The following is a 144,179-nucleotide window of genomic DNA, read 5'->3' as shown; positions in this document are numbered from 1 at the left end:
ATTAGTTATTGGTAGGTGTGTGAGGAAAACAATTATTTTCATACTATATGGCAGGAGGTAAAAGCTATAAGACCACCACCAAACAGCTTGATGTTCTTCTAAGGTTGCAAATATTATTAAGAAGTTTAAAGCCCATAGAACTGTAGCCAACTACCCTGGACACAGCCACAAGAGGAAAATCTACCCCAGATTAAGCAGAAAGTTAGTGAGAATGGTAGAAAAAGAGCCAAGGAAGACTTCCAAAGAGGTATAAGCGAAACTCCAAGGTCATGGTAAGTCAGTGTCTGATTGTACCATCTGATACTTTGTGAGCGGCAGTGGGATCCATGGAAGAAGAACCAGGAGGACTCTACTTTTGAAAGAACACATAAAAAAAGACAGACTGGAATTTCCTAAAACGCATATTAACAAGCCAAAATGCTTCTGGGAGAATGTCCTTTGGACAGATGAGTCAAAACAGGAGCAGACAAATGAATTAAGCTTTTGAAGAAAAGTACACCATACCTACTGTGAAACATGGAGGAGACTCAGATATGTTTTGGGGCTGCTTTGCTGCATCTGGCAAGGGGGGCCCTGAATCTGTGCAGGGCACAATTAAATCTCAAGACTATTTAGGCTATATGGAGTGAAACATACTGCCCAGTGTCAGGAAGCTCTGCTCCAACAGGAAAATAGGAACAAAATATTGTACTATTTGGAAGTGGCCTTCTATGAGCCCTGAATCCTATTGAACATTTATGGAAAGTATGCAGTCTGGAGAAGGCACCCATCAAACCTGAGACAGTTGGAGAAGTTTGCTGATGAAGAGTGGACCAAACTAACTGTTCACAGGTACTGATTGACAGCTACAGAAATTGCTTGATTGCAGTGATTGCAGGTAAAGGTTGTGCAACAAAATATTAAGTAAAGGGTCCCAGAAGTTTTGTTCATGCCATTTTCATTTGTTTTATTATTTAAAATATTCTGTTGAATTTGGAATAAACAATGATGGATGTCAGTTACTTTTGTTAGGTTCAAGTTATTTCATAGAAAAAAATTAGTTATTTTTTTGTGGTAGGGTGCCAACAAATTTTCCACGTCTGTACGAGATTCTGAAAGGCGATGGAAAAAAATAACTACTTGTGCCTCTAAAATATAAATATAAAAACATTATTGCTGAAAGACAAGAATATCAAGCATGAATGGAGCAGGTGGAATGAAATAGCAAGAACTCTGCCTTGATAGTCTTTTTCTCATAAAGGGGGGAATTCATTTGGCCACGTTACTTTTTCAAGTAACGCGGCCTTCTCACTGCGCATAAATACCGTTATTACGGCAGTTTTATCGCCGGCTTTTTACTCGCGGCTCCCTGAGCTGCGAGCAGAAAGCCGGGTTAAACTTACTGTAATAGCGGTAATAGCTTTAACACGGTGGTACTTCGGGAGAAATTGAATTCCCCCCAAAGTGCTTAGAAAATATAGTTAAACAAGACAGGTGAACAAACATTGAATAACAATTGAAGACATCCAGAAATAATCTACATCTGCTGCATCTTTATTCTGCTACTTCTGATTGCACAGGGTATTGCAACTAGGTAATTCTTTCTAATTCCTGTATTTGTTGTTATTTTCCTTCGAAATACCAATATTTGCCAAATTATTTTTATTGCTTTCCCTTCATGGCATTATCTTTAGAACTATATCCTTCTTCACCCTTCCTGCAACACACACCTCTGTCCACATTGCCCCTTCATTACTTCACTCACCTCTAGTTAACACACATGAACTGTTTTTCTATTTAAATTCAATAGTTATAACAGCCTTACACTGTCGCCAGAAACTAAAAGGACGCATATCTTACAATCATCTTTCTTATCTTACTTCCTCATTGCTTCTATTAGCTGGTCATATATCATCTAATCCAGGTCCCCCACACTTCTCCCACTCGCATATTTTAAACGCTACCGAAATCCATCAAATCTCAAACGCATCACCTGTCTCGCATCTCTTCCAAAGTCCTTTAAATGTGCCCTTTGGAATGCACTCTCTGCAACAAACTTACCTCCGTACACAATCTCTTCCTCTCAAACAGCCTCAACATTATGGCAATAACAGAAACATGGCTCATGCAATCAGACACTACCTCACTTGCCGCCCTTTCACATGGTGGTCTCCACTTCATCCACACTCCCACACCTGGAGGCAGACAAGGAGGTGGGGTTTAACTACTTCTCTCCCCACAGTGCACATTCACAGTTCTACCAAAATGTCCTATCACTCACGTTCATATTTTGTGAAGTACATACTGTTGGGATTTTTAACCCATTCTCTATATGTGTTGCTGTGATCTATCGCCCCCCTGGACTCCACCAACAATATCTTGAACACTTCTCTGCATGGCTCCTTCACTTCTTATCTTCTGACATCCCCATCATCTTCATGGGTGATTTCAACATCCCTATTGTTAATCCACGTTCCAATGCTGCTTCAAAACTGCTCTCTCTAACCTCCTCCCTTGACCTCTCCCAGTGGATTGAATCCGCTACTCATCCAGATGGCCACTGTCTTGATCTTGTTTTCTCTAGACTATGCTCAGTTTCTAATTTCCTTAACACTCCTTTCCCCCTCTCAGATCATCACCTTATTAGTTACTCGCTCACTCCCAGTGCTTTAACCTCCCTGCTGTCAAACTCTTCCAAACTTCCTCATACTCGCAGGAATATTAACGCTATTGATTTTCAACAGTTTTCCACCTCTCTCCAACACCTTATCTCCCCAAATTCTACATTATCCACCCCTGATATGACAGTTCCTTATTTTCACCCAACCTTACCAACTGCCCTTGATCCAGCGACTCTTCATACTCCACGTAGACTTCGTTGTCAACCGTGGCACAATAAAGTAACACGAAAACTACAAAAACTTTCTCGTAAAGCTGAACGTCACTGGCGTAAATCTTGTACCTCTAATGATTTCAGCGCTTATACTGCTATCTACCACTCCTATTGAAGTGCTCTGAACACTGATAAACAAGCATACTTCCAATCTCTCAACTATGCTCAGGCTTCTAACCCCAAACGCCTTTTTAACACATTTAAATCTCTTCTCAATTCTCCCACCCCAAACCCTCTGACTACCATCAGTGCCCAGCAGGGCCGGACTGGCCATATGGCACTTCTGGCAAATGCCAGAAGGGCCGATGGCAGTATGGGCCGGTCCGGCTCCCTGTGATACCCCGATTAAATAAAAAAAAAAATATTTTTTTTTTTGTGTGTGCAGCCGTCATGACGTGTGACGTCATGACGGCTCTGTGCGCCGGCCCGGCTCCCGCGTAGGATGAGCTGCAGTGGAGGCAGCTGTCAGTGTTGAGGTAAGTGTAAAGAATATGTGTGCAGGGAGCAGCGGGAGACAAACGGAATATGTGTGCAGGGAGGGAGGGGGGGGAGACAAACGGAATATGTGTGCAGGGAGGGGGGGAGACAAACGGAATATGTGTGCAGGGAGGGAGGGGGGGGAGACAAACGGAATATGTGTGCAGGGAGGGGGGGAGACAAACGGAATATGTGTGCAGGGAGGGAGGGGGGGGAGACAAACGGAATATGTGTGCAGGGAGGGGGGGAGACAAACGGAATATGTGTGCAGGGAGGGAGGGGGGGGAGACAAACGGAATATGTGTGCAGGGAGGGGGGAGACAAAAGGAATATGTGTGCAGGGGGGGGAGGGGGCAATAAATGTCTGCGGGGGGGAGAGGGGCAATAAATGTCTGCAGGGGGGGGAGAGGGGCAATAAATGTCTGCAGGGGGATGGGGGGGTGAGTGAAAGTGCAGGCAGAAGGGGGGGATGAGTGAAAATGTCTGCAGGGGGGTGTGAGTGAAAATGTCTGCAGGGGGAAGGGGGGGTGAGTAAAAATGTCTGCAGGGGGAAGGGGGGGTGAGTAAAAATGTCTGCAGGGGGAAGGGGGGGTGAGTGAAAATGTCTGCAGGGGAAGAGGGGGTGAGTGAAAATGTCTGCAGGGGGAAGAGGGGGTGACTGAAAATGTCTGCAGGGGAAGAGGGGGTGATTGAAAATGTCTGCAGTGGAAGAGGGGGTGATTGAAAATGTCTGCAGGGGGAAGAGGGGGTGATTGAAAATGTCTGCAGGGGAAGAGGGGGTGATTGAAAATGTCTGCAGGGGAAGAGGGGGTGATTGAAAATGTCTGCAGGGGGAAGAGGGGGTGATTGAAAATGTCTGCAAGGGGGGGCAATGGCTGTAGGAGGGGGAAAATAAAAATGGCCAATGTGTGTGGGAACAGTATATGACTATAATGTGTGTGGGGGACAGTTTATGACTATAATGTGTGCTATTAAGTGAATGTGGGGCTGTTTGGGGAAAATGAGGTCTAATTATGAAATGTGATTATGAATTATTTAATGCCTGGGATGTTTGTGGGAAATGGTCATTTTTATTAAACATAAATGCTATTTAATTTCTTGCTGAGGTTGTTTGGAGGGAGGGAAATAGATTTATTTATTAAATGGGAATACTATTATTTTAATGTTGGGACTGGCGTGAGGCCTAATTTTATAACGTGGGTGCTATATTGAGTTAACATTGGTGCTGTTTGGAGTTTTCTAACTTTCATGTACCCATTTTTTTTTTCCAAATAGGGCCCCCAACATTCCAGGATCCAGACAAGCAGCAACTGATCTAAAGACACCAGCAGCCACAAGTGGTGACAATGACAAGACAGGTAAGAGAGACCAGGACAGTCTGCCAACTGTCCTGAATTTGGTGGGTGACTGTCCCGCTTAGTCAGAATTTGGTCTGATTGCAAGGACAGTTGGGAGCTATGTCCTACTTCACATTGTACTGCTTGTGAAGGCAGAACTGTGTTCACCTAATAGTGCTCACAGTATTGCCTATGTATTTGTTGAAAATGTATCTAATAACCATATTACATCATAGGAGCCCCCTGTCTTAAGTGCCTAGGACCCCCTGAGACTAAGTCCAGCTCTGGTTAGCAGGAGGGAGCGGATAGCTACTCCCAGTCCCTGGATAGGACACAGCCTGCAGAGCAAGCCGAGGAGCTCTAAGTCTCATGAGATTTATTAATCTTGTGAGACTGAGAGTTTCCCTGCTCACTCTACAGGAAGTTCCCATCCTGATGGATGTCAGCAGAATCAGAAGCATAGATAAGTGCAGTGGACTGGGGGTGTTGTAATGTGCTTCCGTGGTGGAGGGGTGGCATGATAGGGAGGGCCTGATAAATGTAATGTTTTATTATAATGTATGTAATGTATGTATCAATGCCCCATCTTGACCACGCCCCCTACATAATGTGGCCACGCCCTTAGCGGCACCCAGTTTTTTTCATGCTCATCAACAGAGATGGGCCTGTATGCTTGAAATGCCAGGGCTGATTTTTAGTCCCAGTCCGGCCCTGGTGCCCAGGATCTTGCAACCCATTTTAAGGACAAAATTGCTAGTCTCCCACGACAAGCAATCGGCTCAATCCCTTCCCAGCATCCTCTGACACCCTTTCCTTATTTGATTCCACAAATGAAGAGGAAGTTTCTACTCTCTTCTTATCTTCCTACTCTACCTCTTGTCCTCTTGATCTCATACCCTCACAAATTGGTAGGTCCCTGTCTCATGTGCACATTCCACCTTTAACTAAAATATGCAATCTATCTCTCTCTATTGGTATTTTTCCATCACTATTTAAGCACGCAGTAATTACTCGTATTCTAAAAAAGCGAAATTCTGACCTAAACTCTCTCTCAAATTACCGCCCCATCTCTCAGCTTCCATGCCCCTTCAAACTTTCCTAGCAAATTGCCTACACTCACCTCACACGTTTCCTTTCCGCAAACAACCTCTTCAGTCAGGCTTTCGCTCTCAACACTCCACAGAGACTGTGCTGACCAAGGTTGTCAATGATCTGATCACAGCTAGAACTAAAGGTGATTACTCTCTTCTAATTCTCCTGGATCTCTCTGCTGCATTAGACACTGTTGACCACTCTCTCCTCATATAGACGCTACTATCCCTAGGTCTTCAAGACACTGTCCTATCTTGGTTTTTATACTACCTATCTAATCGCTCTTTTAGTGTTAATTTCTTTGGAACAACCTCCACTCCACTTCCTTTATCAGTTGGAGTAACACGAGGCTCAGTCCAAGGTCCTCTGCTATTCTCTATCTATACCACTTCTCTAGAAAAACTAATAGGCTCCTTTGGATTTCAGTTTCATCTTTATGCAGATGATACACAAATTTATCTATCCTCTCCTGATCTCTCACCATCTGTGTTGTCTCGCGTTACTGACTGTCTTTCTGCCATTCATCTTGGATATCCTCTCACCAACTCAAACTCAATCTTTCAAAAACAGAATTAATAATATTCCCATCCAACAATAGAAGCTTCCTGCCTGACATTTCTATTTCTGATGACAACATGACCATAAATCCCACCCCGCAAGCTCGCTGCCTAGGTGTAATCCTTGACTCGCATCTATCCTTTGTTCCCCACACCAACTCTATATTTACATCATGCAGCATACATATAAAAAACATTTCCAGAATACGTACATATCTCACACAAGACACTGCGAAAACTTTAATTCATGCACTCATTATTTCTCGCATCGCCTATTGTAATTTCCTCCTTACTGGTCTTCCCAAAATCAGACTCAAGCCCCTACAATCTATTTTGCACGCAGCGGCTAGATTGCTGTTCCTTGCAAATCGTTTTACATCTGCTGAGTCACTCTGTCAGTCTCTACATTGGTTGCCTGTTTTTCAACGAATCCAATATAAAATGTTTCTACTAACATACAAGGCCATCAACAAAATTGCACCGACATACATCACTTCACTTGTCTCAAAATATCTCCCAGCTCGACACCTCTGTTCGGCACAATATCTGCGTCTCTCTTCCACTCTCATCACTTCCTCCCATTCTCGGTTGCAGGATTTTTTTTGGGCTGCACCCACTTTATGGAATTCACTCCCTCGCACCACAAGACTTTCCTCTAGTCTTCAAACCTTCAAGCGTTGTGACAGGATCATTTAGCTTATGAGTCACCCTACCTTTGCAGTCTGGCTGGGCCAAGATGCAAAATGTATACTTAACCTCATGTGTCAATCTCCCATTGTCCCATAGATTGTAAGCTTGCGAGCAGGGCCTTCTCACCTCTTTGTCTGTTTTACCCAGTTTGTTTATTAGTTTATTACGTTTGTCCCCAATTGTAAAGCGCTACGGAATATGTTGGCGCTATATAAATAAATGATGATGATGATGATGAAGCGTTCTCTGAAAACCCACCTCTTGAGACAAGTTTATAATATTTCTCTACCACCCTTTTAATCTCCCTAGGTTACCTTATTACCACCCTCTACACAGCTAACACAACAACCCTCTGACCAACATAGTTGTGTGACTGAGCATATAGCCTACTAAATACTTTGCATTCTAGCTGGACAAATAGTCAAAATTATGTATCCCTTACCCTTGTGTATCAAACCATTGTCCCATAGATTATAAGCTTGCGAGCAGGGCCTTTGTTACCTCTACGTATGTATGTATTACCCAGTATTGCTTTATTACTGTTTGTTCCCAATTGTGACGCTCTACGTAATCTGCTGGCGCTATATAAATAAATGTTGATGATGATGATGATATTAGTTAACGAATATATTTTATGCTACCAGATTTCAGAATGGAGTGCTTTCGTTTAGCCATGAATTTCCTTTCATCATGTGATTTTAAAGTCATTGCACTCAACATTATGATTGCTGTGTTTAGTGTGATAAATCTTACTTCTCCAAAACGACCGAAAGCAACAGAATTAGTTTGAAGGAGTCATCCATTCTTTACAAAAATTGTATTTCTCACTTGTCCGCCCTCAGTAAAAATGCAATTCAATGGCTAGTTGATGGAAAACTTATTGAAGGACCGCTGTCCCTTCTTGGATTAAGAAAAGTGAAAGAAAAAAGATAGTGTATGTATTAAGGAGCACACTGACAAATGAAGGTGTGGAATAAGACAAGTAAAGTGTTTTGTTTTGGTGGGGGGGTTTTATAGGAAATTCACAATGTGTCTCTACATTGAGGAGCTAGAAAGGGGAAGAAATTAAATTGTTTATATTTACTCTATTTCTGTGGTTCGTAGTGACACACAGCAGATTGCTCCTGAAATCAGCAAATACTGTAATAATATTATACTAGTCCATAAAAACAGATTTGTGAAAAAGAGAATTACAAAATGCTGTCAGAATAAATTGAATATGCTGTAGACTACTGTTACATAAGCCGATATACTATTAAAAGAAGAGCATATTATCTTGGAGCTTACCTTAGCAAGGAACCAATCTATTATACATTGTATTATGTTTTAGCTATGAATTTAATGCATATCTAACACTTTATTGTTCCAATAAAAAAAGGGTGGACAAATTATTTAAAGTATACCCGGCACCTACACACAGTGGAGGCCAACATTTTTGGGGCTGAACCATATTCATTAGAATTAAGCCTATACATTCTATGAATTTTACAGGAACTAGGGACATGACTCAGTGATGTCACTAGTGAATTGACAGACTGGTAAATAATGTCACTAGTTTACAGTGAGTTGATAGACTAGAGCTAGACAATGGGTCAAGCTCTCAAATGGTGTTTTCCACTTTGTAGTTGAATGGTTCACTTTAAAAAGAAAATTAAGTTATCGTTCAACTTCTTTAGTTATTTTATTGCACCTGGTCTTTGTACGATGAATTTCAATGTAATATTCAATCCAGCCAAACAAAACTTGGACAATACTTTTCTAGGAACATTAGCTTTCCAAACAAGAAAATGATGGGAAGTCCAGTGGAAGAATATTCAACATAGACATAAAATAAATGAAAGCAGGCGTTAGTCACAGTTTTGGGAACTAAGGAATATCTTTCAGTGACTCAATGAAAAATTGCAAGTCCCACCCACCCTGATCCTTTGCCAGGACTCGTGTCTGAATCAGCCTGCCACTCATTAAATATCAGATCATAAGACACTTCTTTGCCCCCCCTCCCCCCAAAAAAAAATGTCCAAAGGGATCCTTTATCTCATGACTGAAATGTGATCCCCACCATTAGTAACAAGCAAGACAGCATACTAATGGATGTTCTCAATCGGTCTCATGCCAGTTTACTTATACACTAACAACACTATATCTAAACCACTTCATGATAATAGGTGGATAAGATGCATTATAATAGATGTTATCCAGGGGCATGGCCGTAGAAACAAAGTATCATCCTATATGATACTGCCTTATCGTTTGAGAAAATATTGTAGCTGTAAGGAAAGGGATAGAATTACCAATGCAGGCAATGCAGTATTCTCTTAAATTACACTTTCCTTGAAACCCTAGCATCAGGTGGTGGTCGATCCTGGCCACCACATATTAGTGTCTTATTTCTTTCTTTATTATCTGAACCTGCCATACTCATGATGCATGTCTTTGTTGTGGAATTACGTTCTCCAACTGTTCTGAATTGGACATTTAGGGGGAAATTCAATTGTCCGCGTTACTGCCGAAAGCAACGTAGCCTGCACACTATTACATATATTACGGTAATAGTGCGCACTATTATTGTTAATACAGTAATTTTTAATGCTGGAGCACGAGCAAAACACGGGGTTAAAATGACAGTATTAACGGTAATAGAATAATCGCAGCGTTGATCGTGGCCGAATTGAATTCCCCCCCTTAGAGTATCACAGCAACCTGCATTGTGATGCTCAACAAGAAATGCTCCCTTATTCCTTTACTGTTCATTACTGGTGTGTGATAATCAATGAATTTCTCTATTTTGTGAGTGGTGATATCTGTACCAGTTAAACATAGCATAATTGAAAATGTATTGATTTCCTGAATGAACTAACAGAATGCAAAACAAGTATATCACAATTAAATGCTGCCAGCAAATCATCTATTGACCCCTATGCTGTGCCACTTATGATGTCTACATGTACAGCAATGTCATACATGTCATTGAAGTGACATGCATGAAGAAAATAAGGGCTGCATAATTCTTCATGATTACTTTCATTCCACGTATATCACGACTGTCTGTTTGGGCACTTTGGGCCAGATTCATAAAGGAAACGCAAAGTTAATGCAATTTACGTTTTTTTTTAAATTGAAGGGAAACTGTACGCAGGTAAGCCGATATTCAAGAGGATCTAAAGAAATTATTCTAGTTTAATAGGGGTCTAAGTCCGCTCTGCCTATACAGCAGACAGACACAACGCACTGCAGGATACACACAATGCATATATATATATATATATATTGTGACAAAGAGGCTTATTTGCCACACCTCTCCAATAGGGAAACAGGTAAAAACCAGCTAGTCTGCAGGATCAGGCTGCAGACAGGGTTAAGTTCCCTCTGAGTACTTCTTCTAGCGCGCACACACACACACATATGGGTGTACCACATGGGTGTAGTAATTCGTTTGTTGTGTTGTGATTCGTTTGTAGTGCTAGGGTTTAGAATAAAAACACTGTTTGAACTTGTGAGCGGGGCCACCGATGACAGTTAGTGGCCGGCTAGTAGTGAGGGAACTACTGTTTAGCCAGATGTAGGTTTTTTGGAGAATTGTGCTGAAAATTGCCGTTTATGCTATCCTGTCACTTCCTAAATAAACAGCAAGATTGATTCAGCAGTGGAGTGTTTGCCGTACTTTATCACAATATATATATATATATATATATATATATATATATATATATATATATATATATATATTTATCCATGGGAGAGTTACAAGGCAAAACCACTGCTAAGTAAGAAAAACATAAAGACTCGTCTTTTAGGTTTATGTTCTGGTGAGTCAAAAATTGAACTGTTTGGAAGACATGGGTACCATCAGAATGCACACGTAAAGTAATATTACTTCTTAGTCATATTGGGTTTGATTCATTCAGGAAAGTAAAGCAAAAAAAATGTGTAACTTTGAACCTTGGCGAAACCATGTTGCATTGGAGGGGGAGATAAAATTTAAATGTGATGGCAGATTTATGATTGGGGTAGAGCATGTACTAGATCAATTTTTAATGTCAATGTAAAAATAAAGCTATCAAGTATGAAAAAACAGCCAGTATTTTTCTTAAGTGCAAAATAATAAACTCATTTGCACCACTTGCATTGCAACATGGTTTTGCCAAGGTTCAGAGTTACTCATTATTTTGCTTTCCTTCCTTTAATGAATCAGGCCCATAGTCATTAATAAAAATACATTTAAAAAAGCTTTTGTTTTGTTTTTTACATGAAATACAATTCTGAGGATGTTATGACTGTATACTGTATATAAACTGCATTTTTACAGTTGCTCTTGATTGCAAAATGTTCTAGCATGCATGTGTGACAGTCATCACATCATTCAGCACTTACACCTGTCCTGTAGTTGGTGCAAGTGATACAGCTAAATATCACATACCTGAGAGATGGCCATAGTTTGAATCAGACGGATGTGCGTGCAATCAACCTTGACATGCACTTAGTGTAAATTGACTGCGTGCATGCGCCCCTTCCCTCCCCTGTTCCACCCTTGAAATAGGCTTTTTTTCTGAATTTGCAGGCAAATGCAAAAGTGTTATATAGGTAACAGACAAAGAGGAGTGCTCCATTGCTAAGAGTCATTGCTGAAATACAAATAAGAGGGCTAGCAGGCTTATCTTCTGACTTTGCACCAAAAACTGTAGGGTGTTATATACACCCAAAGACAAGAGCTCCATTGTTAACTGTCATTGCTGAAATACAAATAGGAGGGCTAGCAGGCTTGTCTTCTGAATTTGCAGGCAAATTCAAAAGTGTTATATTGAACAAACAGACACATAGGGGGAGAAGGAGAAGAGGGAGACAGAAAATTAATCATCTTCCTCTTCCTCAGGACTGTCAATGGTGTTATAGTCTCTTAGTAGACTGTGGATCAGCCTGCGACAGTCCTGGATGGTCATCTTCTCCCTTTTCAAGATGAGGCGATTCCTGGCAAGCCAAATATCGTCCTTAAAGCAGTTCATTAGGCTCCAGGCCTCCTGGATTGCCCCAATGATGTGAGTCCCAGGAAATAATCCATAAAATACCGAAAAACACGCTGTGCTGTTTCCCTTCTGGTGATGCAGAAGGGGCAGTGGACATATCGGCACAGGCTCCGAGAGTGCATGTATTTCCTGAGAGGCAGACATCCCTGGATAGCCATCCATGCTATGTATTTGTGTCTATTAGTCAGCCTCTTAGAGGCCACATTCTCCCACACGTGTTTTGTTGTTGCAGCAGAGAGCCCTGAAACAGACTCCATAATGTCTTTAGCTCTGATGAGCTTGTGGACAGTTTTTGGCTTCCACAAGTGGTTTAAGTCCCTCCAGATGGTGCTCTCTCACAAATTGTCCAACATCCAGGTAAAACCAAGGTGTTGTCCAGTTGTAAGGGAAGGAGCTGTCCCACTTATCCCAACCAAGGGTCCTCCAAAGAGGCAGGAGGAAAAAGCGAGACATGGACTTCACAGCAGAGCAAATGTTCTGTTCAATAAGAGTTCTGCGGATGCAGTTGCAGACAAAGAAGGCGTGCAGCATGGTGGGGATATTCGGCATCCCTTCTCTCCCTTTGAGGGTCTTCTTGTACATGATCGCCAGCTTCACTCTGTCCATGTATTAGCTGTAGAATTACCCCAGTTGACCAAGGAATGGGTGGAGCGATCAAATGAACCATAAGTGATTTCATGATCCAAGGACAATTCCATCTTGCACCACTTTTCTTTACTGACACTGCTGTGTGCCAATGTGTCCTAGATGTGGTAGGAACTGCCGTGTGTTTGAGTCATTGCTCTGTCGCTTACCATCCAGCCAGGTCGCTGCAGTATTGGTCCAAAAGTGTATGAAAATAATAACGTGACCTGTGAGGTGGTCAAAACTGACTGCAAATTACTTGAAATTAGTGTTAGTGAGGTTAATAATAATGTAGGATCAAATAAACAGCAAAATTATGTGATTTTAGCATATTTTAGCAATTTTTCTAAAAAAATACAGATCCAAAGCCAAAACCAAAACACGCAATGGCAGTTTTGGAAAAACAAAAACCAAAACCAAACCCAGAAGGTAATCCAGATCCAAAACCAAAGCACCGGGGTCAGTGAGCACCTCTCAGTGAGCACCTCTAGTTTGAACCCTATACAACTTAAGCCCCTTTTTCTAAGAGCTAGTTCACACATATCTACTGTTAATATGCCTTTGAACATCTAGCGTTTGTAAAGCACATTAAAAATAGGATGCATGGTTTGCTGTGGGATTGTTCAAACATTTTTACAACACATTTAAGACTTTAGAACACAACACAACCTATTTCTCATGTTTTAACATAAGTGCTTAATGCTTTAACATAAGTTTTCATGTGATTTAACCATTTTCCCAGAGGTTATGTGTGAATAAGCCCTAATGAGACAGCAGTACAAGAAAAACAATCTCACGGAAGACACCACTGCAGCAGTGTTATAGATGGACGTGTACAAACAGTTAAATCAATTTAACAAGGCAACAATAACTATCAGCCATTTCAGGTCTTGAGAGGCTCCCTACTGTTCTATTCAATAGGTTTACCGATAGGAAGGAAAAAAGTTCCTCAATGCACACAGCTTTATTATTATTATTATTACTATTATTATTATTATTATTATTATTATTCAGCATTTGCACAGTGAAATCTATTTTATGGAGCACTGTACAAATATCTCACATTCGTACCAATGTTGTTTTTTTAGTTCTACTTGCATTTTAGGTTTACAATATTAAGTGGAACTAATCAAGAAAATGAAAATGTTTATATTCGTCTAGTCATGCTGTCAAGATTCCCAATATGAAGACCACTGAGAGAAAGTCAGTGGAAAGAAGTGGTTTATTTATAACACAGGTTACACAGGTTTAGGATGCAATAAATGGTGAGGCAACCAGAACAAGTCAGCAGGGTATGGCAGTTATAGCATGGATAACTTGAGAAGCCACATATGCATAGAATGGTCAATAGTAATACAGTTCAAAGAGTCAGTGCTGAGAAGCCGGATAACAAGGTCTAGTTTAGAGGCAGGAGAAGCGGGATAAACCATGGGTGTCAGGATACCTGGTTTACACAGGAGGTATGAGGCACCGGATGAACCATGGATGAATGGACTCCAGGTTACTTAGGAAGCTAGAGGCACCAGATGAGTCATGGGTGTTAAGACTCCAGGTGGCACCGGATGCTCAGTAGGCAGAGAAAGTGTAGTGGTCTGCAGGGCGGAGTACATGGAGGTCCAGGAAGACAGACAGCCAGGAGACTGGATCAGGCATGGAGGTGCAACAAACTGTAGACACAGGAGTTGGATAGCTGGAGATGCCACATACTGAAGGTGATGGATTGCTGGAGGAGCAATAAACGGCAGAGACAGGAGCTGGGTAGCTGGAGATGTCAAATACTGCAGATGCTGGATTTCTAGGGGAGCAATAAACTGCAGACACAGTAAAACAGGAGTGCCACACAAGCAAGAGGTCAAAACCAGATGGTCCACCATGATACCAGGAAGAAAGCAGGAGCAAAGTCACAAACAATGCTGGGTCAGGGGTCATAGGAAGGAGTGCCAAAACAGAGGGACAAGCAGAGGTCAATACCAGGAAATAAATCAGGAATGATACGTAGGAAAACCAGCAGTAGGTAACTCAACAGATGAACTGGCCAAGACTGCAGGGAGAGGCAATCTTTTAAAGACCAGAGACAGGTGCTAAGCATCCCGGAGTAGCAAGCTAACTCTAACAGGTAGGAGAACAGTCCAAGTACCACAGTGGCCCCTTTGGTGGTACTGCAGGCTGGTTACACATATGACAGACTTCAGACATATCCCTTGTAGGCAAGAGCAGAGGAAGGCACAGCAGCATCTTGAAGCAGGACTGCAGCCAGAGGCAGATCGAGACACATGCATTTTCAAGTGCCCAACTGGACATTACTAAATTCAGTCAGTGTTTTCTGGTTAGTCATTGGAATGACCATTTCTCTAAAAGTGGGCAGCACTCCTGACAACTTCAATGGTTTGATTATTATTTACAAATTTGTGGGAGCCGTAAACTTGTTCAGGAGTATGGTGTAGGCCTACATAGGCCTACAAGTCGAGACCGCAAGCAAGGTCTCAAAATCTGTTTTGGGAGTCTTCTGAATGACCTATTATACAGTACATTTCTTTGAGGTTCCAGAGCATTGGTACATTGAGAATACATGGTCTAGCTTAAAAAAGATTGAGCATTACTGGTGTAGTATATGCAGATAAAGCACCTTAATTAAGATGACCTTCGTGAGCATGTGGCAGTTGTACAGTCCATTCATCATGATGCCCATGCTTACCCCTGCCTTGCTAACATTGAAATAGAATAAAGAGAGCAAGCCGTTTGCAATATATACCCGCATATTCACAATGCTTTGGGAGCCATCAAATTTTGCCTTTAATCTACAAGCAACATGTTCCCTATGGCTAAGATGCTAAGAGAACAGTTTATAAATTCAGATCAAGTCTGTGACATGGATCAAAACTCAGTAGCATAGTTTATGGGCACCTGGTTTCTTGCATATATTTTGCTTAATGTTTAAATATCAAACAATACCAAATACATATATTTTAGTTATAAAGTACTAGTATTAAGAATTAAGTACATAAGTATTAAGTATGTCTTCCAAAATATCATGACAAGAGTTGTACAAGGGAGATCGTTTTAAACATATTCATCTGCTTTTCATTTGAAAAGCAGCAAAACTCCACTGTAATCAAAGAATGTTCATTTGTGCTAAACTACACCCAACAATTGATTGTGTCTGGGAAGGTTACAGAGTGGCTGAGTAATCAGAGGAGTGATGCAGTGGGCTGATTGTTTAATACTCGCTCCTTTGCATTTTTGGTTTCCCTGTCTGCTAAAGACCATCTAGCCGGCTAACAATATCGTGCTTAGTGCTTTTTATGTGAAGTGTCTAGTATTCCAGCTGGGGGGTAGGAACGAGATCAAGCATTGAACTTCTTCTATATCCAAGGCCAAGTTCATCCATTCAAAAGCGTCACACTATAGCATCGCTAAACCTTAAGTTATCTGTGACAAGGTCTCCCAGCAGACAATTACACGTCAGGTCTATTCTTTATTCATTTCCTGCTAAATGTCACATGTTATGCCATTTAATCAGTAAAAGTCATCAAATTGCAAAAATCCTGAAACACTTACATAAAAACAAATGTTTGTTGCTTTGACACAGAAATGTGTTAGCTGCTAATTAGGTAGTTTTTATTCATTTATATGTAAGTACATCACCATGTAGAGTGTTTTTCAAGACCATAGTAAAATAACAGAGATTAAAAGGCATTCTAATAGGTTTAAGAAATGTGTTGCTGTGTCTTTGTTCTTAACTGTTATTCTCAGCATGATATGTGAACCACTGGTGCTGATAAAACACACACTGTGAACCGTACATCCACATCTGCTAGAAAGCTACAGGTTGTCTAAGTATGTCATTTCCTTTATGCATAAATGTTTTCATACACATGAGATACAACATAATGTCTACTCAGGGTTAGCAGTAGAGTAGTGTAGGACACATGTTGGGGCCCAATCAATCACCTTGATTAAAAGGCACAAGGATAAAGACAAACCAGTACTGGAATAACATTTTTCCAGAAACCATATTTGTGTGGCCAAACTTGACAAAGGTTTGGTGCTGGTAAACACTCGATGCTTGTGTCAAAGAGTTGGATCTGCCTGGGCACCTATAGGTTAGGTTATGGAGGTCTAACTCAGCCCATCAATCATTAGTAGACTATGATTACTACATAAACATAGATGGTTATGGAATAAAAGTGCGTAAAGAGTACAAATAGTCTTAATCTATGTCCAAAATAAAACACTCAAAAAAATGACATGAAATGTTAAAAAAAATACATTATTACCTAAATGTATTATGATAATTATGAATGAAAACTATTATAATAAAAAAAAAACACTTAAAAGGAGGAAATTCAATTCAACGCAAAGTCATGTAGGAGCCTCATGTAGTGCATCTCTGTGGGATGCCACTTACTCTTGTGTATCAAACCATTGTCCCATAGATTGTAAACGAGCAGGGCCTTCTTACCTCTCAGTATGTATTACTCAGTATTGTTTTATTACTGTTTGTTCCCAATTATAAAGCGCTACGGAGTCTGCTGGCGCTATATAAATAAATGTTGATAATGATGATGGTCATGCAGTAAATCATTTTGATTTTTGCTCACTCCTCATAGAGATATAGGCAAAAATCAGAGACATTTTACTTATCGTAACACCCAAAAGTGTGTACCTTTGGGACCTTGCGCTGAATTGAATACACCCCCTCAAAATGCAGTTATGAGAATTTTTGATTTGAAAAAAAATTGTTTATATGTCTTTATATGTCAGTTTCACATTATTTGTCATAATTATTAGCTCATTATTTTTATAGAAGAATCTCTTTATGTAGTTGAGATTCTAGTTCATTAGGCACTGCCACCACTTCCATTAAACAGCCTGGGTCTGCAACAAATTATAATAATCTGGAAATTTTTTAGTGACAACGGTTGTGTACAGTTTGATGGTAAATCTAGCACAAAGGTCAACCATCCTAATTAACTTGAGTATAGACTGATAAAAATGCTGAGTTGGACACATATGAATCCAAAAAGTAAGCATGTAAAATAACTTATTTATGCTCATATGCTGAGTCAGACTCATTTCAAGATGAGTGCAGCTCTGAACCAATCGCATATGTGCCAGTGTTATGTCAGAGGTGCTTACAGCCAGAGCTGCTGAGAGGAATATTGGGCCCTGGTACAACAACCTTACTGGGCCCCCTCCATAGATTATTGCAGTAGAGTTCTTGTGCTTAGCGATGGCGCACCATCAAGGGGGACATGACCACAATATGTTGGGCATGGTTGATTAATCAACACTTACAGGCCAATATACTTACACCAAACCAGATCATAAGCACATGAAAAGTTTTTCATTTGTTTTGGCAGCGAAAAACCCATTTGATATTAGGTTTAATTTTAATGGGGAAAAACCTCCATTATATAGCATGTGTTATCTTCCTTCTTAAGTACACATGAAAATAGCAAAAATAATTCTAAAATATGTCCCCAACATCAGATAATATATGCATGATCAGTGAAGAAAGCACCTATCAGCTTAAGAGGTGAATCTGCAATCAGCCAATCTTAAGTTGCTAGCATCATCATCAGTGTGTATTTGTACCAGCCCTGAAGCACCCGCAAGTGATACGCCTACTAGCAGGTGTATATGCATATCCATTCAAGTCTGCCTCAGTTTACAGTTAAGCAAACATGCCCAGTCTGTACTTGATCTTCCCCGGCACAGCTCTACCATGCCCATTCTGTCTCTCCAAGCATAGGAAGGAGTAAGTACCAAATCTGCTTAAGAATATAGTCACACACTTTTATGTGGGAATACACAGTACAAATTTGCACATTTTACACTCAGCAGATGGGGGTATGCCAAACTCTGCATGAGTCCTGCTGTGTCTCAGGGACTGACGTAATGCAGTACTTACAATCAGAGTATTTTGATTACATTGAACACTTTACAAGAAGCCTGCTACAACAGACTTCTGGTTGGAAACAGCTTGCTGAGACTGAAGTATGGTGACAAGTAAACTTCAATCTACCACACAGTCTGTCAAATAAAGGCATGGTGAGCAAAGAAGATGGAATGTCTAAAATGAACATCAGAACAAAACACTGTAATGGAAAAAGATCTCCAAATATAATGGTTATGTTGGTTTAGGTTGAAGACAGAACCAGGATTTGATGAAAGCAGCATGAGTCAATTGGACCATCTAGCCAAGTGTCAACAAAGACATAACTCCCAGAATTCTTTAAAATAAAGGGAATAAAAGTTGGCCAAGTCCCTGATCTACTGAGCCACAACCTGCTTTTCCCTCATTTTGCTGAGACCACAGCCATTTTGCTGCCAGATGTCGAGATGCAATGGTTACTGGTAGTGGTGCAATGGTTTGATAATATCTCATGTCACAGGACAGGAATCATTCTAGAACAGTTCTTCAGAACATAATAGTGACATTAATCTTCGCAATGCCCGATCTCAATCCAAATGAACACTTGTGTGTTGACATGGAAAGAACTTTTCATATCAACTACAACCCAATTTGCAGGACTATGTAGTCCATTGGTTCCCAAACTTTCTCAGTTCGAGGTACCCTTAGCGTCTCCATCATTTTTCCAAGTCATCTCTAAGCCAAAATAATTACTGTGTATTCCTGTTTTTTAAGTAGTTGAATCAAAATAACATAAGAAGTATTTAAGCCCCTTCACCATCACGCTGTGCCCCTTCATCATACCACTGCACCCTTTATTCATATTACACTGCACTCCTTCACCATATCACACTGTGCCCCTTCACAATGTGCCCCATCACAATATCACAATGTGCCCCTTTACAATATCACAATGTGCTGCTTCTGCTTCACAATATCACAATGTGCCGCTTCACAATATCACATGTGCCCCTTCACAAAGTGTCCCTTCACAATATCCCAATGTGCCCCTTCACAATATCACTCTGTGCCCCTTGTCTTTTTCACCTTGTGTCCCTTGTCTTTTTGACTCTGTGCCTTTTGTCTTTACCTTTTACTTGCCCTTCTTTTTTCTGTCTTCTGTTTTCTTCTGTTTTCTTTGGTGGTCTTCTATATTCAGGCTCATCGCTGCTTAGAGTTATATCTTTGTTGTGATAATGTCACGCCCAACATTCAATGAGAATGGAGCAGGGAGAAGGTAGGAGGGCCTGGAAAAAAAGTTTTTTGATGGGATTGTTTGCCTGGCCGGCGGACAAATGGGGGGTGGCCGACCCTGGCTGCGGCACCCCTGTGTGATTGCCGCAGCACCCCAAGGAGCCACGCACACAGTTTCGGAACCGCTGATGTAGTCTATAATGTACACTATTTTTCTGGCACTTGAAGCAGTGCATAGACTACATGGGCTAGATTTACTAAGCTGCGGGTTTGAAAAAGTGGGGATGTTGCCTATAGCAACCAATCAGATTCTAGCTTTCATTTATTTAGTACTTTCTACAAAATGACAGCTAGAATCTGATTGGTTGCTATAGGCAACATCTCCACTTTTTCAAACCCGCAGCTTAGTAAATCTAGCCCCATGTCTCAATTAATTCAGGCTGATTTGAGAGTTACTTTTTACTGAGGAGGCATATTTCTCTATCAATGTAGTGCCCAGTTGACATGAAAACAAATTACAGATGCCTTGAGAAAACTAATGTTTCAATGTCCAAGGCATCTGTATATAGACACAATTTTTTTTCTTGCCCATTGATACTACAAATGAGCATAGTTTATTGTTATACTGGTCTGTTCAAAGGCTCATACATAAACAAGCCATCCTCTCTGATCAACCACATATCTCCCACACCCAGCTTATAGGTGTCTTATTCTGTCATCAAGTGAATGTCTAACAAACATATCTTCTATTAGCATTAAAATATTTAAACAACAACTCTACAGGATATATCTTGTTGATATGCTGATTCTCTCTGTATATTATATAGCAAACAATATATGTCTGTCAACAGTTTCAAACATATAGACTTCTCCTGTCTAAACTTAATAGTGATAGTAAACTTTGGTACAAGCAAGTTAAATATCTGTCACCATGGCCTTAGCAGTGGCAGAAGAGAGCTGCATTGCAGAAATACCATTTGTGTCACTTTCTTTGAAGGGCTTCTAGGAATTTCAGTCATGTGGCCAATGCTAAGCTAAGTAAGGTAAGTAAGGAGGGAGGTTAATGAGTTATAGTAGGGATATGTTCAGCAGTTTAAAGTAATAATATTGCCTGATAGTGGTCACCGGGGCCAAATTTAAAGCCACAGGGACCTGGACCTGAAATATTTAATGGGCCTATTGTTGGCAGCATACAAAGTGTTTGGTGCAAAGAAGTAAAAACAAATGACATTCTGTAAAGACATGAAACCAGCTACATAGTAGGGCAGAACAGAAGAATAATGAATCAAGTAGTAGGACTGAAGAACTACCATTGTCACAAAGGACAGACAGAATGAATTGCATAGGAGAGATGGGGACAGACAAGGGAACATATCTACATGAAGCAAACCAGTGCCCAGGAGCATGGAAGCAACTGATTGTGCCCTGAGGTGCTGAAGGGAGATGTAGAAACCAAGGAGGAGGTGTTAAACCTGTTAGTGAGTGCCTATGACAGTGAGGGGAGGAAGACACAAGGAAAGATGGCCCTGTTTGTGAGAGCTTACACTCTAGAGTGGTGGGGCAGAAACAAAGAGGATGACACAAAGTGGGTAAGCAGGAGTGGGAGGCGGGGGTCAGAAGCATATCATCATCATCATCATTAATTTTTATAGCACCACTAATTCCACAATGCGGTACAGAGAACGCACTCACAGCTGTCCCTGTTCCATTGGAGCTTACAGTCTAAATTCCCTAACACACACACACAGACAGGCACACAGACTAGGGTCAATTTGATAGCAGCCAATTAACCTACCAGTATGTTTTTGGAGTGTGGGAGGAAACTGGAGCGCCCGGAGGAAACCCACGCAAACACGGGGAGAACATACAAACTCCACATAGATAAGGCCATGGTTGGGAATCGAACCCCAGTGCTGTAAGGCAGAAGTACTAACCACTAACCCACCATGCTGCCAAGCATATGGCTTAGGAAAGAGGCTGGTAGGCCATTATGAAAGCATAATTTTTTCAGGGCACCTTTGACGTTTTGGAGACGAGAGGAAAGTCTATTTATCTAAGGGAATGAGTCCCAGAGGTGAGGAGCAACATAGGAGAAGTCTTGGAAGCAGGAAAGAGAAGTAACCAGTGGGGAGGGGCAACAATTGGCAGAGCTGATAGGGCAGAGAGGAGTGCGGATGGATATGAGGTTAAAGATGTTGGGGGGAATTATAAAGCGCTATGGATTTTGCTGGCGCTATATAAATAAATGTTGATGATGTTGATGATGATATCACATCTTCCTCCCATATCATAACAAGATCTTCACCAATATGTATTTGGTTTTATATACAGTATATTTACAACATGCTAAGAAATATCTTAGGAGCTTATTAAGCTTTAAATATGAATGTAGTTATTAAAGTATATTGATATATTATACAGAGTTTAGAATTATATGATACTAATCTGTAATAACAGTCCATAAATTATAATATTACCATAGCAACCAGTAATAATAATAATAGTTTATGATCTCATCATAGCATCACAGCAATATTTTACCCCATAGTATTATTATTCCAGTGTTCTACTCTCCAAACAAATGTGTTTTAATAGCTGCCTTCTCCAGGCTTGGCCATTACAATCCTAGACCCTCAGCTATCATTAGCTTTTCAATTGAGTCTTTCTATACTTTGATAACCTCTTCCTGATAAATTTCTTATAAACCAATATCCTATCCGAACTTCCCAGAGGTTAAATACAACATGAGTCAAACCATTTTCCCATCTCTATATTTAGCCCATGAAGTTGAGACTCGCAATGTATTATTTTTAGCTCTCTTTCACGTAACCCAGTCTTTATCACTTCTTGTTCCGTTCTCATCCTGTTTACAGATTAAAGTTTCCTACGAAGAAAAAAGTCTAACAGGGAAATATACAATTTCAGAAGACTATTTCTTCTCACTGGTTTTGATCCATCTAAGGAGGGTTAGAAAACAGCACCTACATTACAGCATTGCCCATGGCGGTGACACAGCGTGGACAGAGAATTGTGTATAACCCTTTGTACTGATGTGAAACATACTGTAGCAGAAAATGAAATTACTTTTTTTCATTTTCCTCCACAATATCTAATTTAAAGGACGCTGTTTGTATTTCATGGCTATGTTTATTGTCAATTTGTGATTTAATCTGGAATAAGGCAAACAGTTCCAAGGCACAGTTTATCATCTAAATCAAAGAATGGCCAAAATGTGAAGGCCAAAAATAAATGAATTGGTTTCTTACATGTGCAGGAAAGCAGAACAAGATCATGCATGCTCTGATTCCTGGCATTGAGTTTTTTAGCATGCATAAATCTTCACAAAAAGACAGGTGTGCAGGCTCGCCAAACGTAGCTGTGCTAAATCCTAACTCAAACTGAAAGTCAATCACGTTTAATGTACACACAAAAAAAAAAGACATGTTTCCACTAATCTATTCTCTCGTTCCAGCATAAGCTTCTTTAAACAACAAAAAAGTAATTTCTATGCTTTTAAGTATGTTTTCTTTATATTATGTTTTATGTTTTGCCTGCTTTGCGTGTTTGCTTATATATGGAAAATCTAAACTTGGTCAGTGTAAGTGCACAATGTGCCTGTTTACAATTATGGTGCTACAAATAGGATCCTGAAGATCTAATTAGAAACATGAAAACTATAATTTGGGTATAAACAAAAATAGTTACATTTCTTTCGCCAACCTACAATATCGTGAGGACTTGTATATTTTGAGTCATATCCTGTTTATACCTTTGTACACGGATATACTCTTATGTATGCATTTCACCACACTGTATGATTTACATCCAGCTCTTTTACGTACTAAACTACATTTAGCTGCATGAGAAAGGAATAAACCAAGTCCCTGTCATGTAATGGTTCTGGGATTGTTCCCGTAAGCTGCGTGATATTTACATTCAGTATATACATGACTGCTAGGCTTTCATCTATAATGCATACAGTGACTAACTAGTGTGTATAAATGCCTTTCTCTGTATAATCTGCATAAAGTATTTATATTCACTGTCTTTCATTCATCTGCAGTGTTGTTTTGATTACCTGTAGAGAGTAGTAGAAGTGTTGCATACTGGATGATATTGAGCCACAGACCTAGGTACTAGAAAGATAATGAGACACTATTGTGATACAGGTGTTATTGTTATTAACACTGTTTGTTTATACACTGTCAGCATATTATACATAATGAAAACATTATGTACAATGAACAGAAATCAACATGAGGGAGAGGCTTTCTTGGATACTTGGTGCCATGCAGAACTAGATAAAGGAGTTTGTACAGTAGAAAAATGTGCCTGTTGCCAGGTTTGGGAGTTGATTGTGATGGTACCAGGGTGTTAGTACTTACACCCACTGGGTGACCCTGTTATCTAGGGCAGGCCTGGCTAACCTGTGACACTCCAGGTGTTGTGAAACTACAATCCCCAGCATGCCATGCTTAGCTATCAACTGGCTTTCTACTGGCAAAACATGCTGGGGCTTGTAGTTTCACAACACATGGAGAACCACAGGTTGGCCAGGCCTGATCTAGAGGTTCTTTGACTGGATAAGCAAGTAAGGATGGAAGTTAGAATAGTATCTTTATTACAGAAATGCACAAACACAACTGTAAAACAATAGTTAGAACAATAATATAGAACAATTAAAACAACATCCACAGGAGTCCTTACAGTATCGCAAAGTTAATTTTCCTTAAGCCGCTATTACTTTCAATGGACAAAATGTTAACCAGCCAAGCTGTAACATTGCCAAATGGTCCTAATGCGGTTAGTAGAACAGCGCAAGGAAAGTACACCACTTTGTCAAGTGTTGAACGTTGCAAGTTCATTTTAATGTTACTCATCCTGTGATTGGTTGAGAGCTGGCCAGGGGTTGGACATGATTGGGATGGATTTTCAACCCCATGTTGTAATTTCCTCTGCTGAGAAGGTGCCCAGATGTCCAGAGGGAAACAACAGTTGCTTATAAACCATCTAGCTGTTGATCCGAAAATCCCTTTACATAATGCCATAGACAAGTGACCCATTAGCTTAAGATATGACACAGGAGACTTGCTTGACAGAGAAAGGCCACCAATTTTATTGAGATAAATCAATTTAAGTGGTGGTTAAGCAAAAAGTGTACCCAATCAGCTATCAGCCAATCCTCATACTGAGGATATGATGACCAATTGTCCCCAGACACTTCTGGGCCATAAATCCACTCTCCCTCATTCAACTCAGTAGCTAAAACCCGTCTACCTCGGCGGTGCCCCTTAATAACCCCAGCGTGGAAGTGTTACCTCCGATTTGAGGGAGAGTGCTCCACTTTCACACAATTTTGTAATTTATTGCTGCTTTAGTCATGCTTTTTCTTCAAGGCTTGAAAGGAATGCTCACAGTCAGGGGTCCCTGCTACAATTTTATTATACCTTTTTTTGGTTAGATGAGTCAAAGGTTTAGCTATGTGCTATATTGTGGGACAAATTTTTCAATAATCTCTGCCAATCTCCGGGAATACTCGTACCTGCTTCTGTGTGAAGGGTCTGTGCCACTGCAAAATGGCTTCAACTTTTGCAGGTTCAGGGCAAATTTTGCCCTCATCTACCTTAAATATTGTACCTCTGTGTTCATTAGTTTCCTATAGTCCATGTTGTATCTGGTGGTTCAGTCTTTCTTGGGGGCTAACACTACCCCTGCAGCCCATGGACTCTCAGAGGGTACAATCACCACTCAAGCACAACATTTCATTGATCTCACTTTAAATTTGTTTCAGAACCTCCAGGGTCATCCTGTATGCCACTTGCCTTATGGGCCTGGCATCCACAGTATCAGCATGGATAGTAGCTAGATTAGTTCAACCTGGCTTACAGGTGAAGTGTTGTTTTTGGGTTTCCAGCATCCACCCCCTTTCCTGGACTTGGGTTACTCTAAGCTGATCCCCAATTTGCATGGATTTCACTCCATTATCTTGTTTGATCACATTTAAAAGGTCTGGAAGAGGATCTAATTTAGACTCCCCCATTGAAAGGCAAGATACCCCCATAGCCTCTATGTGTCTTTCTATAAAGGCTTTTTGTTGGTTGATATGGAATGTCCTTACATGATTTGCTCTTTTATCCAGTGCCACAACATAATTAGCTGGACCAGATCATTTTAACACTGTGTATGGCACATCACTGGTAGCTAGTAGCTTATTCTTACAAATTAGGATGAAAATCATCACTTTTTGTTCCTCCCCCAACTCTCGAGCTAAGTTAAATTTCTGAACAAAGTGTTCCTGATGCAGAAGGTTTGGTGGCTGGTCATTCGTAACGTTCTGAAAATGGCTTATCCTGACCAAGCTTTTGTTTCCATACACTTATAGTGGATCTTGTCCATAGTTAATGATGGTCCCAAGGGTTTGATGGTATCGGTGGTCAGCCACAAGTGCTCAATTGGTATGGTAGCAATATGAACTCCAACATCCCTACTCCTGAAGGTCCACCAGATGAACAGATGCCCGAGCAGCTCCTGATGGAGTGCTGGATTAGAGGAGCATAGTTTTCAATGCAGGATGTGATCTAAACACTATCACGGTCAAGTTGGTAAGATTCAAAACTCTAATACCAAGCTTGGTGAATCCTTGAACACCCACAACTTCGCTTGCAGGGTCCCTTTAAGAGGTCCAAAGTTCCCATGAGGAAAAGTTCCACCATCCATTGTCATTCTAAATTTACTGGTTCTGTGATTGGCTGAGAACTGGCCAGGAGTAAGAAATAAGTGAAATCTTCCTTGCTGAGAAGGATCTAAGAAGTCAAGCAAAGCCTAGAGGAAAACAATAGTTGTTTAAAATAGTTAACACAGGACTTAATCCTAGTTGATTAAGTGCAACTCCCTCTGTTTAACCTTTCCATGCTTATTAGGAGACCTATAAAAGTTTTATTTAAAAAAAATGATTATTATTTTATTATTATTATCGCAGTAGGGAAAACAGTACATACATAAAACAGTGACAAACAAGGTAGACAAAATAAATGCAGACATGAAAATAAAGGGTAGGAAGGACCCTGCTCATTAGAGGGCTTACATTGTAAGTGAAAAAGGACACAGCTGAAACAAGAGGAGCGGCTTAGAGTGGCAATAGGGACAATTGTGAGGGTGCATTAGTGTGAATAGTGTTATTGGGGATAAGGTTACCTATAAAGAAGAGGTGGGATTTCAAAGAGCGCCTGAAGATTTGAAGACTGTGGCAAAGTCTGATTGAGCGTGGTATGGAATTCCATAAGTGAGTAGCAGCACGGGAGAAGTTTTTTAGACAGTAGTGAGAGGTGGTTATCAGAGAAGAGACAAGGCAATGGTCAGAGGTAGCTCTAAGAGTGCGGGAGGGAGAATATTTTGATATGAGATTTGAGATATATGCAGGGGTATTGTTGTTGAGGGCTTTGTAGGTAAAGATGAGTGATTTTAATTTGATTCTGGAGGACATAGGAAGCAAGTGTAGGGATTTGCAAAGTGGTGCAAGAGGGTGTGTCATCAGCGTAGAGGTGGCATTGGAGGTATGTATAATTTTATATATATATATATATATATATATATATACACACAAACATATATATTTATATATATATATATATATATATATATATATATATATACATACAAGTTAACCCGTGCATGATACTCATGCATTCTAGTCAAATCAAGCTACTTAAGGTGTTAAAAAGGTTCTTGTCATGCATTTGGGCCTAGCCCAGGCCTCCTCAGGGGAAGAGCGTTACTTCCCGACGCAAGCGCCCTTTTTTAACGTGGTTTTGTCCACATGTCACCACCTCATCATTTTTCTCCATCACCTCATCCTTCATCTTCATCGCCACATCCTTCATCAAGCTACTTAAGGTGTTAAAAACTCCTCACCTTCACCCCCGGCAACCACCAACCACTCCCAACTGTCACTTCTCCTTCAAGAAATATATAGGTCAGTGTATAACTCTGCCCAGCAGGTGGCGCTGCAGCTTGGTTGTTTTTTTTTTCACACACGCCACTAGGCATTTATATAGTAGATATTTATATGGATAGATAGATAGATAGATAGATAGATAGATAGATAGATAGATCTATATAAATCTATATATATACTAAAAGGAATAAAGCCATTTATAAGTACCCACTCTTTATACTGAACATGTTGCACAAGTTTGCATTAAAATGTATTCATTCCAGTATATATCACCCTTTCTATAATGCCAACAGTATTGAACTATGTTTTAAACTGCTGATGTAAAAGAAAAGGTATGCTTAAAAGGTGACGATCACTAAATATCAACATATGGATCACTCTGGATATTTTTTGCATGCATTACAGATTGCAAGTGACCATCTGTTGAGATAAAAAAAGGTGCTTTGACTGCAAAACAATGTGTTAAGGGTACTAACAAGTACACTGCATAGAGAAAAGAGCTAGTTTTGTGTTGGGCACCATGGTGGATTAGTAGTTATCACTTCTGTCTCACACCACTGTGGTTATAAATTCAATTCCCGACCATGGCTTTATCTATGTGGAGTTTGTATATTCTCCCTGTGTTTACGTGGGTTTCCTCCGGGTGCTCCGGTTTACTTCCACAGTCCAAAAACATACTGGTAGGTTAATTGGCTGCTATCAAATTGACCCTAGTCTCTCTCTGTCTGTGTGTGTGTGTGTGTGTGTGTGTGTGTGTGTGTGTGTGTGTGTGTGTGTGTTAGGGAATTTAGACTGTAAGCTTCAATGGGGCAGGGACTGATGTGACCCAGTTCTCTGTACAGCGCTGCGGGATTAACTGATGATGATGATAACTTGAAGGCCTGCAGGAGAGATGTTCACATTTTGCAATCTTTGCTTTGGAGAGGGCAAGAGCTAGGAAGGAAAAGGACAGGTGATTTTGTCTCTAGAAGAGGATAATAATTACCTTACTAAGCTTCTAACAAATTTAGTGTTAGGGGCAGGTAGGAATTCCTTAAAGGGAAATAAAAAGATAGTTGGTAATATAAGACAAATGTGATACATAGTCATACAGTCTAATGGTACCTTTTCTCTGTCTCTCAGACACCATTACTACATTCCTACAGTATGTTTTCCATATAGATAGTTATTTCATATATACATAATAACTTACTTAGTGAATGATGTATTATTGCACTAAAATGCATCGCATAGATTTTCCTGCTTTCGGTTTCAGTAGGATCTGCAAGTTTCTACATATCATCATCATCATCATCAGTTATTTATATAGCGCCAACATATTCCGTAGCGCTTTACAATTGACATATACACATTCCTCTTCTCAGTTCCAGGGAACTTTTGCTTTTTACACAATTAGATTCTTAAATGTGTCCTCCCCCGCACTACTCTCTCTTCCCTCTTCTCTGTTCCTCCTGTTTCATCTTCCTTATTACCTGTTATCAGCTTATACTCCTCCGAATATATGGTCCAAATGCCACGCATAGCACAGCTACGGCACTGTGACCAAAATTGTGATTTACAGATTAGTACATTACAGGTTGCATTTGACAGAAAACTTGCCAAATTAGGGACAAATAGATGTAATAGATGTACATATAACAGCTAAGATTGTGTGTGACTATCTGAGGCTGCTTCCAGTGACATTCCATTTACTGCTAGAGAACCTGATCAAATTGGTACTCTGAGTTCTCAGACCTGTACACTATATTACCTACTGATTACTGATGTTAGGACTGGGCTTCCTGGTGGTAAAGTATATGCTGGTGCAGAAGAACTCAGCTGTCATTTTACTTTATGGAATTCTGTGAAAAGGTGCTTTGTGTTTCCATTATATACAACAAAAAACAAGTTACTATATATAGGAAAATAATATCCACACAGTGCAGCCAAACCGAGCAAAACAAAGCTAAAAGCAATTAAAACAGAGTTTACTGCACGGTCAAACAATTATATTTATATACTTACTCATTTGCCTGCAATTTGTAATGGTAAAGAAAGCAGCTGGTTTTGTAAAAGTTATAACACTACTTACACGGTCTTCTTGCATGTTCAGTGATGGCCACTACACCTATGAGCTGAAATTTTCTTGCTTCTCTTTTTAAAATGAAAATGACTCTGTGTATATATAGCATATAAATGAGAGAAAATTACTTAAATGATATACAATTCTGATTTTTATTGCAACATAAAACAAAGATGACAGTTTTGTGGAGAAACCACAATGCCCTGAATATAGAGGGGCCTGATTTTTAGTTAGGAGCAAATCAAACACAAGGAGCAAATTTGCACCTGGACAAACCATGTTACAAGGTGTACAAATTGACTTATTTTTTGGCACACAATGAAAATACTGTCTTTTCATGTAGCACACAAATAATTGATAGCTTTTTTTTTACACTGAAATCTATGACATGGTTTTGCCAAGGTGCAAATTTGCTCCTTTTCTTTGCTGTCCACCTAACTCAAAATCAGGCCCAGAGGGTGCAGTTTGTACTGCCTCTTCCTTCATAATTTGTTCCCTTTATGGGCCTGATTCATTAAGGATCTTAACTGAAGAAACTTCTTATTTCAATCTCCTGGACAAAACCATGTTACAATACAAGGGGTGCAAATTAGTATTCTGTTTTGCACATAAGTTAAATACTGACTGTTTTTTCATGTAGCACACAAATTCTTGATAACTTATTTGTACACTGAAATTTAACTGTTGATATTTGTGTGCTACATGAAAAAACAGTCAGTATTTAACTTATGTGCAAAACAGAATACTAATTTGCACCCCTTGCATTGTAACATGGTTTTGTCCAGGAGACTGAAATAAGAAGTTTCTTCAGTTAAGATCCTTAATGAATCAGGTCCTATATTCCTATGAAAATGACGCTAATGCAGTAAATCATGTCATGGAGGCCCCCATCCCACCCACTTCACTAGTAAGTGGGCAAGATATGGGAGAGTGTCCAGAGAAACCAAGAATTCGGAAGTCTACCTTACATTACGGGAGAGTGGGCAAGTATGAAATTAATTTTCAAGCTGAAAATTCTTTTAGGTAAATATATTCACAGTTTTAGGTAATGTGTACATAGTTCTAGATATGATTTAGTTTGCCCCTTGCAACAATATTTCAGCCTTTGATAGGGCCTGATAACACCTAGCTTTTGAAACAAACGTTTAAATAGAGATGCTTCAAATTATTTCAAAGTGTTTCTTGAATTGGTTTGTTGAATAAGCTCCAAAGTGTGAAAATTTGCGATTGTGATTTTTGAACATTTTTTTATTTTGAATTAAAAAAGTTAAATGAATGTTAAGAAAATACTATAAATTTAGATCAAACTGGCAACATTCCATAGGTTATTATAATGTCTTGACTGAACTGTCAATTCAGCCACGACAGTTGAACCGGACAGTTGTCATATGTTTTCACATTTTTACATTTTTTGGTGTTACTGGGCCCATAAGAGATAGCAGATTAGATAAAAAATGTAAGGAGCAGAATGTTCTTCTATGTATTTCCTTTTAACTTTAAAATATATGTCCATGAATCTGCATAAAAAACAAATGTTGCTTTATTATTATTTTACTATTTTGTTTATAAACTCTTTGTAACTTAATTTTGTGCATGTAAAGTTTACACCTGCAACATAGTTAGTTTTATTGGACAATCAATTTATTGGGGACTAAAGTTCACCAAAGAAATACTGGTTCAAAGCACGTGCACTGTCACTAAAATGCACATGGTTTAATTCAAGGAAAAATGTGTAATAAAGGTAGTGAATGGCAGCTTAACACGTACTATGCTCCTTGTATTTCTTTTTAACTTTAAGGTTAATAGTTTGACCCCTTTAGTATTGTTGAAATCCACTGGGGGTATATTACAAAATCTATTGGTGATGAGAGAAAACACTGTACACTACATTATTGAGATATGTTTGTTTTTCTTCCTTTAAACAGAAACAATGTGTCTCAATTCTGAAAGTAATTTTTAAAGGGATTTGGACTGAAAAAACAAAACATTAAAATGTATATATTTTTAACTAATAATTTTAATCCATTTCTGGGAGTTGTGTACATAATTCATATGCTAGCATCTCATCCATTTCCTGTGGCTTTTAAAGCTCTCCGAGACATCTTGAACATATTATTTCTAAGCTAGCATATAAAATAAAGAAGACATCATCATCATCATCACCATTTATTTATATAGCACCACTGAATCCGCAGCGCTGTACAGAGAACTCATTCACATCTGTCCCTGCCCCTTTGAGTCTTACAGTCTAAATTACCTAACACACACACAGACAGAGTGACAGACTAGGGTCAATTTTGATAGCAGCCAATCAACCTACTAGTATGTTTTTTTGGAGTGCAACAACCTAGAGCCTAATTATAGCCATGGCAACAGAGCTGCTTGTGCCAATGTCCCCACACAGGGCCATCTTTTCCATTGGGCACGATGGGCAGCTGCCCGGAGGACCCACGGGCAAGGGGCCCCATGGGCACGGCTCTTAATGAGAATAAATAATCCTGCAACAGAAAAAAATCTGAAAAAAAAACCTTCAGGGGTCACTGAGCAAGTACATCTATCTCTATCTCTATATATCTATATCTATATCTGTATCTGCATACATCTATATATCTATAGCTATATCTATATCTAGGGGCCCTGGTGCACTGCTTTGCCCGGGGGTCCATAATGTTGTTAAGATGGCCCTGTCCCCACACAAAATTGACCACCCACCAGGTGTAGACTGGGACTGCTACAGAATGAAGTTCTAACACTTATTTCAGGCGCAGGTCCCTGCTGTTCCCTGTTATCAATCATTGCTACGTTAGCGACTAGTTCCCCTTTGCATTAAAGACATTTTGATATAATTGTGACACCACCATATCATATGACTATTCCAGTCATTGTAGAGAGATCACAAGGGAAGAGGAAGGTTTGTTAGGCACAAGCAGATTAGAAGGGGAACATGTGGGGCACAGATGGGTGAGGATGTGAGCATGGGAGGCACAAGCAGAGAGGAAATACATTTGAAAAGTGGGCATGTAGGGCACAAAGTGGGCATGTAGGGCACAAGCATTTGTGGAGGAACTTGCGGGGCACAAGTAGATGTGGAGGAACATGTGGGACACAGACTGGTGAGGAGGGGGCATATGGGACAGTCTGATGAGGAAGGGAGCATGAGGGGCACAGGCTGGTGAGGAAGGTGGTACATGCAGTGGCCGATCCAGAGGATGGTGATCACCCTCCATGGCAGGGATGGACTACTTGTGTCTACACACTACATACGTGTGCCTGGAATCCTAGAAGCAAGAAGAGGATCCTCCTTGGCCAATTCATCCCTGACCAATCTATCCTCTGTCTGCTTCTCAGCCACCAGCTTCAGCCTATCCATCAATTAGATTAATGAGGGGGTAGGGCTCTGCAAAATGGCTAGCCTACCTATAAAAAAGTCTAGATCCTCCCATGGGTTCATGTGAGGCTGGTGAGGAGGTTATGTGGGACACAGTCTGATGAGGAAGGGGGCATGTGGGGCACAGGCTGGTGAGGTGGAGGATATGTAGGGCTATGGGTGGGCAGTATATGGGTTACAATGGTGCAGAAATAAAAAATGATGGTAAGACTGTGTATATCATTTCTATTTCAGCAGTATTCATGATTTTTTTTACAAATCTTTAAACTTGTTGCTGGTTCATGATTGTAATTTGTGATATTAACAAAAAATGCTTTGAGCATGCAGTGTGTTCTTATTGATCCTGTTATTAAATGGGGATTGGGTGGGCTTAATTTTGACAATGAAATATTAGTGGCTGGGACCCCCACAAGTTTCTTGCCCCAAGGCCCCCAAAAATCTTAATCTGCTCTGCAACCAGACATTGATATTAATTGAGGTGTATTTATGACATCTGCAGCATTTATAGTAAATGAAAGAAAGCAGAAACTATTCATCATCATCATCATCATTTATTTATATAGCGCCAAAATATTCCATAGCGCTTTACAATTGGTCACAAACATAGTAAACTAATAAACAAACTGGGTAAAACAGACATGGCCTTATCTGTGAGGAGTTTGTATGTTCTCCCCGTGTTTGCGTGGGTTTCCTCCGGGTGGTCCGGTTTCCTCCTACACTCCAAAAACATACTAGTAGGTTAATTGACTGCTATCAAATTCACCCTAGTCTCTGCCTCCATCTCTCTGTCTGTCTGTGTGTGTATGTTAGGGAATTTAGACTGTAAGCTCCAATAGGGCAGGGACTGATGTGAATGAGTTCTCTGTACAGCGCTGCAGAATCAGTGGCGCTATATAAATAAATGGTGATGATGATGATGAATAGTCCTGCTGATCTTCTCACAGTGGACTAACAGACAAAGATCAGCCCCTTCTCATTTCATTCATATTACTGGGGTTATGCCTCAACTGTCAATGTATCACACCTCAGTTATCAGCACCCTCCATTGATTTTTCCATTCTCCCAGTTCCTGTTTCTTGTTTGATGAACAAAAACGCTTACTACATACTCAGATCACCATGTAAAGTTGGATGCACGCCCATTTCTGTAGAATAAAATTAATTTCACTACTGTGCATGCACACAAAAAAGTCTTACACTAAGTCTATATGCAGAGTCAGTTGCATCTTGTACATACGACTACTTACGCTTAAAGAGGCGGATCAGGGGGAGGTAAGGGGCATTGGCAAAGTACAATAAGGACGTTTTAATGTAACCAAAACAGACCTGGGCGCAAATGCAGATAATGATGTACTGAAACGTATCTGTTGCGGGTGCTCTACCTTGATGCAAGTTACAAACAGATAATGAAGACAATCAGCTGAGATGCGTCAGAAACATACAATTTGGAATGTGGGTTTTTTTCAGATGGAATTTATACCTGCGTTTTAGATGGAAATTGCACTCTACTCTACATGTGGTCGTCACAGTACAAAAAATAACTGCCACAAGACTATTGTGCATTATACAAAATCTGCCCTTACATAAATATTTACCAAATGGCCACAATGAGTAAGACTAGGTACTATGTAGCAAAACATGATATAACACAGCAGGGGTAAACATAACACAAGTAGCATAATAGAACAAAGGTAAACATAACACAATGAGCATTACCTAATATAAGTGAAAAAGATACAACTTTGGTGACATAGTATCAGTAACATTACAATAGTTAATTTACAAAAATAACATGGGTAGCAGACAGCAGGCAGTATAGTGGGTGTGGACGTGGCAGAGAGCATAAATTAGGCAGAATACAGTAAAGTTGGAACCCCGTGAGTGCTCACATTCTAAAGAATGTTTTGAGACATTTTGGATAGATTAGGCCTGATTCATCAAGGCACACAGACCGAGCGCAATGTTCCCACATAAATTGGGTATATGTACACCTGAATTCAACAAGGAGCAGATGTGAAGATATGTGTGGTGATGATTACAGGTGTAGGTCTGCTCTGCTCTACTAGAAAATACTCTGTAGAACTCACATAAAAGTAAAATATTCAATTAAAATATTCAATTAATGTCACCTGTTAACAATATAGACATTAATGATGAAACATGAAATACATTTATAAGGATGAGTGTCTACTGTACATAAAATACATATTTATTTGCTCCTGATTGCAAACACATGTAATAGCATGCATGCATAGCCAGCATCACTAGTAAGTGTCACTTAGACTAGCTCTGTAGGTGTAGCAAGAGATACAGCTAAGAAACAAGTACTTCTGAGATGCCCAGAGCATGAATCGGATACTGCTGCGTGTGCTGGAGATTGGCATGACCTTACTGTACATTGACTATGGGCAAACACCCCTTCCCTGTCGAGTTGCCTCCCTGAAATTGTAAGTGTCCTTTGCGCTCGAGGATGAATTGAACATCCTGGAAATTTGAGAACTTTAATGTTTCCACCACCACAAAAAAAATCCCAACGGCCAAATTTACCAGACAGCTGTAGGAGCAGGTGATGTTTATTAGAAAAATAGGCATGTTAAAGTGTTAATTGAGAGGCTTTGGCCATTTCTATCTAAAAATATTTACACAACACAAATAGAGTACAACAAATATTCTCTTAATATATGCACTCAGGTAGGTGACCAAGGGCAGGGCCATCAAGAGGAATTTCAGGCCCCTCTACAGCAACTACTTGGCTGCCTGGGGCCATGGCAACAACAACTTGGTGGCTCCTTCCACTACAGGCCAGGGGACTCAGGCAGGATCAGGCCCTGGTACTTTGTACCTGTCCCTCGCTCCTGACACCCCTGACTAAGCGGTCTAGTTATCATTGGGGGCCAGCAAATGGCGGTAAATAAAATTCTGCATTGTCGCTTATCCCAGCAACACAGAATGTTGTACTACCACAAATTACCATACCTTTCTGCCAGGCATGCTCCGTTAAAAATATAAACCTTGTCGATAGTGGTATACCTTGCACTAGCAGTTTATGCTTATCTATTGCATATGAGCAGCTAAACATCGCCGCATAGTGATGTGACTGGCATAATACGGGGAGGGATCAAGAGCAGTCTCTCTGGCTGGACTGGTCACCCTGAAAAAGATAAGAATCGCCATCCTGATATGGCATTAGGGGGTCTATTTATCACAGTGCAATCAGCTGTGTCTCCAGAGAATGGTCATCACACAGATGTCTCCTGCATTAACCTACTTTTCATGGGTTACCACATTCCCAGTGTCTATGGGGACTGCAATGTTAGTAATTTACTAAGCAGCGAAAATCATTGCTTTTCACTGTAAACTAACACCATCTCAGGATAGCGTTACCTTACCTATGTCTATGATATCCTCTAAAGACAGACTGGCATCATCGCATGCTCCCCTGCTGGCCCAAATCCTATGTACATGCGCAAACTTTAGCCATGCATGCTCACTGCACCTTTAGCATTCAAAGGCAGCACTAGGCTGCAGATGAACAGTAAAAACGTAGGAGGGGGGTCTTCACTGGGGCTCCTTGAGGAGCTGGCCAGTGGCAGATCTGGTGTGGCAGGTGCCTTGCTCCGGGGCCCACTGCACGGCAGATGCAGAGGACCGGGGGCCCCAGTTCCATCCTCCCCCCTCCCTTCACCGGGGCCCACAGTTTGCTAGTTCCGCCTCTGAAGCCGGCATAATAAATTGCAGCGGTACTACATTATGTATTGCTATGATTTGCAGTGATACATAATGAGTGGTACCATTACATATTGATAAATAGACTGTTAGGGACATATTTAAATAAAGCCACAACATCGTGGCTACAAGTGGCTGCACATTTTTGTTGGTTATTACAGCACCACAACATTTTGGATTTCCCTTCACAACCCTATGGGGGGGCAAAGGGACCACGATGTTGTAGTAACGCAAAGTACCTTCAGTTCTGCTCCAGACGCACTTCGCACTTAATCAAATATGCCCCTTAGGTCTTAAGTTAATCTTTTTGCCGCTTGATGAATAAACTCCATTCACTGTCCCTTTAAAAATCTAAGGAGATGGTGGAAATTGGTTGAAAATAGGTTAAGGCCAAAGAAATCTGCGGTTTCTCCAGCGTTAACCCATTCATAAACTGAACGCAGTGCTGGGAGAACAATTCTCCGGTTGGAATTTTGGCTTATCACTGCCATAAATAGACCCCTATGTCTATCTACACAAACATTTCATTACTATTTTGCAGTCTTTGTGGCTCTCCACTGTAATAAACTGTCTATGAAAATGATTTATCCTCCTTTTTTTGCTTGATAATATCAGAGCATTTGCTTTGAATTTACTTCTCAGATTGCTCCTCAGACAACTATCTTTTCACTATCTTATTTTGTTGCAAAACGTTTTGCATGTGCAGATGCCAGTAAATCACCTTTTATTAGTGCTACAAATTACATTGTACTGGTCGAGTTTAAATGAGAATATGTGCTTTCAATTGAAGAGCAAAAAAAACCCGAAGTACCTTTCTCTGATTGCTTTTTCTTCTGCTAAGTATAACGTGTTTTTTCTGCCAAAGAAAACTACAAGAATGAACTTTGCTGAGCTTGTGACTACAGAGAGATGATCTGTCTTCAGGATGTCTGTAATAAGATGGGGATAATGGGGAAAGAAGAAATAACTGTCTTAATATTCAGTTGCGGCACTGTTAGAGCTGGAGTGTCTAGCTGGGGGGAAGGGGGGATGAGAGGCCACAACGGGGTCACAAGAAGAGTTCTAGTCTTAGCCATAGACACACACATACACGCACAGAGAATAAGACCTAGGAGAACAGCCCAAATCTGCATCTGTGGTGCAGGATCAGAGCTGGGGGTGGGTCCCTGGGTTGGAGCTGGCTTATTGGTAAGCAGCCTACTGATCTCTTGATGGATTGACTAGAGATGGATCGAATTACACCATTTGCCTTGTCTCGGTTTGTTTTTCTCCTGGCTTGCCCCGCTGCTGGAAGGGTTTTTATGAGTTTACGATTCTATGAAAGCAGCGACAGCAGACAGAGAAATCACATACCCAGCTCTCTGCTTCCCTTATGAGGTAAGCGGCTGATTAAAAAGCGAGCAATCTGTGGCTGTCCGTGCAGCCCTTTAAACCAGCGGTATACGGAGCACAGTGCCACTTTGAGAGGGGCGCTGCAACCCGGCGGTCTGGGCACGGTGCCTCTGATAGGACTGGCTGTCACTCCCTGACACGCAGTGTTTCGGGGGGCAAAGTTTCTTCTTGCAAGTGTCACCCGAGCCTTGTGGGGTTCTCTTTGCACGGAACTGATTTGAAATAGGTTTAGCCCAGAGCGGTGTGTGGTGAAGTTGTAGTGGGAGCTCAGCGCTGTGTTTACTGAGCTGTGTTAGGGGGATGGGAGTGTGTAGGGGGGAGGAGGTGCTGGTGTAAGCAGGGGGGTTAGGGCAGTCCACTGTCTCAGTGCCATTTGATCAAGCTGGAGCTTTGAAGATCAGAAAGCTTACAGCTGGGCCTCAAGACACTGCTGGGGTCTATAGGACATTGGGATGTGCAGAGCCTTTTAAAACCCACTGGATTTTCCCCGGGAGCTGCGGAACCGTGTCTGCCGCTGGATGGGAATCCTTTCCTTTGTGGACTATAGCGAGGAAGCTACCTTACAAAGTTAGATGGATACCAGGATTTGTGCCATGTGTTTAGGAATGGAAAAGTAGCTCCAGGGAACCTGGCAGCGAACCACTGACAAGTAGTTTTCTATAGGTAAGTTGTCATTGTCCTGTATATCTCTCTCTCCAGCCCTGAGGACTGCATGGTGTTTGGGGCGCACTGCTACCTGTTTACCCTATATGTAGGCAGAATTGTATAGTTAGTGTATGCCACCCATGGGAATAACTCGGTGGTTATCCAAATGCAATTGATTTGCAGATGCATGTGTTTTGTTTCCATTGTGTTATTATTTAAAGAAGCAGCTGAATGGAGATGAATCGTTCATTTGTATTTGTCTGTTTCAATAGCGTGCGCTCTTGTGCGTATCTGGTGTCTGCTGCTATTCGTGTCTGGTGTATTAAAATCGCTGGGTGTATTTCTGTGCAGTAACTTTGTAAGATTTGCCGTTGCAAGAGATGAATAATGTTGGAGAGGGGGTGATTGGATGCTGGCAAGAAATACCCGAGTCCTCCTCAATGGTCCGAGATGGAGTGGGAGCTAGATTTCATTGCGGATATAAATTATGCATGGAGACAAATAGGATAGTCAGTTCGGTGTTATCTCCTTGCAGTGCTGGAATAGAGAACCCCAGCCGGCCAGGCAGGTGACTTGGTTAAAGCTTTGTTTTGTTCAAGTATAAACAAGAACAACTTTTTTTTTTTCTTCATTTTTTTGTTTGAGCACCTTATGAAATGGATATGGTGGATTCAGAAACTGCTAGAGCAGGTTTATATATCTTATTTATAAAGCCTGAACGCAGCTGAAAGGTCACTGGCTGTGTGAGGATTATGGCTTTGCTATAGAGATACTGAATTGGAGATCTGGTTTTTAGTGCAGTGCACCACCTATGGAAACCACACCTCGGAGCTCAGAGTGTGATGCTGTACTGTAATAGCGACTTGGTCTACAGTAGCTTTGGGCAACGTGGGTCTCGCCATCTGTTGTGGAACTACAAGTCCTAGCATACCCTGCCATGGCACGATGGGGCTAACCACATGTTGCCTAGCTGCTCTCTACAGCCTTACATATATACTAGGTAACATGACATGTAAAAATGTAACTCAGCCCTTTAACTATTTTATGCAATCTTTTTTATTTAAACATTTTGTTTGCTAGAGATTGATGTTTCCAACTGGCTTGGGAATTCTATTTGCATATAAAGGGCTACCTTTGTGATTATTTATTAAACATAGCCTCCTCTATATATATATATATATATATATATATATATATATATATATATATATATATATATATATATATATATACAATGTAATGCTATGCAAGAGATGTATACAGCGAAAGATGAAGTGCTGCTTATGTAAGGTAATTCAAAGCATATTATTTTCATAGAGCTAAATTTGCCCAGGGCTAGGCATTCATGTGGTTAATGTAAATAAATACCTTTAGAACATTCCGGGAGCCAAACTGGTTGATGACATTACCTGTAAACATTTACCTTGCACAAAGACATTCATGGAAAGATAAATGTGTCCTGTCATTCATATCTAATTGCATATTTCATGCATTTAATTATACCAGCTTAAATAAATGAGAACTCATTTGAAGGCATTGTTATATTTGTGCACCTATATACATGGCATAACATTAATTAGGTTTAGTTAGGAAATGGAAAAGCAAAGTTAAGCAAATGAGTTGCTACCTGGTGTATCATGTAATAGGAAATTATTATAGTTTTAGTTTTGAACCATTGTTTTTGGTTCAGTAATAAATATATATTGTAGGTATAGGTAGGAGACAGAACTAGAACTCTCAATATCTGCAATAGTCAACAGCTAGCAGTTCTCATAAAGCAACAGGTAGCCGACCAGAGGTTTATTTAGCCATGCCTGAGCTAGGCTAATCTTTCTTACCATTGTATTACATGTCCCTGCACATATGGGCAATTTGGATGTCAATAACAGAGTTTCCTTCAGGCACCATTGAAAAACAGAACCTTAGAAATGTAATATAGTGAAAGTAAAATAACACATTTTAATTGCAAGTCCTCCTGTGAATCTAATTATCACTGTATAAATTAGGGTTTGTGAGGTTATGACTTACTACCACAGTACACTGTAGTGATGTTTAGTATTGCTTGGTCATCATCCACAATACCCGATGCTGTTAGTTCAACAATAGATTTGGTCTTTTAATCTCTCTTCAAAAAGGAAATAAAGAACAACTCTGACATACATAATGAAACTGAATTCAGCTAGAACTAAAAAAAAAAGCCTTTTCTTGTTTAAGTAACCTAGTCCTTCCTAACTAGGATCTAAGTAAAAAGAAAACCATGGGTGTTTAATCATGGCATAGAAAGGGTATTATTTCCTCATGGTTGGATAAATAGGTTCTTGAGCAATAGTAAAATTTGGGTAATTAAAGCAGCGAAAGCGTTGCTCACGTCTGTTAGGAGATATGATCTGTTTTCATACATTAGATAAGCCATCACGGTTACAGTCAGAAATCTGTGTAAGCCATTAAATTAAGTTCTTACTTGCTTGGAGAATTGCTGCCAATTTCGGCTTCAGAAGAAATTGTGCTCAGCCTTTTTTTTTTTTCTTTCTTGTAGCTGAGAATGTTGAAGGAAAATCATATTTTAACGGTCCAATGTCAATTCCAGAAGCTGCGGGGGGCATGTCATGGTCTATATTCAGTGTCACAGGCACAAGGCTTTTCACAGCTAATAATAAGTTGATTTACTTTATGCAAACAGGAAGACTAGTAAATTGTCTCACTTCCAACAAGCTAATGTGTAAGTATGAACAGTCGTCAAATGGCTAGTGTACACACATAACATGAGGTGTGTCTCTTCAGTCCAACTTTTCTGTTTCATTGCTCTTTTGTTAACTAACCCATATTAGCATTTTAACAGCAGCACACTGAACTTCTGTCTTTGTTCTTCAACTTGAGCACATTGTGTAGATCATCCATCATTCTGTCCTTGGTCACAACAGGCTACTGGCCCCATATCCATTCACAGCTATAGAGAAATTACCCGACTGTGAACAACACAGCTGGCTTTATCATTTTCTTCCCTTTTATACCCAACCAGCATTGTTGCTTCGTAGCAACATAAGTTAACATGGTGAACATAAAATGTGTTTTGTTTTAGAGAAGGAGCATTCTGCTTGGGACTCTTCAAGGTTCTGTTGAACTACAAGACCCAGGATCCTCAGTCAGTTTCTAACCACAGGGAGCTGTAGTTGTTTGACCTAGGGTTTGTGAGTCTTTAGTTCCATTAAGTCTTAAATTTGATGGCATCACTATACTCCTGGCACTTCAACAACTGAACCATCGCAGTATGTCTGCTTTCAACCAGGGATTTAAGTGACTTTGTCTGTATTTATACTTTTTAACATAGGGAGAATGTCCCTTTAGTCTGTTAAATGTCCCCAGTCCTACCACCTGGTAGTTAGTTTCCAAATTGAAGCCAACAGATTGCAAGTGTTAGCGTGAACCACTGTAATGACCAGCTGGGTCTGGTGAACATTTGTAGTCTAGCTGCCACTTGACAATTGAAGTTTACCTCCACTTGGCATATACTGAACATTCCCTGTAGCGTATCAATTAAACTATGTCTGCTTGAGATATAGGCGCTGTAAAATAGTCTCTGTGCACTGGTTACAGACACTTACAGTTGATACATTTAGACCACAGCTCCTTACTGCAGTAAATATACTTTCTTAGCAGCTTAAGGAGCCATGCAAAATTGTCTAAATGTGACAATTCCATCATTTTTAAAAGAGAAATCAATGCTAACAAGTTCTTTTTTCCCTGTAGCTGCTCAATAAAGTTAAAGTGCTCTTAGGTATGTCCTATTAGGCACACATGCAGACAGAGAGCATACTTCAGTGGTTCTTCATTTATAAGATCACAATAAAATATGTGTAAATCACATTTGTATGAACAGAGCTTAGAGAGGTTATAAATTATAATCGGTGCTTAGTGATGTCATCACTTTGTTATGCATTGGGAATACCTGTGTATTATGATATAATATACCCCAAATTGTAGATTACAAGGATATATATAACAGAATGTTACTGTCTCTTATTCTTTAATTTAATTAGGTGTCGCTATATAATAATATTTTTGTCTATTATATGTAGTGTCATACCACTATTGCCTTTCGGCATCCCATTATCCAATAGACTTCATGTACTCATATTATGAATGTGGTATTGAAAATGCAGGATATATATTTTGCTATTGGTAATTCCTAAGAGTAATGCAGCATCATTGTAGATAGACTTAAAAATCTTGTATTGTACAAATAATGGGTGAACATCTCTTTTAGCTGTATCCCTTTGTGTGTTTTGTAACTAATCCATCATGTCCGCCATTGTCTCTAGAAAAGTGAATGTACAATTTGGGCTAGTTCTTTAATGCCTCTGGCTAGGGAAATCGCTTTTCAGATATCAAACCAACTAAGACTAGGATTAAAAGCAGCTCCATCAGTCACAAAGCTATTGTCTCTGTGTCTAGACCACTCCCGTCATTTCCAGAGATCAGACATTTGTGTTCTTTTATCTTAAGGTAGAGGATATTTGAGTACTCTCTTGAAGCATACACTTCATTTTAAAATATTTACTATTTATAGGGTGGATCCATCCGTTTTGTTTTTCTGTGCTTGAATATTTTTACTAGCCTCAAAGTATTGTAAACCAAAGCATAAATAAACCACAGGACTGTTTATGTCTTGCCCTTGGGATATTTGGGCGTGGATCCGTGTGCAATGCCTTTCACACTATCCAGCTTTGTGTAACTTTCCTGAAAAGTTTGACAATGGGCATTCTAGAGATAAACATTTATGAAGCAAGTACGTATATTTGTCTGGTGCCAGTGATATGTCCAAGATTGTTATTGTCTCTTTTTAGTCTCTTGTAACAAATAAGCTTGCCATCAAACTAAATGAAAAAAAGAACTCTGTCTGTGCCCTTATTGATGAGGTTGAATTTTAAGCAGCTTTGAAACTGGCATATTTCCACGGAACTGGTCTTAATGTCAACACTAAGGAAAAACAGTGGGACAGTGGTTAGCATTGCTGCCTTACTGCACTGGGCGTTTCTATATTCTCCCTGTGTCCAAAAATGTACTGGTAGGTTAATTGGCCTCTGACCAAATTAACCGTTGTATTTGAGTTCCTATGGTAGATTTAGATGGTGAGCTCAAATGGCACAGGGACTTATGTAGGTGCTATATAAACAAAGGTTAATACATTTACGGAACAATTATATATAGTTTATATATATTCTATACACATTTACATGCCATTGTGTTAAACTGCCATACACAAGAGGAAGACATGAATGATTTTCTATAGATGCAATGCCACCTTCCTCTAAAGAGGCCTTGACAAATACTTGAAGGATTGCTCTGTAGTATAACTGATGAGGCACTAATCAGCCACAAGATGTCTTACTGTACTCAGAAACTAAAGTCCTTCAATATTTATATAGCAAGTGACCTATTTTTATGTAAATGTCTTTAAGAAATAAGTAAAATTACTTTCATGAATAAAAATAACAAAAGAAATTAAAAGGTGTTACAGCTAACTAAGGGAAAATAATTGCAAACTGTCAAAGTTCTAAAATCACCAAGGGCCTGATGCTGAGTTAGGAGCAAAGCAAAAGAAAAGGAACAAGTTTGCTCCTGGACCAATCATGGTACAGTGCAAGGGGTGCAAATGCATATATTTATTTATTTATTTATTTATTTTTTTGCACACAAGTAAAATACTAGCTGCTTTTTCATGTAACACAGAACTATTTGATAGCTTTATTTTTACACTGAAATTTAAAGCTGATCTATTACACACAGTATCTCAACTATAAATCTGTTCCCACATTTTAAATTTACTCCCCTCTCCAATGCAACATGGTTTTGCCAAAGTGTAAATTTGCTCCTTTTTTTTTTACTTTGCTCCTAACTCAGCCTCAGGCCCTATGTCTACAACAAGGGGCCATAGAAGCCTTAGTGCCTACTCACTAAATTTTATCCACCTGCACCTCTCCAGAGCCCTGGGCACCGCTTCAAGCAGCCAACTTTCTTAGGTTTTCTTCATTATTGTAATACAGAACTGGCAACACATGTAAGCTCACCACTTTACAATAGTTGTGAAAAGGGAATTGACCAATCATAAATAATTTCTATGATTGCAGCTTCTGATTGGCCCTCCCACTCAACCATTCCCATCACATCACCCTGTACCTCAGCCCCAGCCTTTGATCTGTATATGATGAACAAGTCCCAGAGCCCCTGAAAAAATGGCTACATGGAGCTGCGAGGAAAATATACTAGTTATGTGGTAATTCAGCTTTAAAGCTTGTAATGATCCTTCTATTGGTATTTATTAAAGGTATCACTTTTTTTATTACATGTTATTTTTTTTTACAAAGTACCCTGCTCTCTCATCGATGACCTGTATTGAGATATTCTCAACACTTACACAATAAATGTCTAGATTTTTCCTGTTATAATATTTTCTATTTATAAATATGCCTTGTACACAGCTAGATTGTAGATGGCTTGGGGCACTGGTGTTTTAGATCTATTGCTTCTAAGTAAAAAAAAAAAAAAAAAAAAGTGTTATCTAGCAGAAAATATGTGATAAGTAGATAATTTTGTGTACTAAAATTGCACCAATAATTTTGGTGTTTTGTTTTGTAACCACACATGTTATGCTTCTAAAATGGCTCATAGAACCTTTTATAAGTAAACAGTAGTTAGAGCTTAGTTACCTATTAATGACATAGCGACAACAAATATAGATTGGGCACAGATATCCTGTGGCCAACTAAAGCTGGTCACAGACTTTGCAATCTAATTCAAACGGATTGACAATTGCAGCCACAGACAATGCGATGGGGCTGCCAATTCTGCAGCGTTGCTAGTTTTGCAATCACAGCTTAGATGGAGCTTAGAAAAACTTTTTAAGTGAGACTTTATTTGGCAAGTATTGTTGATATGAATTTGTAAAACAAAATTGTAACTTAATGTTCTGTGTGGAGAGGGTCCTAAACTAGTTTGCACATATAACATAATGTTTAATGAAGATGTAATAAATTAGAATCACCTTTTATTCATATTATGTTCTTTTTTTGATAATTGAGTCCCTTTAGTGTAACCAGGTATATTTGTTCTTGAGGTTGGCTTTGATATGAGCTTGTTTCAAAAATGTTTATTCTTGAAAGGATGCGTTTATTGATTTTCTAGATGAAACGACATACAATGTTATTCCCAATTAAAGAATAACTGTAATGTAGCACTGCACTAATCCTGTCTGTTTTCTGTAGTCAGTAACTTCTCAGTAGACGCATAGCAGTGCAGTGTTCATGTAAGGTGGCACTTGCTGACTCACTGAATACTTTATCTTCCTGACAGGAGATTTTCAGAGAGTGCAGTTAGCATCTGCCTTATAATCTGACATCCCACATTTCTGAAGGCTAGACAAGTCACTTTGTGGGAGCAGAAAAGGATGGAGACTTATATATTCACTCCAAAATGGAATAAATTATTTGGAATTTTTTGAGAAGGTGCAATACCACATAACATTATTTATTTTTTTCCTAAACAGCTAGTTTTGCTCCTCTTTAACATGAAGCTACATAGTATTTTTTTTCCAGGAGGTTCTCCTATAACTCATTATTATGAATTTTTGGGCTGCCACTGCAAAAAATGGATCTCTCTGCAGAGCCAATCAGTCAGGAAGCTCATAGTTTTTCACGTGGGAGAAAGGAGGGATGGTGGGGTTTAATGCAATGTTGGGAGAGTGGAGTTGTTTCACGATATGAACATTTATGTACATTTGCTCACTACATCATACATCATATGTCATGTGCCTGTTGTTGTCATGGAAATCACATGACACTTAGCAAACTGTAAATCATTAGTAGCAGCTTGAATGAAAATTCTAAAAAAAAAACGAACTAGTCTATGGGCTTCATTTAGAGGCGGACGCAATGTGCGTCTAAGACTTACATGAAAGAGTAGGAGTGGGAGTGTGCCGCAGCTTGGTTGGGTATTACGAGTGGCATGCAACCCCATTTGCGTCCCACTCGTATTACCTTACCACACTGCGACCAGTTCCTGCAGCTAGCTAACTACTTGCGCCACCTAATTCCTGCCGCACTTTTTCTGTCTTTTTTGACGTGTGTTCCGCCTGCATCTTGATCCGATTAGGGTAGTTTTTGCGGGTAGTCACCCATAGTATCTGAATTATTCACGATTACGCCTATATAACTCCGAGTTCCACCCTTTCCCTGGTACTGAGACGCAAGCTGTGGCAGTGTACACTGCGTCTGAAAAGCAGACAGAACTGCAGGGAATTGTTGCTTACTGTGCATGCCCCATCAGTGGAAATGTGCAGGATGCGCCTGACTCTAAATGAGGCCCTATGTGTCTTCTTAATCAGAGTGATTTGTGTTACAAAACAATACATCTCACTTTTAGCATGGGATTGGACTTTTAAGACAAAATATATCCCACACTAGAATGAACAGTTGTATGTACTTGACCTTTTTTCTTTAATAACTGGAATACTTTGTTTAAAATATGAAGGTAACTGTGCGGTACCAGAATACAATTAATATTCTTGAAGTACGATGCTTATAATTTACTGCATGACATTACTAGATTTTGAAGTTCTTCTCATGACAGTGACATTATCCATACACAAAGATTCCACTATGCATACTGCACACCTGGCTGAATCATACAGGGAGGGCAGAGTTAGCTGCAGTCCGGAGATGCCCATATATATGCTCAGAAGTAGTCATTGGCCAGATTTATCAGCCTTTCCGGTAGACCTAATAAACAATCCTGTTCGTTAGGTCTAAAGCCTCATCATTGGCTTGCAGAGTTGCGGCTTGTAGTTCTGTTGTGTTTGAAATAATAGTGAATAAATTCAGAAGGGGGGCAGACACTAAATAGTTTTATCCTGTCTTGTTAAACATAGATATACGTACATGCAAGGCATTCTATTTTAGGACGCTGATCATCAATAAATGTCATAACAAGATATGACTTGATTAAATATAGGAGATAAGATTAAACAGCTTCATTGTTTTTCTAAGGAAATATCAATTATTAGAGGGCCAGGCCCATTGTTTTCACTGTATAGCTGAAGTTATGGCTAGTATTGGCTCTGTAAAAGAATAACAATACAATTATACATAGAAGATAAACTCTAAGGGGCGTATTCAATTGTTAGCGGTAACGCTGATAAACGAGCGCTCAAAAAATCTTAGCGTTAATACGGTAATTACTCGTGGAATTTCAGCTCGCTGCTCCCTGAGCTGCGAGCTGAAATTTTGCGAGTAAACTACTGTATTAACGCTTTTCGCGCGCAATATTACCATATAAACGGTAATATTTTTTGAGCGCTCGTTTTTTAGCGTTAACGCTAACAATTGAATACGCCCCCAATGATGAGCTTTTTTTTATACATATAATTGAATATACATTTGGTTAAAAAAATATTAGGTGGTTTGTAATGTTTAATAAATCCTTGTTTTCTTACTAATTACCCCACAACTATGTATTATATTAATCTCCCTCCACCACTTTTACATCTGTATACCTCTCAACACTATTGTAGACCTGTAGTATCTTTTATTCATCCTTCCATTCCGCCTGTATTTATGTAGATCAAGCTACAACTTTCATAGTGAATTGGCCCTCTCCCAGCACTGTACAATCTTTCCAATAACATCCATTACAACATTCCAAGGATGGAAACCCGTAAACCACCCTTTTCATGACATTCATCCAGACACTAATACTGTTGTAATTATAATATGATCTGCTCTTTTAATGGATAAAGGAAATGAGTACAGTATTTTATATATTAGTTGTGGCTAAAATTGGCAAGAGTTCAATTTCCAAATGACTGGGTTACTGCCCCATGGATTGGCACCAATACAGCCCAGTTTACCCTCGAGCCAGACATTCTGCTAATGACAGGGTGGGGTAAAGGTTTGGACAGTGGAAGTCACAGCTATAAATGTATACATTCTAAGTAGTACTTTAACATTCCGCTGTTTGTATGTAACTTCTAATGTACTGACATAAAACCATGCTGAATTTCAATACAAACTTGGGATGCAATATGATGAGTGTAAGAAATACATACTATAGTGTCATTTCTTGGCCACTTACTTCCCAAAACCACCCTCTTCATCCTTTATTTCTGTTACCTTAACACCTCTATGCTTGTCTTATCCCACCCAGCCATTTTCAGGCCATTTAGTTCTTATTAGGAAAAAGGAAAGCGACAATTTGCAGATCATATTTAATTTTATATATGTTTCACTTTTCTGCGACTCTACCATATTGATAATTGCAGTTCTTCTGGTGGGTCTTGATTTACTGTGTTTTTAAGACTCCAAAAGGACATTGAAATGTTGTTGTTGATATAGGCTGTAAAAATGTTATTTCAGAGTGATTTCTACATTCCAGTTGTTAGCTGTGTAAATATTCAGGACTATGCATCTAGCATTATGCTGGCAGTTTTGCAAAAGGGGAACAAATGGGCTCATTATTATTATAATTCAGGCAAAGTTTCATTCTAATGATATTCATGGGAGATACAAAAGTGTATTTCATATGTAAATAAGGGCACTATGATCACAGTGTTGACTCATCATCCCAGGATCTTTGTTTGTTTCTCTCTAAAGTTGGCCCATTTAAAGAAGAGTTTAGAAATGGTGATGTAGACTTAATTTGAGTTTCTCCCACTGAGGAGTAAGTAACCCAGAATCATTAGATTTTTAAGAAAGCCAATTCTTTATATAGCTTAGCTATTGTTTACTAATTAGGTGAGGTTTACCATTATCATTAATGTACTATTGTATCCACTGGTGGGAATAAAGTAGTCTAAACGGGTTCTCACTTGATGTATATTTTTTATGTACCTTTCTGTTGAAAATGAATTTATCCACAGAGAAGACTAATATGAAGATGAATAGTTCAGTGACACTAGCAGGGTTGTATCTTATTTACCTATGTGTCCCTCTAAAAGAATGTATTGATGCACATAAAGGACAACTATTCCCCAAAACTAAACTTTCTTATACAAAGAGTTGACTTTCATATAATGTAAAGTGTATTATTTTCCTCTCTTATCATAAACAACACAATATATATATTGGTCAGGTTGCAACTTCTCAAATAGAAATACCTACAAACTCAGCTATTCTCATTAAACATTGTTTTCATAAACCTGCTTGAATCCACAAATCTAAACATGTCCATTAATTCTGTGGGGCTTGTATGCAATCTTGTTAATAAATACCATCTATAGAACAACAACCTGAAAATACGCCCTACTTATTTATATGGTATGTTGTAAGACAAGCTTTCATTTGTTACATTTTTGTTATTGACTTGTTTAAAAATTTGGCCTTTGGTTGTATTGTTCATTTCCAGCACTCAGTGCCCTGGCCAAGTCTACTGGTCTGTGAAAACAAATGAATATTTGGAATTCATGAAATATATCTCTGGCTTTATGCTACAAGTCTGTATTGATTATTGAAATACCAGCTGAGACGCGGGTGTCGTGTGTTGGCACCAGTAGTAGGCAGTACATGACAAGTCGCATCAAATGCATTTTTGAATTCAGTTTTTCTGTCTACATTTGCAGCTTTGTTTGCAAGACTAATCAAGTGCGCTGCCATAGCGTCTTAGAGATCAACTCTGATTATTTATCTGTCAGAAAATACAATGTCTCTATGCACCTAGTAATACCTTGTCATCCTTTGGCTGCACAGCCTAATCACTCCTTAGTTTGTGGTTTAAAGCTTAAGAAGGAGCTATGTATGCAGGTCTTTGTTTTATAGCTGAAAGGAGTAATCAGGTATAGGCCAAGTCATTATGTGGTCTGAGGTGGAAACATAATTAGGGGCAGCTCCCACCCCTTACACTACACAAACTATATGAACATCTGTATTCTTGTAATACACATACAAAACACGCCCTTCATTATTTTATCTAAAAACAAGATAGACAATATGATTTCAGACAATTATAGCACTCCACCCGCCAAGAAAAGTAGAAAATCAAAACATTGCTTCCTAGGACTGCTGTATAGTTATTAGCACACCTCTCAATATAGGCAGACTATCTTTATCATGTGCTATCTGCTCTACGTTGAAGAAAAAAGCTGGGTACACTCTGGCAGATGCGATTTCTGCAAGGATTTAACCAGTGTCCCGATCATGCCGATTCATGTGCACACAACTACACGATTTACTGTCAGATCTGTGCTCTTCATCTCTCGTAACGATCTGCTGAAAATATTGTGACTCTATAGAGGTCTGTCTACTGCTGGTCGTGAGCGCGTACAGACTTACACAATTGCACAACATCATTCCATAGTTGATCGGGATTATTAGGAAGTTTATAAAATCAAATCAAACAATGTGCTTTGGTGCAATAAAACATGATCGTGGGAGCGCACACACTAATGCGATATCTTACCAAAGGTCGTTTATCTCGTGGTCGCTGCGCTAATTTTATGAAAAACCTGTAGTGTGTAAAAATGCTTGAGGATGGCTGGAAAAACATATGCCTGTAATTTCTGGTGGTCATATCTACAGATGCCTATTTGTCCCATCTGTATGAGCTGCTTTCTTCATATAAGATGGGACATAAACTGTATGAGGACCGTAAGGGTCGCTCATGTGATCATTCAACACACATACTTATTGTACTATTCTTGACTGTCAATGGTCTGTCAGTTTTCCAAACATCCATGTGAAGAACACCTGTGCTCATCATATGGATCAATGATCTATTTCTAGAGCTCAATCTGACATTTTTAAGCTCCACTCAATGCGGTTGAATAGGCCACAACATAGACAGAAGGGAGCAATGCAGGGTGTCTATGAGCCCCAAAGCTTAATGTCACAAAGAAATAATTTGCAATATGAGATTTCACACAGGTTTCATCAGGCATTATGGGGATCTCTGGGGTGTGTGTGTGTGTGTGTGTGTGTGTGTGTGTGTGTGTGTGTGTGTGTTTATATATATATATATATATATATATATATATATATATATGTATATAAATATATATCATTTTAATTAGAAACCTTTGAGAAATTTAGGACTTTTAAAATTAGAACTTTCTATAATCATATGATGGTCATCCGTGGTATATACATAATACTTTTTTTTTTTTTAAATGTCAATGTAGCTTCCTTATTTGAGAGAATGACAAGCTGTTCCCGCTGTGGGGTGTAAAATATTTTCCATCTTGGAAGTAGACCACTGCCTTTCAGATGGCAAAACTTGGTACTAATCCCAGTGTCAACTCGCTTTGTGATCTCAGGCCTCAAGCACAAAATAATATTATGAGCTCACTGGAGCAGGGAATCATTTATTCCTGCAAAATTTCCAAATGCACTTGCGGCATGAGGGGAAAAAAATTGCTATATATTATTAAAGCCATTTTGCTCTAATAGGAGAATTATTTAGACTGAGCACATATAATAATCTTAAGTTTATACATTATTCAAAACTAAATTTTAAAATAAAAATGCAGTTAGCTTAGTTTTTTTTTTTTTTTGCATGAAATAGCCTGTACAAAGTGCTTTTATTAATCAAAGCAGCGTTTAGTTCTCAGAGTGAATCAAATGAAGCACTAAGCACTAGCATCATTAAAAAGCATTGAATCTATTTTTAAGAATTCTGCCAGCTTGTTCCCGTTCAAGGGGGAAGGATTGGTTTTCTGTAATATTAAAAGCTGGCAAACAACTGAAATATAACTAGCAGTACCAGAAGCCAATTAAGATCAAAGCCGAGATTTTCAGTAGTGAGGCTTCATCGTTTTAATATTAAACATTTTTTTTTTTCACTTTGACATAGATCAAGAGGTTTTAATGCAGATTCTTTGAAACAAGTCAAGTAGTGTTTTTAAGTGACAGAACTGCTATTTGTTCTATCACAATCAATTAGTATCATGCCCTGGAATCCTCTACATTTCTCCAATGCTGTATCTGAAGTATCGTTTGCTGACAAACAAGAAAAGCACTGTAGGCTTTCATTGCAGAAGACGTGTTCGGAGGAGAGAGAGGGAGGAAAGGAAAGTACACAGTTATGTAGAACAAAGCACACACATTTGTATTCATCCCTCCCACATCACCACAACAAAACATACACATGTATTTGATCAGAAAGCAGGCAGATGTTACTGCTGTATAATTCGTTAATAAAATGGTCATACTAGCAATCAAGACACACTTGTGTCAGAATGGGATATTATCACATGCTCCTGTAGTCCACAACAGTGGCAGGCTGATAATGAGTGTTACTATAGAATTGACAGCCACATCTGAATATTAGGAGTAAATACTGTAGTACAATTCCTCTCATTGCCATTTATGCATACTTGCCAACATATGGCAGTATGATCCGGGAGCCTTCCGGGGAAGGTGGGCAAACGGGACGAGGCTCCAAAAATCGCGTCATTGTGGCCCCACCCCCGTGACGTAATGACGCAAAGCGCGTCATTTGACAGCGGAGATGGGGCCTAATTCTGCCCACTTCACCAGGAAGTGAGCAGATCCGAGAGATTGCCACACTCTCCCGGGAGTCCGTGAGACTCTCGCAAAATGCGGGAGTCTCCCGGACATTCCGGGAGAGTTGGCAAATATGCATTTATGGTATGACCATTCTTTTGGTAAGTGAGCATAGATACATGAATCATAGCTATGACTGGTGTACAATAAATTGCACGCTCCAACGAACAAGGCGCCCTAATCCAGGGTGCTGGCTGGTGGGGGGTGCGAGACTTGCCTCAGAAGCCTATTAAATTAATATTTTAAAGAGAAAAATGCAGGTAGCACAAGGAAGGGAGGTGCTGGCAAATTTTAGTCAGGGGAGCAAGACTTGACTCAGCAGCTTATTAGGAACATTTTAAAGGAAAGAAAAATGCAGATGGCCCAGTGACCCAGCCCCAGGTATTCTACTATGGAACTATCAAACAGTACTGTGGAAGATGTGGATGCATTACAAGTAAATGATATAAAAGCATGCAAAACTTCATCTACCTACTCTTTAACAATAACAAATGGTATTGTTGTAACACTAGTTCTTACTAAGTTGATAGACATTCTCCAAATGGCTGCCTCTACTATGTGTGGTCAACCGATCCACTTTAGATAGATCATATATGACACTTTATGAAGCAAACAGTTTAGAATATTCTTAGATTACTAGAGTGTGAGCTGATCGTCCTTCTTATAGGACCTGGAAGTATTGGCATATAAATTTGTGTCTTGCAAATTTTTTTTCCCGTCAATTTTTATACTAATAATATGCAGACTATTTACTAATCTATAGCAATATGCAGAAAATTGCAACCTGTACTAAATATATTATGGTCTGGCTTTTGTTTGCAATTTGTTTTCATTGCCGTAGGTCACAAGACAAGTTGACCTGCCTTAAAGTCAGAAATAACTTCACCAAAACCATTTTTAATGTTTCCCTTCAAGAAATATTAAGCCTACTAAATATAAATAGATGGTAAGAATTATTTATATATTGGAATTGTATTGTGCAATTGTTCTAAACCGAGACCCAGGGACATTTTCAGGGACAGCATTTTCCATTGATAAACCTTTCAAACTTGGGACTGTTCCTGAAACAGAATGGACAGCCATATTATTGACCCCGAGCTCATTTGCTGGTTTATTATGTGTAATGTCACAGACCTTGTACCATGTTGAGTAGTGAGAAGTGTTTAAGGGATGCACCCACCACTCTGAATCGTCATCATTTCAACAAACACATGTAAACATTTGTATATAAGCTGGAAGTGGTGGTATGGAAAATGTAATGGGAATGTAAGTGAAAGGAATTTGATGGTGTTACAATGAAGGCAGTAGGATAAGTGGCGGTATGGAATACCAGCATATACACCCCCACTTCTACCATTGGTGAGCGGTAATACCAGTCACCCGGTTTTCGGCCATGGCTGTAATAGGAATGGTGGAACACTTGAAAATACATGCTCCGGCAACTGGGGTTGGAAGGGGCCACACTACTACCTTTGTCTAGGTATTAGTGCATACTTGCCTACTTTTTAAATCTGTACTCCGGGAGACCGGAGCACAGATCATGTGACAGAGGGTAGGAGGGGGTGTGACAACGTCATTACGTCACTATAGCCCCGCCCCTACCATAAAAAAAGAAAATCAAGATATTGAATAGCTGTAGGCGGGGCTTAATGGTCCGATTAAGGGCCGCCTCCATTCAATGTGAGCCTCCCGGAAATTCCGGGAGAGTAGGCAAGTATGTATTAGTGCCGCTTTACAAGACATGATGAAAGAAAACACACTCTGTAATAAATGAGATGTATCATACACTATAAATGTCTCTGGAGTTGTGTTGGCCTCCAGAGCAGCATAGTGGGACTATCTAAACAACATTTGACTTTTGATGAACAACTTACAACATTCTTCAATTGTGCTCTATATGGTATATTAAAAATATATAGTTTCTTTTGTAATAATATGCTGGTACATGTAACATGTAGCTTGCATTCAAACAGGTTATAGTTATTAACATTTATGTATGTAGCACCTGCTTATACTGTAGCTCTGTACAATTGAGTACACTTACAGTAATAAAGCAGGTCTGGTTATTAACAGAGAGATGGGAGGGTCCTGCTGACAATCTATAGATAAATAGACTATAATTCTGTTAGCTGAATTTCATACATTAATAAGAAAAAAAGTGTATTGGTGATGCCACTTTTTGTTTTATTTATTTGTGGAGAGCTAACCATTCAACAATCAGATTGCTGTCAGTTTTTGTACCCACTAAATTATTTTTATATAGCGTGGTTGTCAAATCCTTTGCACGAAAACAATTATCTCAGAATGGTTGTATTGAATCGGACAATTAAAAAATACAAACTAATATAAACTAAAACAATCAGCGCTGAGTGTGATTCGGCAATTCCTCATCAATAACACATGGATTAATATGTAAAAAATAACATTTAATAAGCATGTATAAAAAACAGATAACACATTTATCCTAAAATGACCAGCTGATACAAAAATAACAGTGCTCTAATGAGTCAATAATAGATGATGGTCCAACACGGAGTGTTATAAAATTATATATTGGCCAATATATCACTCCTAGAAAGACTCTATATCAAAAGTGTCTCAAATAATCGGACTCGAGCTGATAATGTTCATCAATGGAGTTCTCCTGAAGTCTATGTAGCAAGTGTGCCTGGTAGACCGATAGTGATTCTTTATAAACGAATCAACCAAAAATGTAGACTAGCCAGTGTAATGGCTGATCTATACAGCTGGCTGAAATAACTCACCAAGATGAAAGTTGGTGATATATGATACACATAGATGTTACTGCAATTCATCCGATGTATAAACTATTAGAATCAGTAGAGTCTCCACTGCATCAAACCCAAACAAAAGGGTTCCTGGATAAGCGAATCAGTCGCTATAGATAAAATAGGTTTAACAACTTTATCCGGTATTTAGCAAATAAGCAGTACGATACCGTGTTATAGTGGATCCCCGTAATAGTTCCTATGGGATATGTAAATGCTTCACCATCGAACCGTTGGAATTCAGATGTCTCAGTCCAAAACCTCCTTAGAAGTAAAAGATTGGTCCCGGTCTATAGATTTTAATATTGGAACACATCCAGGATAGTAAAAAGTTGGAGACACCCCGGTCTCTCGTTGCTAACAGCACACCGCTCAATAGACACCTCTCGAGTGAGTTAGTTCAGCTGGTCACGTGACCTGATGCGTTTCATCACCAGGTGGTGATTTCATCAGAGGTACTCAATTAAAAAATACACTGTTAGACACTGATTATTCATCAACAATGTCTTGGTAAAATTTTCTGATTCCATAGGGCAGCCAGATTTGATAACAAAATGATTTTTAACAATGTGCTAGAAGTGTTTTTTCATTAAAGAGCCAAGCCAATGCATGAGATCACCTTTACATTAACTTCTTCTTCACGCTGAACACCATCTTTTATTGGCTTTATATATACAGTATAAAGCCAATAAAAGGCCAATGCAGTGCAATCTTTTACCTGCAGATCTCCTAAGTGGCTGCTTGTGTCCCTATATTAAAGTTATGTTAACATGCATAGAAACCCCTGTAAATAAATATCTGTGTAAAGCAATGCCATCACTTCAGTGTTCATTAAGAAAATGTATGTATTATAAGCAATTATTAGCCCCCACTGTACATTATTAGGGGTATTAAAAGTCACCTCAGATTTGTGTGACTGTTATACAAGCATGAGGTTGAGTGGTTTTAAAGAGATCACAGAACTCTGATGGCTTCTAATATCCATGTAATTTACAGCAGGGAGTGCTTATATGTTTTCCGCTAGTTTGTACCTTATCACAAAATCTACATGACAAACGCGGTAGAAATGTATAAAGTGTCTGTAAACGTGGCTCTCTCTTTAATGGTCACCAACATATCATTGTACTGTACCTGTGGAAGACTTATGAAATATATTGACAAAGTAGAAAACGTGGGTAAATTGCTACACAAAGTGATTTACTGTAAAACATGTTATATATGAATGGTGTGTTTAAGTAATGGAGTTGTCACAATGTGTCACTTTTAAACATCTGTTTATGTAAAGGAAATAGCTGATGTTGAGTGATATTTGGAGAATCAGTTAAGGTGTCAATTTACTATAATGTTTCTTTACATTACTAGATTGTCATACTTGTCACAAATATTTACACTGTTTCTACATCTAAAACATCTCATCTTCTTTAAGATGGTGTCGGGGTGTTAAATGAAGTCACATTTTTTGCATGCCTTTAGAATGAAGGGGGGTATTGTTTAACCCCTTAGACTCTGGAGAGATTTCACTCCTTACTGATAAGATCAATTTTATACAGGGTGATTTTGCCTGGCATAACATTTTTATTTGCTAGACTACCAATTTGTTTTATTATTCCCCCCCCCCCCTTGGGCAGATAGTGCTTTCTTCTGGTAATGTTTTGAAATAAATGTCGTTTTATTAGTTACATATATGAAGAAAATAAATCTAGCAAAAATACATTTTTCAAAAATAAACTTACAGACGACCAGTATAAGGCAAGATACAAAAAAAATACCCCTTATATTATTCTAGGGGTATTTTTTTTGGCCAAAATAAGTTTATATTTAAACGTGTGTGTTTGTGGGGGGTGTTTGTTTTTAAAAAAAAACAAAACTGTTTTCTTATAATGCTTTTTTCTACCCAAAAAAGACACCGTTGTTATTTATGTGTTTAAGTTGGTGTACATTACTAGAGCATAAGCTTACATGCAATATTATATGATTATTCTTCTTCGTGTAAAGTGCGGGTGTTGTTATCCTTCAGTCCAACTCAAGCTTTCTTACATACAAAGATGCAGATATCACAATTGTCCTGTTTGTTCAGTATATGAGTATCATTACGTCTGTGAGGAATCGTTCTTGACAAAACACCCAGATTGCAAAATGATAAGATTCCGAAATTGTTTTGCATGTGCTTAATGAAAAGATTGAAAATGAAAATATAAAATAATTTGTGACCAGCATTAGTAATGGGAAAGACAGACCGGACTGTATATCACTACTAAATTTTTTAACAAACAAAACTGGAATACTAATGTGATTATGGAATATATATATATATGGAATATATATGGAATATTAGAAAAATATATGCTGGTTGATTCTGGCTTCATTGAGTAACCATTTATGTCTAATGGAAGGGCTAGATGACTATTTTTACAAGCATTAAAGCTGAACTCACCTCCTTGTGAATACAATGATAACCAGGGGCATCGCTACCATTAGGTGAATCTAGGCCAGTGTTGGCTAACCTGTGACACTCCAGGTGTTGTGAAACTACAAGTCCCAGTATACCCTTCCAGCAATAAGCTGTTATATATTGGCAAAGTATGCTAGGAGTTGTAGTTTCACAACACCTGGAGTGTCACAGGTTAGCCAACACTGATCTAGGCGGTCTCCTAGTGTGCCGTTGGATTGAAGGCACCTAAAAAACTGTCACTTATTAGGTGTTCTTAGTGTCCCCGCCGCGCCCCCAAACTGAGCATTGACTATTGATTGACATGAAGGAGTAGCAGCAGCTGGCAATAAAAAATATAAAATTTTTATGAGCTCCCCATTTTACTGCCTGGATCCATTGTGTCATGTAGATGCTAATATTTAACTTTTTGATCCATTTTAAAACAAACTGTCAGTAATTATTTTCATAAATAATTGTTAGCAAATAATATTTTTAAGGATCAACAAACCTAAGCACATTGTTGTAGACATACTTTCTTTGCCATTGTAATGAAATGTAAACATATTTACCAGTTTCTTTCCCCAACATTCTTACTTGTTTTTTTTGTCAGTAGCTCATCCCCATAACCATTCCTACAGAGATGAAAACGTGGGATGAGCGCTCAGGTTTCAGATGAAAAATTGTGACTTTGAAATAATGACAGTCAGAAACTGATGGGTTTAATCACAGTATCAGATCCTGGTGTCCTTGGATAGGTTACTTAATCTTCTACCATCACAGGGCTTTTGGGGCAGCAAACAATGTGCTAGTGTCATAGAATGCTTCCAACTAGAATACACTGATCTCTCTCTGTGCTGTAGTATTAAGTGAGCCACATTGTTCCGAAACAGCAAGTTGACATTGGTTGTGCGTTCTGTACGATCATCTGCTTTAAAGTTTTCTAGCTTAAATACAATCAAGTAAAAAATTCTAAAATATCTTTTGAAATGTTGTTTGTTATGTGCTAAAGTCTAACCTGGCCACACGCAGTCATGGCCCCCTGGGATCTGTCAGTTCACCTAAAGGCTGCATCTGGCCACTTTAGCCATCACAGTGTGTGACCAAACTGAACACAGATCAGGTTGTTCGAATCTTAATGTGTCACCAGTTGACATTTACAAAATTTTCTATGATTTTGGAAGCCTGGGGAGAAAATGTGTTTTCTGCTGAAAATGTACTTATTTATTGGAGATTTACAAAGCTGACTCATAAGTTATAATGCTAGTTTTTCTAGGATAAATATTGTCATTCTGTTCACAAATTATATGGGCCCGATTCATCAATTCACGCATACTTAGCACAAGATAATGCACATAAATTGACTCTGTGGGGGGAATTCAATTGGCTGCGTTACTGGTAAAAGTAACTCGGTCTGCGCTTTATTACCGTTATTGCGGTAATGATGCGCTTAATTACCGTTATTGCGGTAATGCGCTTAATTACCGTTATTACGGTAGTTTCAACGCCGGATTTTTGCTCGCAGTTACCTGAGGTATTCCTGAATTCAAACGCTGATGAATTCGGGTGCAGGTCTGCTCAGCTCTACTACACAATACACTGCAGGATACGTCCAATACCTATGTGGAATATACATTCGCAAAAGAACGCACAGAAAAAACCTATTGAATTTATGTCACCTGTTAATAATAAAAACATTAATAACAAAACAGGTAAAAAAAAGTTTTGTTTTTCGAGGTTTTTTTTCATGAAATACACTTGTTAGGATGATCTTAATGTCTACTGAACATAAAATACATTTTTACAGTTGCTTGTGATTGCAAACACATGTTATAGCGTGCATACGTGACTGTCATCAATAGTACTTAGGACTTAGACTAGCCCTGTAGCTGGAGCAGGAGACATGGCAGAAAAACAAGTAACTTTGAGATGCCCTATACTTGATTCGGACATGGCTGCATGTGCCCTTACTGTACATTGACTACAGGCGATCGCACCTTACCCGGCCCGTTCACTCCCAGAAATCAGAGGCTGTAGTAAATGTGTTTTTTGTACAAAGATGCATCGGTAGTTGTTGCGTTTAGTTGCGTATTGGCCGGTTCTGGGCATGCGCAGCGGGATTTTGCACACGATACGCACATAATTGGCACATACGTGCCTTGAATCAGGCTCTATATTTAGATATATGTCAGTTTTTTTTTATCATACCCATGCTGGTAATGTCAGGTTCTGATTTTTAACAGAGTACCACAATATGGTCTATTTATTAAAGGATGAAAAGCCATCTCTATGGCACAAACACATGCTTTCACCAGAGATACTGCCTTGGCCTATACACCCTTCCAGGGGTCACCACCGGCGATATCAGTGTTATTGGCAGCCCCCTAACGGCGGGTCTCAGCGGTCACAGCTTCCCCACATGAAGCCTATTTCACAAGTACTGCAGTAATCTAAGGATGGCGATAAGAGAAGAATATTAATGACTTCTTTTTTTTATTCAGCAGTAGTGATAGATCAATATTTAATATATTGAATCCGTTCCACTGCACATGCGCAAAGCGGCTTACAAAACTATTGAGACTGGCCCAGCAAATCAGTAAATTAATCCTTACCGCTTAAGGCCAGTATCGCAGAGGAAGCTTAGTACATACTTGCCAACCTTTTTAAACTTCTTTCCAGGAGATCCCAGGCATGGGGGCATGGTTGGAGGGTGGGAGGGGTGGGGCGCGGTGAATTGCGTCATTTTGGCCCCGCCCCCCGCGGCAAAATGCCGTTTATGTCACGGGGGCAGGGCCAAAATGATGCGATTCACAGCGAATCGCGTAATTTTGACAGCAAGATGCCGTTTGCGGGATATTTTCCTGTTTTTCCGGGAGTCTGGGAGACCTACCCGAATTTTGGGAGTCTCCCGGACATTCCGGGACAGTAGCAAGTATGGCTTAGTATCGCTCAGCCACCTGAGTGCTAATTTAATGGTACATTGCGACGATAGGTTTAGCTGCAATAGAAAAGCAGGCCTATAGCCACATTTTAATACATAGACTCTTTAGAAATGAGCGCACTCGGATATCTGAAATCCGAGCCCACCCGAGCGTTGCGGATCCGAGCCGGATCCGAGACAGATCCGGGTATTCCCGCCAATTGCAAAACTGAAACCGAGGCTCTGAGTCATAATCCCGCTGTCGGATCTCGCGATACTCGGATCCTATAAATTCCCCGCTAGTCGCCGCCATCTTCACTCGGGCATTGATCAGGGTAGAGGGAGGGTGTGTTAGGTGGTCCTCTGTCCTGCTATATCTCGTGCTGTGCTGTGCTGTGCTGTGCTGTATTTTTCAAAATAAATCCAAAACCTTAAATCCGAACCAAAACCTTTCGTCATGTGTTTTGCGAAACAAATCCGAACCCAAAACCTCAAGCAAATCCGAATCCAAAACACGAGACACCAAAAGTGGCCGGGACACATCCCTAAGACTCTTATGTTTCCTCTTAAGTAGAGGACAGCACATATAAGGCATCACATTTCTTTCTGTAAATAAATTATACTGCGTAGAATGTATATAATATTATTACATTTTGTTTTTACTTGTAATGATAGCTGTAACTTTGACTAGTAAGTAGAGAATTATCCCAGCAATTAACCATTTATGAGGAGAGAAATGATGATTTCCTTTGTAAGGATAAACTGAAAATGGTCTAATTCCTCATATCCGCTGGTGTTAATTACACATGTTTTACTTTTTATTGTTAGCATAGTCCAAAATAGATCCCATTGTTTTTAATGAAGCTATACCCATTCATCATTTTACTAGTGATCAGGTGCATTGCATTTGCATGGCATTTTTCTGAACACATCCTGTTCCATTCACCCCAAGTTAACACACTGGGGAAGCTAGTGTTTGACATACAGTATTATTTGCATTTTTTTAATGCATGGATAAGAAGCCTAATAAGGTGTTTATTTTGTCTTTTCAGGATTAACACAGCTAGAATTTAGAATATGTCAAACCTAATAAAGTTTATAATATTTATAATAATATAATATTTATCATTTCTATTCTTGCTGTCTTTAAACTCTGTTAGACTCAGTGTCCACTTTAGGTTTTCACATCTCATATACTTAGGAGAACTGTAGTGACAAAGCTCCAGCCCCTGAACCTCTCCCCAATAAGTAGAACTATGAGGTCCCATACTCTGTACTTAGTGGTGTGATATAGGGGCATATTTAACAAATAGTGATGGTGCACTATCAGGCACTTACCGTAAAATCCACGGCCCTCTGTGTGTCTCGTGTATTTAAGAACGGTGCTGAAGCTGGTGTACATTAACATAATTGAGAAAATTTCAGTGCTGTCAGCTCTGCTCCGAAGAGCAGAGCTGGATAGCGCATGTGTGGAGGGATCACATGATCCCTCCCTGTCACTCACCGCTGTCGCCTCTGCAACTATAGTTGCAGAGACAGAGCGGAGATCTTTGTGCGCATGTCCAGTTCCTCGAACTGCACATGCCCAATTGCAGTAAGAAGAGAAGTGAAGAGGACGAGGAGGAGATCCGGAGACAGCGCTTCCGAAGAGGCAGGGTAAGTATGTTTTTTTTATTACAGAAACAGCAGTTTATCGGAACTGCTGTTTCTGTGTTGGGTTCTACATAAATTTGAGAAATAGTTCAATCCTTATCAATGCAATAAGGATTGAAAACTCTTTTTCACTTTATGTGCACATTGATAAATGTGCCCCATAGTCACACCCACTTCTGCATCAGCTCTCATTACAATGGAAAACTTTAGATGTAAAACTCTCTGTGCCAGCAGAATCATGACGTCCCAGTGGAAGGGTCCAGTGGGGCGGGAGTGATGAGGATTCTCAGTGGACGGCTTGTGGAACACATTACATTAATAAATCTCTGATGACTGCTGTCAGCTAGCTTTTCTGTTTTGATGCTAAAAGAAAATAGTGTCTTATAAAGGCAATGTTGCTTAAGTACACACTTTTTTTTCCTATGATTAGAGAATAATAATATGTAAGAGGGAACAATATACCACCTCCCATTGTGCTCGCCTTCTTGGGTCTATTTATGACTTCAGAATGGTAGCCATCAATATGAATCATACTTCCATAATACATAATGACGTAGCGCTTTACTATAGCGGGGCTGCTCTGGCACAACAAAGACTTTTTTCCCTGTTCCTGAGCCTAACACTGCCGGTGAGTGGAGAACGTGCTAGATAGTGATAGTGATAGACCCTTCTCTGGGCACTATATCGCCCATCCTTTCTCTGTTTGTCACAGCGCCACACTCAGATTCCCCTGGGTAATAAGGTGTGATGGTGACAGTAAGAGAATTCATTATGAAGACGACAGGATTGTGCTGACAATTGTTGTCATGTGCAATTTCAATAGTAACTCATTCATTCCCTTTTTCCCTTGTAATCATATTATACCTATGAGTAATGGACACAAACATTATTAGTGTGAGTAGTCCCTTAGTGAAGTACCGCCCAAAGATATCAGCCCCCAAATGTTTTTATTTCCTTACAATGACCTCTATGAATCTGTTAGTTGTTTTAAGTATTTTGTTTTTGGGGAATCACTGTAAGTAGTTACTATAACAGTAGTAGTTATGCCGTATTTCAGCTTGGAGGATTAAACTAGATGAAAAGCGCGATATCCAGAAAACAAAACAATTTCTCTCCATTACATGCCACTTTAATAACATCAGCACATATTTCAATAAAGTAATGGAAGGGACAAATTTGTACATGGATTTGTAACAAATAACATTTAACCCAGCCACCCGTGTAACAGGAATAGTTATTGGAGATAAATCCGCAGGGAAAGGACTGATAAATTAGCAGTTGAAATTGACAAGTGACAAGACATCATCTGTCTTCTTTCAACAGTGAAGGTGATATCCATGCATTTGAAATAATGCCTTTACCTGCATCCAAAACTGTGAAAATAACAGGCAGTGAGTGTAGTAAACGTACCATTCCTCCCAAATCCCTGTGCATAGCAGTCTTAGAGCTCACCAGGCTATTATTCCCTAGTGCTAGTAAATGGAACATTTTTTCTACAGTGTATCTATTACTGACTTCCCAGCTCTTTGTATTTATTGCAGGGCATACCTCAGCATGTAGCGAGGTCCCAACGTGTACCTTCCGTGCAATCGCACAGCTGTGCGTGCTCTATGTCTTTCTGGATGAAATAAACATTTTGTTAAATCTTTACTGGGAGCATTCCAGAACTGATGAGATTTGGACACGAGATCTAGCTAGAACACAACTTGATCCTATATGAATTAAGATTTGGTAATACTGACATCTATAGAAGTAAGTTTTGCCACAGGAATGTGCAGGATATTGTAAGCTTGAAGTGCTGGAACATTATTCTGTGGGGGACTATAGGGAAACTATTACAATATTTTAAGTTGTATGTGACATTTTAGTTAGTCCAGTAGATTAAGCGTAAATGGTATAGTTCATTACTTGTTAAGGAGTTTGCTGAATAGCGTCCTCCTGTGTTTTACCCAACAGTATAACACAGGTGTAATTACAGAATTATTATCAAATAAAACAATAGAATATAAATCATACTTGCCTACGTTTTAAATCTGTACTCCGGGAGATCGGAGTACAGATCATGTGACAGAGGGTAGGAGGGGGCATGATGACATCATTATGTCACTATAGCCTGCCCCTACCATAAAATACACAATTCATGTTATTGAATAACGGGGGCAGAGCATAATGATGTGATTAAGCCCCGCTCCCTGCTATTCAATGCGTTTTACAGGGTCTGGGAGGTTTGCCTACTCTTCCGGGAGTCTGGGAGAAATTTAGGGCGAGTATGATGAAAATGCTGATTAAAATATAACTAAAGGCTATTGTACCCCATTTCTGACACTTCATATGCACCTCTTGCAGGGCAGTGTGTAGACTTTTCCATGGCAGGACTTCTATACCACATAATGTCATACTTGCCAGCTGTCATGATCTGCTCTCCAGGTGTCCGGGAGATACCGGAGGACAGGTCATGTGACAGGGGATAGAAGGGGGCATGGTGACATCATCACACAACCATAGCCCTGCACCTACTATAAAATGCAGAGATTATGGTGACGCGCTCCCCTCCTCAAGGATCAGGGAGATTGCCTGCTCTTCTGGGAGCTTCCCGGACATTCTGGGATAGTGTCACGTATTTCACAAGAATTACCACTGACTGGTGTTGGCGCTACTAAGCTGGGAGGCGTGGAGTCTAACGCACCCCCGGTGTCCACCAGGGACCCCCGCAAGGAGGTATGGACTTCGTTGCGTGAGGTGCGCAGGTCGTGGTTCTCCCAGATAGTCACCAGTGCAGCGAGTGAAGTGTAGTCAGACAGGCCGAGTCGGAACCAAGGAAGCGCAGTACCATGGAGATAGGCGAGAGAATAGTCAGGAACGGTCCAAGGGTCAAAATCCAGTACAGGCAGCAAGTAGTCAAGGCAGCCAAGTTTCAGAATCAGTAGTCAATCAGGTAACACAGGGAAGCTAGAGAGGTGAGAACCAATACTCTGGCACCCTAAGTTCTAAATACACTGGGAACGGAAGTGGAGGAGATAGAGTTTCCGGCGATCAGACTCAACTGATCGTCGGCTGGCGTCCTGTTGCTATAACAACGGTTGTGGCGGACTGCGCATGCGCGCCGTGGGGTCACGTGGGCGCAAGAACGTCTTATTGCTAGGCAACAGGACGAGAGAAGTGCACAGAAGGCACCTATGTGGGGTGTGGAGGCGGCACCTGACAGATAGTAGGCAAGTATGTATGTTTGCCATGTATATATTATCAAATCTGTAGAATATGAATATACATGGGAAAAGTGGAATATGGACTATGAAATAATAGGGCTCAATCAGGGGCAGGCTGGGCTGGGGGGCAGGGGGCACCTGCCCCCAGGCCAGTCCCATAGTGGGCTACCTTGGGCTGGGTCACTGGGCCACCTGCATTTTTTTTCCCTTTAAAATGTTCCTAATAGTCTTGCCCCAACGGGCTAAAATTTGCTGCCAGCCCCTGGGCTCAATCCATAGTTATGCTTTCTCTGTATTATGGACCTGATAACCACTGCTGCAGTCATATTCCCTAGTGTCCATTTCATATCACTTCTGAATATGTATTCAGAAATGTCCATCACAACAGGTTAATTTCTATACACAGCAATCCTATCACCCCAAGCATATGTTATCTCTTACTGAAACAATATTTCATGGAAGTACACAAGGGTTCACAAAGTAAAATGCTGAGCCCCTCTGATCCATAGTCTGTAGCCCCTTCATCCAATGATTACACCAACATTTTTTGCAGTTTTGTCTTCAGTGTGTAAACTGTTCATCATTTATGGTGTTTACTTGAAAGTATATTTCATATATACATTCAGTATCTAGAACTACTGTATTATTTGGTCTGTAAAAGTACATGTAGTTATCTATAAACAGTAATAAAAAATGTCAAGATGGCAATATATTAGTTTAAAGGGACACTAAACCTGAAAAATAGTTAGAAATTTAGGTGAACTGTACTGCCTTGTATTTTTCCTTGACTCAGAAGTTGTTCATTGGATGCTGCCATATTTCTGTGATACTCCTTAGTCAGTGACTTGCCTCAGCCAATGCCCTGCTCTATTGGCAGCAATCTATGTTCCAGGAGATGTTTGGTGATTATATGCAGCACAGTAACACCTATTTAAGATACATCAGCGTAGCAGCTCCCAGTCAGCAAGAGAAAGTAGATATCATGTAATTCATTGAAACATAAATGTCATCATTTTTCTCTTACAAGGAGTTTTAAAATAAGTGATTTCAATTTTTTGGATGTAGTTTGAATTTATAACACCAAGAATAAGGAGCACATTACTCTTAGCAGCATTTGGGATATTATTCTAAAACGGAATGCGAGTTTGATGTAGAAACTGAAAATGAGTCATCAAAGAAATAAAATACTTTACAATTATTGTCTATATTTCTTTACAGGAAAAATCTGTTTTGCGAAGCGCGGAGAGTGATCCAGTTTGTGAACCATGAGGCTCTGTGTGCTTCATGCTGGCATGGTACTGCTAACAGTGTCATTGGTCTATGCAGTTAGTTTTCCTGAAGACGACGAGCCAATCAACATTGTAGATTACCACTGTAAGTACATTGGTACTCATCTTAAAGTGAACACCCAGTGGACGTAGCCATCTTTTTGTACTGTTTGTACTATGTACGGCGCTGCGGAAACCATGTGGCACCTAACAAATAAATGATAATAATAATAATCTTTTGGGGCTAAACCAATATTAATGGTAATGCAGATTACCAGTACTCTAGAAATTAGACATTTTCACTGTGCTGTAAAAATAAGTAGCTCCATTTTCTCTAGAGCCTTAATAACATATTTCTTAAATTGCATAGTTGCCAACATTTTATTTTTCCAGGGAGTCTCTACATGTAGTAATGTATTGGCGGACTTTGGACAATTACAATCCCCAGGGTCGTAACTAGGACTGTGTGAGAGGGGCGACCGCCCAGGGCGGGATGCTGTAGGGTGACGCAGTTTATGAATATTTTAGGATAACTCGGTTAAATTTGAGGGTAAGAGGGGCGCCAGTTTTCCTTCTCGTCCCAGGTGCTAAACTTTTAAGTTACGGCTCTGACAATCCCTATCATGTTATGTTTACTAGATGTGATGACAGTTTACTTTTTGCATTTTAAAATCTTCCTTTTCAATAACTATTAATCTAAAGTCTAGAGAATAAAACATGTTAAGAATTGCATCTGCCATGGAGAAAAGGAGGAATTTTAATGTGCAGTTGGTTAATACTGAAATATATGGACATTTTCACAGACAAATTTTTAAAACCAGGGACTATCCTAGAAAATAGGGACAGTTGGCTGCTCTGAAATGGGCTGAACCGTGGAGAATCTACCTGTTATCTACTGAAGACATTCACAAAATGTAACCTGTTTGTGCATCCTGAGGACAGGTTTAAAGTCTAAGGTGTAGATTTATCAAACCTTCTAAAAAGTAAAAGTGGAGGTGTTGCCCATATCATCCAATCAGATTCTACCTATCATTTATCTAGTATGTACTAGAAAATGATAGCTGACATCTGATTAGTTGATAAATTTACCCCTAGATGTTGCTTATACACAATGATGGGATCCACTTTGGGAACCTTCAGGAAGGAATACGTCAGGTAAAAGGCGCCTCAATTCTCAGTAATGCGCTTAGTCCCATATAATTTGTTAGGTCAAATTCTTGTGAATACGTTTCTGCCTCCACTGTGTGTGGATGGGAGGCGCAGATTAAGGACCAGTAGTCTAGAGAGCATGAGGCAGACAACATGAGTGAATGAGCAAGACATATTGCCGAGACAGACACAATGTAAGGTCCTTGTATAGACATAGTTAACCTGCCCATAGAGAAGAGAGAAACATATTTGCTTGACATTACATTTTGTTACATTACATTGTACATTACATTACAATTTGAAACTAATATTTAAAAACTTGTCTTCCACAAGTCACATTATCTCATCAATTTTACTTGACCTGTTATTTGTTTTATTTATAGGGAATCTGTAGATTGAATTGTGTGCCCTCTATTTGTCAGGAAGGTATTGGTTTCTAGGTTGTTTGATTTGCATTCCAAATACATTGTCTGATATGTACAAAGTTACAAGAGATACAATCTATCCTGGAAGAACTATTTCCTTTCCAGGATGTCAGTGAGAATCTTCATGCTGCTATTTATGTCAGAGCACTGATTCATATAAGTGTACCCTATGGTTATTTAAAGCAGAAAGACCACACATAATTTGAAAGGGCTGCAAGTCTCATTTGCTGACATTGGTCATATTTTATTCATTTATATTCAAGACGATGCAACAGGGATTTGGTTTAAACCCTTCTACACCTAGTATATACAGCTAATCAATTCTGTATATTGATTCTTTAGCTGTGTAATTCAGAATGATGGTGTATCCTATTTTAACTTGCAGATTCAAGGCAATATCCAGTATTTAGAGGACGCCCTTCAGGCAATGAGTCACAGCACAGCTTGGACTTTCAACTGATGTTAAAAATTCGAGACACACTTTATGTTGCTGGAAGGTAAATTTCTTTAATCTGTTTATTTATATTTCACTTGTGTTCTATTTTTTATAGTGTTTTCCTTTTTAAAGCGCACAGGAAAGCTTCTGTTTGAGAGCAGTAGTCTCTATTGGTGTTATGTGTGCCTTGCTTAGAAGATAATGGAGTTACATTGAGCCACTGTGTGCACAGTTTGGCAATCGGAGCCATGATTTCCCAGTAAGAGGAGCCCATTTTTTTAGTTCTATTACCAGGGATTATGGGTAATGCACCGCACTTCATATTTCCGTTGGGCCTGGAAGCATACTGCTCTTTTGTGTCGGAGGCTGGTTAGTGCAGTAGTAATGCACCTTGTGACACAGGCACACCTACAGCTTGGAAATATATTAGCACACAATGGAGTCTTTTTTATTCTATCACATTATGAAAGTGAGACAATGCAGATGACTTATACGTATTACTAACTGCTTTAATGTTGCATGCATCCTCCTTGGCATCTACTCACTGTATTGTTACTTCTGTTACGTGATTTGTATTGAAGACTTGTTAATTAAACATAACACAAAGCAAGAATAAAGGTAGAGCAAACAAGCCAGGAACACAGGTCCCCACATACTAGATGACTAACCATCCGTATATAAAGTCATACATTTTTAAAGGGAAGGGAGAGGAGGGAAAATTGCAGCCCACTAATGACTGAATGTGTCTCGATGACAGTCAAGTGACTAAGTGTGATGACTTGTTGTCAGAGATGTCGTGCCAGGAGTTGGCTTGGAAACATCATATTGGCATATTAGACTCTCAAATATTTATATAGTTACAGCCAATATTAGGCAAAGTGATCAATGTCTGAAAATGTTGCATTCATTTTCTGGTCCCAGAGAGTCTGTGCACACTCCAATATGTTTACATGTGTAGTATTTCTTGCCCATGTATTGCCGTGCTACCTATGTTTGTGGTGACGGCACATTATGTACTGCCCTGCCATACAGTACAATATGCTGTGCATGTAGAAGAAGTGTGAGTAGACATTCACCAATGTACCTCAAGTGCCATTTATTACAATGGTCACTGGAATATGTTCTTTACGTTTGGATGAATTAACAGTGATTTTGTCTGGACTATTAAGTGTTTCATATTCATTCTTCATCGATTTAGACTGTAAAATAATTGGACCTATAATGATAGAGCACACACAGCATACATAATGTTCAGTGTTATGTCATACCGCACGTCTCCTGCTGCATGATTGTAAAACAATCACATTCCATTCACTTACATTTTCCATACTGCCACGTTTAAATTTTCACTTTGACCTCTATATACAGTATGTATCTATCTATAAAATATATATATGTATATATATATATATATATATATATATATATATATATATATATATATATACACACACATACAAGATGTATAGTTGGAGCTTTTCTCTCCTACACACTGACAATATATCATTTTTCACCACACCACACACTGAGTTGAGCGTGTGCTTTTCACCATACTGCATTCCAATCTAATGTCTTACTTCGATCATGTTGTGAACAATGTTCCAGGCTTGGCATTTCTACCAATATGTATTTTTTTTTTTTTTTTTTGCTAATCTCAGGATTAGGTATTATTTCTAAGGCTGACAATCTTCCCAGTAACGCAGGGTGATCACTTATAAAGACATTTTATGGCCTTAAGAAATTTGATTAAAGAATCCCTCTCCTAACTGATACATTTGTACAACAACAGCTCACTAGAACATGTATATCCCCCTTCTTACAAACACAGGAGAAGAAGGTTAGACTGCTCTCTCATATGAATCAACAAATGAAATGGGTACTATACTGGGATACAATGTATTCCAACACTAACCTTCTTCACTCAGACAAAGAAATTCAGTAGGACTGCAGTAGTCTGACACGGGACCTGGAAATACATTTGTCATGCTATGCATGAATAAATATAAGGCCAGCACTTTCTCCATCTCCTTCTCTCTTTATCTTCAACAGAGATCAGGTTTATGCTGTAAATTTAAATGAGGTGCACAAGACTGAAGTCACACCAAGCAGAGTAAGTGGAAGTACGACAGGAGTCGCCATCAAACAGCCGCTTTGACTTTTAAAAGCAAAAGAATAAAAGGACTTTTTTTTGGTTTTTTTTGCAGAGGCTGACATGGAGATCAGGTCAAGCAGACAGAAGGAATTGCGCAATGAAAGGCAAACACAAGGTATGTTCAGGACTAACCTCTTGAAGGCCAAACATCAAAAGACAACAATGGCAGAGGAGAGTTTCAGAGTTATAATGTTTCTCGTGTTTGTTATTTCAGGATGAATGCCATAACTACATCAAGGTTTTTGTTCCCAGAAATGACGAGATGGTTTTTGTCTGTGGCACGAACGCTTTCAATCCCATGTGTAGATACTACAGGGTAAGTCTTTATGTCTGCCATGCCATCCCGTCACTTGTCATGTGATATAGAAACCTTTCTAACAGATAGTTGTTACACTTGGGGTTACGTTTACTAAACTACGGGTTTGAAAAAGTGGAGATGTTGCCTATAGCAACCAATCAGATTCTAGCTGTCATTTTGAAGAATACACTAAATAAATGACAGCTAGAATCTGATTGGTTGCTATAGGCAACATCTCCACTTTTTCAAACCCACAGTTTAGTAAATCTACCCCTTGGAATTTTAGCAGAGCACATATTGGGACAAGATAGTGTTGATATAAACACTGGAGGCTTAATTTCAGTGTTTATATTTGCTCATAGATGGAGGGTCAAGTTTTTGTGGTTGCAACTACTCATCTTGTAAAATGAGTTTTTACTCTAATATTTCTTGTATTATTAAAGTTTGTCAATTAAGTTAATATTTAATAGGCAAATCATACTAGCTAATAAGAATAGGCCAAAGTATATGAATTATTCTGCTCTTTGAACTACCAAGAGCCAGATACAAAAGTCTTTCACTTTTTGGTGGATAATCACTTATTCACTTGACAATTGCTACTTTGTGAATACAACAGCAGTCATTATAATTCACACATTTCAGAAAAATCCTTTGTAAATATATTCATTCTGATTTCTTACTTAGTTCAGTGCAGTTGTTTGTTGCTAAGTTGTACATGGTTACATAGTAAGATTGAAACATCACAGGTCCATCAAGTTCAACCGTTACATCTTTAACTTTTGCAGTTAAGTACTTTAGAATATGATGGGGAAGAAATTAGTGGTTTGGCCCGGTGCCCATTTGATGCCAAACAAACCAACGTCGCTCTCTTTGCTGGTAAGAATATTTGCTGCATTTTTATATGACTAATTGATTTATGATTGTCAGGAGAACAAAAAAAAAAACTGGCATGTACTTGTGTAAACTCCATATATGCCAACTGTCTAAGCACAACCTCAGTGTCTCGGAGTGTGGATGGGTACCACACGTAAGGAAACACTGATTATCAGAAAGGTTCTTTAGGCAGAAATAATTGTTTTCAAATCATTACTTTCTTGTAATGTCAGAAATTAGTGAATAGCTAAAAACACTGTATACAAATCGCAATTTCACACAAACGATTTCAGCACGTTGTTGACTGTGCGGTAGGGATTTTACATCTCACAAATTTAAACTAAAGATTTCACTGGTTCCATGTAATGTATAACAGAGCAGAACAAAGTCCTGGCTATTGTAGAACATACAGCAGGACAGCTCCACTTCTCAAGAAAGTCTATAGTAGCTGAGAGATATACTGGATCTGTGCGTAAGGCAATTAGGTTTCCTTGGTAATCCAAATCACTTTAATTTTTTAATAGAAGTGATCTGCTGTCACTATTTTGCACACTGCTATTCCAAATATTTTTTACTACTGCGTCTTTCCTATTTCAAAGGAAGGCACTAAAGTAGAATACATAATGTAAACATTTTTTTTTTTTACACTGCTTTTGTTCTCATAATCTCAATATTGAAGTCCGCTTTTTTATTTTTTGTTTAAGGCTGGCAACTATGAGCTTAGTTTTTAGCCTCTGATAAATACTATAAACACTTTGTTGCTTTTACATTTGGTTGATTGCAGCTTTTCATACAAGCTCCTCTTTTTCAATATGTTGTCTTTTTGTTGAATGTACCCTTTTCACCTTTGGCATTTTTTGTGTGTTTTAATGTCTTTGTGTCGAGGATGTGTTGATTGTCTGCTTTATCCATAAAGGTAAAGCATTTTGCCTGGATCTAATTAGTTTTAGAAAGTGCCTGTATGTTGAAGTCCCTAGTTCTAAGTCGGTCATCTCATCAGGTGTTCTGCTTTTTCTCTTAGATGGGAAGTTATATTCGGCTACCATGGCTGACTTCCAAGCCAGTGACGCTGTGATCTATCGTAGCATGGGGGATGGATTTGCTCTGAGGACGATTAAATATGACTCCAAGTGGCTAAAAGGTACTTGAGACCTGGCTTTTATTAATAATGACATAGAGATCAGACACCTACTTGATTTGGGAATGAAGCGTAACACCGCTTAATAGTATTTCTCTGAAATACACTGCATATTAAACACCCTGGATCCTTTTAGGTATGACACGGCTGTTTCTAGCATGCTGATACATCAAGGTCTTTACTCTAAATGCATATTTTTTCCCCCTTTGCAAAATGGTTTATGATTGATTCTGCAGTAAAAAAAAAAATCTTAACTGTAATGCAAATCCTTTGAGGCCCTTTTACACTCCATTAGGCAGCATTAAAGACGGCAAGATCAATTAAGTTTGAATCCCCTCGTATTTATGCATTAAGTCAGGAATATGGAAGCTCACTGGGCTTGAATTTTAGTTTATAAATTCAAAATGTGTTTTGCATGCAATTTAGCTGATGTACGTATCCGGTCTTACTGATTTTCCAGAACCACATTTTCTGCATGCGATAGAATACGGAAGCTACATCTACTTCTTCTTTCGGGAGATTGCTGTGGAGCACAATAATTTAGGCAAGGTAAATGCAGATTTTATTAGAAGTTCGAGTGATTGAAACGGTTCTAGCAAAGATGTCGAGTTTAGTTCACAGCAGAAATCTGGTTTACCAGTTGGAACAAGTCAGTGCTTGCAAAGTCTCTCTGCTGTTATAAAATTATCCATTAGCCCTAGGGCTGTTCATTTTCATCTGCTTCTTAGCCACAATTTCTATTACTGTGATATTTGCTCCTCTTCTCTTTAATTAATCTTCAAAGATGGACTTTACGTGACCTAGAAAACTAACGTACATCGTGTAGCCTAGGTGTGTTATAGATTGGAGAAAGTCTAAATCGCACAAAAAAATAATACATGACTTATTCCAAAGTACAAAATGACTGGCAGAATCCTGCATGACCCTGATTAGGAAACCACTTTATTTTTTGGCAAGGATTAAATGCATAAATATGTTTATATTTCAACAGAGGTTCCATTGTGCCTCCCAAATGTTAAATATTTAAATGACACAAATGCAGTTTATGATACTTTGGCTGCATTATAGACATTCCACTGTAAATTATTAAACTATTTACGCATGGTTAATTAAAGACTTCACAAAAGGTGGGGAATCTGCACGAATGTTATGGGCTTTACTCAGTGGTGCATTAAAATGGACATCAGGCTGACGTTTAATGCTGTCTGCTTTCTTTCAGTGCTTAATTCAGATAAAATGAAAACCGACTTGTATGTAGTTTGTGAGCCTAGGAGAAGATTTCAGTATACACTTGTATTTTTTTTTTTTTTTTGACAGTTTATACAGTAAAAGCTTTCTTTAAACAGAAGGAATTCATGTTCGCGTGCTATAAAAATAGCATTGTCACGCAAAAACAGAACATCAGGCATTTAATTGTCACAAGGAATTGTGGGAGTAGACATGCAAATTCCTCCCACAATTCCTTATGTGAGGATTAAATCACAGATTTATTTGCATTTTGTGAAGCAGTGCTATTTTTTTTTTATAGCAGAAACATGTGAATAACTTCTGTCTTAGAAACATTTTACTGTAATCTATTCTTTTTTCACTCCTTTTAGTCCCGTTCACACTAAACTTAATGATTGCTCTTGATGATTTCTAGTAATCAAGCCTAATGGCATTGGTTAAATTTTGCAGGCCGTTCATTCCCGCGTAGCACGCATATGTAAGAATGACCTGGGAGGATCGCAGAGAGTCCTCGAAAAACACTGGACTTCATTTGTGAAGGCAAGGCTCAACTGCTCTGTTCCAGGAGACTCCTTCTTCTACTTTGATGTTCTGCAGTCTATAACAGACATAATAGAAATCAATGGAATTCCCACTGTTGTTGGCGTGTTTACTACACAGCTAAATAGGTAAAGAGAAGAACAAGCTGACATCAAATAGAGTCCTTCACTTTCTTCTTGGTTCTACAATTGTTTCCACTGAATAGTGCACACCAGAAAGATTTTCTCTTTTCACCTCTCTCAGTATACCAGGTTCAGCGGTCTGCGCTTTTACTATGGATGACATTGAGAAGGTATTCAGAGCAAGGTTTAAAGAACAAAAGACTCCAGACTCTGTTTGGACAGCTGTACCTGAAGACAAAGTACCAAAACCAAGGTATTAAGAAAAAAAGATCAGCTCTACAGATAATAGTAAAAGGAAAAAAAAACACAGCTCTGAGAAATAGGTGTGCTCCACTCTGTAAATCAATGAAGCATTGGTTTATTATATCCTAAAACATTGTGCTGAATGATATATTGTAGTCATTTACTAAAGGTTCTCCTTGTTTCAGGCCCGGCTGCTGTGCAAGACATGGCCTTGCTGAAGGTTACAGGTCCTCCATTGAATTTCCAGACGAAACACTGGCCTTTATCAAGTCCCATCCATTGATGGATTCTGCCGTCCCTTCTATCACCGAAGAGCCTTGGTTCACTAAAACCCGTGTCAGGTACAATATTAAGCATAAAGTCACATTTAAAACGGGATGGAGCTTTGAAATATATTTTTACATATTATTGGATGAAGGAAAAAAAAGACAATGTAGTTATTTTTTTATGTAACCATTTTGTTTGCTGAGCCAAAATTCAGCCTATCAGTTCATTGGGGATTATGATATCACTCACAACTACCTAATCAATTGATAGGCTGTATATTGGTTCAGGCCAAAATTTGTCTGCCACCTCTTTGTATAGGTGAGTGGACCACTTTATACGTTATTGTGAATACCTTTTATGTAAGACTCACCATCAGGATCTATCATTTAACTCTTAAAAGACATATTGGGCCGGATTACTTAAGGATCTTAAATGAAGAGGTATCTTATTTCAGTCTCCTGGACAAAACCATGTTACAATGCAAGGGGTGCAAATTAGTTTTCTGTTTTGCACATAAGTTAAATACTGACTGTTTTTTCATGTAGCACACAAATACTTGATAGCTTATTTGTGGACTGAAATTTAAAGTTGATATTTGTGTGCTACATGAAAAAACAGTCAGTATTTAACTTATGTGCAAAACAGAAAACTAGTTTGCACCCCTTGCATTGTAACATGGTTTTGTCCAGGAGACTGAAATAAGATACCTCTTAATTTAAGATCCTTAATGAATCAGGCCCATTATTATTATCATCATCATCAACAAAAATATTGTCATTTATTCGTTTCAGGTACAGATTGACAGCTGTAGCAGTGGACCACCTCGCCGGCCCTTACCTCAATTATACAGTTATATTTGTAGGCTCTGAAGCTGGCATTGTGCTAAAGATCTTGGCTAAGACTAATCCATTATCTTTGAATGACAGTGTATTACTGGAAGAAATTGACGCCTACAACCGTGCAAAGTAAGCATTACCTTGTACAAAACAAATGTATTGATTTCACATGCAAGTTAGTCTCCTATACAGCTGAGAATTTTCAGTCTATTTACTTCTATTGATAGTACAGAGAAAATGTTAAAGTATGTAAGAATATAGGTTTAAACCTAATATCATAATGTGCAAATCCGTTAGCTACGAGCAAGTTACATCCAATTTTTTTTGTATTATAAGTTACAAAAAGATACATTTTGGAGTTAGTGATGTAGTATATTCCTTAAAGTTGCAAACTTTTATATGTTTATTCTAAAACCATCAAATTTACAATAAGCGGTAAAGTGGCTGAATATCTCCTAGGTCCTGTTTTGATCTATGAAACCTAAGATAATACTTGTTAATAAAACTGCCCACTCCCTAATAAGGTTTAGGAGAACATCTGGACTAATACACAGCAGTGTAAATAAGTGGGACTGGAGAGAGTACCGGTACTTTTAGGAATGGAAAGACATGCAGATGTTCCAGGAGTGGGGGAGCAGCAGCCGAAATGGCAACACAAGATAAAAGGGTGGATACTGCTCAGTGAGTCAGAAGTGCCCCCCACATAATGCCATGCTTCCCCAATTATATCAACCCCGTCCCCCAGCCCTGTACTAGTAGCAAATTGCAGATAATGATAGCAGATGGCTGGATATATGTGATAGTTGGTAGGCCTTAAGAAACCATTCTCATCACCTCCCACTTTCCTGTCTCCTCTTGTACTTGAACCCCTCTACTGACTCCCCTTGTGCCTGCTGTCCATCTCCCCTCCCCTTAGTATGTAAGCGCTTATGAGCATGGCCCTCTTCCCTTCTGTCTCAATACCATTTCTTCTATGCTTACACCACTCTGCTTGCAATGCTTGGAGATATTGAAGTCTTGGCTATACTTGTTCTACTCTGTACCATCGTACCCTTGTATACTGTTTGAACTGTATTTTGTACGGCACTGCGGACATATTGTGGTGCCATATAAATAAAGAATAATAATAATAATAGGGCCACTTCTGAGAATAATGTTGGGGAAACCCTTTGGTGTAATTGGTGGAGGGTGGTAACTTTTGTTAACTTTAATTTGGGAACTAAAACAGTTTATATTGCCACTGTTACCTGAGATGCTCTGCAAAGTAAACCTATATGTAAATGCCAATGCATCATTTGTACAGAGCAATGCTCAGCAGATTTCTAAGCAGTGACTAGAGGTAATGGCTGCAAGGAAAACCAGCTCTGCTGTTTGAGAAAGGGAGGAATTCTAGGTTGGGTTTACTAAGAGATAAGAAATCAGCTATATCAGCATAGTCTGTGCTTTCTACCGATGCGTGTATCGTTGTATGACAGGTGTTTTAGTACATGTTCACTGATCAAATCCACTGAGGAATGAAATAATATCATACATGATCTGACATAGAACAGCTTTTGCTGGGTTTTCCACACAGATCTTATTAAAAAAAAAAAAAAGGTTCTGAAATCGCCACACAAATACAGCTGCTGCAGAGTCATTGATCCCTATGACAACAGCCCCTGTCTGCTTACATCTAAATATATATTACATTTACACATGCTGGAAATGCTGCATGCAGCTTTTTAAGTGCAATTCAGTTTTAAGCTGTGTTTAGGTGTGAACAGACAGAAGCAAATGTCATAGTCACCAATGATCCCTGTGACAAAAACATTTTTCAGGCAGTTCTCAGGAGGTTCATAAGCTGTTTGCGAGTGTTCCATGGTAAACACTTGGAGACTGGGAACCAGCATTTATACACACTAGTTCTAAATCACTGGCTTTGTGTCTCGTCCATTACTATATATATGAATGCTTTACCTGCACACTTAAAAGCTTAAAAGCAGTCATTACAAACCAGCAGTTTAGAGCAAGGTCACTGATGTCATGGGGAAGAAATGATGTAGAATTGATTATTTTACAGTTATTCTTGTCCAATGGCAAACTTAGTGTAGTTAATGCTTTTAATGATATATATATAAAATGAAGCACAGCAACATGTCTTCCGGTGTTTATGTAATATGCACATCAAGGCGTAAACTACAAGTACAACTCCACATGTATCTGATTGCATGGTGCTACCTCCTTACAGGTGTTACGGGGACAGTGACGAAGACCGGAGAGTGTTATCCCTGCAGATGGACAAAGACCACCATTCCTTATTTGTAGCCTTTTCAGGTTGCATTATAAGACTGCCGATTAGTCGTTGCGATCGATACGGCTCTTGCAAAAAGTGCGTATAGTTTTCTTTATGAATGGCTGCAGATTGCTTCTGATTGCATTATGAGTCCTTTACAGGCCTTTCTCATTAATCCATAGGTCTTGCATCAGTTCAAGAGATCCTTACTGTGCGTGGCTAAACCATGAAACCTGCGGCAGAGTGGAGCCTGGCATGTTGTAAGTGTGATTACTCTCTATTACTGCTAAAAGTATTGATATATTGAAGGTTACCGGAATGACTAAACCATTTTATTAGGAATCATTTTTTTTTTTTTGCTTCCTTTCACCACAATGCTTGTAAGATGTGCCTGAAATTATTTTCTGTTTAGTAATAGAAATTGCTCTGTGTATATTATATTGTATTTCTAACGTAATACTTCTGAGACAGAAAACATTCATCCTAGCAGGAATAGTAATATCTGCTTTCAATCCAGTTGGGAGGTAAAGTATTACTTCTCTGGAGAGTCCTATTAATTATCACAGAACAATCCTCCTGTACAAACAAGCATAAATTGCCTTTCTGTGTTTACACAATATTTTTTGTCTTGTTGGAACTTGCTGCTATGATGTATTTTTATACATTTATAGTAGAAACAGTTAGAATCTGCTGGCTCTGCTAACATTTCATAATAAATCTGTTTTGTTTTATTTTTTTGCTCTGTGCAGCTTTGGGTATGAACAGGATGTGGAACATGGTAACACGGCACAGCTTGGAGATTGCCATGGTAAGTGCCTAATATTGACGTCTCATTACGGCATTTTAATTTGTGCTTCGTAGTAGTAGAATACAAAATACACTCATAATGCACATACCACCGTTCGACCTTAACCTATTTTTTTTTTTTCATGGGCTAAGCTGTCTTTGCATTTAATACCAAAATTGAAATGTTGTTTTTCTTTGTATATTACTTTCTTTTTTTTTTTGGGCTATGTGCAACTGCTTGGGGACTTCGTTATCATAAAAGAAATTCTATTTTTGCTCTTCATTAGGATTTTATATAACTTTTTTTTTTTATATGGTTTGATTTCTTTTTTACTGATGACCTGTTCCTTTAATTTTAGAAAAAATGCCTACTACAACTACACCAGATTACAAAATATTTGGCGATCCAACATCTGGTTAGTTTTATTAATTTTATCTAAAATGAACTGCCTTTTCTTTCGGTTCAGCATTTTCTGCTCTTATGACTCCCCCCCACCCACCCCTTTTCGCAGTTGGCCTCATATCTGTGCTTCAACTTCATGCACTCACTAATGGCAAGGATAGATAGTGTCCTTTTTTTGTTTTTTTTTTGTTATTTTTTAAAAGAAATAAATCAATCACCTATGTGTGACCGCATGTTCCCCCGATTGCCCGTCATTGATTGATGCGTCAAATATTTTATTAAAAGTCTAATTAGTATGTGACATTTCCACAGCATGAAAGCCAGCCAGCTTTCATTATTGCTATCCATACATTTGTCAAAACATGTTTCTCATCTATTAGTTATAGATGATGGCCACATTTTTCATACTACATCTCTATATTTGATTGCACATTTACTCAAATGTGTACTGCTGGGCTTTCAACGTTTGTCTTGTTCTGTTTTGTATGACTTTAATGGCTCAAAGTATTTAATCAAATGTAGCAATATAAATGAATTTATTCATCTTTTTACAGATTGTGCCTAGTTTTCAGCCTCTCTAGTAACATAATGTATTAGTTTGGTGTAAATAAATAAGAAGAGTTGCGTATCTGAATACAATTTAATAAAAATTTGTTTGCTACCACAGACATTGAAGTTCCTTCCACTTCTGTAGCCACAATGACAAGTAGCCCAGTCATTCTTCCTAAAGTGATTGGTTCCTGGAAACCCAGAATGACTGGCTCTCGGAAATTTGTGTATGAAGATGACCCAAACTCCTCTGATTATATTGATACATTAACAGGTGTCCCAAATGGTAAGGCCTTAAAGGGAAAGAACTGAGTGAAAATCTGCAGCCTCCAAAATAAATTACATCGTTGAAATGATGTGTATTCTATCGTAGTAGAACATATGGCTAAGAAGACTGATTCATATCACAATCTTGCTTTAAATGGGCTCATTGTGACTACAGCGTCCTGTAATGTTATGCAGTACTAAAGTTAATTACTATTTATAGGAAGTGTGGCAGATTTCCACTCAGATATGGCAGTGTATTTTGATTTTGCTTCTTTTATGTTGAATGCATTTTTTATTTGCTTATTTTTTGTTCACTAATTAGCTTACGTTATATGGAAAAGTAGTGTTCGTTCCGAAAAATATAAGATTAGACAAGCCATTAGCAATATCTGCAAAAAAGATATGAGACAGTACGCTTATCCATTGTAAGCTGGCATGATTTTTAATGGATTTTCCACCCCACATTGGTGCATTGGCGTGGGTCTCTCCCCTGGGATCCTTACCAGTTGCGCAATATGAAGTTTTGATACTTCCAGTGATTGCAGTCAGTATAGTATAATATTGGAATAACCACTAACAGGGAAAATGAATGAAAACTAGTGCAAAGGAGAGCTGTGGGTTTGCACATAGCAATCATTTAGATGTGTGCTTCAATTTTCTAAACTGCACTACAAAATTGCCTGCTAGAATCTGATTGGTTGCTATGAGCAACAGCACAATTTTTCCTGTTCACCAGTTTTCATGAAAGTCCCAATCGATATGTTCCATGCAGCTGTTTGTGGCAAAACTTGCTCAATCAGTAAATGAGAATCAGTAGCCAAACTAATTCAGGTGCTTCTAAAGTTACTCTGATTCCAGTCCTCTTTTGATAGGTCCAGAATTCCAAAATCGTCAGTAAGGATGTGGAAACATTAGGACCCTATTCCTGCTAAGTTACTTCTATGCCTTTGCCAACATTACTGCTAATGTGTAGCGATTGTGAACTGCTGGGCACTTATACATTCTATCAGCTGGGCAATCTGTAATCACTGGTTCATTATAGACTGCCAGTTACAGATGGCCTGTAGGGTGGCATTCAATAGTCACAAGTGTCATGGCCCCCGGGCGCTATTGCTAGTGTAGTGTAGAGAAGCCCAAGCTTAAAACATAAGTGTTTATAACCTTAGAAGTTATAGAAGTTTAGTAAGTTCAGTTGAGATTAAATAGAGACTAAAATCACTTGGTTAGGTCAAATAACTTATTGTGTTATTTAAAGATCGTTATATCAAAAAATATAAAACTATATCTCTAACATTGCAATTAGATAGACTATTATCACCAATAGCACACTACACATCTGAGATCTATATGCTTCTGCCTTTTAAGTGATACGTTTTTATTTAGTGACCAATGTTTAGATGTAGGTTTGGCTGCTTTTTACTTTATTTACTTTTTTTTACTCTGCTCTTTTGAGTGCCTTATTTTCATGTGTGTTCTTTTATGTTATATACTGATCATATGGTCTGTTTTTCTGTTCACTTTTTATGGAGCTCTTCTTTTTTTTTTCTTCTCAGTTCTGTGTTCAAGTTTTGTTTTTCCTTTGCGCACTGCCAATAAAGCTGATAACCCGGAGCATTTCTCGCTAAATGTTCAAAGGCCTTCCCACTAACAGAAACCAGCTTTCTCTATATTTGTAACATTCACTAATTTTTAGTCAAAATGTTTCTATGACAGAATAAAGTAAACAATTGAGCTCAAGCTGGAGCACATCTCTTCATTCTAACCATTTGTGTTTAAGCTTTCAGAGTATTTTCTTTTCAGCCTTGTGTGAAGAGTTTAACTTCTTGTATGTCTGTGGTTGCCGACTCACCTTCCTTGATTAACTCTAACCTAATTTTTTTTCTTTCTAGGTCAGACCTCTAATGCATGTTTTATTGCTTTATTGTAAAATACATTTAGGGATTATCAATGAAACCGAACATAAATGTTAAAATAAATAATACTAATATAAGGGCACTATATATTTCAAAGGACACTCTGGCGTATATTTGCTAAACTGTGGGTTTGAAAAAGTGGAGATAATGCCTATAGCAACCAATCAGATTCTAGCTGTCATTTTGTAGAATGTACTAAATAAATGACAGCTAGAATCTGATTGGTTGCTATAGGCAACACGTCCACTTTTTCAAACCCGCAGTTTAGTGAATAAACGCCTATGTATCTCTTTCTATCCTGGAAAGTGTTAGATAACTATACTTTAGCAGTGTAGATCATGCTACGCTCTGAGTTTAGTAACATTTGTGTTAAAAAAAATAGAATTAAACTATATGTCTTCTGTACATTTTAAATTCCTTAAGTACCAGCTTCGCGGTCCAGGACATACCTGAGGTGGACAAATCTGTAGTTAGACATTGACCATATAAACAGTTGGGACATTTCTTTTGGCCTTTATGGTCATGGTGGATTGTGTTCATGTTCGTTCACTGTCTAAATGTTTGTTGTGGACTGGAGACTGACTATCAATGTGCCCTGGTTTGTTCCCCTATCTTTTGTGCTTACAGGATTTATTATTAATGTGCTTGTCCTTAGAACTCAAATAAGATCTGTTGTAAATATATATTTGCAAAACATTAAAATATTGGTGAAGTGAAAGTATATTTCTATATGTAGTAATCATAATGGATATGATATAACCAAAGTGTAAGTTAATGTAAATAATATAAGCTAGAGCAGAGCCAGATTTAGTCCTCATGGGGCCCTAGGCAAGATACTGGTTTGGGGCCCCCTCCCTGAAAAAATTCATAGCACTATAGTTTTTAACATAACATATACCCCTGGCTGGCAGACTTTAGCTCAGGGGAGCAAGCACATAGCACTGGCCCATAAGTAGCGGCTCATTTTTAAAGGTTGGTCTCTGGGACCGCTGGGCCCTAGGCAATTGCCTAGGTTGCCTAGTGGTAAATCCGGCCCTGAGCTAGAGTGGTTTAAAAAAGACCATCTAAAGTATGTGAGACATTAGTTTCTCAAAACTGGAACAGGAATGTTTTTTGTTTGGTTCACTGAGGTCACTTTGTTTATGCAATTAACTCGAGGTGCCAGCACACTTTGCAACACTTAATGGATTGATCTAAAGCTAATAGTTTGGGCTTAAAACCAATCAAATCTCGATTAAATTTCATTGACTTTCATTCTGGGAAAACAGGGTAGAACAATGACCCCCCCACGTGTGTTGTCTAGCACGGAAGCGCAGGAGCCTATAAATAATAGATTTCTATTTAGGTCTGTGGAAGAGGGATGAGAGGGATGGACCCCCCTTCACTACATTGCAAGTACACAAGTGAGATCTACTCATTGCCGCCCCTATGGATCTGCAACTGGTATAAGCTACCTGGTGCACTAGGCTCATAACTGCACTTTACTATCAACTAATGATTACATTCCTGGGAAAAAAAAATCATTTTAGAAATCAGAACAGTCATGTGAAAACATTATACCGTCTTTCATCTTATCTTGACAACTAATAAAGCCTCCCATAGCTTGTTTTCATGTGACTGTAAATACAGAATTCAACTTCATGTTAGGCAATAAACTTGTAAAACTCCCAGGGCAGATTCCTCTACCTCATTATAAAGTAATACATTTAAAGGGACATTATCATGAAAACAGTACAGCTGATAAATGAATATACATTAAATGCATTCATAAATGGTAAATGTGGAAACCACCACTCCAGTCAGTAAAGTTTCCAAGATACCAGCACATCATTGGAAAATATTTAGCAGCAACTAACTGCTACATGTAATCCAGCATTTTATGGATGAACAAGCTTCTTGATCAATGCACAAACTAATTACAAAAGAATCCACCCTCTATATACCACAACAGTGGAAATCATTTATGAACTTCTCACGGGGTGCACTTTGGATTCGTGCTTTTGGGTCCTGATTGTCCACCCAGATACATGCATCGTAATCTTTAGGAGAGTGTTGGCTAACCTGTGACACTCCAGGTGTTGTGAAACTACAAGTCTCAGCATGCTTTGCCAATATATAGCAGCTTATTGCTGGAAGGGAATGATAGGACTTGTAGTTTCACAACACCTGGAGTGTCGCAGGTTAGCCAACACTGCTTTAGGAGATGCAATGTGGAATCTGCTCATGGCCCGTCTGCTCACTACGACCGTCTAACGCAAAGTGCTTATTGACGGGAGTACCCAGGAATCCCCTTCACCGGCAGCCATTCACAAGTATTTATTCATTATAGCGACTTATAAATGGCTCCTGGTGAACTTATAAACTTTTAAAATAATATTAGTTTGTTATAGGGATTTTGTGACCATATTTAATATTTCAGTCACTTTAACTCTGCTTCTTCACTTGTTACATGTATATAATTTGATTACCGTCACCCAATGTTCTGCAGTTAGTGATTAGCATTTGCAGCACTGTTTCTGTTACTATTTTTATGCCTTGAAGGGGCGGCTTGACATCCTTGAAATGTTGGATTGCATTGAGTAAATAAATGTTACTAAATCATTTCTGGCCATGTGCTGGTATCTTGGAAACTTTAATTTCTGTGAAGCAGTCTAAAAGCAAGTCTGCACACTAATAGAAATGATGTTCCTCTTTCCTTGTGATTTTCTGCTTGACTCTCCATCAGCATTATTACGTGGTTGTGCTTTTTCATCCTTGACTCTGTGTAATCATATCACAACCGCTAAAATCCTATTAGAATCTCATTAGAATTAGTAAACATGGCTACAAGGACAAGTTTTCTTACACAGGAAACTAGTACAAATGGCATCAAAATTAAGGCTCAAGTCCACCCCAGAGACATGCAATTGTAAGGTCATTGCAAGGGTTTATTTTTAAGAACACCCTTTTAACAAGTTCATAATGTCCCTTAAAATACTTATTTTACTATCATTTAAAATGACAACTTTCAATGTAACTTTAAAAGAGAAATTTCATATAGATCCCCCCCCCTTAAATAACAAGTTAAGTACCTATTAAGCATGGATCTGACTTTTTTCTTAAATATCCTTCTAAAAATCTTTAGCATTTCACAATATCTCTGTTTGGCAAACAAAAATGGCTGCTAGACACAAAGACAGTCAGACACAAGCTCACAGCTCTCAGCATGTCACATGGTGGCAGAGGGCGGTAAAGGAGGATGTCACACTGCAGACAGAGCTCAGTGGGGTGTTCCAAAGCGCCTCTGTGCATTACATCATGTGACTGGTTGCCATGGTAGTCTAGAGTGAAAAAACATTAATAGCAACCTGAAGGTATAAACAAACAAACAAGGGAATGTGGTAAATACCAACATACTTCTTATAGCCAGTCACAGTCATTTATGTTAAAAAAAAGAAAGAAAAAAAACAGCACCTGAATTTTTTATGAGATTGCTGCTTTAAGCAATATTTAAGTTTTCCATTTCCCAGTGTACAGATTACTATATTACATTGTACACGCTGTACCTAGCACAAAAAATAATCGCCACTATGTCTGTTGTAGCTGTCACTCGATTTCATTTTCAAGTTCATCATTCATCCTCTCCAATTTGTTTTCTGCCCTGATTGACACAAGGAGTAATGGGAAGGAGACTGAGAATGGAATGCAAATGATTGTATAAAGATAAACACATTTAATGAGATGTCACTGGTTTGAAGATACATGACTTGTTGTAAGTTGCTTAGATATGTCCTGAAATTTGGCATCTATTTATTTTTACAGGTGTAAGATGGGAAGTGCAGTCAGGAGAATCGAACCAAATGGTCCATATGAATGTTCTGATCACTTGTGTCCTCGCTGCATTTGTTCTTGGAGCTTTTATTGCAGGGGTGGTTGTCTATTGTTATCGCGAGATGTTTGCACGGAAATCCAGGAAGATACACAAAGATGCAGAGTCTGCACAATCCTGTACTGACTCAAGTGGAAGTTTTGCTAAACTTAATGGATTGTTTGACAGCCCTGTTAAAGAATATCAGCAAAGCATTGACTCGCCTAAGCACTATACAAATATATTGACTAGTAGAAAGGATTTGCCACCCAATGGTGAAACTAAGTCCATTATGATGGACCATCAAGGACAGCCACCAGAGCTAGCTGCACTTCCGACTCCTGAATCTACACCAGTGCTTCAGCAAAAGAACCTACAGCCCATCAAAAACCAATGGGAAATGGCACAAAACAATTTAAACATTTCACGGAAAGAAGTTCCTCTTAAAAGTCCACAGTTTTTTCCCTCCAGTCCTCCTCCTCACTCACCTCTAGCTCATGGACAAATCCCAAGTGCAGTTGTTCTTCCAAATGCCACCCACGATTATAATACATCTTTTTCAAATTCAAATGCACATAAATCAGACAAAAAACTTCATAACATTGAGCATTCGTTGGTAAAACAGTCAAGTAAAAGAGATCATCGACGTTCTGTGGACTCCAGGAACACATTGAATGACTTTTTAAAACATCTGAATGAATCCGCAGGAAATCCCAAAGGTATCATGGCAGATATTCAAGTGGCTCATCAGACCACTCACCAGACTCCACATCAAACATTAATGCTCGATACAATGGGAAACATGTCAGAAATTCCACCTAAAGTTCCAAATAGGGAGGCATCCTTGTACTCCCCCTCTTCAACTCTTCCAAGAAACAGCCCAACAAAACGGGTGGATGTGCCTTCCACACCAAATGGGCAAATTACATCTTTAGAAGCGCAAAGAAGTTATCATAAAAACTCTTCACAGAGGCATTCAATATCAGCTCTGCCTAAAAATATGAACTCACCGAATGGTGTTTTGATTTCAAGACAGCCCAGTGTTAATAGAGGTGGTTACATGCCTCCAAGTCCTAACCCAAGGATGGACTACATTCAAGGGACTCCTGTTATTGTTCATCAACAGACTTCCTTATCACGGCAAAGCAGTTATACAGGACACGGAACTCTCCCTCGTATGGGAATAAAGAGGACACCATCTATAAAACCTGACGTACCCCCAAAACCCTCATTCGCTCCACAAAATACATCGGTTAGACAGCTAAATAAATATAGCTACTAAGACCTGACATCTTGTTTAAAATGTGTATGGTGATAAAACATGGTGTTGTAATAGGACGTTCAGGCAGAGACTTGCTGGCTGAACCAGTCCCCACATAAGTGGCCAAAGAAGCTGTCTTTAGTTTGGCAACATCACGTTTTGCCAGACACAGGAACCGCAGAACATGTCTGTAAGGAACAAAGCAAAAGGAAAGTGCTGGTCATTTTGCTTCTTTTGTTTGGAGAAAAGTGGACATGTAGCACAGTGGGGGCTACTTTACAGTAATATAAACTGATACAGTACTAAGATTTAAAATATACTTGAAAAATGGGCTTTCATTATAAACTGCCACTGTGTGTAGCCATCCCATTAAATGTGAACATATTAATATGTATGTATTCACCCTGCCTCTTGCACAAGTGTCAGAAGAGAGTCTCAATTACAGTTTGCATTTTAGGTCATTTACCTTCTATTGTCTCAAGGTTAAAACATATCACCAGTCATCCCTGGCATCACTCCGTGTGCCACAACTTATGTCGACATGTGTGTGTATTTTTGTATATGTCCCATACACGCAAACACATGTGCACGTAAAGATTCTCATTGCAGTTTCTATGCTATGATACTGTTTACATTGAGCATGACTGAACAAACAGTTAATCTCCTTCCACTAGTATTCTGCTGGTTGTGCAGCTGAGGGAAACAGCCGTCTCCTCTCTGCCTTCCAGGTAATTGACTTGGCTGAACGTGGTACCTCGTGCAAGAATGTAAAGATTTCTTAGAACTGTTATGCTGCTATTTAAACAATATTGTGTAATTCACTGGACATGCTGGCGAGAATCTATGTTCATGGGTTGGTTTGTTTTTTCATCTTGGCATCAGTTGATAGCTAGTGCTACCTGGCCACTGTGAATTTAATCTCATTCATTTTAACTGGTGTTAGAAACTCATAATGGGCTAGTGGACAAGAAAATTATATTTTGTGTACTTGGAAAAAATAAAGTCTCCATCAAAGAAAATGCAGGCTTCCTTATATGAAACTATTAGTATACCACAGTCTAGGGAAATATTTTTTGCCTGGCAGGATGACAGTGGGTATAGCTGTCAAAACAGCAGAGTGGAGGACCCTGCTTAGCGGCACATGAGCAGAGCGTTTTTTTGGGAGGTGGGGGTCAGCGGGGTCCGGGAGGTGTAAAAGTCATTGCCAGGGCCAAAAATTTTGCTACGGTGATTGGCGATGCACAACTCCACTCATGTTCACTAAAAGGTTTCTTCACACTGTGTTCACTTTAATCATGAGTACATATATTCATTGCTGAGCTTGTTAACAGAGGAGAACATTCTGCTGTAATACATTAAACAATAAACAGTTTTAGTCTGTAGGCTACATCTGAATACAAGATTAAGTCTAATATCTCTTCATACATGTTTTACTATATTCTTTAGAAATAAACTGCACTAATAGCTACGTGGAGGAAGTGCTAGCTTTTTTTTGGACGGGACGAAAAAATGTTTTGTGTGTATCTAAATGTTACCAGTGTTTTTAAAGGGGCAGTAATGGTAAGTAAAATAAACAACACATGTGGTCTATAGTTCTTTAATGGTGTCCTCTGTCTCAATAGATGTCTCCTAGCAATGTAGATGGCCCCTAAAATAAAAATACAAATTCATTGTTTATGAGACGGCAACTGGTAACAGTTATAAATATCTATGCAAAAGTTTACATTGTGTACAATTATGTTGGCTAGCGGAGTGTCTCCATTATTAGAATTAGGGACAGTAAGTATGCCTAAAAAGTGCCCCATCCCTATCAAAACCTTATTTCAAATATCTTTGGCTGTAATAATCCCTGTAAACCTTTTGCATGTATGTTTGTGAATGTTATTTGTAGGTTTTTCATATAAAGAAACGTTAGTTTTCGGTTTAACAGTCCTTGAAATGGCTAGTATTTAGGAGGAATAGATTCAATGCATCCTGATGCTGGGGAGGCTCCATAAGCTGAATGGTATATGTTCATATGTCCATAACGTAAGTTACGCAACCAAGGCATTCAGAGCCTTTAAAAAGCAGCACAGCCTTTCAAATACCTCCAGTTTAATCTGTGAGATCTAAACTAACACAGCTGCTATGAAACATAAAAGAGTAGAGATGTGTACCTTATGGCCATACTGCCCAGAATTAAATAGGAAATTTTAACAGTAGTGCAATTGCAGTACATGTATTTCATGTATGAGTGATTTTTTTGGGGTCATGCAGGTAATGACGATATTCTGTAAATATGTGTGAGGGTACCCGAATCTGTGCATTTTGTGCCTTATTCATGAAAATACAATTTACTATAGTATGTCAAGTGTCTCAGTATAGCACACTTATTTTTTTCCGAGTGTCAGAATCATTTGGAAGAAGCCCTATTGACGAATGGGATAAACAACATTGTTTAACACCACCGATTGCGGTTGAAGCCCTATTTACTAAGACAGACTTTCTGCTACAGAGTATTAAGCGATCAACGCAATTCTAAATTAACAAAGACTTCTAAGCTAATGCAGCACCTGCTAGAACTGTGCGTAGTGTTTACAAGTACCTCTCATTGACTGATGTTTAACACAGATGTCTTTTTTTTAACTTTAAAAGTCCATATAAACGTAATGTTTATTGAGTATAACATAGACTGTTTTGATAGCAGATGTTGCATTTGTTTTAGTATTATACAACAACAAAAAACTGAATTAAATTATGTGTAACTAGACTATATTTTATACACAGAAGGGAAACAGAATTTTTAGTTTCATTATTTTTTTCTTTTTTTTGTATAAAATGTATCTATGAAAAAAAACATATGTTGAACTGTATTTCTCGTGGCCAAAGCTGAGAACTCTTAATTTTTTAGATTTGGGGGCGCAATATTATAATTTAATTAATAACAGTTATGCAATCTATGTCAACGTTGTCATTCATTTCTCAGTGAAAATGCTGATGTGTTTTCATGTGTAAGATTGTGGTGTGAGCGCACTAGAGACTGAACAAGCCAAACCACAAACTCTGTTAATCTGGATAACATTGTACTGCCTTGTAGATCGTAATGTGAGTTCTATCAGTATTTATGTTAATGTTTCTAACATTCAATCTAGGCTACAAATTAATTTAATAAAAAGTGCTTTATCCATTCGTGCAAAGGTTAAAAAAAAAAAAAATAGATTGTATCTTTTTTTATATTCGTCCAGCATATAAAAGTAACCATTGAAATAAGATGCTCTCTCCTGTTCTGTAGAGTACTTTAACGTGTAGATATCATGTAAAGTTGTATTGTGAATGTGTAAATAATTCTGTACTTTTGGGTTTTTAACACCGCATGTAAAGTTAAAATAAAATACTCAAGTGATATAATAATTTTGGATCTTAACTTGGTCTATGTTTGGGACAATTGATCTATGTTTGGGTCATAAATACATATATAGACAGAAGGCAAGGAGTCGCAAGACATTAATTACATTTGCGTTCTGGGTCATTTGTGTCAGGTCAACATTTGGGTGTTAATTCTGGATTTTTTCTTACCATCCAAAGCACTGAAAAACTGCCATAAATGAAGTAATTATTTATCTATGAAAAGGATTCTGTCTTATATACTGAACTTCTCTACAAACTCCTAATTGCAGCACCTCATCTGTTCATTCATTCAAGTGCCTTTAAGTATCATAACAAAAGTAGCCTGGAATAAACACTTTAAAATATATTTCTTTTGGTCGAAATAAGGTGAACGCGTATGAGTTAATGTGGCGTGGGTGTATAAGATGATGGACATAAGCATATGTGACACCACTGTGGCTTAGTACAGCCAGAGCCAGATAAATGCTAAATATGGCTCTAAGATTGGTGGCAGTCTTGTGGTCACTCAATTGGTCTCATCAGCTGTCCCACAAATATATTATTCCAGTATTACCAAAGTATTGATTATACACCATTTATAGCCTGGGACACCGACTTTGCCTAATTGTATATTAGCATTGACCTCTATTGTCCACTATCAATGCTTAAATATCCCTGCAGTATTCTCTCCATATTACACAAGCACTGCCTACTTATTATACCATTAAAGGAATAATAAGGTTAGGATGACCGTATCTGCTGGCACATTGGTTTATCACGATTTTCCAGCTGCAACTTCCACTGCTTAGGTCTTCAACATAGAAGCAATGCTACCTATTAGCACTACTTGGGATCTCTTACGTGGAACTATATCAAATGTTTTGACATAATCTAAATAAATTCCATCAACTGCCTTCCCGAGATCCAGTTTGCAACTTATTTCATCATACAGAAAGAGATCAATTTGTCATGACCACTCCATTAAAAAAAAACATGCTGAGTTTGCTATTGGTTTATTTTCAGTAATATATCTCTGGACATCATCTCTTAGAATTCCTTTAACTGTTTAACCCCTCACTGATGTCCGGCTTATTGGTCTGTCATTTCCTGGGTTTGCCCCATCTTATTGGTACATAAGATGAGTGTTATGGACACACTTAGTGCTACAGTTATCTTGGGTACATGATATAGCTCACTTATACACAATGTTTGATATATATTAATATTAAGATGTCACTTTATTTGCTTCTAGTGGTATTTTTATGCCATTTACCATGAACCTAGGCAATACATTTCAAAACAATGATCACGATAAATAAACAAATTCCAGCATTGCCATTATTTTCTTACAACTCTCCCATCGTTTGAATTTTATTTTTTAAGCTACTTTTTTAATGCGATGTTAAGATACATTAGTGCTCATTTAATTCCGTTTGCATGCTCCATATAAATGTCAAGATGTGGATTTTCTGTGGTTTTTATTAAAGTCATAAATATCTAATTTGCAGCTACGTATCATACATCACTAGGCTCAGGCAACTAGAACATAATTAGCTGCAGGCTCTCGGCTAAGCACACTGCTGTGGTTGAAGAACCCTGCATATTACTCTGATGTATGCCATAATTCTCTGCCACTTTTTACTGTGCTTCTGCAAATAAAATGCTAAAATATGGACAAGAACAAAGCAATGTTTTATTTAAAAATAGTTTTGAAAACAGTCTTTTACCCAGTGTCAGAGGCCTGATAAATAAGTGTAACAACTGCACCATGTGGATTCTACTGCAGAACAGTGGATCTCAAACACACAACTTCACCGACACACCTGTAAAGATGGCTTTCAAAGGCATTCTGAACTCTCTAACCCACTGTCATTCAGATACAGGCAGTGTTGTGACTACTCATTTTCAGTAGCCTGGAGGTAGAAACTGTCAGAGAGAAAAAGCGGAACAGACACTCAGTAATAGGTAGCGATCCATCAAGCTGTGCTGTGCTATCATGAAACTTCCAGCTTATGCTCCTGCTCTAGTCATGGCGTAATAGCCATTGTTAGCACACAACATCCCTATTAACCAACAACGTAGCAATGTAACATGAATGTGTTATTACCTCTGCAGGATTAAAGGACTCTCTATTGATTTAGCTTAATCAGTATTATCTATCTGCAATCTATTAAATGTTAAACAGGCAAAGCTATTTATACCGCGTTTGCTTCCTGGTTATATAGCTCTGTTCTTTGCTGCACACTCTGTCTACTTCAGCCTAAACAGAATTAATCCTGTCTCTCAATTAAACGAAGGAATGTAAAATCAGCGATTACCCATACTGCCCAGCAAAGCCTGCAATGTACCCTAAACCTTCTGTGTGAGACTAAGTATACAGGTTTTAATACAAATCTATAACTTTATAATTAATATTAGTAAATATCCCTAGATAACTTCCCATTCAAGCAACAGGATAGATCTTTGCGGCTCCATCTTCCCTTTTTTTCACTAAAACTACTCTCCAATCTTTGGTTCTCTAACCAGCAATCTAAGATTTTACATGGATAGAAAATGTATGGACCATAAAAATGAGCATGCTCAGTAAGGTATTCCTGTATCAGATGCTTGCAAAAATAAATACAATACTTAGGGGCCAATTCAATTCGGTAATAGTGCGCAGTATTACCGTTCGTAATTTTAACGCTGATTTTTGCTCACAGCTCTCGGGGCCAAAAGCAAAAAAAAAAAAAAAAAACGGTCAAAATTACTGTATTAACGGTAATACTATTAGCGTCGCGTTATTCCTAGAAAAACGTAGCTGACATTAATAGGCCCTTTAATGTGGGAAGATAAACACCAGTTAAATGATAACTAGAATATGATTGGTTGCTTTAGGACTCTTCACTGAAGGCCTAAGAGTCAGATTTTCATAGTGGCGTGATTCCACTGTGCATGACAGAAAAGATTGGTCTTCTTAGAAGATGTACAGGCAAGCTAATAAATTCTGTTTCTTAAACCCCTTGTTGTCACAGAGGACTGTCCTCAACTGTTTCATGTTTAATTTATCAATCTTAGAACTTTGGAATGGCACCAGTAGGGAGGGTACAGGGGCATTTCAAGTCCTGCTCTATCTCTATCACAAACTTTACACTGTGCCCCTCCTTCCTCACACTCAGACCCCTCATTCACCACACTAAGACCCGTCATTCATCACACTGGGATCCCTCCTCCATCACACTGGGATCCCTCCTCCATCATACTTTTGCCCCCTCATTTATCCCACTTTGCCCCCTACTTCCTCACACTTTTGATCCCTCCTAAATCACATTGTGCCCCTACCTTATCACATCATGCCCCTTTATTATTCTGCTGCCCCCTTCATCATTGCTGTCCCCTTCATCACTGTGCACCCTTAATCACAGTGGTGCCCCCATAATCACACTGGTACCCCCTCAGTTCTTAACTTACCTTTCTATGATCTTCTTTTCTTCTGTTTGCTTTTCTACCTCTTTGTCTTCTTTTCTTCAGTATGCTGGCTCCTCTCTGTGTTGCTCCTCACTGATAGTGTCGGGACGTGATGATGTCACGCCCAACAGTCAGTGAGGAGGGAGCAGGGAACTGCTGCCAGCACGATGTAAGTATTTACAGAGCTGATGGACAAGCGTTCCACCTGCCCTGGCTGCCAGTAAGTAAGTGGGGTGAAGAAGCGCTGGAATGTTATACCAGCACATATCACCCCACTTCGAGCACTGGTAGGTGCTCAGAATCTACAAAATAATCAGTGATAAGTCATTCTGACATGTCTAATTGTAACCTGGTATTGTAGTTTATCAAACTCCTTTTTTTCAGTTTTCATATTTTGTTAAACCTTAAACCACTTGTCTGCAAATAGAGTATTGTATTTAAGGAGTTAGAACAGAAACAGAAAAATATAAAAAAATATAAATTTAGAACATAAAAAAAATGAGCAACCCCACTTCCTCATAACAAACCTTTCTTCAATTTCAATAATGTGTTGTGCCCCTTCTGTATCACACTGTGTCCCTGCCCCCCTTCTGTATCACATTGTGCCGGCTTCTGTATCTCACTGTTTCCCTGGCCCTCTTTTGTATCACACTGTGCCCCCTCCATGTCCTCTCAATGTGCCGCCCACCATGTCTCTCTACCAGAGCCCACCTCCATGTCTCGCTCACAGTGCCCCTCTTCATGCTCCATGTATCTCCCAGTGCCCCTCTCCATGCTTCATATATCTCCCAGTGCCCCTCTCCATGCCCCATGTCTCTCCCAGTGCCCCTCTCCATGCTCCATGTCTCCCTCAGTGCCCCTCTCCATGTCCCATGTCTCTCCCAGTGCCCCTCTCCATGATCCATGTCTCTCCCAGTGCCCCTCTCCATGATCCATGTCTCTCCCAGTGCCCCTCTCCATGATCCATGTCTCTCCCAGTGCCCCTCTCCATGATCCATGTCTCTCCCAGTGCCCCTCTCCATGATCCATGTCTCTCCCAGTGCCCCTCTCCATGATCCATGTCTCTCCCAGTGCCCCTCTCCATGATCCATGTCTCTCCCAGTGCCCCTCTCCATGATCCATGTCTCTCCCAGTGCCCCTCTCCATGATCCATGTATCTCCCAGTGCCCCTCTTCATGCTCTATATATCTCCCAGTGCCCCTCTCCATGATCCATGTCTTTCCCATTGCCCCTCTCCATGATCCATGTATCTCCCAGTGCCCCTCTTCATGCTCCATGTCTCTCCCATTGCCCCTCTCCATGTCTCTCTCACAGTCTCTCATAGCAGGCCACCCCTAGAGATCTCATTGAGGCCCCCTCACTTACCTTGTAGTCGCCAATAACATTCTGCAGTATCGCTCCTCACTGCTCAGATCGATCAGATAGGAAGTGAATACGCACGGTATTGTAGGACCCCATTCTGCAACCACTGACCACCAATACCTTTCCTCGTGACATCCCTGCCTGGTAGCAAAATTAATAATAAAAAGGTTTTTAAAAAATTGATGCGGTGAAGCGGCATTGGGCCCCATTGTTTCCATGGACCCGAGAGCCGTGCACCGGCTGCACCGACGGTAGTTCCACCTCTGCATTAAGGGCCCGATTCATTAAGGAAGGTAAATGCCAATACGTGCCGTATTTAGCTTTAATTTGCTCTGCACATACCCAGAAACGGACTGCAATCTAGAAAATGCAAGAGTACAAAAGACACATATGACAATTCATGGGCATGTATTTTTCAAGTACGCTGTGGACTGCACCCAACTTTAAAAAAATTAATGTGCTAATTGAGCAACACCATTTTCTATATAGAAGTATTGCATGGGGAGTTGATTGACTTCCGGTGATTCACTAACCCACTCTTCCTTATCTAGGAGAAATGCAGCCGAGTTTCAGTTCCATTGAATGAAATTCTGCAAAACAGCATGTACAGCACCTGCCTACGAAGACTTGCCTTGACATGAGTGGGATAGCTTGCTCATTATGGGCCTGATTCATTCAGGCACGCAAAACAAATGTATTGTGCGTTTTTTAAAAAAAACAAATGTAAATTAGCATACGCACGTCCGTATTCAGCTAGAAGCGGATCTGAAGAAACGTCTTTTAAATAAGAGTCTATGTAAGGTCTAGTTATGAGGCACTTGCCATGTTGAGACAGACACAATTTGCTGAAGAACATGTAATATATATATATGCAAAAGACGGCACGTAACGGCCTTTACGTTCTTTAATAATTCAGGCCCATTATGCCAACCTGTCCCATTCTTTTCTGCTGATCACTCATTTAAACTCAGCTATTGTGATTTTACAGCACACAATGCTTTTAAACTGCTGCTGGAAGGGGATGTGCCCCAGTTAGAACACAGGGTGGAAAGAGAAAAGGAAGCTGCTCACTATAATTGATGGGGAATGTGAGTTGCAAGTGACACAGGAACTCTGCAGCGGCAGCAGCCCTGGGGGATCACGCTCATCAGAAGATAAGCAGCTCTTGATTAAGAAGGTTTTTTCCTACAGAATAGGGAACCCCAGGGAGTTAATTGGCAATGTTTAAAACGCAGGTAAAAAAAAGGACTGAATTGTATTCAATATCGCCACAAAGGGGATATGCCAAGATTAGTGCCACCAAAGTTGTTAATCTGTAACAGATTTAACCTCTTCCACAACTCTTTCTTTCTTTTTCATATTACAGGAGTCTAGGGTAGAAATACAACATGCACATTTTACATGTCCATTTATGCTCACAAACATATTCATTTTAAGTAAATGCTTTCCTAAGTAAATGGCTCATGTGGCTTAGTATGTGTTTTTGAGAGAGTTATGTTACATTTTCGGTCATCAATTGAATAACTTTATAACAGAAAAAAAGCGATATAGCCATTAAAAGAAAAAAATAAGTAATTATCCATCTCCAGATTTCTCTTATGTAGCATGTTGCAGACTAAAAAGTTGCCATGTTAAACGTTAGTGTTTTAGAATGTGGAAGTTATTGTCTTTGCACTCTACGCCAACAGTCACAAATACGTTATACCCTCTTAATCATGTATATTTGTTCTTATAGTTTCAATTTAGACAAAAAGAAAATTATATTTCTATTCTGTTTCAGAATTTTAACGTCATTTAATTTAACAAAGAATTGACTAAAATTATTATGCAGACACAGAACTGTTGTACAATTTTAGAGGGAACAATTCTGGTCAAATGCGGATAAAACACAAGGGAGGCGAAGATGTTTGATAAGGGATGAGAAAGTCTAGAAAGGTTTTTATTTATTTATTTGTTTCAGGTGATAAGTTTATTAAAAGTATCAAATAAGGACCCGACAGGGCGGCCCCATGTCCCCCATAATATACATGATGGCCATAGAACCGTTGGTGGCACGGATAAGACTTGACCAAAGATGCACAGGACTAGAGGTGAAAGGGACATCCCATAAAGTGTCCCTATTCGCTGACGACGTGCTCCTATTTGTGACTGACCCGGAGACCTTGCTGCCAGCGATCCATGACCTGTTGCTTCAGTTTGGTAGAGCCTCCCTTTATAAACTGAATACTTCAAAGACAGAAGTTCTCCCTATAAATGTACCAGCGGACACATTACAGGCTTTAAAAGATAAATGTATTTACTCTTGGAAAACTACTGGACTTACTTATCTTGGGATTCAAATAACTCCTCATCTAGACTTTATTATAGAACATAATTTCTCTTTACTACATCAACAACTATTGAAGCTTATAGGGTCGTGGATGTGCTTCGAGGTCTCTTAGTTAGGCAGGATCTCAGCGTTTAAAATGATGCTCCTCCCTATATTAATGTACCTATTCCGCATGCTCCCGTTCTGCCTTCCCCCGGGGCTGCTAGCCAAATTGACCTTCATGATGAAAACATATGTCTGGAAGTCCAAACCACCCCGTATTGCTATGCAGTGTATGACTAGAGGGAAGCAACAAGGGGGGCTGGCCCTCCCTAACTTGACAAAATATCATGAGGCTTGTATTTTGTCCCAGGTTCGCGACTGGTACCTTCCAAGAGGGGTGAAACCTTGGGTAGCACAGTGGCGTAGTGGTTAGCACTTCTGCCTCACAGCACTGGGGTCATGAGTTCAATTCCCGACCATGGCCTTATCTGTGAGGAGTTTGTATGTTCTCCTCGTGTTTGCGTGGGTTTCCTCCGGGTGCTCCGGTTTCCTCCCACACTCCAAAAAACATACTGGTAGGTTAATTGGCTGCTAACAAATTGAACCTAGTCTTTGTGTGCCTCTCTCTCTGTGTGTGTGTGTGTGTATGTTAGGGAATTTAGACTGTAAGCTCCAATGGGGCAGGGACTGATGTGAGTGAGTTCTCTGTACAGCGCTGCAGAATTAGTGGCGCTATATAAATAAATGATGATGAAGGTAGACTTGGAATTAGCATGTAACTCAGAGTTCCCTTTGACTGATCTTTTACGGGTACCTGGTCAGTGGAGACCTCCTGTGGATACCTTGCCGGTCATTACTAGGGATACCTTGACTATGTGGGATCGACCGTGCCAGGGTACTGAGGGACTGTTGCGTCCCATGATAGGTGTGTCATTAGAGGTGGTCACCAGACAAATAGCAGACTTGAATCTCTCTAGATGGATCAGAAGGGGTATTCAGACTTTTGGACTCGGGTGAGCTCTACTCCTACTCACATCTCAGTGCCCTGTATTCGTTGCCAAAAGGCGATTTCTACAGATACCTCCAAATCAGGCATCTATTAACTTCCCCACCGTTGAGAAATCTGGTGATAGGACCTCCCATGGCTAGGTATTACTCCCCGTTAACCAAAGGTAGTAGTAGAGCTAGCATTACGCTCTGGTATAATACCTTACTGGGTCTCAATACTACATCTAAGTCTAAACCTCAGATCCAATGGGAATCAGACCTCCAGTTAGAATTTTTAGAAGAAGACTGGGAACATATTTTTGCCAACTCCTTTAAAATATCCAAATGCCTTAACCATACAGAGATACGGGTAAAATTATTGAACAGAACGTATGCCACCCCAGACAAACTTCATAAAATTTGGCCTTCTATATCCCCACTATGTTGGCGCAACTGTTCTGAACGCGGTGATATTTTTCATATATTCTGGTCATGCTCTGTGGTAAGGCCTCTATGGAATAAGGTCTTTCAATTGATAAGCTCAGTCCTTGGTCACACGGTCCTCCCCACGCCAGAATTGGCTTTATTGCAATGCTATTCCCCTACTCTCGCTCGTTGGGCTAGATATGTGACAGGTCAGGTATTGATAGCAACCAGAGCAGCTATCGCTCAGGTGTGGAAGCAACCTCTCCCCCCAACCCTGGTCAAAGTGATCTCTAAAATCAACTTCAATTTTGAAATGGAAACCTTAGGTGTCCCATACTCTACGTTAACATCGTCCCCGCTGATTAAGTGGAGAGCTTGGCACAACTATGTTACAGATGGGGAGGGAGCCCCATCACATTCCCTACCCTCGCCCTCTAATGACGCTGGTGAATGATCCTGTGTTTGTAGGTATGTAGTATATTCGTTAAGTCTATTGTATACGGCAAATAGTCAGATACATTTGGTTTTGATTCTGTATGCTTTCGGGAGCATTGTGTTCCATCCCCTTTATGTACCCTTCCTTTTTTTTTTTTTTCTTATGTACCCCTTTTGAAAAACTTTAAAATTCCCGGAGGAAACCCACTCAAACACAGGGAGAACATACAAACTCCTCACAGATAAGGCCATGGTCGGTAATTTAACTCATGACCCCAGTGCTGTAAGGCAGAAGTGCTAACCACTTAGCCACCGTGCTGCCCAATTATACATATTATGCATGTTATCAGTGCATAAGCTCTCAATTAGAGATGACCAAAACTTTGTAAATTTTGCATGGCGGGATTTGGCCTTAGACGTTCTCAGTCCTACCACAACCACACCACAGAGCAGGAGCTGGGTGCAGAGGTGCAGCCACTTCAGAGCCCGGCGGAGAGGAGAGCCCAGCAAAGCTGGTCTGACCCCTTCATGGTCCCTGCAACGCTCCCCGATGCACCCTCTTTGCTCTGAAAGAGCAGAACGGAGTCCTCCTCTGAGTGGTGCATGTGTGGTGGCACATCCGCCAGGTACGACCTCTCACTGGGGGGCAGCCTGGGAGATTACAATGGCCATGACTGTACCCTAACCAAGTTTTGCTATGGGGCCCATTGATGCACTGTTCTGACACTGTCCAGGGTTATTAATGAACAAAATAAAAAACTACTACTAACAATATGATCTATGTAAAAAATAGTAGTGCCTATGGAAGTGTCTAGGCATTGTTCTAAATGGCCTTTTATAAAGCATTTCAAGTGAATGAAAAATAAAACACAACAGACGTTTACATTTACTGTGTTTAAAATCACAAATGGGGAACATGACACCCCTGTAAGTAAATCTGGGAGATTTATTCCTTAAACTAGAATTGGAAAGTCTCGTAAAGTATTGAGTACACCCAACAAAGTGATGCAGCTGGCTAAAACCTATTATAAAGCAATTTGGTGAGTTTAGAAAAGCACAGGAAACTGCATATGGCAGGGAACGGAATGGGGAATTCAAACAGGTTGTACAATGTAAGTGATTCTGTTCTCAGCAGCAGTGAACCTGCTAATGGAATACACAAAATGGGAACATAGAGCTTGAAAACTGGCAGATTAAACCAGCCCCGAGGAAAATCTCCCTGGATAGGGTTCTGTAATGATAATGACGCCGGCTGTAATGATGCTAAGAGCTGTAAACTAAATTAAAGAATATACAGAGGATTAAACATCATCTTAAACAGTAAATTAGATCAGTAGTTTAAGTTAAACAACTACAAAATAATAAAGTTTAAAAATGCATTTTGTCTCTCCTTTAAAGCTAGCATGCAGACCCAGGACTTGTAGAGAAAAAAATTCAATTTACAATATGTAATGGCTCAACCAGTCAATAGACAAAACGGCATTAAACTTGTGGCCTGGTTCACAATCCAGTTATCTGGGCTCTAGCCCAGGCACTGGTAGGAAGCCCTATTGAAGACAGGAGGGGGTGGAAAAAAGGAGAGGGAATGAAGTAATGAGTTCAAGGACCAAAAAAGCAATGTAATTATAGCTTTGGGCCATGTGTGGCTGCATGTGCAGATTTCAGAAACAATTTTCACAATAATTCTCCTACAACAAGCACAGATCATTTTCTTTTAGATTTAACTAAATTGATGTTTATTGAAAAGTTCCCAGTTAACAGCAATTTAGCCCAAAGGTGTTTTCTCTTTCAGACACATATCGGTGATCAAGCCCAAGATAAACATTAGTTATAAGGGGAAACCTCATTAATCTGTTTGCAGAGATAGGACTACCTATCAGATTTGAGCAAGTCAGATAGATCTCAAGCTCTGCTTATTGGGCGGTAAGCACTAGAGATACATTTAACTGTAATGCCCTCTTGTGGCCTAAGTGTGGGAACACTTTTATGGAGAGCGTTGGGGGATTCAAATGTGGTAGAGATTCCGCGAGGAGAGTTCTGGGAGAGGAACATGTGAGAGGTTGAGACAGAGAAGGCAAGAGGAAAGGTTGAGTATTATGATGGAGCATATATCAATGTATAAAAAACAGCTTAAAGTGCATTTGTCAAAGACAAACATTATTGTCAATGTGATTGAGAAATCAGCTGCCGTTTTTGTGCGTATCGTCCGCAAAGTCACTCTGCGCATGCTCAGAACTGGACGATAGCCACGTCCAAATCATCTTCGATAGCAAACGACACTTACTACAGCCTATGATTTCGGGGAGGGAACAGGGTGGGGAATGGCTGGATGCCCATAGGCAATGTACAGTAAGAAGAAGTATGCTGGTTTTCTGCCGTATCCCTTGCTCCAGCCAGAGGCCTAGTCTAACGCGCCAACTAACAGTACTGACGGCTGAGTATACAGGCTAAAACAAGTGTTTGCAATCAGGAGCAACTGCAAACATGTCGGTTATATACAGTAGATATTAATAAATGTTTTTCAGGGTGAGAAAAAAAAAATGTTTTAAATTTTTTTCCAAGTCAATCATAAATGTCTGGTCTAGTAGAGAGGAGCAGTCCTACACCTATAGTCATCACCACACGTATCTTGAATCCATTCGTGGTTCATTTCGGGAGTACGCAAAGCCGATTTACGTGCAGTTTAAAACAAATGCATGCTGAGCTCAGTATACGTGTCTTATTGACTCAGGCCCATTGTGTTCACTCAGATACTGTCATTCATTACCTTTTAAGTAAATATTTCATTATTTAGCTACCCCCTAAGATGGCCTGGTGCTCATTGTTGTCATCATTTGTATTTGTACACCACTTCACCTTCCTCACCTAGATCTCATCTGCACTTCATACGTTTGGCTCAGATCACCTGCCTTAACCTGCATGAGAGAGACACCCATCCGGGTGGTTGAGCTTAGGGCACCCCCAGGTAGGTATCATGAAGGACACATTACCACAACAGATTCCTGCAAACAGAGGTTTCATATGTTTTGTGCAATCTTTATTCCTGTGTTGAGATGTAGCTGCTGAATGGAAGCACATCACAATACACAGCTGTACATATTGGAGGGCACAAAGACAAGTATGCACATTGATAATGTATAGGAAAAGATGGTGTATGTAGTGTGTGTGACCCTTTACAGTATATACCTGGTATGTACACTACTGTATTATAATGTGTTCCATGCAGCCATAGATAAATGTGGGGATGCTCTGCTATAGAGTAAATAGGCTAATGCAGGGCATGCACATCAGAAAATATGATAAATGGTGAACAATGAACAGTGAATGAATTTAAAAAATATATATATTCATAAAATCAGCATTTAAATTCACAAAATGCCTTTAACAATAATAATGTATAATTACATACTTTTCAATTTACAAAATGTAATGACACTGCTAGCCAGTAGACAGAGCTTGTTGGCTGCTTCACAATGCAGTTATTTGGGCTTGATCCCAGGTTCCAGCAGGAGGATCTTCTAAAGTGAGCAGTAGGGAGGAGGAAGAGGAGAGAAGGGCCAGCAAAGCCGACTGTAATTATGTCTTAAAGCAGTGTGTGGATGTACATACTATGGGGCATTTATGGTAACGGTTTATGAATGAAACAACTGGGAATTATGGTGTTCATGCGCTCTATACCTATAAAGTTATTTACTGTGCCCCTTTGAACTTGGAGAGAATAAGGAATGTGTCTTATGAGCAGAACTATTTAGCAAATGCAAGTGGCACTTGCAGCTAAACTGCCATTAATAAGCTAAGGAGCTAATTGGTGGACATTTAGAATACAAAATGTTTTTATATAACTATAGGGCATTTTCGCCCATTCATTTTTTGCTCAACTGCTTTTGCCCAGTATTTCTGTATTACTATTATTATATTACGCAGCTCTGAACAATAACTGGATTATAACAAATTACAGACAATTACATAAAACAGAAAGTAACAATGGTCCTACTCAAGTGATCTTACACTTGAGCAGGATCTTACACTGTGTGATCTTACACTTGAGCAGGACCATTGCCTTATGTATAAAGGAAAACTTTATACATACATAAGGCAGTGGAATAACAATTGTAGCTCCTGGTGAGGAAAGTGCATGTGCCTATCTAATTGTTATTATATGACATTTCTTTTTTATAAATGCCCCCACTGTCTCCATAAAAAAGGTACTTATATAAATGTAGCAAAACAAGATGCTGCAAGGATATATATATATATATATATATATATATATATAGTGTATGTGAAGCAGTTTTATTACCATGTTAACCTGTATCGATATGATCTGACATAGATCACACAATCAGGCACACAGCCACAGATACTGATAACTTATTGTCAATGAAGGGTATATAAACTTCTGCACCTGCTGGGATAATCTGGATCCCTATAATGCTAAACACCTTACAACAAATAAAATGTGCACTGAGTGTGTACACCTAATGGAGAATAAACACTCAAAATAGATTCATTATTAATAATTCATAGTGTGTTTTATTTTCCATTAGGTGTACACATTTATCGCTCCTTTTATTTGTTTTATGATGTTTAGCTATGACTCGCAGAAATTTATCTTATATATGGAGTTCTCAAAAACCCACAATACCAGTTCACTTATGGAAATATTTATAATAAAGTACAAAGTAGCAGAAATAAGGAACAAATAAAAGTGGAATGACTCCATGATAGCAATGCCCCATTTTGGCATGTTACATATGTGTTTAGTAACTTGTGACACTGAACTTTGTTCCACAAATGTTTACTTTATAAATTCCATGCCCTTCCTTTTGTGTTTTAAAACTTCATAAAAACACACCTGGAAATCAGTGTTCTCCCAACTTGCTACAACCTGCCTCCGTCTCCTGTGCAGCTGAGGGGGCCAGCATCACATTGCACTGCGCTGGGATTCTCTTATACAGCTGTCAGTTTAATGTTACAGCAGAGGGAGGGGAGGTATAGGATCAGCTGCCGCTTAATTGGACAGAGAACTAGCAGGTGTTCAGCTCAGTTTTTGGCTGTTTTCCAAACGTTGTTGCTGGAAGCAGATCATTAAAATTACCAACATGCACTTAGCAGACACAGGAAAAGTTTCAAAAGTAACTGGCACAAAACACCCATTGAAGAACTTGTTAATATTCAATGTAAAAAGTGTTCAGAATGCCACACTAAATACAGGAGGTAAACTGGGATCTCTATAATGCAAAACATGTCTTAGATATTACTAGTAAGGTGTTTGTTTGTTTTATTGTGAAGCTGCGGAATAGTTTTTAAATGTGATCAAAGGAGAACTGGCAAAGTGGGGTTTTATAAATTGTGCCAATAACAATCTTCTTATCCGTAATGCCTCATCCTTATATTTAGTAATACAGTTTATTTGCTGAGGGTTACCTTCAGAGAATGTCGTAACCATAAATGTTTCTTACGAGTTATCAGTATGTTGGATCTGTTCAATGATCTGGCTGGGGCACAAGCTTCAACTATAACCATTCCCATGAGAAAGGCTGCTTCATTGTAATAAACCGTTAGGTCACATGTTGCCATGCTGTCCAAAGTGTGTGTTGCATCCCCAACCTATATGATGTTTGCTTCAGTATTTTAATTATGAATTATTCCACTTTCGCATTGCAGCCCCGGCAATATCCCAGGTATATGAACCTGGGATATTGCCGGGTAACTGAGTGCTCAGGTGAGGATCTATTTGCTAAGGTGTGTGATTCTGTACTTTGTGTTTGACTATGTGCTTAAATGAATGTATGCAATGACGTGCATTATAAGGGTAAAGTGTATAGTACTGTATACTGTGCATATTTACATTATGTCAGTGTGACCATGTGCTGAGATTTGTGCATACGTGCTTCCCAAGCACTCATTGTGTTTAACGCGTGAGCAGCTACCACTTGTGTTAGAAGTATAATCCACTGCCCAATACCATTTAGTAGTTGAAGGAGATTGTAACAAGGCCCCTTTGTTATATTCACAATCCAGATTGACAGGCAGTACTGGGACAGTATGAACATGACTGTTCTGGAAAAAGCTAGGCATCTGGAAGTTAGATATGCATCCCATGTATTAGGTGTTTAAGTCATTGTTTTTTAATTTCATGGGTGAGCAGTAATATTTTTTTATTTTTTAAAAACATGTCACTTGTGGACACATATACAGGCATCTACACGGAGTGGTTCATTTATTAGGTATCGCTACTTAATAGCAAGTTGCTCTTTCATTTGCCCTCAGAACAACTCACTTTGTTGGGGACATGAACTCATTAAAAGGTATGGAACGTGCGGAGCAGAGGTGTCTGCTCATTTCATCAGCAACGTGTCTGATCGTTATTGCAAATCAGCTGGTGGTTGATCTTCAGTCCAAATTGGTAAATTAACCTGAATTCACTGTCATGCTTCTGTAACCAGTTAAGGATTTACCTATAATTGTGCCTAGATTATTATTTTGTTTATAAAGCCTATGCACAGATGGGTACACTGCTGCCATGAAGAGATGTACCCAAGCTTCAGCAATATTCAGACAACCTGTGACATTCAAATGTTGCTTTAATCGTATTGAGGGACCGACAGTGTCCCATAAAAACACAGCCCATGCCATTACACTGCCACCACCAGCTTGCATTGCTAAGAAATCTATGGACTCATGGGGTTTACTTTATAAACGTTGCCACCCATCAGTATGAACCAGAGCATCAGACCAGTTAACGCTTTCTAATTTTCTAGTATCCATTGTATATTATTTTTTCTAATGGGGTGGAAACTTGGTTGGTTTGTGAGCTGCCTAAATTGTGCATTGTGAAATGCCTCGTTCAGCACATTGTTGTACCGAGCTGTTAGCTGAGTAACTATGGACTGTGTTGGACTCCGTCTGTCCCTTTCATGAATGGTCTATTTCTGATCATAGGCAAAGGCTAAATAGTATTTGCGTGCTGGTCATTTTTTGATACACCATCGACATGCTTTGTGGAAAATACCATATCGTTACATAAAGCATTTGTCTTGACAAAAAAAAATCATATTTTAACATTTCAATTTGAACAGTGAATATTACAGCGCTTGAAGTTCGAATTTTTCAGTTTGCGTTCCCCATTTGCCATTGAAAATTGTTAAAATGTATAAATTTAAGCCGATTAACACATGTGCAAATCTTCTTGAACATGTTTAAAACATCTAGAACATGGTTGGATCTCTTCAAGTTTCTCGAATTTAGCTTAATTTTTTAAATCAATCTAAAATTAAAGACATTCCAGTGAATTTTCAAATATTTGCTCTGATTCAATATACTGATTAGTGAAACAATTTGCAGCCGGTTCAAGTTTTGACCATTCTTCCACTGCCTACATTCTTTAACATCTTGACCAATGAGGCATCTTATCACCCATGCTGAACCTATTTTGGTACTTTTTGGGCTGGTCACATTTCAATAATACTAGTAATTTGTTTATGGAGTAAAAACACAAATTACATTTTTTTTTTGTTCAGAAGACTTTGAATAGTCAGAAAATACCATTAGTTTGCTTGTATGTCATGCCACGGCAAAAAGAAAATGTATCCAAAATGCATAGAATAGGCTCTTTTATTGAAATTGCAAGAAAGTGTACTGAAGCAAATGTGTGTATTTGTTTTCTAAGTACCACCAAGAATTAGTGTGTTTGTGGTTTTCGCTTTTGAATCAATCCTCCATTCCAAAACTGCAAAAAGCAGGATTCACAACAGAATACACATCTCTTATAATAAAATAACACTGCTCACCAGACAACATCGTTTGAAAAAGGGGATTCCTCTACACGCTCAAGGTGCCCCTGAATGTGTAGGTGCCAGGATGGGAGGGTACTTTTATGGCCTTGACCTTGCATATTTTTCTGTAGTGCTGCCATTGCCTCCCCTGGACTTGTATTACTTTCACTTATTTGAACTCCTTTAGTGCTACAAACGAGTTGGACTCTTCCTATGCACTTTTTCTTAATATGTGCCGGACAAGTCCCTCCCATCCTTAGCACTGCAGAGGTTAAAGAGCATTGTCTGCACATGTAATGCTGTCACTAAACAGTCTAATGGGAAAGGCAGGTGTACCTAATAAACTGAATCTGTCTGTGATTGTAGACTTCTGTATATTTGTAAAGGGATTTAAAATAATCTGCTGTGTTAAGGAATGTTATGAGTCAGACCAAAGTACCGTAGAAGATAGGCATCACAGCCGGCCACAGACAAAGGCAACCACAGGTCTGGATTTGGACTCTGCACAAAAGAAGACAACAAAAGAATCCCATCCTGAAGGAAAATGATGATGTCCACAAACACCACTCATGTAATATAGTCAGCTGCCATCTATTTATGCTCAGCTCCGGGACTCCAGTGTTTTGACACTCATCATCATCATTTATTTATATAGGGCCAGCAGATTCCGTAGTGCTTGACACTCAGGGCTAGATTTACTAAGCTGCGGGTTTGAAAAAGTGGGGATCAGTGAAAAGTGAAAAATCAGATTCTAGCTATCATTTTGTAGAATGTACTAAATAAATGAAAGCTAAAATCTGATTGGTTGCTATAGGCAACATCCCCACTTTTTCAAACCCGCAGCTTAGTAAATCTAGCCCTCAGACTCTTGAAACATTGCGTTCTATTAAGCCAGGTACAGTGAGTGTATTTGTAATGTAACTTCATTGCCACAGTAAGTGCGGCTTTTCTCTACCACTCCTATAGTTCCAGAACACACAGCACAAGGTGTCAGAGCCACCGGCTGATTATTATGCAGCCATGGCATTCTAATGAAAGCAATGTTTAAGGTGCATTGCCTCAAACACAGTTTTCTCTTTGATAAATAACCCTATTTGTGTGTGCAGTGCACATGAATAACAAACAGACTATTCCCTACTCCCAGGGCTTAAAATGATAAAACACTATCAAATAATAAAGACCCGAAGCAGAAACTCATTTATAGAAAAGTTTTGATTTTGAATATATTTGCTATGTAATGCGTTATATTCTGCTATATAGAATATGTGTGCCTGTCAGTTGTGAGAGATGCAATAATTATGACCCAATACAATGTAAAGGTAATGCACACTTTGGTTGGATGTATTTAATTGTAAAATGTGCAAAATACCGTACACTATAAATCATTGTTAGCTTTAAAATATTAGGGGTATATAAAAGGTGTGAACTGGCAAATAAAGCTACCGGTAAAACTTCCTGTGGCCTTCAAATAGCATGTTTCATATGTAGACTTAGGCAGTGGTGCTCACACTTTTTTTCTGATGGAACCCCAAATGTTATTTTTCGTCCCCAAGCATCTTTGGGCTATGGTTTTGAGATACAAAATACAGTTCCCAATAGAATATATTGTATATTTGACAATCCGGGGTCCCCAAAATGATGTTCTAGGGCCCCATTCCGGGAACCGACCTACAGTGTGCAAACTGGATTATGATATTCAATTTGATCAAATTAATATTTTTACTTTAAAATTGGCAGGTATAATTTTATTTACTGGATGGCCATGTTTGACACTGACTATGATCTATCCAGTATGACCTCACAATTGGGGTCATGAGTAGTAAGCTCACCTGGACACCATTCTGGTCCATCTGATATACAAACAAGACTAAAAAGTGGTCATTAAAAGGTACCACTAAGTGACCCACTGCACGTAATCAATTTGGTATTCAATAGACACTTTCATTTTTTATTTTTGACACTGAAATTATTGTATTTATTGTTACATGGACATCTGTTATTGAGACTTGACCAGTATTGTTTCAATAGTAGGTCTTTGTATATCGAGGATTCATATTTTAGATTGTTTTCATGATTGCGGTTTAGTGCCAACACTAGGGGGTATATTTACTAAACGGCGGGTTTGAAAAAGTTGCCTATAGCAACCAATCATATTCTAGCTATCATTTATTTAGTGCATTCTACAAAACGAAAGCTAGAATCTGATTGGTTGCTATAGGCAACATCTGCACTTCTTCAAACCCGCAGTTTAGTAAATCTAGCCCTAGGTTTGCTGTTTGGTTCTACCATGTAGTTCTGTTCATTGTTAAGTAGAGTGCAGGCTAAGACTAAACAGTATTCTACCATTTGCCAAGCGCACTAAAAAAGAAGAAAAAGAGAATAAACTCTCGCTGTAGTCTGGCTTTCAGGTTTTAGAATACAAACAAAAGTTAAAATAAATGCCTCAGATAATTGCAGGTTTTTTTAAGCTATCATTAATAAACTTTGCTCACTGAAACGCTGCACCCATTACAAATTATATCATGTCAAATTTACACATATGATAATTTCATTGGAAAAAGGAGATTCAGTACAATTTGTCATCCCAGACAGTAATATTGTACTGATCGTAACAAAATAACTGCTTTTTTATATTTGCAGTAAAGTACACACCATGTACTCGGCATAAAATTAGATCAAACACTAAAATATTGCGAAGACAACTAAACAAACACACGCACAGTTTTAATGCTAACCAATAAATTAAACAGAGAACATTATTAAAGGGTTTCCAGTGAAACAGTAACTTCGAATTATACTGCGTGTAACAGTGTATGTTTAGCTGCGGAGTTACCAATTTATTAAGATGTACATTTTCTAAATGACTACATCAGCAAGCAATCAAAGCATTACAGTTCGATTTCCAGTTCTTATTCTGAAGTGTGGTGATATGCTTCTCTGGGCACAGCTGGGCAATGTAAGTAAGAACATTGGTGTACTCTTGCTATGAGCTTAAAGATGATGCCAGTGCTTGCTGAATTGTTGGTGGATTGTTTTCACTCTTTCATTTTATGTAAGTTTTCTGCCTTTGGATGTTAATACCAAAAGAAAAGCAAGCTAAACATTTTAGGGTATGGAATATGTTTAGTAAAGAGTAAGTAAAATTGCCATGAGATGTTGGAGTCGATAGTATTTAGAAGTTAGTGGTTTGCTTCTGTACCAATCACAAGGTATCACAAGGTCTGTAAAATGTGATAGAGGCGTTACAATGACATTGATGTGCCTATTATGATGCTTTTGTAGTATGTTGTAGGCAGGGTAAAGATTAAAAACATTTTAAAGGTATGTTTAAGTAGTGTTATCACTTGTGAAGACACCCAACATGGGTGACCGGCTGAGCTGGCTCTTGTTAACAATTTTATTCCCATGTGATGCCCACCGCTGTATTAGAAATAGAATACTGGAAAAATGCTCAGAACTTTTATCAGCTGAACAGTCCATAGGCTAAGAATAGTCAAATATAATGTACAACACTCTCAAGAGTGACAATGGGTGAAATAAATGTTCATACAATGCAACCAAAACAATGAATAAATATAAACAGATTCTGCCTTGATGCATTCATGTTCACAGATTAATTTTGCTACTGAATTGTGAAGAGGAGGTTAACAGCTTTATGCTTTTGTGTTTGTGAGGGAATACCTTTTAATAAGCTTAGAAGTGTGCTGTGATTGCATGGTCATTGTCTTACAGAGTAATGAATATCCATAGACATGCTGATGTGTCCATGGCTATTCTGTCTATACAACTTTCTTTTAGTATATGGAAACAATGACATCCAAATCATGGATAATATGTGGGCCTGGACATCAATGGTCATCATGTGTGTTGTACAGCATACCTTCTATGTTTTCCCTTATTTGAACATATCTCCCATATGATAGGGTTGGTCATCCATTGGTTTTATACAGCTTTATAATACTAACTGTGCAGTTGCTTGGCTGATTTTATATGAATTGCTCGTGGATTTTTCATCACTCTCTCGACTATCATGGATATCTGACAGAAGTTACTGTTTACATTTTCCTAAAGTTTACTGGACCTTTTAATAGATGTAAAGGTAACATTTGCAATGGATCCGCCAAGATGGGGACCATCATTAAGCTGGAGACACATCCTGTGTTATCAGCAGCAATATCAGGCAATTGTCCCACAGTCTATGTGGTTCTAAAACAACCTCCAGGCCTAATATTAATTCAATCAGATTTGAATGGAATATTCTGATGAAAGTCACCAACGATCTCCTCTCGGCCAAATCCAGGGGCCCATGTCTCCCTTCTTATCCTCCTGGACCTCTCCGCGGCCTTCCACCTTTGGTTCCTCCTCCTCCCCTTCCACCCTTCCTGTAGGGGTCCCCCTTGGCTCTGTTCTTGGCCCTTTGCTCTTTTCTGTATACACCTCCTCCCTGGGTGAACTCACCAGCTTCTTCGGAGACTTGAAATTATGCCTAAACTTTTTGGGGAAATATACTTGCTGTGATCATTACTATGAGTATTTCAGCTCTCTTTCCAAGACTACAGAATTTGAGTGTTGTAGATTCTTGTCACATCTCATAAAAGTCTATTATTATTCAACCACTGGGCAAGTTAGAAAGTTTCTTGCCAGCGCCTGCTCTGTAGAACAAAAAGACTTGAAATGATGTTGGAACAAGACTCCTAAATGTCTATACTGTCTCATTTTTATTAGATAAATTGGTATTATATTAATGCATATGGACGTAATACACAGTCACACTGGTAACAACCCGCAGATACAAACTGTTTAACTTTTTCAACAGCATTTTTTTTTCCTGCTGCACCTACAAAGCTAATTTATCTCATGTGCCAATTTGTGTGAAAGATTTCTGTGCCTGGAAATTGTTCACTTGGGACTAGGTGAAAAGTTTCTAGTTGGGCGCACATGCAGCATATAAATGAAACTCTAGAGACAGAAAACAATAAAGCATGACTGTAGTTTGACTGAGAAGCAAATAAATATATACTGGTCTTTAAGACAATGCACATTGCCAATACAAAAAAAAAACAAAAAACAGTCGCAATGTGAATTGAAACAGATTTCTCAGACACTTTAAATGAAAAATGTAATATCATAAAGTAGCAATGTGTCCTACAAATATAAGCAATATAATATGCAAATAGAACCTTCTCTACTCAATGTGTATTCATAAAACATTTTAGAGTGCAAGCCAATTATGAATTTCAGTGCCTGAATTATAATTATAAAAAAACATACACAAGAAGATGGGAACTTGATTAAAGAATAAGGGTAGATAGAGACAAATGGCATTTATAGTGCATTTAAAAAGCCTTTAAAATCTTCTTTTAAAAGAAGTTTCTCGTAGTGTCATGACAGTGCTATATATTTATGGCCAGGATAAGGCTAGGCAGCGGAGAGATGGTACCATGCTCTCCCTAGTCAGGAACAATATTTAAAAAAACAAATACAAAAAAATCAACTCTCTACATAGTACGATCTTGTCCGACATCCAGGTATGAGCCAAAAATGTTGCATGAGAAATCTTTCAGTGATGAGTTCTAATGGGAAACCATTCTACACTCAATCAAGTCAAACACATATGTTATTTTAATTTAGTATCTAAGACTTAAGGTGGCCACAAGTGGGCCTAGCGACAGGATCAGTTCCAGACAACATGGGTACTGATGAGTGCATACACAGGCCTATAGTGGTCATCTTCTCATTGCATCCCAATAAATATCAGATCCCTGTTGGTTGGGTCATTATTCGACCTAGTGCTAGTATTGGGGCCATGCACTTAGTGATATTGAGCCAATTGGCTGATATCACCAGGTATGTCCACTATTACCTAGGACTACATTCTGCAAAGACACTTTACATAAAGTTAGTCGCACTGTGTTACAGCTGTGGAAACATAAGTAATACATCTGCATATTGAGCATCTGTAAACAGTTATTTTTTATGTTCTAAATTCTCCTCTAAGTGTTTATCCTTGAATTTGATTCTGTTCTTTCATGGCTCAGTCACACCCCTCCGGTGTCACACACCAGGCTCTCAGGTCCTGTCACTTACCTTTTCGCTGTCTTTCCAAGTTGTCCCTGCGGTGCTCAGGCTCTGCTGGTTTCAGACCTCTCTGTAAGATGCTGTCCAGTCTGTCTCCACTCCAAAGATCCCTCCAGAATCAGAGTATGGGTGCAGCCATCTTGGATCTGGTCACATGATTCCTCTCAACTAATCAGGTGATAACAGCCTCCATTTCAGATTCCCTCCAAAATCAGCCCATGGGAGCTGCCATCTTGGATATAGTCACCTGATCCATTTAAGCAACTCAGAGTGCTGCTTCTGCCCAGCTGACAACAGTCTCCAATCAGGAATCAAACAACAACTATAAAAGGACTTCCTGGAGCCCTTACCTGTTGCCAGTGCAACTTTGTATTTCAGATGCCAACATGGTTCCCAATAGTTTGCAGTGTTGATATTTATCCAGCTCTGACAGTGCAGTCTGCATTCTGGCTTCAGTCCGATTCCAGCAATCTGGTTCCATTCCGGTTGCAGCGATCCCCGTCTGGCATTTTGGTTCCATTGCGGTTCTAGTCCAGTCATAACAATCCTCTTTCAGCATTGCAGTCCAGAATTCTGGGTCCAGCAATCCAGTTCCTGTTTGCTCTCCCCTGCTAGTGTAATCACCATCTGCACCAGTCCATTCACTACATGCAGAGGAACATTATCAGGCCACCCAGCTTTGTCCACGTAGTCACCAGTCCAGCTTCAGAGACACAACCCAGTTTGGGTACAGACAGGTCTTCAGGCGTGACATCTGGTGAACATCCGCTTTTTATGCAGTGTCTTATAAATAGAGCAAGTTACTTGCAATAGTATAGTTCACCACTGTGTTCTGCCAACTAATGCTGCTCTTTAGATTTCAGTATATAGCATGAATTTATCATGTTCTTTGCTCGAGTTAAACTGCATTTCCTGCACTTCCATTCACTTTTGAGCAGATTTCCATTCAATTGAATGTATAGAAAAACAAGTGTTATCCCATAGCAGTGACATCTAGTAAAAGGGGCTGTAACGGGGGGCTCAGATCTTACCCCATTCAAACACAATCAGAGCATGATGATGACAAATCATGAAGTGAGTATAGGAAGAGAGGCTTGTTTATATTATGGTAAATGTCATAGTGCATAAATTAACATACTTGTAGGGAAAATTATGCTTGAACAAAATTCCTAAAAATCTACCCTGGCTCATTATTACTAGATAAATTTATATATGTTAATTTGAAAGCAGGGGCGGATCTAGAAATTTTTTCTACCCCGGGCGATATATAGGGGGGGGATTTAGGCCCCGCCCCCTTTCTAACTTCTAAGGCTGCCGGCGGCTGCACAGTATGTGCAGGTCCGTTCGGCAGTGATAATGTGCTGTCCCGCTGCTCTGATTGTGTTTAAAACACAATCAGTGCAGCCGATCGCCCCCCCCCCTGGATCCGCCACTGTTTGAAAGTAATACACCAGTCATTCTGGTAACAAAGTGCAGATATGAACCGTTTAACTTTTGTCAACAACATTTGCTGTTTGTACCTATGGATATTTAAAACTAAAAAGTGATGATTGTTTTAGTGTGTGACATGAAAAAAAGAATGTAAAGTGGGAGCTTACTGCTCAAGCACCACCCGGAATGATAGTAGTTTTAATCGGCTACCAGCACAGTATATAGATTTTAGGACGCAATTGTGTAAACTACATAATCAGGGTCATCTCTTCTACCTTGAAGGCACTTTTCATGTGCTATAGAACTCTTATAAATCACATTAAAAAGGCTCAGGTGTGAATAAGTCCATACAGGGATTGTTCATTTGTTAACTTCAAACTGCAGTGCCCAGGCCCTCCCCGGTACCTGTTTAGTGGAGGTCGGCCCCCATACACCTATCTTATCTACCCAGTAGGAGTCATATCTGAAAATCTAGCAGCAGCATTGGGTTCTGTCTCTTCTGTCTCCCACTGCATCATCCCAGCATGTCATTCTTCATAATTACATCCAAGGTTCCACTGACAATAGTTACCATGGGTCTTTCAAATGTAATTGTACCAGTGAAATGACACTCCCTGATGATGCAATGGGGGGGAAGTTGAACCCTAAAGCACACACCCCTATTGTCAACCCTCAGCTACTTCTATGAAGATAGAACGGTTCATTAGGAGTCTCTCCAGCTCAAAATATGTCCCAGGTGACGGGCTTTGCACTTTTGTTTATACAGAACGATAGAAATGTCCTGTGAGCATTTCCCTGATAAAGTGGTATTATTACATATTTGTTGACAATGAGTTTACTCCTGCACTTGATTTTTTCTGAAGGTAAACTGTCCTGACATATACTCACACCGATCTTTAAATAACAGACATGGTATCATGGCATATGGCACTATGGGGCTGGTTGTGTTAAATGCATATAAAGCAGTAAATGGAGATAAATTGATATGTTTTAAAGCACATCTAGCATCTACATTTACCCAAAACACAGGATGGCAGTATAAAAATAAAGAGGTACATAGACATACATTGCTCCATTGCCCTTAACCCAATGAAGATTAACATTTTTGTTACAATGTGTGACAATCCCTATGTCACTCCCATCCAGATCCAGCTGCTGGTGCAGTGAGGTCAGAGAATGTTAGAACCCCCTCCCCCTATGCCGCTCTCAAATAAGAAGTTATTTTTTTAAACCCTCGCTGTGCTTTTACAGTCATAGATATGTCCCTCCTCTACTATTTACTTCCATTTTAAACATTCATTATTTATAGCCAGCCACTCCACCTATACTCTTTCGCTCATATATTATTGCTAGAGTCAGGAAGATAGCAAAGGAGGGGGTGAGGGCACAAGGAAAGTAGAAGGGGAGCCGTGACTGAGGGTCAATGTGACAGCTCTGCTATATACTGACCCAATGTATCACTACATCTTGCTGCTTGCTAATGTGTCCTAATAAATCATTTATCACAACCTCAACCCTTCACAAAGAAAAAAAAAATACAAATAAAGAATATAATACAATTTCACACCATAAATGCTGACTTTGTACGTTGTGGTTGAAATATGATTTATGAATGTTGAAAGAAAAAGAAAGACAAGTCCTTAATTTAGAAGTCAAAGTTCCTAAATGCTCTATTGTAGTAAATCTGAAAAACTTTACCCCGGTAATTGGACCTTACAGTTTTAAAGAACAAAGTGAACTTTGCAACAAATGTAATCTTCAGTTCTTTCAGCAAATGCTACCATTAATCTTACCTTCAAATAATTAAATACACATTAGTGCAAGCGTAGTACAATATTCCTGGAAATGTACCTTCCTTACATAGGTATTATTCCCATTTTGTATATTAGTCTTTTAACCATTTGTTTCCTTCAACATAGATGTTGTTTTTACTACTGTCAGATAATGAACTTAACGCAAAAATATTTGCATATGTTTCTGGAAGGAAAATACTGAGAAACATCCTGGAGGCTATTGCTCATTTTATATTGGAAAATTTCTCTTCTAATTGACACAAATAATTTTAATAGGAGATTTTCAGTAGCAAGATTAAATCTGAGGATATTAAGGGTTTGATTCAATAAGGAACAAAAATACTGATACCTGCTGTATTTTGCGTAAAATTGCTGTTCACGCGGTTAGAAACTAACCATACGCCAGAGAAGGCAGCATCATCCAATTTATCTTCGCAAATGACCCTTACTACAGCCTACAGTTTCATGGGCATAATGGGGGTGGGGGTGGGGGTGGGCGTTTGCACATAGACAATGTACAACAAGGGCGTGCCAGGCTCGAGCAGCATCTGCAGCAGCATCTGATTCAAGTTTTGGGCATCTCAAGGTACGTATCTTTCAGTCGCATAACTTGCACCAGCTACTGGTCTGGTATAAGTACCAATCACTAGTGATGATGGCTGTGTATACATGCTAGAACATGTGTTTGCAATCAGAAGTAACTGTAAAAATGCATTTTATGTACAGTAGACATTCATAACATCCTAATAAATGTATTTTTTTGAAAAAAATAGAAAAAAAGCTTGTCACTAATGACTATGGGCCTGATTCATTAAGGAACTTAAATTAAGAAGTTTCTTATTTAAGTCTCCAGGACAAAACCTTGTTACAATGCAAGGGGTGAAAATTAGTTTTCAGTTTTGCACATAAGTTAAATACTGACTGTTTTTTCATGTAGCACACAAATATCAGCTTTAAATTTCAGTGTACAAGTAAGCTATCAAGTATTTGTGTGCTACATGAAAAAATAGAAAACTAATTTTCACCCCTTGCACTGTAACATGGTTTTGTCCAGGAGACTGAAATAAGAAACTTCTTCATTTAAGTTCCTTAATGAATCAGGACCTATATCATTAACAAGTGACATTAATTAAATAGTTTTTTTTCTGTGCATTCTTTTGTGACTTTATAATCCACATATATATTGGACGTATCCTGCAGTGTATTGTGTGTTAGAGCAAAGCGGACTTAGACCCATATTCATCAACAGACGTATATTTATATCTGCTACTTGCTGAATACGGATGTGCATATGCCAGATTTACATGTGTTTTTTTAAAAAACAGAAAATCCATTCATTTTGCGTGGCTTAATGAGTCTGTCCCTAAATGTGTAACAATAATGTATTAAAAATAACATTTTCTATGATTCCATTCTCCATGATCAGCCACTTACCCTAGAGCTCCGGACCCTTCATGAGAAGTATTTTCTCTTTAATGACCTCCCCGATACTTCCCCCATGACCCTCTGGGAAGCCCATAAGGCAGTAGTGCAGGGCCATCTTATTAGCTTGGCCTCACGACGTAAGAAGTTGGCCATTTCCAAACGTGCGTCGCTAACCATTCAACTCCAGACCCTAGAGAGACAGCATAAACTATCCCCAGATGAAGAAGTGCTGACCAAACTTCTAAAGGTGAGATCTGATTTGAACCTCCTTCTCTCTGAATCCACTGCCTCGGCCCTGAAACGGCTGAAGCAGACGTTTTACGAGAAGGGAGATAAAGCCGATAGAATATTAGCCACCCGTCTGAGGGCTCAGAGATCTCAAAGCAATGTCATGGCCCTAAAGTCTCCTTCAGGCTCACCCATATACCGTCCTGACCAAATATGGCGTGAGTTTCAAAAATTCTATTCCTCATTGTATAATTTGGATGCTCTAAATCCCGGGAGTGCCCCCCCTGCGGACACTATAGCAGCCTTTTTGAGGCAAGCGAATCTCCCTACCCTTTCTAGTAATCTATCTCAACAACTAAATGAGGAGATCACTGTCACGTACCAGTAGGGTTGAAACCGGATCCTAGTAGTTCAGCCGGGATTGGCGTTACTCTTGCTAGGGGCGCGGTATCTAACAAGTGAAAGGTGTTCACCAGTGATTCCCGCAAGGGAATATGGGCTTTTGCGGCTTCCACTTGCAGGTCGCGGTCCCCTAAGGAAGTTCCCAGTGAACCACAATAGAGAGAGCGTAGGATCAATTAGGGATAAACTTGCCACTTGATAGAGGTGATGCTGGTAATGTTTTAGCAACGTTGCCACTTGGGAGTGGAAATAACAGGGAGATACTGCAACGTAGATACTCGGAAGTTGGTTTGCAGACGTAGAATATAGTTTGCCACTTGGGGGTGCTGACCGGAGCTTCGGTAGCGTAGCCACCTGAGGTGGTGTTCCCGGAGGAATAGCGGCTTGGAACCTCGGAGAGGAGCAAAACACAGGAGCTGTATCCAATACTAGAGTCAGGGACTGACTGAAAGAACCAGCATTGAGTTCTGGTCATAGGGTTTAGATATAGTGCAGTTCCTATTAGGCAGCCAATAGAGGGCAGTGAGAGCACAGAAAAGGACTAGACAGCTCTGCGCATGCGCAGGACACTGAGCGCTGAACGGAAGAGGGGAACAGACAGCGCTGGACGGTGGCAGCGGCGTGGAACCAGGTAAGTGAGTTTTGTTAAACAGGGGGGATCCTGGTGGAGGAGACCTCCAGAGTCAGCGGGGACAGGCGCCGGCTCCCGGGGAAACAGCGGGAGTCCGGCGTGTGACAGTACCTCCCCCTTTAAAGGTGGGCACTGAACACCTAGGACCTGGTTTTTTCGGAAAACTGGAATGAAATTTTTTCAGCAAAAGAGGAGCACAGATGTCTGCAGCCCGTACCCAGGAGCGCTCTTCGGGGCCGTACCCTTTCCAGTCAACTAGATACTTGATTGTTCCCCTAGAACTCTTGGAATCCAGAATATGGCTGATCTCGAATTCGTCAGTTTGTTGGAGGGAAAGAGGAGTAGTAGATGTAACGGGCACAGTGAATCGATTAATGATGAGCGGTCTCAATAGGGAAATATGAAAGGCATTAGCAATACGCAGAGTGGATGGTAGTCGTAACTTAAAACACACCGGACTGATTACTTGAATGATCCTATAAGGACCAATGTAGCGAGGAGCCAGTTTCATACAGGGTACTTTAAGACGAATATTCTTTGTAGATAACCATACCTTGTCGCCAATCTTCAACAGAGGAACAGCTCTGCATTTCTTATCTGCCGCTAACTTGTAGCGAGTGGAGGATTTTTTAAGTGCCTTCCGAACTCGAGACCAGATGGATAGAAAGTCCTGCCGAAGAGTGTTAACTGCTGGCACTTGGGTGGGAGGGAGGGCTGAAAATTCTGGCATGCGAGGATGGTGCCCAAATACCACGGAGAAGGGAGTGGATGATGTGGATTCATGAAAAGAATTATTGTGAACAAATTCTGCCCAGGGCAATAAATCCATCCAATTCTTCTGATTGGTTGAGGAAAATATCCTGAGAAACGTTTCAAGATCTTGGTTTACCCTTTCCGTCTGGCCGTTGGTCTGGGGATGATACGCGGAGGAGAATTTCAGACGGATGCCCAGAAGATGACAAAGGGACCTCCAGAACTTTGAGACAAACTGCACCCCACGATCCGAGACAATTTCCGCGGGACAGCCATGCAGTCGGAAAATCTCATTTACAAAGTGTTGAGCCAGACATACTGAGGACGGAAGGCCGATGAGTGGAACGAAGTGTGCCATTTTAGAGAAGCGGTCCACAATGACCCAGATGGTATTGAATTTATTAGCTGGGGGTAAGTCAGTGATAAAATTCATGCTAATATGAGTCCACGGTTTGGTAGGTAGTGGAAGAGGGTGGAGTAGCCCCTGTGGGACTTGGCGGGGGGTTTTGTTTTGAGCACAGGTAGGACAGGCAGCCACGAAATCTTTAACTTCAGAGTGGAAATTGGGCCACCTGTACTGTCGAGGGAGTAATTCTGATGTTTTACGGGAGCCAAGATGGCCTGCGAATCGTGAAGCATGGGACCAGCGTAGGAGACTCTTCCGTAAATGAGGAGGAACAAATGTTTTCCCCTGAGGGGGAATAGGAGCTGGAGTTGTTGAAAATAATTTTAGGCATTTAGAGTCCAAGATAGGACTTTCCGGCAAAGTGTCTGTTCCCAAATTACCTGGAAAAGCCAGAGATAATGCATCCGCCTTCTTATTTTTTATTCCGGGTTTGAAAGTGACCCGCAGATCAAATCGGGTAAAGAAAAGCTACCAGCGGGCTTGACGTGGATTCAGGCATTGGGCTGTCTGGAAATAGTGTAAGTTTTTATGATCCGTGAAGATCGTAACTGGATGACGAGCCCCCTCCAAAAGATAGCGCCACTCGTTTAGGGCCAATTTCATGGCCAGAAGTTCTTTGTCCCCGATGGCATAATTATTCTCTGCTGGCAGAAATTTGCGGGAGAAGAATGCACATGGATGGAACCTGCCTTGGGAGTTTTTTTGAGAAAGAACTGCCCCCACACCGGCGGAGGATGCATCCACTTCTAGAAAGAAAGGAAGAGAAATATCGGGTTGCTGGAGGATAGGTGCAGAGGAAAAGGCTCTTTTGAGAGAATGGAAAGCTTCCAATGCTTCTGGGGACCAAACCTGTGGTGTTGCTCCTTTTCGGGTAAGAGCTATCAGAGGTGCCACAATAGAGGAATAACTAGCAATAAACCGTCTATAATAATTGGAGAAACCCAGGAAACGTTGAATTGCTTTGAGTGTGGTTGGTTGGGGCCAGTCGATTATAGCACGAACTTTCCCGGGATCCATTTGTAGGCCTGATCCAGACACTAAATAGCCCAGGAAAGGCAATTTAGAGGCCTCGAAAATGCACTTTTACAACTTCCAGAATAAATGGTTGATGCGTAATCTGGAAAGAACTTCAGCCACATGTAGGCGGTGAGAGGAAAGGTCTCTGGAGAATATTAGGATATCGTCTAGATATACCACTACGTAGGAATATAGTAAATCACGGAAGATTTCGTTAATAAAGCTTTGAAAAACAGCAGGAGCGTTGCATAGGCCGAACGGCATTACCAGGTATTCGTAATGCCCGTCCCGTGTATTAAAACCCGTCTTCCACTCATCCCCAGAGCGTATCCGAATCAGGTTGTATGCACCGCGGAGGTCGAGTTTAGTGAAGATCCTCGCACCCTTGATGTGATCGAATAGCTCGGTGATCAAAGGAATAGGGTAGCGGTTTTTAATAGTGATGGTGTTCAAGCCTCTGTAGTCAATGCAAGGACGGAGTGCTCCATCTTTCTTCTTCACAAAGAAAAACCCCGCTCCGGCAGGTGATGAGGAAGGTCTAATGAAGCCGCGTTGCAGATTTTCCTTGATGTAACGTGTAGTGGCCTCTGTCTCGGGTAGTGAGAGCGGATAGACTCGGCCTCGAGGAGGGGTTTTCCCCGGTAGGAGATCGATGGGACAGTCCCAAGGTCGGTGGGGTGGTAGACGCTCGGAAGAGACTTTGGAGAAGACATCCACAAACGAAGAATACTGGTGCTGTAGGATAACCGTAGTGGGTTCTGGAATTTGCGTGAAGCCGAGAGGCTTGACTGGTGTCAGGCAGTGGTGAGAGCATGCTGGGCCCCATGCGATGATTTGTGATGAGGGCCAATCCAGATGGGGTGAATGAAGATGGAGCCATGGTAATCCAAGGATGATTGGGCTGATGGTCAATGGCTGGATGAGAAAGGAAATTTTTTCCCAGTGGAGGGCCCCCACTTGCATGGAGATAGGTTTGGTACGTCTAAGAATACTGCCGTGAGGGAGACGGGAGCCATCGATGCCAGTAGTGGCCATGGGCCTCCTCAGCGCAACAGTGGGCAGCGCAAGTTGTGTTACTAACGATTGTGATATAAAGTTCTCAGCTGCTCCTGAATCCAACAAGGCTTTGGACGACCTGGGCCCTGAGAGGAGATGCAAGGTGACAGGAAAAGAACAGGTTAGATCTGGAAAAGAAGTTGGAGAGGAAGTAAAAGTCCCCAGACTGACCTCTCCAGTGCAGGCTAGGGTTTGTCGTTTCCCGAACGCCGGGTGCAAGAAACCAGGAGGTGACCAGAATCTCCACAATATAGGCATAATTTGTTTTTCATCCTTCTCTCCCTTTCATCCGGAGTTAAACGGGAGTACCCCAGTTGCATAGGCTCATCCGTAGACGTGGGTGGCTGAAAGCGAGGAGCTAGCCAGAGGGTAGTACGTCTAGGAAAGTCTTTCTCGGACGATCTTTCCCGAAGCCGGAGATCTACCCGGTTGCAGAGAGAAATGAATGCGTCTTAGGTGGGAGGTAATTCTTGAGTCGAAAGGGCATCCTTGATTTTCTCTGACAGCCCTTGCCAAAAGGCAGCGACAAGCGCCTCATCATTCCACTGGAGTTCGGAGGATAGAGTCTGAAACTCAATAACGTATTGAGCCACAGACCGTGAGTTCTGACGGAGTCTTAGGATGCTTGTAGCAGCAGATGTTACTCGTTCTGGTTCGTCAAAAATCCTCCGGAATGCTGAGGTGAAGGCTGTAACATCGTTGAGGAGTTCGTCATTACGCTCCCATAGAGGAGAGGCCCATGCTAGGGCTTGGCCGGATAGGAGTGAGACCATATAAGCCACTTTAGACCTGGAGGTAGGAAAATTCTGAGGTAATAACTCAAACTGGATGGAGCATTGATTTAAAAAACCACGGCAGGAGTTAGGGTCACCATCGAATTTGGAGGGAGTTGGCAAACGCAGAGAGGAAGCAGCTGCAGGAGGACCCTCAGCGACTTGTGGTTGTGGTTGAATAGCCGGCTGAGGCGGAGCCACCTGTAGTGCGTCTAAACGGGTAGCCAGAGTTTGCAGACATTGTAAAAGTTGCATCTGAACCGCATCTTGGCGCTCCACTCTTCCAACCAAGTGTTGAAGCATATCCGTGGCGGAAGGTTCTCTATCAGGATCTGACATGGCTGGTTCTTAGTGTCACGAACCAGTAGGGTTGAAACCGGATCCTAGTAGTTCAGCCGGGATTGGCGTTACTCTCGCTAGGGGCGCGGAATCTAACAAGTGAAAGGTGTTCACCAGTGATTCCCGCAAGGGAATATGGGCTTTTGCGGCTTCCACTTGCAGGTCGCGGTCCCCTAAGGAAGTTCCCAGTGAACCACAATAGAGAGAGCGTAAGATCAATTAGGGATAAACTTGCCACTTGATAGAGGTGATGCCGGTAATGTTTTAGCGACGTTGCCACTTGGGAGTGGAAATAACAGGGAGATACTGCAACGTAGATACTCGGAAGTTGGTTTGCAGACGTAGAATATAGTTTGCCACTTGGGGGTGCTGACCGGAGCTTCGGTAGCGTAGTCACCTGAGGTGGTGTTCCCGGAGGAATAGCGGCTTGGAACCTCGGAGAGGAGCAAAACACAGGAGCTGTATCCAATACTAGAGTCAGGGACTGACTGAAAGAACCAGCATTGAGTTCTGGTCATAGGGTTTAGATATAGTGCAGTTCCTATTAGGCAGCCAATAGAGGGCAGTGAGAGCACAGAAAAGGACTAGACAGCTCTGCGCATGCGCAGGACACTGAGCGCTGAACGGAAGAGGGGAACAGACAGCGCTGGACGGTGGCAGCTGCGTGGAACCAGGTAAGTGAGTTTTGTTAAACAGGGGGGATCCTGGTGGAGGAGACCTCCAGAGTCAGCGGGGACAGGCGCCGGCTCCCGGGGAGACAGCGGGAGTCCGGCGTGTGACAATCACGTCGGAAGAGATATTAGCAGTCATCAAGGCCCAAAAAACCTCTAAGGCCCCGGGGCCTGATGTCTTTTCCGCAGCTTATTACAAAAGACTTTCCCAGACCCTGGTTCCTCACCTCCGCACCTTGTTCAATGCTGTCTTACATGGCGATCCCTTTCCTAAATCAATGTTAGAGGCGCGTATTGTAGTCATTCATAAGGAGGGAAAGGACCCCAGCGACTGCGCAAGCTATCGTCCCATCTCCCTCCTCAATGTTGACATTAAGATATATGCAAAGATCCTGGCCACCCTCTTGAACGGAGTCCTTCCAGGTCTGGTCCACTATGATCAGGTGGGGTTCATTCCGGGTCGCCAGGCTAGGGATAATACTCGCCACGCGATAGACCTGGTTCAAATTATTAACCAAAGACGTCTTCCGGCCATGATGCTTTCACTGGATGCCGAGAAGGCGTTCGTTAAAATTTCTTGGGATTTTATGACCCTTGCTCTGAAGGCGTATGGCTTCTCGGCTGAATTTCTGACCAGGGTATCCGCCCTATATAACTCCCCCTCAGCCAGGGTCTTGGTTAACTGATCTTTATCTAACCCCTCCCGCTCTCCAACGGGACGAGACAGGGCTGCCCCCTATCACCCCTAATCTTTGCGCTAGTGATAGAACCCTTGGCGGCAATGATTAGACAGTCGACGTTGATTTCAGGTGTGACAGTGGGGTCGCGGGAATTTAAGGTCTCTCTCTTCGCAGACGACATACTTCTTTCTCTGACGAATCCCCAGGATTCTCTACCTGCTTTATATAAACTTATAGATGAATATGGCCTCCTGTCTGGCTACAAAATTAATTTTGTTAAGTCAGAGGCTATGCTCCTTCATGCTTCCCCATCCCTTAGGAACAGTTTACAGACTAACTACGCACTATGCTGGCAGGCGAGTAAGATCAAATATCTTGGAGTCTATATCACCTCAACCTATGATAGACTGTACCAGGAAAACTTTCCCCCCCTTCTGTCAAAAATCAAACAGGATTTGGAGACTTGGAAAAGCTATATCATATCGTGGCTGGGGAGGATTATCGCTATTAAGATGAACTTGGTCCCGAAACTTCTATATCTTTTTCAAACCCTTCCGGTGAGGGTTCCCGATTCTGTGTTTAGAGATTTGCATTCCTCCTTCCTAAAGTTTATATGGCGTGCCAAGCCCCCTAGAATCTCTATAGCAGTGCTTAAAAAGCCTAGGGCTCGGGGAGGCAGGGGCTTTCCAGATATTCAATTTTATTATTTGGCATCCCATCTGTCCCAGGTGGCGGTAAGTTATGCCCCTTACCAGTCTATAGCGTGGGTGAACCTGGAGACCCACTATGTTGAGGTCCCATCCATGGCATCACTCTGGGGCTTGGCCAATATAGATAGGCCACCAGCGGCCTCCTCTCTTCAATCCCTTAAATTCTGCTTATCCATGTGGGACTCATGTCGGGTCAAATATAAATTGTCCTCCACTATTTCACCTCTGACTCCTCTCTGGGGCAACCCACACTTTCCTCCCGGCCATTTCACGCACCAATTTAAACATTGGATAAAGGCGGGAATACGGGTGGTCTCGGACCTGGTGGTCAATCAAACTTGGGCTTCAATGTCGGAACTTCACCATAGTTTTGAACCGTTTCGTCCGCTTTTTTTTTAGTACTTCCAAGTCCGACACTTCGTTATGTCTTTGCCTCCTCAGGAGGCTCTCCGGGTCCCGACCTCCTTTGAATATATGTGTCTATACTCACCTCTCACTAAAGGGATGATCTCCCAGATATGTAATTGGCTTATAGACTACACTGTCAATGCTCCAGGCCGACATGAGCGGGAATGGGAAAGGGACCTGGGTCCTCCTCCGGACGACTCATGCTGGGAGGAGATCAGGGAGGGGATTGCCAAGAGCTCGATCTCTACATTAATTAAGGAAACAGCCTATAAAGTATACTATAGAAGGTACTATACTCCCGATAGGCTGTCTCGAATGTTTCCTACGACCACTCCGAGCTGCTGGCGGGAATGTGGCCAGAGAGGTACGATGTTACATATATGGTGGACCTGCCCCGGCACAGTTCCTTTCTGGAACATGGTTCTCACACTCATAAACTCTGTATCAGAACAACAGATAAGTTTGGACCCCATGTCATTCCTTCTCTCTCGCCCTATACCTGATGAGAGCGGGCCTTCTAATAAGCTTATCTCCCATTTCTTGGCGGCTGCTAAATCCTTAATAGCAAAGCACTGGAAGGACCCTAGGGCTCCCTCTATGCAAGAGTTACGGTCCTACATAAGACATGTCGCAAGCATGGAGAGCATAACGTGCTACCTCTATGATAAATCATATAATTTCGATAGGGTGTGGGCCCCATGGTATTTACTAGAAAGCCGTATCTGCCAATCAAGTACGGCTCCTCCTCCTGCAGATGGAATTTAGCTCTTGGGCCGCCTCTGGACCCCCCAGAACGGATATGGTGCGCTGCTGGTGAGTAACGTTTGTCTGTTAGTTTTCTTTCTGGTAGTCTATATAAGAATGTGGCTTAGCTTTTTGTAGCAATGTTCCAAGTTTGTATGATTGCTTATTTATTTTATTAGCTATATTGTTATCAAAATTTGTGCCTTCCTACCCCCCACCCTTTCTTTCTTTTTCCCCCTCCTCTCCGATATAAAAATATAAAACATAGAGGAAACATCTTGAATATTAATATTTTCATGTTATTGATGTTGATTGTATCTTTTTCTGTTGTTTCCTCTTTAAATAAAGAGTTTAAAAAATAAAAAAAAAATAACATTTTCTGTATTCCCTATTTTATATGAACATTTCCTGTTCAACATTGACTGGCATCTCTTGGGATAAATTACTCTGGTCAACACTCATTTTATTGGCAATCACAATAGAATGATTTTGGGGTAACTTTGTGGTGCTGATTCTGACTAGGACAGGAGTTTTGGTAGATTGGCTCTAATTTTTGAGATAATTTTTACCCCATTGAAAAACTTTAAAATGGAAAAAAAGTTAATAGTCAGACAGAACTTACTTACAAACAGTGACGGATCCAGGGGGGAAGGGCGATCGCCCCCCCTAGCAGGGGCTTGCTGCCGGCGGCTGCACACGATGTGCAGATCCGTTCAGCAGAGAGAGTTAGGGAGAGAGTCCTGCCCAACTGCTCTGATTGACACAATCAGAGCAGCCGGGCAGGACTCTCTCCCTAACTCTCTCTGCTGAACGGATCTGCACATAGTGTGCAGCCGTCAGCAGCCTTAGGTGTCAAAAAGGGGGCGGGGCTAAATCGCCCCCCCTAAATCGCCCCCGGTACAATTAACTTCTGGATCCGCCCCGCTTACAAATCACATTGAAATTATCTCAAATCACACATAGTAATCACATGAAATATATAATGGCATTTTAGTTAGTATAACAACAGATAAACATATTAAGCTGATTCAGATAATTACAATTAATGCATAGTAAAACGCTGATTGTACAATTTTCTTTTATGAGGGATATCAGGACAATCACTCTGTAGGCTCCAGCAATATTCAGTCATCATGTGTCTTTCCCATCTATCTTTGAGAAAGTTTGACAGAGTCGAACGGAACGTTTCAGACGAGACGGAGCTGTATATACTGGACCTTTAAATTGCGAGTAAGCAGTTAATTGAATGAACATTTTAATACTGCTCTACAGTCCCATGGTGGCTTCCCTGCCAACCAATGGCTAGTTTGATGCACCTACTGTCATGTTTTCTCTTGAAGGCCATGTCACTTCTTTTCCATTGATCTTGCTTCGCCCTACTATCCAACAAGCAGATGAAACAAGGATACTTCGTATATCAACTTTGCTGAAGTGTAACATCTTTAGATCAACACAAATAGACTGGTGCTCATGACAGCAGAGCTTCTGCAAGACCAATTTGATATTTTCCTATTCGTGTGTCTCACCTTCTAGAATGCTGTAGTAGATTCCCATATTGACGCATTATCATCATCATCATCACCATTTATTTATATAACGCCACTAATTCCGCAGCGCTGTACAGAGAACTCACTCACATCAGTCCCTGCCCCATTGGGGCTTACAGTCTAAATTCCCTAACATACACACACAGACACACAGACTATGGTCAATTTGAACTCATGACCCAAGTGCTGTAAGGCAGAATTGCTAATCACTTAGCCACCGTGCTAAGTTTCCTATTAATTGAGGTTATTCATTGTCTCAAGAACTAGAGTCAATTTTAAAAAAAAAAACATTTTATTTTTTTAAATCAGCTGGCATAATATACCCTAAAGTCATTCAAATATCCTTAGCAACTAAAAATATTCTAAAGGATATTATGCAGCACTTTCCATTGAATACTGACATCAGTTCCTGTACCATTGGAGGTTACAGTCTAAATTCCCTACCCAACAAATACACATCCACACACTGGAGTACATTTTTCAGAAGCCAATTAACCCACCAGTATGTTTTTTTGACAGTGGGAGAAAAACAGACCATCCACAGGCAGAACATGGCATCACTGGACCCCAGAGCAAAATTTTGGGGAAGGCTAAGCAATGCCAACCACCATCCACAGGCCCCTGGAGAGGCTTCTGAGCATGAAAAGGGTCCAGTGCATACACATATATCTAATGGCTCAAACTCATGCCAAAGCCTAACTAAGAAACCTGACCTCTCGCCCCAAAAAAAGGTTTAGAGAATAAAACATAAAACATTTGTCTTCTTTCTCTTGTCCACTGTCTTCCTATGTCTTTTCTTTCCCTATAACCCTGGCCTATTAGTCTCTTACAGGTTATGCTTGCAGCCCTGACTTCATGTATTGCATTCCTTTATTATCTGACCCGTCGTCCATATTGCTCTTCCTCCATATACACAGGAACTCTACAATTGCTCATAAGGTGATCAGGGCACCCTGTACACATCAGGAAGAAGCATATAATGCCCTACACATCACTTTCTCAACTGCACACAGGAGGCTCTGATCATCACTTACAGAGCATTTTAGGTGAGTGTATCACCACCGGGGAGTTACGCTGGACTGCTTCTCACTAGCTGCAATAGACAAACTACAATGAATACTAGGGGAGCAATGTGCAGAGTTGGTGATACCTTCTGGTGCTTTAGTTACAGTTGGTAGTGGCTCCCACCCACAAAGACATGAGCGGCCATACCTACAGCGTTCTGTGGCTGTTCTGTGAGTGAGGTTCTTTCTTACTCTCACTACAGTGCTGTTCCTTTGTCAGTTTATAAGTGTCATCCTGTGCAGTTACACCTGTCACCTATTTCGGCGGCCGATAAAGACATTTCAGGACCTGTCAAATTAGGGAGGCACAAGTAAGATAGATTTTCTTCTTTAATTTATCTCACTTATTTTTATCTTAAACTGCATTTTTAGTTGTGGAAAGAGTTTTCCTTTAAAACTCACTAGTGTAGCACAGTTCATTGGCAACAGTTACAAAGCAAGATATGTCTATTATAAAGCTAACAGCTATAACACAGCTGTTACCTCCATTTGGTTATTGTTCGTATTCAACATAGCATTAACAATGTGCAGCTGGGACATCTCCATAGGATTAGCACATAGCACCATCTCCTTTCAGGTATTAGAGTAGATCTTCTATCTGACAGGGTTCACAGGGCAGAGAGTCAGATTACAACTAACTAGTGAGACATATGAGGGGGTGTTGGGCTGGTTATTTAAGGGCATTTATGTCAAATACCTATGGTGCTAGCCAAAATGGCATATTCTATCTGTTCACAATTACAGAAATCTGTCTGTGCACCTCAGCAGAAACCTCAGAGGGAATGTTTACTATCACCTTTACAGCAATCACGAACCAGACATATCTTTGTTACTTAGAGCAAATATAAAGAGGCAGCTTACACACATCCCCGCTTCCTGAATGTAGTTTAGTGTCTGGTGTGTGTTCATCTGTTATTCTTTCAGATGCTACTTTCAGAATTCATTACAGTCAAGCTCAGGTAAAAAGTTCACATCCCCTTTTATGAACATTAAAATCTTTTATCTGAAGTTTTGTAATTTATAGATATTTTCTGAGAACTTCTCACGTGCAGTTACTAGCTCTGTATAAAATACCAGCACACTCTGCCGGAATGTACAGTAATAGGAATGATAGTTATGTAACAATTTACATAAAGCCCGGGTTCTCTCTGTGACTATTACTATACTCTGAACATAGGCAAACCGAGGGGTGGCGGTGTGGTTTGCCTAGTGCCTGGAAACCCCCCCCCCCTCCATGCCTGGGGCACTGTATAATTGAGATGGCTGGACCCTGACCCCGCTTCACACAGCTCTGCTTGAAATGGGAGAGCTGTGTGCACCTATCAGTAGTGTATGCAGCAGAGCCGTAACTTAGAATTCTAGCGCCTGGGGCGGGAAAGACAAATGCCGCCCCCCTAGCCCTCAATTTTAACCAAATTAACGTAAAATATTCCTAAATTGTGCCACCCTTCAGTATTGCGCCATGGGCAGTGGCCCCCTGTCGCACAGCCTCGGTATTGCGCCCTGGGCAGTCGCCCCCTGTCGCACAGCCCTAGTTACGGCCCTGGCATGCAGCATTGCCCATGTATATTATAGGGATAGGAAGAGTTGGAGAGCAGCCAAGCACTGTCTAATATTATAGCCATGTCCCCATGCATGCTGGTCACGCCCACTGGTGGCGTGGTGTGGAAACCCCCCTCTACAAATCCTGCGTTTGCCCCTGCCTGAACACTCCTTCTTGTGCCTCCCACTAAGCACAGCCAGGGCATCAGGGAATTGGTCATTCTTATTCAACAAATGTCTGGTCATTGGCTAAATAGCCATGATCAGTCGCAGGTTTATTCTGTTCTTAGAAGACATGTAAACCGTAAGATTAAAGGTTTTTTCTTTTTTTATTTGGACTATGATGAATCAATAAAGAAGCATTTTATAATTAATTAAAAAATGAGGTTTTGGGAAGTCTTTCATTCAGCTAAATTTTATTTGAAAATTGTGTGTGTATATTTTTTTACTCCTTTTGGTATAATCGGCAAGGGTCTTGGCACGAGATCATAGTTTTTGGAATCGTGTCACTGGGAACAAAAACTAACATGGAAGTAACTGACCAATTACCCCTTATAACAGACTGTGCCTATATGTTTAAGTGACATTAGAGTGTTCAACTTAACAATCACTCATTGCCTGTTACCAGAGGTGGAACTAGAGAGCTGTGGGCCCTGGTGCTGGTAGGCGGGGAGGAGGGAACCAGAGCCCCCAACATTCTGCATCTGCCATGCAGTGGTCCCCATTATCTCCATGGGCCCCGGTAACGGTACCTGCCTCACCAATGGTAGTTCCGCCACTGCCTGTTACTAGCCTCCACTAAGAGATTGTTACTGTTGTATCCAGTGCCGTAACTAGGCAGGTGCGGGCGGTGCCGTAGCCCAGGGCGCAAGCCCAAGGGGGCGCAGCAGCCGCCCGCTATCTGCCTCTGTGCCCTGGCTGAATCACTTCTGTCACTGCTCCACGCACAACTCAATGTAGACTTTTCTGACCCCCCCACGGCCTCAATCCTTCCTCTGGGTCAGTTTACTGATAAGAAAAGAGCAAAAAATACAACCTCCAGCACAAGAGCAGTATCCAGACAAAAAAAGCCGAGCTCAGATAACGCATTGGCTGCTTAGTCACTAATAATCCATGGTTGTGGGTTTGATTGTTTTGGTCTTCTGCTTCTTGTGTGATTACATTTTTGGACACCACGTGAGGCCAAAAGCTCCTCCACATTTAGTGATATTCTGAAGTCTGTTAACAGGTACGTTATTTTCAGCCCATTGAGTTATTTGTTAACCAGCTCACCGCCAACCCTATGGTGTAACTGTATGCAGTCTGTGCTTTGTAAATAAACGCACTGTCACTCATCTGTTACCTTCTAGGTACATGGTGTGTACCATACAACTGTTATACATATTATTTATGCTCGTGTATTTAAATGGTTAATGGACCTCACACACAATTATTGGATGCTGTGGTGTGTTATTAATGAAACATAGGGACTTGTTACATGCACTTTAGACGTGATTCATGTAATTCTACAGACATCTAAGCTGTGGGGGCGGATAATGAGAAATTGTGCGATGTATTAAATATAATATTTATTTAAGAGAAGTATTTAAAATGTAGTGCTCCATTCATACAGTATTGCCTAGATTCACAGGCCTACCATCAAAATTTAGGCAAGTGTGCATGGTGGCACAACACCAACAGAACTGAGTATACCATACAGTTGTCAGTTATGTATCCTGGTAGTCAAATACTTCTAGTGTTGTGTACATTATGCTGGTTTGCATAGGTGGCAGACCACCTCCAGTGTTCAGTGCACTGACACTAGACACATCGGCGACTGAACACCCCCAGTGCTGTATACACTGCAAGTGTGCTCCATGGTGACTGCACTGTTCTGGTGTGCACCCTGGTAGCAAAATGCCTCCATTGCTGTGTATTCTATAGTGACTAGAAAAGAGTTTGAGAATATCCGTACAGAAACACAAACTGAAATATCTAATGTGGACTACCTGTTTTATCCATATGTAATAACAATGGAGAAAAATATCTTATTATTATTTAAGGATATTTCAAACGGTACTCCCCAAGACAATAACATGTCTTGGGGAGTGGCTTAGTGCTTAATACTTCTGTCTCACAGCACTGGGGTCACGAGTTCAATTCCCGACCATGGCTTTATCTGTGTGGAGTTTGTATTTTGTATGTTCTCCCCATGTTTGCGTGGGTTTCCTCCCGTAATCCAAAAATATACTAGTAGGTTAATTGGCTGCTATCAAAATTGATCAATCTCAGGGTACGCATTGAATGCATTCAATTATACACACAGTGGCTGTTGTTAGCATATCTGTCTTTTGTTAATGTGCTCTCCGCTATTGGAATCAATTCCATCTTGCCCCCTACCATATGGCCCAGATACGTGCTTCTGACAGAAATCCCAGCAGCTCTATTACTGTTGCCATAGGCCTCTTGGCAGCCTCCATATTGAGTTTTCTCCTTGTCCTGTCATCAACTTTGGAGGGTAAATGGATTAACTTTCGCTTTTTGCAAGTCGCCGAAATATATATATATATATATATATATATATATATATATATATATATATAATCATGCATTTGCAAATATGTGTAACAGAATTCTTTCAGTAAAGTGCTAGCCACACCCCCACATTAGGTTGGCCACACCCACTTGGAAAATGTCACTCCCACTTAGATGGGGAGGCGCCGGTGCCCTGTCTCGCCCAGGGCACTAAAAGGTATAGTTACGGTACTGATTGTATCATTGTCATTGCTTATTTTGTAGTCTGTCATTATCTACAAGTAACTCTGTTATTTGAAGATTATTAACAGGATAATACCGATGGGTTAGCAAACATTAATACACAAAACTTACTTTTCACACCTACCAATTATTGTTATTATATGCATTCTATAGATGTACTGGTATCTACCACTCCAATCGAAATGCTCTGGACACTGCTAAACAAACATACTTCCAATCTTTCATCTATGCTCAGGCTTCTAACCCCAAATGCCAGCTTACCACATTTACATCTCTTCTCAATCCTCCCACCCCAAACCAGCTCAATTCCATCCCAGCACCCTCTAACATGATCTCGCAAATGAAGATGAAGGACTTCATTCATTAAGGAAAGTAATGGAAAAAAAGGAGTAACTTTGCACCTTGGCAAAACTATGTTGCATTGTAGGGAAGGTACATTTTAAATGCAGGGACAGATTAATAGTTGGGGTAGGGCATGTCCTAGATCAACTTTAAATTTCAGTGTAAAAATAAAGCTATCACGTATTTGTGCGCTACATGGAAATACTGTCAGTTTTTATCTTATGTGCAAAATAAAAAAATATTTGCACCTCTCATTGTAACATGGTTTGTCCAGGAGAAAATATAATCCTTTTTTTGCCTTACTTTACTAAGTGAATCAGGCCGAAGTATCTACTCTCTTCTTATCTTCTTACTCTACCTCCTGTCCTCTTGATACTCTCACAAATGAGTAGATCTCTGTTCTCTGTGCTCATCCTAAACCTAACTAAAATCTGTAATGTCTCCTTTCTACTGGTATCTTTCTGTCATTATTCAAGCACACAGTGATTACTCCTATTCTGAAAAAACAAAAGTCTGACCCAAACTCTTTCTCAAATTACAGTCCCATCTCTCAGCCCCTCCAAGCTTCATCAAGAGAATTGCCTATATTCACCGCACATGCTTTCTTTGCTCAAACAACCTATCAGGCCCTCTTCAGTCAGGCTGTCTTTATCAACACTCCACAAAGACTGCACTGACCAAGGTTGTCAATGATTTGATCACAGCAAAAAGTAAAAACCATTACTCTCTTCTAATTCTCCTGGATCTCTCTGCTGCATCTGATACTGTTGACCATTCTCTTCTCAGATAAATGTTTTTCCTAGGTCTTCAGGAAACAGAGCTATCCTGGTTCTCATCCTACCTATCTAATCGCTCTTTCAGTTCTCTGGATCCACCTCTGCTCCGCTTCCTTTATCAGTTGGAGTACCACAAGGCTCAGTCCTAAATCCTTTGCTCTTCTCTATCTATACACTTCTCTTGGAAAACTAGTACACTCCTTTGGATTTCAGTATCATCTCTATGCAGATGATAACCAAATTTAATCTATCCTCTCCTGATCTCTCACTGTCTGTGTTGGTCACGTTACTGTCTGTCTTTCTGCCATTTCATCTTGAATGTCATCTTACCAACTCAAACTCCATCTTTCAAATAAAGATTTATTAATTTTCCAACTAGCCAACAGTTACCTACCTGACAATTCTATTTCTGTTGACAACATGACAATAAATCCTACCCCACAAGCTTGTTTCCCAGGTGTGATCCTTGACTCAGAACTACTGTTTGTTTCTCACATTAACTCTATATCTAAATCATGTTCTATACATCTAATAAACATTTCCAGAATATGCACATATCTTACACAAGACACTGGTAAGAACGTTAATTCATGCACTCATCATCTCCAACATTAACTATTGCAATTCCCTTCTTACTGGTCTTCCCTGAATCAGACTCTCACACCTACAGCCTATATTGCATGTAGCGGCTAGATTGATTTTCCATGTAAATTGTTATTCCACTGCTGATCCACTCTGTCAGTCTCTACATTGCTTGCCTGTTTTCCACCAAATTCAATATAAAATACTCTACAAACATACAAGGCCATCAATAAAACTGCACCAACTAACTCAACACAGTCATTACTTTCTCCCATTCCCGGTTACAGGACTTTTTTTCGGCTGCACTCACTTTGTGGAATTCCCTCCCTCGCACGGTAAGACTTTCCTCTAGTCTTCAAACCTTCAAGCGTTCTCTGAAAACCCACCTCTTCAGACAAGCTTATAAAATACCTCAACCATCTTTTTAACCTCCCTAGATTACCCTATTACCACCCTTGACACAGTTCACACAAGACAACAAACCTTTGGCCAACATTGCTGTGTGACTGGATCATATAGCCCACTAAGCAGTTTTTAACTTTGCATTTTGGCTAGACCACTATGCAATATGTAGCAATTAAGGTCATGTATCAAACTCAGGGCCTTCTTATCTCTTCGTCTGTCTGTATTAGCCATTATTGATTTATTGTTTTGTAAAAGGCTTTGGAATTTGATGGCTCTATATAAATAAATGTTGATGATAGACCACCGGGGACATCTGAGTGCTGAATGAAACCCCAGAACCTGGTTGACTCCTTATGTAGCTCCCACGGTCCAGAGTGAGCACCTACGCTAAAAGCACCACCCGAATAACCCTTTGATGAATTAAAACTTGTTCCTACTGCTCAGTTTTGCCTCATTTATTACTCAAATTAATCATGAGTGAGACAGTTGCGGATCCGGGGACTGGGGGTTGGGGTGGAAGAGCTGTGTGAAGCAACAATTGGGGCAATTGAAAAAATCCCCCCCCCCCCCCACAGCGCTACTCCACTGTACAGCGATAGAGCAGTTTGCAATTAAATAAACAGCCAGCAGTACTTGCATACTAAAGAAGCCACATGCTGCTTCCTCCTCCTTACAAAGTAGTTATGTAGCTTATCCTTGTCTCTAATGTTTCAATGGCAGTTGAACTTGCAATCATAACCCTGCTTTCGCTAGCATCTGAACAAACTGAAGCTCAGCCTCCAGACTCAACACCCCCTGCTTGGATTATCAGTGCCTGTGGCAGTCTTGTCTCTCACTTGTCTTGTAAAGTAGAAGATTCTCATTTCCTCTACGGTCAGTGGATCAAGCTGTGGAGTCTTGGTGATGTAGTCAGTCTCTGGTGGATTGGGTGAGCGTTATATTGTGTTTTGAGGATTTGATGACATGGTGGAATGTTTTACTGTGTGTTTATGATTTAAAAAAAAATTGGCATTGGGACTGTCTTTTTTATATGTAACATTTTTCTGCATTGCTCAAAGTGCCCCTAGAAATGAATGCCATTAAAAATATGGCACAAGAGTCAATGTCCACCAGGTCCCAGCTGGTGCAAAAATCTAATTATTTTGTGGAATGAAAATGGTTGTGTACCCCTCTGCACAGCAAGGATTGCCCTTAAAAATGCACTCTCTCCACTTAGCAAAATGAAATCTAACGATTGCACTGTTGTGCAAAATTAGGTGAATCGATCCCCCTACTTTGCATGGAAAGCCACACTCCGCACAACTGATCCCATCAACCGATGCTAACTTCTGCTCCTCTGCAAGCACTGTCATCTTCAGTTCCTGAAAATCCTGGCACTTGGTGCAAATCTAGGTGCACCTCAACAAATTGATGTGCACAGCCAGTGGCGGAACTACCATTGGTGCATCAGGTGCGGTGCACCGGGGCCCATGGAGATAATGGGGCCGGCTGCATGGGGAACTAGCGAGCTGTGGGCCCCGGTTCCCTCCTCCCGCTTCCCTGCTCCCGGGCCCACACCTTGCTAGTTCCACCTCTGTGCACAGCGCTTTGTAAATGAGGCCCAATATCTCCTACAATAGCTCCCACTGAAAAGATTCCTTGCATAGAATAATCTATGTCCCAGTATTTTACTGAACTTAGAAATAAACCCCATGATTTAAGTGTATGTTATGCTACACTTACACTGTACTTTGTTTGCTTTAACATCTTGTGTAACTGAGAAGAGTGTTAGGAAGGTAATATATACAAGTCAAATCCAGGTCATGCTGTTGAAAGTAGTCTTGTCAGGTTTATGATTAAAGCTCCCAGAGCAAACAGAGTCATTTTAGATAGGTCAGTGAATGACAGAAACCATAAATTGACCTAATCTCCATCATTACTGGTGGTGTACCTAATTAGGAAGAACATTTGGTTTCTATCAATGGGATTTGGTTTAATCCTTGCACCGTGGTATAAAATAGATAACTCTTTTAATTTCTTTTAAAGTCTATTAATTTGTTTTAAAGTCTTATATTAATATGTTTTAAAAGACTTATAAAGTATGTAACCGTAAACAGCTACTGCTCCAGGAATGTAAAATTAATGAGAATATGCTACTAACTCCTATTTGTCATGAGAATACCCAGCTTGATTCTAAGTAGGAAATGGTAATTTTTCAAAAGCTGAAAAGCTGTATTCACTGTAATTCTGTATTTATTATTTTTTATTGCATATATAAAGTATTGAATGACAGAGGTATATGCCCCAGGCTTTCTGCTTTGTGTATATTAAACACCAGGGAGATTGTTTGTGTGTGTGGGAAATGGTGTTTATCAGCTGTAGGAAAATATGGTAAAGGTCCTGGTGTTATGAATGGAGAGAGAGGGCGGGCTCCATTCATCAGGCCCATTCCGAGTCTTCTGGGCCCCCAGCCTAAGTGTAGGCTGATTTGCAACTCCACCTGTGTTTTTGGTGTTTAAAAAGCAGTCTGGTTGGACATGCAGTCTCTCAGACCTGGGGAGGAGGTTGGATGCCTCTTGAGAGACTCTGCAAATGGTGAGCAATTACCTCTAGGTTTTGTACGTGTGTGGGACATAAGGTCCTTCACAGAAGAGAGGTGTGTTTAGTTAGTGCCAGACAGGCAAGGTGTTTATTTTGAAGTTTCCCTTGTATCTCTGCTTTAAAAAAAACTGGCTGGGGCCAGCTGTACAGAAAACCCTGGATTTGTGTGACTTCATTGCTGCTGTTCACTACCATCTACTCCAGGAAATATGGCACCTGTTCCTCTAACATGATCACAAAATATTTACAAAATATGCTACATATATACAGTAGTTATTATTAGATTATTATAATATGCTAACATTGTTATTATTATTATTATTATTATTATTATTATTATTATAATTAATATTAGAAATTTGCAAGCCTCTGCCTATCTACTGTTAATGCAGCTATCAGGTAACACAATGTCTGCTAGCTGAAATGTTACTTGTGACTAAATTATTTATTTTAAAACATTTCATTGAGTTTTCTTTTATTACACTGACAAAAAACCCCGGACAGGAGTATGTCATACATTAAGAACCCCAAAAAGAAATGTGTTGCCTTCAAAGTAAAAATGCCAGATCAAAGGATTTGTCTCGGAACCTTGTCTCCACTCTATTCTTCACACCCAAATCTGGGGCATGAGCTGTATATTTTAAAATGCCGCATTGATAGTGAAACAAATGATAGAAATGGCAAGAAATGTTATGTAAGAAATGGCACTTTTTTAGTAGCTGCTTCTGGCAGTAGAATGGTAAGGTTCCCACCTGGGCTGAAGGGTTACATGAATGGACACGTTGTAATGAAATATTACATCACTACTTTTTATTTTATCTACTGCTGTCACCTCCATTTCATTTGCTTGGGAAGCTATGGATTCAGCATCATTTCAGTACTTTAAAAAAGATAAATGACCTCTGCGAGCGTAGCTTTGGGAAGAGCAATGAAAAGGCACTTACAAACATTTCTTTTAGCATACAGTCAATAGATAAATCCCTACGTGTTGTTAAAAAAACATATTGCTGTAGTGTTAACCTGTACTTTTCATTTATACCTATGGCATTGAGCGCTCCTACAGCATGCATAGAACTGCCCATTTATAAAGAAATCTTTGCCTGCTATTTTATGTTTTAGATTTACAAACTGCAAAAAATGCAGATCCACACTACTTCTTTGTTTACACAAGTGTGCCTATTTGTCCCGCAAGTGCATTTCAAGGTGCACATTCACTGTTCGGTCTTTAGATAGTAAGGAAGAACAACTACCAACTACACAATAACAGACAGCACGAGTTGCATAACAGGGAAGTAGATGGACCAGGGAGCTTAAGAGTGCAAAGCAACCCTCTGCCCAGGAGCACAGGCACATCTATCAGGGCCTGGGGTGCTCAAAAAGACTTAGAGACCAGTAGGTAATTGGCATGGGTGAACAAGAGGGCCCTGCTTGTGAGTGCTCACAATCTAGATGGCAGGGACAGACACAAAGAAGATGACACAGTGTATTGAGGGGGGGGGGCAGTAAGGCATTTATGAAAGTATAAAATTGTAAACTTTGGAGACTAGTGAATAGTCTAAATGATGTAAGAGTGAGTTCCAGAGATGGGGAGCAGCACAAGTGAAGGCGGGAGTAGGAAGAGGTAACTGGTGAGGACTGGTGGTAGTCATTGGCAGAGAGTAGAGGATGGGAATGATTGTGGATGGAAATGAGTTTGGAGATGTAGGAGGGAGGAGTGGCTCAAGGCTTTGAAGCTGAGGATGAAAAGTTTGAACTATATTTTGTAGAGCACTGGGAGCCAGAGAACTGACTGGCAGAGAGGGGAGGCCACTTCAGAGCTATAAGAGAGGAAAATGATTTGGCCAGTGAGAGGAGGAAGTTGCAATAGTCAAGGCATTAGCAGTATGCCTCTGGCCTGGTAATTTGAAAACATTAAAATTGTTTAGGACATCTCTTAGCTGGTGTTAAAACCATGCCTTATCTGCTGTGCCTCTACTCTGTTGTTCATTTGAAAGGGGACAGCATGGGATAAATCTTGGATTCTTGAGTGTGATCAGGGGATCAGAGTGGAGGAGAGGCAACGGTCATGTGAATAGAGAGGAGGTTAGAGATATAAGGGGCAGTTGAGTGGGAGAGAGCCTCGTAGGGTATGGTGAGGAGTCTGAAAAGGATTCTGTAGGGGAGGGGGAGCCAGTGTAAGGAAAGGCAGAGAGGGGAGGCAGAAGAGGAGCAGTGTGAAAGGAAGATAAGTCTTACAGTTGTTTTGAGTATAGGACAAAGTGGGAGCCGAGGAGGCCAGTAAGGAGATGGTTACAGTAATCAAGATGGGAGATAAGTGCATGGATAATAGTTTTGGTAACATCCTGAGAGAGGAGGGGCCAGATGCGGGCAATGTTTCAAAATTTGAAGCGACATGATTTGGCAAGAGATTGAATGTGTGGCAAAAGTGAGGGAGGAGTCGATGATGACACACAGGCAGTGGAATTGTGGGACAGAAAAGATGGTGGTGTTGTTAATAATGATAGTGTCACACACCGCTCCTATAACTAGATATTGTTGTGTGACTTGCCCTTTAAGGAACGTTGTTGGTGCTTTTCTCCTGCTTCAGAGTCTCTACCTTTGCATGGCTGTTTTCCATCACCTTAATTGGAACCGCCTTCTGAAGCTAATTGGTTGCCACATACTATTTCAACCTCCTGTGATCAGGGATTCATTGCCTGATCTTCATGTTACTCACCTTGCCGTGGTTCTGGCTGTATACCTGATTCTCTGAGTGTTCCCTGGAGTACCGGTTACCGTGATTGCCTGACATCGCTGATCACCATTTGGCTCCGTGATATTTCATCTCGTTGGTTATCTACAAGCTGTAACTATTCTTTGAACTTTCATCAGCACATTCAACTATTCTGTGAGCTGCCTGTTACAACTGTGCTCATACTGATTGCTCAGCTACTCCTTTATCAACTATATGCATTTCTTATTTGAACTTCAATCAAACTCTTGTCATCTGTGGTTCTAAGACCAGCCGGCCGTTTCTACTACTGCTGTTATTATTGCTGGACTATTTATAAGAAGTGTCTCCGAGTTTGGAGTGAGCTCTGTCAATTAAGTTCTGTGCTTTGCAGCTGTATCGTTATCAACCGATGAACTTTTAATGCTATTTGGATTTCCTGATTTCCACGATTACTCATCATCTGATTATTATTGTCACGCTGTACTTCCAAGCATCCTTCCGCTGCATGCTCCTGTGTTACCGTTATATCTGGACTGCATATAACATCTATTGTTCCGCTGTTATGAACTATGATTTGCCTATAACCATTCGCTACTGAATCACATTCTATCTGGATCAGCAAGTCTACATACATCTCATATTGACTTTCAGCCGTGTCAGTGATTCTTCCTATTTGCTGTTTGTATATTAAGGCTCATGAGTTCGGATTCCATCTCAGCGTTTTGAACTGTATTTGCTTGTCCTCATGCCGTTGCTACTGGTTACCAACTGAAGTACTATTGTGTGATATTATTATTTATGAACTGCCACGTGTTCAGCATAGCTGAATTGTACCAATTTATCAACTGCTGTTGCACTACTAAAGTAATATACTACATTTGCAACGTTACTTCATTGTGTCTGTCCTTATTTGTAGTGTATCCATTATCTGGACTATACCCCAGTGTGGTCTGTCTCCGCTACCCTCTGCTTAATCCATCTAAAGTAGAGGTTGGGGATCCACAAAATTCCTAAGCCGTGACAGATAGAGTGATCAAGGTGGGATGAAAATTTGGACGGAGTGAAGACAATGAGTTCAGTTTTAGACATTTTAATTTTGAGAAAACGTGAGGACATCCAGAAGGAGAAGGCGGAGAGGCAGTCACATACGCGATAATGGAGGGTGGAGTTAATATCAGGAGAAGAGATGTAAAGTTGAATGTCATCAGCATAAAGGTGATAATGAAGACCCAAGGAAGAGATGAGAGCACCCAGGGAAGTACTATACAGCGAGAAGAGTAGAGGGCCGTGAAGAGAGCTCTGAGGGACTCCTACAGGAAAGGGGTAGAAGAAGATCCAGACTTGGATACGGAAAAGGAAAGGTAATGAGGCAAGAGGTGAACAAGGTGAGGACAGAGCTAGAAAGCCAGAGAGAGAAGGGTTTGCAACCAGAGGGAGTGGTCCACCATGTCAA

General features: G+C 39.9%; 1 protein-coding gene across 4 annotated transcripts; it reads left to right on the top strand.

Annotated features, from left to right (window-relative positions):
- The first annotated feature begins 38,080 nt into the window (after positions 1–38,080).
- SEMA6D (semaphorin 6D) lies at positions 38,081–92,151 on the top strand. Of its 4 annotated transcripts, none has more exons than XM_075207983.1 (19): positions 38,081–38,287; positions 67,708–67,863; positions 69,717–69,828; positions 71,817–71,877; positions 71,972–72,034; positions 72,134–72,235; positions 73,003–73,093; positions 74,112–74,231; positions 74,689–74,777; positions 75,906–76,123; positions 76,239–76,370; positions 76,546–76,701; positions 77,419–77,592; positions 79,691–79,831; positions 79,918–79,995; positions 80,485–80,543; positions 80,881–80,937; positions 81,592–81,759; positions 87,455–92,151. In XM_075207983.1, exons 2-19 carry the CDS (start codon positions 67,755–67,757, stop codon positions 88,780–88,782), a joined length of 3,258 nt encoding a protein of 1,085 aa, XP_075064084.1. In that variant the 5' UTR covers positions 38,081–38,287; positions 67,708–67,754; the 3' UTR covers positions 88,783–92,151. The 4 variants fall into 4 exon arrangements, with proteins under 4 accessions (XP_075064084.1, XP_075064083.1, XP_075064085.1 ...); XM_075207982.1 differs by lacking the exon at positions 38,081–38,287 and adding an exon at positions 38,657–38,965; XM_075207984.1 differs by lacking the exons at positions 38,081–38,287; positions 81,592–81,759 and adding an exon at positions 38,657–38,965.
- The last annotated feature ends 52,028 nt before the right edge of the window (positions 92,152–144,179 follow it).

The sequence above is a fragment of the Mixophyes fleayi genome, chromosome 4 (genome assembly GCF_038048845.1).
Source record: "Mixophyes fleayi isolate aMixFle1 chromosome 4, aMixFle1.hap1, whole genome shotgun sequence".
In the NCBI taxonomy this organism is placed as follows: domain Eukaryota; kingdom Metazoa; phylum Chordata; class Amphibia; order Anura; family Limnodynastidae; genus Mixophyes; species Mixophyes fleayi.
Note: the sequence above shows the minus strand (reverse complement) of the source record. Positions and strands in the feature narration are given on the sequence as shown.

Coding starts and splice junctions, on each gene's coding strand:
- SEMA6D (XM_075207983.1), top strand. CDS start 67,755: ATGAGGCTCTGTGTGCTTCATGCTGGCATGGTACTGCTAACAGTGTCA. Junction 74,232..74,688: donor TGACTCCAAGTGGCTAAAAG/GTACTTGAGACC, acceptor CTGATTTTCCAG/AACCACATTTTCTGCATGCG. Junction 80,544..80,880: donor ACAGCTTGGAGATTGCCATG/GTAAGTGCCTAA, acceptor CTTTAATTTTAG/AAAAAATGCCTACTACAACT.